A 144,179-nucleotide genomic window follows, 5' to 3' on the forward strand; every position below is an offset into this window, starting at 1 on the left:
ACAGACATCCCTTTGAACTGGAATGTGCTTCACTTATCCTGTTCCTGTCTTGGACTTCAAGTCTCAGAGGAAGATCTCATTCCTATAGACATCAGTATACATAAATCCAGTCCACAGCTATCTGTCTAGTAAAAGGACAGATATGGCCTGGGAGGAAGATATTCTAATGCCCCCTCTGCTTCTGTCTCAACGTGCAACTCTGTCAATATGACTTAACATGACTGTGGCTCAGTTTCCTCAAAAGAAAAAAGAGATGACTGGGCTAGAGCATCTCTCAGGTTTTTTTAGAGCTGGAAGTTAGATAGATCTTTGAGCTCCTAACTTGCTGAGTGACCCAGCTCAGGACTAAGCTATTCTCTCCTTAGTTCAGTTTGCATTTTCTGGGCTCCCTATGACTCTGTCAGTTCTTCTTTCCTTAATGTCTTTGGTCTTTCACTGTGTGCAGGTTATTTGCACACATGATGAGAATCAACCCTAGGAGCAAAGTTGAGGACTAAGAAGCTCCTGCCCTTCCTGTATCTCATTCAAACCTCATGGGAGTGAGACAAGGGTGTAAGTGCAGCTCTATGCCTAAGCTGGTCCCACCACAAGGTAATCTCTCCTTTATCCTGTCAACCTCCAGGGGGAGGTAACTCTTAAATGTCAGATGCAAAGGGCAAACCTTGCTCAGTTGTCTTGTCCCTCTTCTCTAGGTCATGAAGGATGAAGGTGATACCAGTTATCCCAGCAGATGAGGATGGCCCTAACAATCTCAGGTTACCTGACTCCATTTACTGAAAACACTCAAGGCCCTCCCCGAACACAATAGGGTTGGACATTTCCAACCAAGTGAAGGAAGTACTTGAACATCAAGGGAAACTTTCTGTTGATCTCAATGCATGAGTAAAAAGCTCAGGGTGAGGCCAGAGGACACAGCACAGTGAAATTCAACAACAGCCTTGTCAGCACCTAGAGCACAGTGGTTAGTACATGAGAACCCCCCCATCTCTTCTTCCTAGGATGATCTCTGCAGAGTGTAGTGCAAATTTCAAATGTACTTGTGGATGGAGGGATGAAGCCACTACTCACCCTGAAGTCCTCAGCAGCCTCATCTATGCAACGGAGGGTGTAAGTCTTGTGCTCCTTGGACTCAGAACAGGACGCACAGATTAGGATCTGGTCATCCTCACAGAACAATTTCTGCACTTTCTGATGTGTTTCACACTTGCTATGGCTTCCAGGGTACTGCAGACCATGAAGTCTTAGTCTTTTGACAATGTCTGCCAGTTTCCCAAGTCATACACTGACTTTAAATTCCCCTGCCTGGGAGACACTCCTGCACTTTGGGCAGGGGAAAGGAGTAGAGGCCTCCTGCCAGCTCCTGAAGAGGCAACTTTGGCAAAAACTGTAACCACACCGAATGGACATTGGGTTTGTGAAGTAGTCCCTGCAGATGGAGCAAATGAGCTCTTCCTGGAGGTTTTGAATCAGCTCTCAGAGACAGAGGCCATGTTTCTGGGGAAAGAGAATGGGAAACATCAGTGCCTGTGTGTGGGGATAGAAAAGCCCTCAGTTGCACTTGAAATTGATCACTTCTGTTGTCTAGTTTTCGTTTCAGAATACCCTCTATAGAAAAAGAAAAGATGAAATTTTTATTATACAGTTGGAGAAACTGAGGTAAGAAAAAGTAGGGATTTTGAATCCTCTCTGATATCTTAATCCTCTCCAGACCAGGAACATATCTCCAGCTGAAACACTATTTTATACAGCTTCATAATGTAATTCTGATTTCCTTCACTTCCCAGCCCCCTTGTGTTTAACATTTCAATCATATTGGATTTTTATTGGATGTCACAATACTGTTCCAACATTTCCATTTACAATTATTGGTGTAGATATAAGAGATAAGAGAATGGGACATTTGTTAGGTTATTTTAAGTTTTTTGTACCGATTGAGGTGAGAAAGGAAGACACAGAAGGGAATGATTTATTTTAACTGGTCCTATAGTACATGAAGAATCATACATAGCAAAACGGTGCATACAAATAAAATGAATGTACTGAATTATTCCATAGGATATGGAAATCTATTTTACTCTGCAGGAAGGCAAGGGGGAAGGAGATAGGAGAGGGAAGATAATAGAAGGGACAGCAAATTGAGGAAAAGGATAATCAGAAGCAAACACTATTGTGGGAGGACAGATCAAGGGAGAGAATGGAATAAATGAAGGGCAGGATAGGAGAGAGGGAAATGTTCTTAGTCTTTTAGAACATAAATATTAAGGAAGTGTTTTGCCTTGTTACACATGTATGACCGATATTGAATTTCTTGTTTCTCAATGAGGGTGGGGAGAGAATATGGAACTCAAAGCTTTAAGAATGAATGTTAAAAACTGTTTTAGCAGGCAATGGAGTATAGAAATCTATTTTTCCCTACAGGAAAATAGAGGGGAAGGGGGATGGAAGAAGGATGGGTAATAGAAGGGAGGACAAATTGGAGGAAGGGGTAGATGGGGTACATGGTGTCCTGGAGTGGGGAGTAGGGAGAGATGGGGAGAAAATTTTGCATTCAAATTCTTCTGAAAGTGAATGTTAAGAACTGAAAAATAAATAAATAAAAAATATATAATATATATAAACCACTTTAATATATATATTATGTAATATATATAAAAGAATGTTGTGAATTTATAAAATAATGAAGTGGTTTAATGAAAAACTAATATCTCTCAGGGTTGAAGTAAAGGGGTTTACAAGTTTATTTTCTGAAGAGTGATTTTCATCTGATAGATTGCTTGGTCACTACTTATAGAAACTTTGGAAATTCACCTGGGATAGTTTGTATGGAAGTTTGGGGTGAACTATATTGTATTCGTTGAATGTGTGTAATCGTAGAATGTGATTTTTCCTTAATTTCTTATGATTATGTCTGTTCCAGCTTAGATTTAAGCAAGAAAGGATGAATAAAGTGTGTGTTATTATTACCACAGAGTGAGAAAAATAGTAGTAACTGCATCTAATCTGGGATTAGTGGTTTGAAGTAAAGTCTCGAGACTGTAATTTGATATTGTTCTAAGTTTTGATTTCAGGTGTGGTTATCTGAATTGTCATTAAGTCATTTGTCAACCATTTAAGAGAAATGCCAAGTGCTGCTCAAAGTGAGTGTGATCTGAGAACTGATAGAGGAAAATGGATGTTTCTGGGAAGGTTGAGAGGACAATCTTACAACTATGATAAGACCTTCTTGAATCAATTGCTAATTTTGTGCTAATTCCATTCTGAACAGCAAATTTTCCTACCTGGTTAATTCAGAGTCTGGCTATGATACCCTTTGAATAACCTGGAACTTTGATGTATGGTTGGATGTTCCAAAATAAAGTCTCTTACCTGGAATCAATCAAGGCTAAGGAAATTTTATGATGATGTCAGGTCATTCTGAAGGGACAGTCTTCATATTTGTCTTCAGAATTGTTTTGATTTGTATTTCTCTAATCAATAGTTATTTGGAGCATTTTTTTCATATTACTATGCATAGCTTGGTTTTCTTCATCTGAAAACTAGCCGTTTATATCTTTTGACCATTTACATGATCTGTATTGTTAAAGGGAATGCCAGAGAAGACAAAAGTGCTGGCATCTTGGAGTGTTGATCTTAACATTTATCCCTATTAAATTTTAGCTTTTTCAATTTAGTCCATCATTCTAGTCTGTTGAAATCTTTCACTGAGAGTGTCAGTAGACCCAATTATTCAAAATCATTGCTATCTAAAGTATTCATTATTTACAAATTTGACAACACCAAATCCTTGATAAAATGTTGAAAAACAAAGAAAAGGAGGAAAAACTCCTGTGACAACTCATCAGCAATATACCTTTGAATAGAAATAAACTTATTATTCTTTGAATCCAAGCATGCAATCAGCTTTGAATACATAGAACTACCATGTCATCTAGCTCATGTATCTCCACGGAGATAGTATATCTCCACTGGAAATACACAAAAGATTTTCACTTCAATGAAGTCTAGGAATAATAAGGAAATACCAAATCCTTTTGAAAATAAGTCTAGTAAATAATCAAAAATAGATTTCAAATTTATCTTGCATGGTTAGTTATGAATGAAGCCCTGTCCTCCATGTTTGTGTACCTGGCCTTTACATTGTCACAGACAGAAAAACAAGTAGCTGACATCTATGCTCACATGCTTCTCATGATAAAGATCCAAAATAACTACTAGGATGCAATATCAACATGAATCATCAGGTGAGACTGCGAGATCCAATTTCCCTCCAGGCTTCACCCTGAAGCCCAAATATAACCAGTCTGGATGGAGGCTTGTGTTAGTCTCTATTTGAGACTGTATCTTGACTTCAAGCTCTCCTTGTGGTATATAATTATTACTGCTTCATAATCAATAAAGATTGAATTTTAAATTAATGGATTTTTTTATTTATGAGGTCTTTAAGGCTTAGTGTGTGGTTGTGTTCTTTTTTTAAAACTGAATTCAAAATTTAAAAACCATGTATACTTCTTGTGAACACCACTTGGGAATTAGTAGATGTCAATTCCTTCCCTCTCGCTGTACGTACACACACACACACACACACACACCCATAAAATTCTTTTCAAGTCTTTAATTTTTAACGCTTTATCATTCTGCTAAACTCCTCTAGGTCTGAATGGGAGTTCTTCCAGGTTAAAATTCTCTCCCAGCTTAATACCTGTATTCTATGATTCTTTGAGTAACTGACCATATAAAATCCAATTCAACAAGCATTTTTTGAGCCCCAGCAGTGTGCAAAGCACAAACAATCACTGTTGTAATGTAGCTTACATTTACTGGGATCAAAGTAAAATGCATATAAAAATGAAATACAAAACATTATTGCAACAAGACAAGTAGAGACAATTATTTTTCATAGAAGAGTACACAGAGATTGGGAACTATTAGTGCCTGAAGTCCATCTGGCCTTTAAATACGAATTCCTTGATCTCTCTCAATTAGGGACACAGATCATGAGAGAGCAATCGTTTACCAGGACTCTCTTGGAAAGACAGAAGAAGGGTGTGAGCAGTCCTGAGAAGGAAGTGGTAGGGAAAGTATAAATTAGATATCTATTTTTCACATGATAAAATGATATCTCTCCACGTTCATAATCAAGGAAAATGCCAACTTTTAAGTTGGACACAGTGAGCAGGCAGAATTTTTTATGGACTTGGGAATAAAGATTGTGCCGCGCCATGGCAAAAACAAAATAACGACGGAACCTCTCTACAGTCATAAGCATAAAGTAGTCTTCAGAATCTTTTGAATTTTTACAGATGCCAACACACCAGGCAGTGTTATTTGGCACCTCCACCTCCCAGTAACATCTTGTCGAAATGAAAGACTGAGTGGCAAGAACTTGTGCAAAACCTACAAATCTCCCCGTGTTGTTGGGGAGTTCTGCTGGGAAGCCTCCATATCTCACAGTCTTCAAATCCTCAGATATGATGAGACCTGGCTCAGCTGTGTGGCAATCCAGAGTGATGTCCACTGCAGAGAGAGGAAGACTGGATTCAATCTGTGGTAACATCAAAGTAGACTTTTTACTGGGGATGAGGGATAGATGTTCACACCCAGAAAGTGACCAACTATGTGTCACAGTGGTATCCAAAGAAGTAAACTGGAAGGGGCAGGACAGCATCATAGTATGAGGAACAGAGTAGTCTTTGGTGTGTACACTAGCTGAAAGATTGGCTTAGATGCTTCTTTGCTAAATGGGATTTTTGGTCTGCTCACATCTTTCTGAGACTCACAAACCAAACATGTAACTCATGCCAGAGCTACCATGGATCCTACTGGTGATTTTCAATGTGCCATTGGAGTCATCACAGGCTGGCTTCTCTGAGGATTATCTGGAGGCTACACAGAAGGGAGGTAAGGACTGGTCCCTTTGTGTGAGACCTTGGAACATGGATGACAATCTTCCCTACATCTTTCTTTTCTTTTTCCTTTTCCTTTTGTTTGTCTTTCTTCCCTCATTTCTCTTTCTGTAACTCCATCTTTTTCATTGTGTGTCTGCTGTGTGTGTGTGCCTGCTGTGTGTGTGCCTGCCATGTGTGCGTGTGCATCCTCCTTCCTTTCCTCCTCTTTCTCTCTGTCAAACCTTTCCTTTAGTTCATTTTTTTCTGGGTGGGAATGGTACACCCCAGTAAATCCTCACCACCTTTCTCTTCTCCAAGTACATCATACTGCACATTCTCTAAGCCTTCCAGTGTCTATCACTTCTAAAAAGCTTGATAATTTGATGACTAAAAGAAAGCATCCCTGTCACTGCGTAATGGAAGGAGGCTTTGTGCATTCAGTAGACTCACCTGTGTATCATTCCCAGATGGCAACGGAACCAAAACACGGTGACAATGTTTGGATAGATTCAGATAGGGAAAACTAGAAGAGTCTGGAGAATAAGGATGCTATAGTGATGCTCTAAATTGTCTTCTATAGCAACACTATTTATTCTCAGGAATTTAACTTTCATGCAGATGGCCCAACCCCAGATGTATCTAATACAACTTCTGTTCTGAGGGCCAGATCTACATATTCATCTACTTGCTGGAGAGCTTTGCTCCAGGATCCCACTGACATATGAACCTCAACATGCCTAAAACAGATTTCATTATCTTTACCCCTATCCTTGAGATCCTCAAGATAAGCCATTTGAACATGAGTTATAAGGATGAGGAATATTTATTTTGGAGAAAAGACTTGGGAGTCACACAGTAGCTGACTTCATGTATGCAAATGATTTTTATATGTAATGAAGATAAAATTTTCTCTGCTTGGCCCTGATGCCAGATCAAGGAGAAATGGTTAGAAGTTGCAAAGAGGCAAATTTAGGCTGGATATGAGGAAAACCTTCCTAATAATGAGACAATTTTTAAAAAGAATGGTCTGTATTTGGAATTATCAAGCTTGTCTTCGCTGTATGTTGCCAAGCAAGGAGGGTTAAGTAAACACTTGTTAAATATTTTGCAGAGAGAATAACTGTTCAGGTAAAGGTAGACTATCTGATGATCACTGAGGTTGTTTCCAACCCTGACATTTTAGAACTCTGTGAGATCAAAATGGATTCTGACCCAAAGGAAAATTAGACAAGACACAGAGATGTGCTGCCTTGTTACTGATTTTCTCACTCACCTTTGAAACAGAAAATCCTTTCCATGATTCCAGGGATGGAACAGACCATCATGTTTAGAGGTAAGACTTTTATTTCCTTCTTTAGCACAGATTCACTCCTAGAGAAAACAAATGTCAAATGTAGGTCACCAGTTGTCTGGATCAATGCCACATGATTCATCATGCCAGTTAGTCAAGGTCCTTTGGATCAACTTTTTTTTTTCCTGCTATTTCAGAATGAAGTAAGAAGTAAACTTACCTGGTTAACACTTCTTTCATATTCTGAGGAGAGAAAAAATGATGTATGGTTAGGACAATAATAGATCTGATTTAGGAAAATGAGACTTTGGAACTGATTGCCTATTCATTGCCTTGAAGACCCAGAGAGCAGAAGAAATCTTGCAGTTTCTAGCTCTGCAACATGTAACACTTCTATCCCTTATTTCCTCTCACCCAACCACCATCTTAGTGAAGGCCCTCATCTCTTACAGAGATTATTAGTTTGATCTCTTAATTTATCTCAATATACTGCCTGTGGTCTGCCTAGGGCTGTAGACTATGTCAGTTAAATCCTAGTGTCTCTCCATTGTCTCAATAATAAAACATTGGCACTTAATGACCTTCTCTTTGGTCATTAAAACTCATCACAACATGGCTGCAACCAATCTTTGCAGGCTCCTTTTACATAACTATCCTCCCCCCCCCCACTATATTCCAGCCTCATTTTATAATGCTCTGTTTCTTTCTCCCTGCATTCCAGCCTAACTACTCTCTCTATTCCCTGACTTGAGCATAAAACATAGGACAGAGTTGAACTTAATATTTTTTATTTAGTAATTTATTTTCCCCCAGTTATATGCAAAAACAATTTTAACACATTTTAAAAACTTTGAGTTTCAAATTCTTTCCCTCCCCCCTGCCCATTAAGCAAGCAAGCAACTAGATATAGGTTACACATGTGTAGTCATGCAAAGCATCCATAACAAATATGTAGTGAAAGAAAACAGAAAAAAAAAATTCAAGAAAAATGCATGTGTGTGCGCGTGTATTCAGACACTACCAGTTCTTCCTCTGGTGACAGAACTTTTCATCCTAAGTCCTTCTGAGTTGCCTTAGCTCATATTGCTGAGAATAGCTAAGTAGTTCACAGCTGATCATCTTACAATATTGCTGTTACTTTGTAACAGTACATTTCACTTTGCATCAGCCCATGTAAGTCTTATCAAGTTTTTCTAAGAGCATCCTGCTCATCATGTCTTATAGTACAATAATATGCTATCATACTCACATACCACAACTTGTTTGCCATTTCCCAATTGATGGGCATCCCCTCAATTTCTAATTCTTTGTCCTCAGAAAAGAGCTGCCATAAATACTTTTTTTCCATATAGGTTCTTTTCCTTTTTTTTTTTTTTTAAATCTCTTTTGGGACACAGACCTAGTGGTAGTGTAGGGTATACATCGTTTTATAGCCCTTTGGGCATAGTTCCAAACTGCTCTACAGAATGGTTGAATCAGTTCATAACTCCATCAACACTGCATTAATGTCTCATTTTCCCCACATCCCCTCCAACATTTGTCATTTATCTTTTCTGTCCTATTAGCCAGTCTAGTAGAGGTAGTACCTCAGAATTGTTTTAACTGGCATTTCTCCAATGAATAGAGTATTTTTTCATATGCTTATAGAGTTGAATTTATTATCCTAAGTGGTTAAGGAAGAGAAAAAGAGAAGAGACTAGCTTAGTCTATATATCGTGAAGGACTGGACTGGGAAAAGTCCGGGGGAGTAACAGAATATACCACTTTACTTTTTGTTTAATACATGGATTGTTCATCTTGTCATCTCTTGACTTTATCTTGTATGTTTCTTCATCTTATTTTCTGGGGCTTTACCTGGAGCAAATCCATATCTGGTTTCTTACGCTCCTCCTCTAACTCTGTGATGTTCTTCATTATTTCTTGATTCTGGTGGGAAAGTTCACTTCTCCTCTTCTGTAGGCGATCTAAATTGGCCCTCCCCCGTATTTCCAAAAGTGATAGATACTTTTCCCCTTCTTCAGTTAGGAATCGTTGCATTTTCTGGAATTCAGATACAATAGCTCTCCTTTGAATTTCTATTTCCTCCTATAAAGAAAGAGATGAGGCTGATGAAATACAGAAAATGACATGACACTAAATGGCAATAGGTGAGTGATAAACTTTTTATTTCCAGTTGGATTCTGATTTTGTTCATTCTGTGGCTGAGGTTGGTCATAGACAGGGCCTTTCTGTACTGTTCCCTCCGCACCATGCTTAGTGCTCCAAGCACATTCTTGCCTTCTCCTGCTTGGAACCACCACATTCCTTCCCATGGTGTTCTCTGTGTGCAAAGGACAAATGTTCTGAAATCTGAGGATCTGGCTATGCATGCCCCTTGTGCCACTTACCAGCTATGTGCCTTTTGGGTAAAACAGTTAACTACTCTAATCCTCAGTGTCTTCATTTATGGTGACCAATACATCCAACTACCTCTCTCAAAAGGAAGCTTTGAGGGATGACTGCAGACAGTGCAATTCAAAAGCTGAAAGATCAAAATACAGATACTTACCTGAATATATGCAAATTTTATCTTCTCCATAGCAATCTGTTTGGCAACATTCTCAGTTTTCCTCCACAAATGAACCATAGTTTCTTGGAACTTCTTCTACAATAATAAATTTTAAAAGAAAAAAGAAACATCAATTACTACATCCTCAAGAGATTTAAATTATAAGTATCCAAACCTAAATCCATGTGAATGGCTGAGATCAATTAATAATGAGACAGTAATGCTCTTAGTTTTGAAGCTACAGGTAGAAGTCAAAACTTGGAAGACCATGGTCTATGTCGGCAAGTGATTTTAATGCCCCAGTCTTTCAGAAAGCATAATTCTGAGATACAACAGTCTTTTTGTCCTGTCCTCTTCCAGAAAGGTAACTTTCCAATGTCAAAAGCAAAGAACTGATGTTGAACTTTCTTGGTTCTCTCTGTCAATGAGGACACGAATGTATACTAATTGTTGTATTCGATGAAGAGGACCCTGACAATGTTTAATTCCCAGAACCAATTCTCTAAAAACAGCAGAACATAAAACCATGAGACACTTCAATCAAAACGTTGAACGTTAAGGAAAAATTTCCGTTCATCTCAGTCTATAAGGAAAGGCTCAGGCTGAGGCCAAAGAACACAGTACATTTCAACCCACCAAGAGCATTTTGATTACTTGAGTAGCCAATAATATGTAAATATGTACATCTATCGGCACATGAAAACACCACATCTCCTTTGAGGATTATCTTTGCAGACTATAGCAAAATTTCAAAATGAACATGTGGATGGAGTGACAGATTCATTACTCACCCTGAAGTTCTCAGCAGCCTCTTCTATGGAATAGAGCTTGTGAGCTTCATGCTCCTGGGACTGAGAACAGGACACACAAATTGGACTCTGGTCATCCTCACAGAACAGATTCTGCTCTTTCTGATGTACCTTACACTTGCCATGTCCTTCAGGGTACTGCAAACAATAGGGTCTCATTTCTTTTGCAATGGCTGCCAGTTCCCCGAGATGAACGTTGGTTTGGAAATCCTTCAGCTGGAAGACACTCTTGCACTCTGGACAGGAGAGAGGAGTTGAAGCTTCCTGCCAGCTACAAAGGAGGCAGCAACAGCAAAAACTGTGGCCACACTCAATGGAAATTGGGTCTGTGAAGTACTTCCTGCAGATGGAGCAGATGAGCTCCTCCTGGAGATCTTCAATCAGCTTTGGAGAAGAGAACATGTTTCTGAGGAAAGTGAATGGAAAAATTCAGTGACTTGGTCTTGAGACAGAAAGTGCCCTTTTTACTTGGCCACTTCTGATTCATCAAATTTTTAATTTCATTTAGTTTTTTTTTCTCGTAGTGTGTTAATTGAAAACAATTTTTTTTTCATATTAAAGGAGTTGGGGACACTGATGTGAGATGTAATTCCTCTCTGATCTCTTAAACCTCTCAACCAGCTAACAGAACTCCAGTGAAACACTATTCTCAATTAGATACAAAATTTTATTTAGATGAAATTTGCTGTTCTCTCATCCCAATACTTGTTGATAATTTCAATTATGATATAAATAATTTTTTCTCCCTCCCTCCATTTCTTTCTTCACTCTTTCTCTCCCCTCTTCCCTTTTCAGTATCTTCAATTTTTTTTTTTGATACCTTTCACTTTCACGCCTCAGTCATTTGGGGAAATTCTCTACTCCTTCCCATCAGACCTTCTCTTATAATAATGAGTGAACAACCAAAACAACAGTTCTACTAAGCCAAACAACACATAAACCATGTCTTACAAAGAAATGAAGGAGATCCATTTTTCTTCACTTTTCTTTGGGGCTCAGATTAGTCATTATCGTTACAGTTTTCTTTCATCCCTTGCAAGTATAGGTTGCAGTCTGTTTATACTGTGTTTCAGTCTGCATCACAGGTGATGCCTTCCTTGTTTCTCTGATGTAACAATATTGTTTCATACTATTCAGTTATCACAGTTTATCATGCAATTTCCATTCTATAGGCACCCACTTTGTTAGAAATTCTTTGCTACCAAGAAAAAGAGTTGTGGTAAATTTTTGGCCCATGTGGCACTACTTTTTCTTTCCTTAACCTCCCTAGGATATGTACCTAGGAGTGAAATCTCTGGTATGGCATCTGGCACTTAATCCCCATTTTTGAGGATAATTACAAATTGCTGTCCAGCATGAGTGGCCCAACTCATAGCTCCACCAGTAGGGCCTTAGTGTTTCCCCAACCCCTTCAGCACTGTCTGTTTCCAACTCTTCTTATCTTTGACAATTTTATGGTGTGAGGTCAAACCTTTAAAATTAGCGACTTGAAGTGTTCTGTCACATCTGAGTTGGTGCCTTTAGAAGTATTTGCAAATTTCACAAAGGGAGAAATTTGGGATAACTATATGGATGAGGAAAGCTATTAATCCTCCCTGCCTCCTACCCTTTGGCTCAGCCAAATTAATTTTTCGACTTGACCTGCATTGTTACTACCTAACCCAACAACATGCATTCTATCCCTCTTTTCCCTTTGCTGGCTTCAGATAATTAATTCCCAGGGTTGTGTTTTGTTTTTTTAATTCATCACAGAAGAGCATGCCCCTTCACCTCTATTCACTTCATGTTTCAAGGCCCAGGGCTTACCTCCTTGACAATCAAATATAGCTCTTTTTTATAAAAAAAATTTGTTTTAAGTTTTCAACAAACACTTCCATAGGTCTTAAATTTTCTCCCCTTCCCTCCCTGAGACAGCATGCAATCTTATGAGTTCTACACATATATTCTTATTAAATACATTTTCATATTAGTCATGCTGCAGAGAATTAAAATGAATGGAAAAAACCATGAGAAAAACCAAAACATAACACAAAAGAAAATAGTCTGCTCCCTTCTGTGTTCCAGTCCTATAGTTCTTTCTCTGAATATGGATGGCATTTTGCCTTGAGAGTCCTTTGAGAATGTTTTAAGTCCTTGCGTTGCTGGGAAGGGCTAAGTCTATCAGAAACAGTCCTCACATACTGTGTGGCTGTTACTGTGCATAACGTTCTCCTGGTTCTGCTCATCAAAGAACATATCTCAATGGAAAACTTACCTTTGTTTCTTCTGAGATGTTTTCTTCAACCTCTGAGCTCAGTCTTCTTCTCTGCTTATAACACACACACACAGGTTATCTCTGAGTCTGCCTTATCCCAATCCTTTTATGTGTCCCTGGAATTCAAAAGCCCCTCCTTCCTTCAAGGAATGAATTCCTGTTTGTTATCTTGACCTGGAGCTTGTTCACACTTTAGTAACTGCTCCCTCACTTGCTTCAGAGCCCAGGCATTCACAGACCAAGGACTTAGGATAACGCATTCACACTGCTCAGCTAGCCCTTTTACCTCCCTTGTCCTCACAAAAAATAAAGTAGTATCTGGTAAGGAAGCTTTCTTATCAGGAAAACTGATGCCCTTCAAATTAGAACTGATGATCAAGGCCACGTGTGGCCTTGAGGCAGCAGGTTTCCCACTCGTGATGAGCAGTTCCCAAGGGAAAAGAATTCAGTTTTTGTCATTACTTTGCTCCTCCCCATGGGGTGTGGTCTTGTCTTTTTTCTTACCTTTTTGGCTCTGTTCCCCCTCCCACATCAGGCTGCTTCCTGGTATCCCCTCCTCCTTTTGTCCTGCTATCATAAAAGTGAAAAATTCTGCAAGGATTGTGAATTCTTTGCTCTGCTTTGATTTCCACATGCGTGCTCATTCCACTACTAAACTTAGTTTTCACATAAATTTCATGAGGGTGTAATTTCCTTTGACAATCTCAAAGATTTTCTTTTCCCTAGACCCTAAGATCCTAGCCCTGGATTTTCTGCAGGTGTTCCCTTCACACACATCCCTTCCCACTAATTTAAAAAAGCTGAATAATTATTCTTTCTATTGATAAGGTAGGCAGCAGAAACTTAACAAATGCTAACTGAGGAACTGAAGCTGAATGACATTTTAGGTCAGAGAAGCAGCAGCCAGAGGGTCAGTTTCCTTCCTGATTTAGGAATATTCCTTTCTTCTTATGCCTAAATCCCTGTGAGCTACTGGGGACAAGATCTTCTGACAGATGTAAGGGTAGTACTCCTTGCTTTCTGAGGATACTCCCTTCTCTACGTTGTCCCACGCAACATCTGACATAAGGGTAATGTGATTAAAACTGCAAAATGAGGTTTTTGTCTTGCAAGGTTCACTTTGATCAGTTTCTCAATAGTAGCCTTCAATACCATCAATTTAGAATGTCAGGGATTAATGTTTAAAATGTAGGATAATGAATATAAACCTGTTTGTATGAAAAAATAAAAAAAATTGGTAATAGAAAGACAGAACTCTGATTTAGAACAGAATGTTAGCCCTCTCCAGTTTGAAAAGTGAAGAGTAAATCATCAGAAAAGAGTTACAATTTGAAAAAAAGTGCTTTGAGTTGATCTTTGTAGATAACACAACAATTGACTATTGTTGGTCATCAATAGGACAGTCAAGACTGCAGCAAGCTGTTGACTAGGTTCCTCCACTGGAGCAGAAGCAACTGCAGGCCTTTTATAATCAGTAAAAGCATCTTAATGGTTTTTTACCGGTGTTTGTTCCACAGGTTTCTCCATACATTGGGATTAGAAATGAGCAGTGCAAATTTCTGTCCCCTTCTGGGATAATGGGAGAGACTTGATTGAGGCACTTTAATTTCCTAGAGAACAAACACCTGAATTCTAACTAATCAAGCAACAGGGTTTAATTGTTGTAGGCAAATTAGTTTTATAAAAATCACCAGACTTGAACTATTTAGTTTGGGAAAGTACGGTTTGAGTAAGTCATTGGGTTTGTTTAACAATTTGTGCTAAAATTCTACAGAAATTATTCAGTAGAGTGAATATAGTAGGAAACTTTCTGAATCCATAGAAAGATATAGGATATGGACAATTGTATGTGGTTCTTCTTTATGATATGCAGCTGGAGGTTCCCAAGTAGTTTATTAGGAGGAAGGAGAAGGAACGTGGGAAGCCTCTTCCTCCTCTTGCCAGTTCCGTCATCATGCTCCTCCAACTTCTAATAATAAATCTTGGATCATTCCCTTTTTGCCTTTTCTCTCCGATGCTCCTGGGCATTTATTTCCCTTTAGGTTTTGAGCCTGCCCTTACGGGAATTATAAGATAAAGAACCACCATTTTAAGCATTGCTGGTCTGTCTGATTCTTTTTTGAATGCTATCTATCCATCCCTGATGCACACTCCCTATTGCCCTTCCTATTTTCTGTTATCACTTCTCACTGGTCCAGGGACTAAGGTATTCTAACTGTTCCCTAATTCTCTTTTTCTTTAAACACTTTGATGAGGTTATTCAGATCACCCTGTGCTGAACCTGTGGGTTATCCTCCCAACACAGTCACCCCCATCCACATATACACTCTCACACACAACCTTCCTGTCTGCAGCAACCAAAGTATACAATCCAGAAGCCCAGCCCACATCTCCCTGAAGTAAATCTACAAGAAAGAGGGAATCCCAAATTTAGCTAAGAATGAAGGGTATTACCCTTCTGATAGTCTTTTTTTTCAGCCTGGTGTTGTTGACACTGATCTTGTGTTAGAAAATTACATTGGATACAGATTTTCAGGGACTTTTTTCTTCAAGTGTCTCATTCCTTACATAGAACAGCACTTTTAAAATAAGTTTTGAACAAGATTTTAATCTGATTTCATTACACGGCATAACAAAAAATGTAGTGACAGTAGCTAACATTTATATAACACTTGACATATATTATCTCACTTCATCCTCCCAACAACTCCAGGAGGAAGGTGCTATTATTAACCCTATTGTACAGATGAGGAAACTGAAACACTGATAAGGTGACCTGACTAGTATCACACTACTAATATGTATGTGTCAGGATTTGTTACTCCAAGCCTAGCACTCTGTCCACTACACTACCTAGAGAGTGGTGGCTATTTAGTAATGGGGACTTAAAAGGCATAAGAACTGCAGCAAGAGGTCTAACCCAAGATCCGTTTGGCATAACATTCTGATGATAGCACCAAAGGACTATCCTAAGCAAGGACCTATTACTGCATCTCAGTAGTCATCTATAAGGCTCAGTTGCAGTTCAGCCAGTAGTTTCATAATTTAACCAAAGAATTTCATCAGCAGTCTTGAGCAGATGCTGCTCAGTTCCAGTGATGACAGGTTGGATTTCATACCCAATAAAAAGCTATTATTGGATTGTTCCAGAACACTAGGATGAGAATCGTGTCAGAGAAGAATTACTGTTACCAGGGATGTAGGAAAAATTTAAATCAGGATGAAGGAATGTGGACTGCAGGGGATTAGTAAGGAAGTGTGTTGGATTGAGACAGCCATATCATTGTGATAAGATACGTGGATATAGGGAGGAAACTTTCTACATATGAAGTGTTGGCTGAAGAGAAATTATTTTCTGGGAAATCCAACAAGAACAAAAATGACGATGATAGTGACCTTTATATAAGTACTTTAAAGGGTATAAAGTGTTTTACATATATTATCAAATTTTAGCCTCAAGACAACCCTTTTGAGATAGGCACTCCAAGGTATTATGTCCATTTTAAAGATGAGGAAACTGTGGCCTAGAGAGGTTAATCGACTTGGTCACATAGCTAGTAAATAGCAGGGACAGGAGCCTTTCACGACTTCAAGTCCAAAATTCTTTTGAATGCATTGAACTACTTTCTCACTAAGTCAGTTTTTCATGCAGGTGACTAGGTTCTTGAAAATTATCCTAGCAGAACACATACTCTTGCAGGTCTTACCATGCAGGAATGGAATTGTGGACAGATTGGCTGATAAGCTGTATGTATGTCCTATGAGGACCAGCCTAGCTAGGAAAATAAAGATCACAGTGACAAGATGGAGGAAACATACCCAGACAACACTTCCTCTAAAATAATAGGAGGCTTTAGTGGACTATAAACTCACAGGGACTTTACAGATTATTTCATAGAAAGGGAAACTGAGGCTTAAGAAGGAGAAATCAGTTGCCCAAGGTCAGAGTTTAAGACTAAGGCCTAGGTTTCTTTGTTCCCAATTTAGTACGCTCTCTACCAGAACAGCATAGTATTAGTAGATGTGGATGGACTTGTGATTTTATCATTGTAGGAAACTTCTGGTATCTACGGACTATTTCCTCCACAGATACAGGTAAGCAACTTTCTGTAATTCATAATCTCAGAATTCATAATTCATTCATAATGTCCCAGGGCATGAAGAGGTTATATGTCATAACCTAATTCCAAGGCTAGCCCTTCATTCATTATGCCAAACTCTTTATATGTATCATTGTATTCTAATTATTTTTATTATTCAGAAAATGTGATTTACTGCAACATTCTGTGTCATATAAAAGTTTTCTGTTTCTGGATGTTTCTCAAATTGTGTCTTAAAATTGAGAACAACTGCCAAATGCTCTTCAACAATAATGGAATAAGTATATATCAGATTTTGAGACCCTTAAAATGGGAGACTATCAATAAATGATTCAACTGAGTTCTCACAGAAATGAGTTAACTAACCAATTTACGATGAACTATAGCACCTTTTAAAAAAGTTTTATTGATAACGTTTGTATTTTTGCATGACTATCATCTCCACATATTAGCTCCCTTGCCTGCCTTCTGCCACCCATTACTGAATCCTCCTCTTAAAGAAAAGTCATTGATATATTTTCACATGACCATCATTCCTGATATAAGCTCCCCTGCTTCTCCCCTGACAGTCATTATTGAACCTTCCTCTTAAAATAGTTAAGTAAAATCAACCAGTTTTCTTTTGGGAGTGTATTCAATGTGTTCTGCTCCTATACTTTCCTCTTCTGTTCCTACCTGCCAGGAGAAAGGTCTATTTCATTACCGATTCTTTGGAACCAAGAATGCTCATTACAATTACTCAGAATTTGGCTTCCCTTTAGTTTTCTTTTCATTTCAATTATTCCAATTACTGGAGATACTGCTCTTCTGGTCTTTCTTGTTTCATTCTGCATCAATTCATGCATTATGGTTCAGAGTTGTTCATAATCATCACTTCTTATGGCACAATAACATTCCCTTCCATGCCTTTACCGATTTGTTGAGGTATTCCCCAATGAGAGGGTATCCACTCTGCTACTGGGCATTTTGTGAAGGATGCTCAGCATTCACATGCTATCCCTTGCTCCAGCTATCATGCGACTTCCTTCAGAGAGCCCGCTGCAGCTTGCACTGTGAAGGCTGCAATAGAAACCTGCTTCTTGACTTCTGCCCAGGCCTTTGAAGGATCTTCTTTGTTTTCAATATCAAAGAGAGCGTCAAAAATTCCTGGGAATGCCTCTCCAGCATACTTGTTATGACTACTTGGAGCAAAGATAATGTGCCTGTTGGTACAATACAACTTTATGAATATCTGTTTAAGAAACATTTGCATACTCTCATTTGGAAATGAACACGCTGGCAATAGTGCTCATTCTTTGATTGGGGGATAGAGAAATTCCAGTTCTTTTAAAGGATGATTGTCCTGCAGTATCATGCTAGGAAGACTATTGAGTTTTGAGCTGTGCCTTTGAGAGGGTTAAACTGTAGGATACTTCTAAAGTCCTTTTCCAAATCCATAGTCTATGAAGTGATTTTTTAAGTAGTGTGTTATAGTGGATACAGCACAGGGTAGAGTTAGAGCTAGAAAGGATCTCAGAGGCCATCAAATCCAACCCTTTCATTGTAAAGGTGAGGAAACTGAGGCTGACAGATACTAAATAATTTGTCCAGGCTTCTGAATCAGGACTTGGACTCAGGTCTTGCTGATTCTAAAGCTAGCTCTGTATTCACTGCTGCATCTCATAAAACACAGCTTTGGATTTGAGTTCTACTTCCTGCTCTTTGTGTAACTCTAAGTGACTTGCTTTATCTCTCTGAGTTGGTTCTGTCATTTGAAAAAATTAACAGGTGGGATTAATTGATACCTAATGTCCACCTCTAAATCCTATGATGTAGTAGTGGAGAGTTATTTGGCTAAACCACTCATCATAGTTACTCGGTAAATCCTGTTTGTGACCAACAGCTTGTATAGAGGAGAGAGTTGTACAGGCAACGAATTGCAGTTTGTGGCCAAAGACAATTTTTCTCTTCTGTCAATATATCCTGTTTGTGTTTTTAGTCAACCAGTCTCTCCCCAACTGTTAATGCTCTCGTTATCCTCTCTCTGTATCTCTCTGTATCTCTCTCCCTCTCTCTCTCTGTCTCTCTCTCTTTCTCTCTCTCCATCCTCCTCTTCTCTCTACCTCATTATGTATATTTCTTATTAGTATGTAGCTGTTTGCATTTTGTCTCCCACAGTAGATTCTGAGCTTCTTGAGTACAGAATCTCTGTTTTGTTTTTTCCTTTCTTTGTATCTCTCACACTTCTTACAATACATATAGATACTAGGTTGATGTTAGTTGACTGACTGATTAAACTTACACTTTGGTTTTGATGAGTACGCTAGTCTAACCAAGTGAGCTTACTGATCCCTAAATCATTAGAAAGCAAATGACGTATTACAGAATTTTTCAATCTCAGAACTGAGAAGGGAACTCGGAGGCTTTCTTGTCCAAATCTGTCCTTCAGTTCTACAATATTCCCATAAGTGGCTATTCAGTCTTTCCTTAAAGGCCTGTAGTAACAGGAAACTTACTTTTCTTAAATGATCCATTCCTCTTTTGCACATCTCAACCCACTGGTCACTGTTCTGCCCTCCCACTTCAAAAAGAAGTCTCATCTTTTTCACACAGCAGACCTTAAAATATTTGAAGCCAGCATCATAGCAAAGCCTCCACGAAGTCTTCCCTTATTTGTTCCAGTTATAACAATTTCCTCCCTCAGAATTTATGTGAGGCTGTCTTTGCCACTTCTCTAATTCCTTTATGTGTCATATTTATCTGTGTTTCTGTAATTTTCCCTTATTAGACTATCATATCCAAAGTCTGTGCTTCCCCTGAAGACTAGCACAATGTTCTACATACAGTTAACATTTAATACATGTTTATGAAATTCGACTTTCTTGTTGCATTATGTCCTCCTCAAGTTCTTATCTCTCTAGGCTAAAAATTCCCAGTTTCTTTATACCCATTCTTAGATGAGCATTAAAATAACTCCCACTCCCCCAAAACTTCTCAACTCCCATACTCCAATATCAAAAGTTATTTTTTTGTCCATTGATGAGGCTTTTTAACAATTATTCCTGTTGTATTTTACATATTCCTTAGAAGGCACAAATACGAGAGTCCTAAAGGAGAGATGGGAAGGCCTTGATCTAATCCTAGATCTTTGACTCTGGGAAAGCTACTTCTAAGCCTTCGTATAACCGTATGGTTACATTCTAAGAAATCATGCTACTTTGAGAGTATTAAAAATTAAACTACAAACTCATATTACCTTTAAGGAATGTTCTTCCTTGAGAATAATCACCAGAAAAATGTATGAGTAATCATTAAAAAGAATTCTGATTTCATTTCATTCTCAACTAGTATTCTCTGAAACTTTTTCCAAAGGCTGCCATTTATAAGAAAAAAAAATCAACATATAAGCTGCAGCAGATTTTTTTTCCCCTTACCTATAGAATGGGCTTCCAGGCAATCCAAGAGGATCAATAAAGGCTCTTTCTAAAAACATTAGTTGATCATTGATAATTCTCACTGAGACTGGGCTAAAAAGAAGACAAGGAAACATACTTTAGCGTATTTGAAAAAGTCAAGGGGTTGCACATTCACAATAGAAGCAAAGCAAATACAGCTTCTAAAATATAGCTCTTTGCCTTGTCATGACACAGAGGTAACTCAGTTCCTAAAGGTCAAGGTCAGCAGAACATAGGTTCTAGAATATCTTACAAAGCCAGAAGAGCTTTGAGGACAAGCATAGAAACAGACATTTTGTCTCTCATCTGATGCTGTAACTGTGTGAAAAGGTTCATCTGTTAGATCATTAACCCAGGAAGACTTTATATATAGGCCCAAGAAACAGATAAACCACAGATTCCTGAATTTAAAGAACAGAATCATAGGGTTTAGAACAGGAAGGGATTCTGGAGATCAAGTCAAATACTTTCATTTTATAGGGAAGGAAATTGAGTCAGAGACAGATTTAATGATGTGGGTAAGGTTAGAGCCACAGGGTGAGGGAATCTGTATCACTCAAAGGGTGGCCCCAAGTTTTCCAGGGGATGAAAGATGGGGAAAAATACTGGAAAGTGAGATGGAACAGCAGCAGTGAGACAGTGCAGGCCAGTCAAACTGCAGGTGTACTGGAACAAGGAAAGGGACTAGCCTATTACCCCAAGGTTTTAGCTAGGCAAGTGAGTTTCTGGCAAAGGGGATCTTTTGTAAAAGGATGCTGGCAGTGGAGCCAAGTAATAGAAGTCAGTGGATGATGATAAAGTGCCAGGAGGGCCATCTCTAAAAAATACAAAGATAGCAGTGCCTCTGTATTACCATAGGGAGGAATTGCATTACTGGGGATATCAGCACTATGGCCAAAAACCAGTGACCTGTCATAGATTTTGTTTCTCTAAAAGTGACATATCATAAATAGAAGATAAGAAATTCAAAGCCAGGTCTTCTGACTCGAAGTCCTGTGTTCTTCAGCTACACACTTGAAATAAAGTCAAAATCCCAGCTAGGTCAAATACTTGGTTAAATTCCAGTTTGAGAGTTGAAACCTGGCCTACAAATCTCTCTTGGAGGCTAGGAGGTAAGCAGGTAAGAAAAGTATAATAGCGTGAGTAACATAACTGGCAATCAACATATGAGCCATATGTAGTCCAAGCCTTATGGGGAACTTACTAATGCCTTAACTTTGCTATTTGAATGGAATTTTCTTTGGACTAACTGTTTCCATGTTGAGCAAATGAAATCTGTCTTCTGTGGTACAGCAAAAAGAATGCTACATTTGGAATCAGAAGGTTTAGGTTAAAATTCTAGTTCTGTCATCCTTGGGCATATCATGTAATTTCTGGTGGCCTCAGTTTCCTCATCCATAAAATGATGCAGCTGAACCAGACAGAAGGGAATGAGGAGGGAACTGGCTGGAGGAGAAGGTAGTTAAGTTTGGTGGTCATGGGTCAAAGAGAGCAGATATTTAGAATCATAAAGTCAGAGTTAAGAGAAAGAAAGGACTTTAAAGGTCATGCAGTCCAAATGCCCTTATTTGACAGATGATTAAACTGAGGCCCAGAAAAGTCATATCATTGCATATTTACACTAAGGGAAGAACAGGGAGTTAAACGTCTTTGTAAGTGAACTTCTTCAGGACAGGGACTATTTTGCTTAGATTTTGTATTCCCACAAAGTAGATACTTAATAATTTTTTAAATTCTTTGATAAACGGGCACTGATTCCTAAAAGCTATTTTAACACGAATAACACAAGTGGGTCAAATGGCTGAGAAGGAAGGATGACAGACAGAAAGTCAAGAGTACTCCGCTGGAACCCTCTTTATGTTGGGAGAAAGAGGAGAAGGTCTTTAGCATGTAGGGATGGGGAACCCTTGTTGCAAACTTTGGGAAGAACTAGGGCGAGAATTAGAAGGAATGGGACAGGCAAGGATGCAGTGCCGTGCTAGAACCAGCCTTGATCAGTTCCTTACATTTTCAGTGTGAGCATTTCTACCTTAGAAATTGGCAAATGCTAAAATAAACAAAAAAACAGGGTTTGAATTATTGTTTGGTTGATTGTCTGGACTTTAAGAAAATGATGTGGAAAGTGTTAACAATTAGATTAAAATTTAAGTGTGATGTGTGAACATTTTTTTTTTCTGTAGATGCTTACCAGCATCACCCTTACTTACATTGTTGGAGGGACAACATGAATTGATGAGATCACAGATCCATTTGAGTATCTGAATAATATAAGTGGGTACACCTGCTTATTTGCCTTGTGATTTACTTGGAGTTTAGAATTCCCTGTATGGAAATTCCCACTAATATTCATTATATAATAAAGAGTCTCGATTTTCTACAGTCTTAGGTGCTTGGGGGGCACTGAGAGGCTAAATGATTTGTACACCAAGATCCCCCATATCCTACTAAGGTCAGTGTCTAATCAGTGTGCCAGACTGGATCTCTCCCATTTAATTATGTTTAGAATATGTTCATGTCCTACTCACTTGTTTGTGTCTAAGTCTTGCAGTCTCTTGCTGAAGTTAGTAGCTGTTTCTGTAAAATTGTTCACCGCTGAGAAAAGTGGATCTGGAATAAAGATCATCTAGTTATTTAAAGTCTAATTATCTGACAAGTGCTGTGTAGGGAGAGTCACAAAAATATAATTTCTATCTTCCAGGAGTTTACAGGCTACAGTAAAAAGCTTTGAATGAAAAGGAAGATATATTTCTGTTAAGTATAATGAATCAAAAGGGGTTACTACATAAGAAATGCTATAATTAAATACTATAAGCTTAGTACTTCCTACTCAGTCTTTGCACAAGGAATATTGTTGCCGACTTCCCCTTGCAGCTGTAGCTCTAAGACCCTAGGATAAGAAAGGATACATCCAAAGCAAATTCCAGGGGAAAAAAAAGTGTTTGGGCCATATCACATACCAAAGGATACGTTGTACGCTTGCAGCTTTTCTGGATGGTTCTGAGCCATTTCATAAATGCTGTTAACATGTTTTTGTAAAACTTTGGCATAGTCTTCACAGTCGAAAGGGAGAAGGATGGAGTCGGCCAATTCAAAAAGGATGCCTCCTCGGACCTGAGCCACTGTGAGGTGATTCTTAAAAGTAGGATCATAAAAATCTTCCACTATTTCATAAGTGTCATAGACACTGTGATATACTGGATAGCTGCTGTATCTGTCTGTTTTCTAGAAATGTAAGAACAAAATACACTTCTCATTGCCTTTGAAATACAACACATAGTAGATTAATGTGAAGCTGAAAAGCAAAAGAAATTTATTATGCTGTCTAAAGAAATTCTTGACCAGATGCTAAAGAAAACCTCCTCTCCTCTACCTCTTTCAAGTATTTGTCCTTTTAAGTTTCATCTCCAGTTCTCATCAAACAGGTTATCTTTGCTTCACCCTCTCCTTCTTAACCCACTTTCACTTCTCCTCCCCTGATCTCCCCACACCCAGTTAAAAGTACCATTTGAATGTAGACTCTTTGCATGCTGACAGTGCTTCACTTTCGTACTTGTATCTACAAAGCATTGCACACAGTAGGTTGCTTAAAAAATTCATTTTGAATTGAACATAATAAAAGTATGAAAAAAATCTAATAATGATCTGAAACCAAAACATGACTGAACCACCTAATGCAACATTTTTCATTGATGTAAAGAGTGATAATACTAGACTAATTATGAACTGAAGGGAGAGCAAAACAAAAAATTGGGCTTTGTTTCTGCAAAGAGCAAACAGTTTTAAAGTTATGAAGTACGAAACCCCCAAAACATTAATCCTTGAAATTTCATTAACTTTTATTAATGGAAACCACCGGGCAAGTAGTTGGCAGAATTGGATTTTATAAGTGATTCTTTCTTCAACCAGCTGTGTAATCTTGGATTAATGACAATCTCTTTGGCCCTTAATTTTCTCAGTTTAAATTAAATTTTACCAGATACCTTTCTCCTTCAAGATTCTCATGACTGTTCCCCAACTGATAAATGGTCAAAGGATATTTTGTTTTCAGGATATGCAGTTTTCAAAGGAAGAAACATATCTATAGTCATATGGAAAAATGCTCTAAATCAGTATTGATTAGAGAGATGCAAATCAAAACAACTCTGAGGTATCACATCACACCCATCAGCCGAACATGACAAAACAGGAAGATGATAAATGTTGGAGAAGATGTGGGAGAGTTGGAACACTAATTCATTGTTGGTGGAGCTGTGAGCTGATCCAACCATTCTGGAGAGCAATTTGGAACTATGAACAAAGAGCTACAAAAATGAGCATACCCGGCAATACTGCTTCTAGGACTATATCCCCAAGAGATCATAAAAATGGGAAAGGGTCCCACATGTACAAAAACACTTATAGCAGCTCTCTTTGTGGTGGCCAAAAAACTGGAATCAAGGGGATGACTAAATAAATTGTGGTATATGAATGTAATGGAGTACTATTGTGCTATAAGAAATGATGAACAGGAAGACAGAGAGACCTGGAAAGACATATATGAACTGATGCTGACCGAAAGGAGCAGAACCAGGAGAACTTTGTACACAGCAATAACTATAGTGTGCAAGGAATTTTTCTGCCAGACTTAGTACTTCATTGCAATGCAAGGACTTAAAAAATTCCAAGTGGACTCGAGGCAAAATGCCTTCCACATCCTGAGAAAGAACTATGGAATTGGATCGCAGAATGAAGCTGATCATTTTCTTCTGTATTATGTTTTGTTTTGTTTTATGATTTCTCCCACTCATTTTAATTCTTCTATGCAACATAACTAAGGTGAAAATGTATTCAATGGGAATGTATGTGTAGAACCTATATAAAATTGTATATCATCTCAGGGAGGGGAAAAAATCTAAGATATATGGAAGTGATTGTAGAACACTGAAAGAAAATAAAATAATTTAATTAAGAAAAGATTCTTATGGCTGAGAAAATTCTTACATTACTACTAATAAGTCACACTTGGAATAACTGTTGGTAATAATAATAGATACTTATATAGCACTTTAAGATTTACTTATTTCACCTAAGCCTTGTAACATCCCAATAAAGTATATATTACAGATATTATTATCTGTATTGTAAAGCTGAGGAAACAGGGTCAGAGAGGTTGAGGGATTTACTAGTATTAGAAGAAGGGATTTGAATCCAAGTCTCTCATGACTTCAGGGCAGCTAGATGGCATAGTGGATAGAATGCTAGGCTTGGAGTCAGGAAGACTCATCTTCCTGAGTTCAAATCCTGCCTCTGATACTTATTACCTATGTAACCCTGGGAACTTAAGTCTCTTTGCCTCAGTTTCCTCATCTGTAAAATGAGCTGAGGAAGGAAATGGCAAACTAGTATCTTTGCCATAAAACCTGAAATGGGCTCACAGAGAGAGTTAGTCACAATTGAAAATGAGTCAGCAACAAAACCTCATAACTCCACATGTAGCACTTTTCCCATGGTACTGTGTTACCTCTGTACTCATACTGTGCAATCACTACCTACCACATGATTTTCTCAATAGAACTACAGATTATCAGGATTATAAAAGTCTTTCAAGATCACTTACTAACCCACACTGGGGCAGATATCCTCTATGATATTTCCAGTTTTTGGTCATCTACCATTCTTCTGCAAGGTAGTATTCTTTGATTTCTTTCATATATAGGATAGTTATAGGTAAAATAGTTAAAATTATTAAATACAGACTCTGCATGGTATTGATGATTCCACTGAAACACAAAATATCTTCTCATTTTAACCTTGTTCTCTAGTGGCTGCCTTCCTGAGTAAATAATCCAGCGCAGCAGCTGGGCATGGCAGTGGTGGCATTTAAAGCTTGAACTAACTGGAAATTCAATTCAATGAATATATGAATATATTCATATATTCAATGAATATATATTCAATTCAATGAATATATATATTAAGAACCTGCTCTATGGGAGGTATTTTTCTAGTCTAAAGAGGCAAATAAAGAGAAAATCAAAAGCAGTTTCTTCCCTCAAAAAGCTTAGGGATCCACCATTTTTAGTATGGGTTATAATCATAAGCGAGATAAGAAAATCATCAAGTGGGTTTACAGGAGTTTTACTCTAAAATAATAGCATTCTAAATGAATATTTTGTAAGGTATCAGATTAATGTAACTAGTTTTAGGTAGGTTACTGATATCAACATAGCACATTTTAGGTAGGAAAACCTGGAAGAAGGACTAGCAGAAGTAATCTTTGGAAAAGATTTAGCTCCTAGAGTTTGCCTACTATGGCAGCCATCACACATTATTATCAACCTCTACACAACTGCCTAGCTTTTTCCAAACTCTTTTAATCCCCCAGTAGCCAAAGCTGTTTGGAATGATCATGCTTGGTGTGTGTTCATCCTTCGTTGCCAAAGAAGACCATGCCATCAGAGAAATGATGACATGACTTGACACTTGACTTTGTTTAGAGTGAGGGATGGCTGTGCAGGTCACCAGTATCACTTCTCCTCCAGAGCCATCTGAATGCAGTGACCAGATATTCATCAGCATGACTGGAGATGACCCAGGATGAGGCAATTGGGGTTAAGTGACTTGCCAAAGGTGACACAGCTAGTGAGTGTCAAGTGTCTGAGGTGAGATTTGAATTCAGGTCCTCCTGACTCCTGCACTGGTACTCTTATCTACTGTACCACCCAGCTGCCCTCTCATGCTTGGTAGAGACTACAGATAGGCACTCAAAAGTCATCGGTGCATTCAAACTTACCCAATTTTTAGTATAACGAGCTCTGCCTGAAGGAATGCCCAGTCTATGAAAAAATACTTCAAAGTCATTGCCAGATCCCAGTTTGTTAATCCTTGAAAAGGTAAGAAGAAAAACATTTTTTTTAATAGTTTCAAGAACTGTGAAAGTGCTGTAGAATAATATGATCCTGGTTTAATCATTTTAGCTTTCCAGTTAAATGATACCACCTCTCCCCAAAATGGAAAGTGAGGGGTTAGAAGAGATGATCTAGATGGCCTCTTCTAGTTGATCTATATGACTTGGAATACATTTTTAGGCTTACTGAATTAATACTTCTGTCACTTCTATTTATAGCACATAAGATTCTGTTAACATTAGCAATATCTATCTGATAAAAGAAGAGACAATTCACCACATGATTTAGGCCAAAAGTCTTTCTATAAATTGTTTTAAATTATCTCAATTGCTGTTCAACATTATTCTACTTCACTTTTCATATTTCTTAGTAAATTCCCAAATTACAGATGAGAAAAATGAAAGGTAGAAAGGTTAAATTAGTGGTTAATGGTTAAAGACCTAATAAGTGTAAAATCTTGGATTTGAACCCACCACCATTTTTCTGTCCCCTATGCAAAGAAGCAGTAGATGTTTAGGTAACAGGAAGTACTTGTTCCTTTTATTATCAATAAGAGAACTAGATTAGGAATAGGGAGACCTGATTTTCAGCCCTAGCATCATCACTGAACAGCTGTGGGATTCTGGATAAGATGCTCCAACTTCCTTAGCCTCAGTTTCATCAATTGTAAAATGAAGGAGGTGGACTAGTTAACTTCCACCACTAATATCCTGTGATATTTCTGTGAAATCCATTTTTACTTCAATGTTAGCATATATTATTCCTTTTTTCCCCATCACACAGAAAAATAATGAAGTCCCTTGTTGACAGAATAGACATTTAATGAATGCTTACTGATTAATTTCCAAAGCTTAGACTTTCACACCATTTCCAGTGATAGCTATGTCATGTATGCTCACATACCATATTGTGGAAGAGTAGGTTTCAGAATTCAGAACAAAAATCCTATACTCAAATAATGTTAAAAGTTAAGTCAGTTTAAGAATCAGAATAAAATTTTGAGGAATGTCAAATACAGTTAAGTGGATGAGGATAATGGGCTAATAAACAGAGTGTCCTAGAATGAGAACTGGTTAGAATTCTGGAGGCCATCTCTCTTCAAGACTCAGTCTAAGTGCCACCCTCTATAAAAAGGCCTTTCCTGATCACCCCAGGTGTTCATATACCCTATTTCCCCAATGTGTTTCATATTTATTTGCACATCTTTTGTATTTACTCATCTTTGTACACATTTCTTCTCAGGGGAAGGTAGGCTTCTTGATGGAAGTAATCAATTCCATTTTTGTCTGTATGCTGGGCACCTAGCACAATCTCTGGTGGATCATAAATGCCTAAAAAATACCTGAGTAACTGAAATGAATGTTGGTGTTAAAGAGATAAATTTTTACAGTACTAATTAACTTAGAATCATTCAAAGCACTACCTAATTTCCCACTGTCCAATTTCTTCCTCTTATTAATATATGGGTTCAGCTTATTTACTTTTCATAATGTGTGTGTGTGTGTGTGTGTACACACTAAAACTGACATGCTAATTCAATGGATTGCTGATCAACTTGAATAACATTAGTCAGTCAGTCAATAAACACTTATGAAGCACCTACTTTGTGTCAAGTGCTGTGCTAAGCAATAGGGATACAAAAAGAGGACAAAAGACAGCCCCTGCCCTCTAAGGGAGGAGACTACATGCAGGCAAGCAATAATATAGAGGATCAATAAAAACTAATCATCAGAAGGAGTTACTAGAAGTAAGGGGTTTTGGTAATCCTGTTCTGTATGAGAAGGGATTTCATGTGATTTAAAGGAAGTCAAGAAAGGCATTAGGTGGAAAAATAAGGAAAGAGAGCATTCCAGGCATAGGGGTCAGCCAGAGAAAATGACCAGAGCTGAGAAACTGAGTGTTCTGTTCATGGAAAAACAAGGAGGCCAGTGTCATTAGATTGAAAAGCGTGTTGCAGGAAAAAGCTAGAAGAGAACTGGAACTGCAGGAGGGAGCTAGGTTATGAGGGGCTTTGCTATGGGGGTCACTGAAGTTTATTGAGAAGGGAGGGAAGTCACTTGGGCAGACCTGCACTGTAGGAAAAAATGGAGTATGGACAAGAATGGGGAAAGACTTAAAGCAGGCAGACTCACCAGCAGGCTGTTGTAAAAAGTTTAGACATGAGGTGATGAAAACCTTTACCAGAGTGGTGGCAGTGTCAAAGAAAATGAGAGCATACTGGAGAGATGTTTAAAAGGTTTTGGCCAAAGAATGGAAAGTTAATGAGTTAGACTTTGGACATGGTAAGTTTAAGATATCTTTTGGAATTCTTTTTGTGATGTCTAAAAGGCAAAGGAGACATGAGATTGGAGGTCAGAAGTGAGTGTGGGGCATGATAGGTAGATCTGAGAACTCTCAGCATAAATATGGCAATTAAGTCCATGAGAGCAGATGAGATGACTAAGTGAAGTAATATAGAAAGGGAGAAGAGAAGGGGGGGGGGGGGGCGGGCAAGATAGAAAACCTGTGGAAAACCTATGCTTGGAGGGCTTCATTGAAATATCATGTAAAAAATTATTAGACTAGGTCTCAGTAAACCAAGGTCCTGGTCCTTACTTGACCACTAACAAACTATGTGACTTCCAAACAATTCATTCGACCACAGTACAGCTTTACCAGAATTTGGATGGCCAGAGGGGCTGCCCAGTTAACTTGGGGTTTACTGGGTAGATCTTTCTCTCTCTCTCTCTTTCTCTCTCTCTCTCAACTGTTTCCCTTCCAGCTTGATTTAGTTATTTTTTCTTTTGCTCATTATAGGGACCATCCCCTACCTACTTCTTAAAGAGGCCTTATTCACTGATTGGCCATTATCTCTCCTTAAGTGAGTACCTGAAAAGGCCTGCCTAAAAAGGCTGAGAACTCCTGTTGCATCCTGGGCCATCTGGTCACTGGATCCAGATGGTACAGGAGGAGAAAGTGAGACTGGTGACCTTGCACATCCCTCCCTCACTCAAAACAGTCAAGTGCAAGTCATGTCATCATTTCTCTGATGTCAGGGACTTCTTTGAAAATGAAGGATGAACACAACAACAAAAGCTTACCAGATCTCCACAATGCAGTCTTTTTTTCTTCATATTTTCTAAGAGCACCTTGTCTCCATCTCTCTCTCTTATCACTCTCTTATGTACTATTTTTACCTATAAAGGTGTAACTCTCAGTATACTGTAAGCTCCTTGAGACCACAGACTATATTGTTTTGCACTTTGGTATTTCCAGACGACACTTGCTATTCACATAGTAAGCACTTAATAAACATTTGTTAGATAAAAAAAAAAAGTTGTGCAATATGTATTTTTCATTTACTTTGCTTTTCTAGTGTGGATCATCAGATAAACTTCTTTCACATTCTCGTGGGTTTCGTTGATGAGGGTTTGTAACTATCCAGAACTCGTTGCAATCAATTCAGTATCATCTGCTACAAAGAGTATTTGGAGAATCACACCAATAATAGATTTTTTTGGTCTGGACAGGGCATCTTCTAGAGACAGCTGAACACTTGAGACAGTTGCATATTATTTTCATATTTCACACTTTCTTTACTGTCAATACATTGGATCATTGAGCTGTTACCACTGCAGTCACATCTGTGATAGTATTGTTTAATTTTAACATATACATGAGGAGATTTCACTGATCTCTTCTTTTTCCACCTATTTGCTGTCTTCCAGTTTCATCCATAAATGCTTTTAAGATTTTTGATCAAATGCCAGGGTCCCTGAAGGCTTGTTTTCTCCTTCTGTGCTTTTTGATGCTTTAGGAGATGATATGGCACATAATCTTCTGTCATCTTCCTCTGTGAAAAAAGAGCTCTCACTTTAAACCTGTGTTACCCCTGGCTGCTATAGCTCTTCATTTGGCAAGGGGGGTTTACTATTTGAAGCAATGGTTGGGCTCTTTAGCTTTCTTGCTGTGCTACTTTGCACCATTCATAGGCCTCCAAGAAATGGTGATGGATAATGTTTTTATTTTTGCCCATTTTCGATTTTTCAGAGTTAGGAATTCATTTAAGCAGGTCAGGTAAAAGCTGTTAAAATTATAAACATTGTCTTCATTTATTTTTGCTTTTGGTTTGGTGTTTATTTTGACCTTTACTCTAACCAATAAATATTCTTACTATGCAGAGTTAGTTCTGAACCGCCTTTTATACTTATAACAGCTCAGTTCCTACCTGTTAATATTTAGTCAATTTAAAAATTGTTATGGTGTCACTTAGTGGTCACTAAATCCAAGGTTTTCAATTCTCTTCCTAAATAAAGTGCTCATCATATAGAGATATAGGACTTCTGAATCTACCATGGTGACTAGTTAGATAAAAGCAGGCTGGTATTCCAGGAGCTGACAACCTGTTTCAGTTCCCAGTCTTAATCTGTCCTCTAGGACTGCCCTGCCTTCATTGTGTTGAGGCTGCTTAACTAATCAATAGGAGAAGCAAGCTCTCTAGTTCTCACATTCATGGACTCATGTCCCCAACCACACTACTACACAGAAAGTTGTTACCTAATTTAGTTCTTAATTATAGAAATAGTTATACAATTGAAATCTAACAGAGTCCTTCTAGAAAAAGGGAGAGAAAAAATGGTACCCAAAGTACAAGGATGAATCAGGTATATATCCTCATTCACAGGGTAAAACACATGGAATATAAATAGCAATCAATAAAGAATCACAGAATGATTAGAAAAGAAGCCAGTAACTTATGACTAATAAAATCAGTGGATAATATTCAAGTATCACTGAGATACAGTTTCTTTGTAAGGCTACTCATTACCCAGTGTGCATTTCTCCTCTCTTCAGCACAGTCCAAACAACACCAAACTCTCTGTTTTCATTGACCTCTCTTTATGGTCTTTTGGACCACTTTCTTCTGTGGCTGTTGCCAACCCAACTGCCTTGGTGGCTGCTATGCTGCTACCCTGCTACTTGGGTACATGACACAGGGAACACATTACTGCCTTTCAAGCCTTCAAAGTCTTCTGCAAAGCAAAAGAAGACACAAGTGGGTCACTCTCCTCTACATGATCTTCCAAACCAAGAGACATGGTCCTCATGTTTCAAAGCTGGCAAGAGGAGGAGACTTGAGGAACAGGGATTATCCTTTTAGTACATCCAGAGTTCCAGCTCAGTAGCCAACTGAAAGACTTTTCAAAGCCATCCTGCTGGAACCCCTGAGCCATCATGACCAAGAAGGAGAAGTCAGAAGATACCTAAGTAGTGGTTGGGGTGGGAGTGGGGGTAATGGGGGGCATGGGAGCATGGGGAGGTGGGGGAGCCCCTCCATCATGTATGCCTAGCAGGGCATGACATTCCAGGTGTTTACCTGGCATACCAGCTGAATATGACATCAGTGCATGGGTAATCTACATTTGGCTTCTCCCCTTCTTGCTCCTCATGTTTTTCAACATAGTTTTTGCAGTTTTCTTTTATTCTCACTGATGGAAACTGAAGTCACCAAATATTAAAGACATACAGTTGAATTAGCTTGAATGCTTGATATTTATTATCAGTAAGTTAACTGCATTTAAATACCCAGGTATTGTGTTTTGGGGTTCTGTTCTACTAAGCTCTTTCAATATTTTTTTTTTCAAAACTCAAGATGCAAAAGGAAATAATTTGAACATGATTAAACATAAAAGTAAAAAAAAAACTGAGTTACAGCAAATGAAAATAATGATTACAGTAACAACGAGAGCTAGCATTTATATAGTCCTACTATGTGCCAGGTGCTGAGAGCTTTACAAATAGGATCTCATTTGATCTTCACAACAACTCTGGGAGGTACATGTTATTATTATCACCCCCATTTTGCAGATGAGGAAACTGAGGCACACAGCTTCTGTGACTTGCTCAAGGTTACTCATTATTAAGTGTCTGAGGTCAGATTTCAAACCAAGTCTTCTTGACTCCACTCCCAGTGCTCTAATGCCCTGTGCCATCTCACTTGCTAATCAATATATAAACTTATTACAGGAGGCTGAAGTTCTATCTACTTTGTTTTTTCTCCCCTGTGTTATCTGTTAAATATTCAGTCAAATATAATCTGTTGGAGGTCTCTGAGTCTTGTTTTTTTTTCTTTGTATTCTCAATACCTAACACAGTACCTTGTGGTAGACACTTGATAAATTTTATTGAATTAAATCTAATTATTCATTCATTTACCTGGGTAGATCATTGAAATCTGTTGAAGGATTTTTCTCCTTCCAACTGTCATATAGAGATTTGTCTTCAAAACCTTCATCGGGACTTCGAAGCTACAAAAAAAACCACACAAACAAAACACCCATAAGTTTAGAAACATGCCTGATTTAAAATAAATCATAGTACTTGAACTTACATAAGTGCTTTGGATTTTTCGAGAGCATTTTTACACAGATCATCATCCTTTCTTACACCAGCTGTGAGAGGAAGGTATCATTATTTCATAGATGAAGAGAAGCTCAGAAATTTACAGAATGGCTTAGCTAAGACTTCAGCTCAGGACTTGAACTATTAACTTATAAGAATAATTTGCATATTAATCAGGAATTCTCAAAGACTGAATACCCTTCTGGGGCCAAAGAACAAATCTCTAATGACATAATTTTTGGCACCATGACATGTAATAGATAGTCCCAATAATTTTGGGGAGAGAAAGCCTGACTAGAGCTCCTGAAATAATGTCATCTTTTTGGTTATTTTGTCCACGTACACTGAATGAAATGCAGGTACATTCACTCCACCCACTTTTAAGGTTAACCTACCTTTTGTTGATAACTGGAAGCTTTGTGAATGGTTAGCAAGTGGAAACGGGAGACTTGTCTTCAAAAGGTTACTCTTAAAGGCTGGTGGTTATAGGAAATTAAGATCCTACCTGGATCTTAGATGAAAGGGACCTTAGGAATCATCTGTGCCAATTAAGGATCATATTAGTTGGATTTGGATTGAAAAAAGCATGCATCCAATGCTCTGATTTTACAGATAAGAAAACTAAAATCCTAGAAGGTCAGTAAGGCAATCAATGAACATTTATTAAGCATTTGTTATGTTCCAGGAACTGTGGAGCGATTTGCTAGAGGTTATATAAAGCAGCAGAGTTGATACTTAAACCCTGGTCATTTGACTTTATTTATTTATTTTTCCTTTTCAAGAAGACAAACTCATTTCTGATTGCCTCTATGTGCCTCATTTTTCAGGCTTAAATTCAGTTAAAGTGAGTGTTATTAGGTCATCTGGCTTTCCATATTACATTTCAGTTTTAAGAACATATCTGTAAAGCATGGTGAACTCAGATCATGATTTAACTCAGTAACAGTTAAATGAGCCAGAAGACTAAGAGAGCAAAGAAAATGAGCAGAAAATACATTTTAAAGACAATCCAACAAAACAGTCTCCTAGACAGAATCTTACAGTGAAGCACAGAAAACTAAGACAGTGGACAGTAGTGAAACTTAAGTACCCTCTGAGGCAGCCAGAATGAAAGCTACTACTTAAGTGGAGTCTTTCTCCAGCTCCACAGAAATTGTTTTAAACCAGAAAGAATTGCTGCCTAAGTGCTCCATTCAATTTGGTGATGAAAGTCACAATGAGAAGTTCCGTATTCACTCCATCAATTACGCCCTCAGGGGAAATGATTGGTTCTGTCTTCAGTAAGTAAATAAATATTAATTAACACCTACTATGTATCAGACACTGTGGCAAGTTCTGGGGATACAGAAAGGAGCCAATCTCCACTCCCACCCCTCCAACCAGTCCCTGCCCTTAAGGAAATCAGTCTGACAAGGGAGACGATAAGTAAATATGTAAAAACAAGTTATGTACTACATAAATAGGAAATAATTAATAAAATAATAATTAACTGAAGGAAATCACTAGAATTAAGATTGAGAAAAGATTTTTGTATAAAGTGGGGAGGGGGGAGTCCTGTTAGTAAAAATGTTCAGAATGGAGATATGGAGTATCTCGTTAGTGGAACAGCAAAGAGGTCAGTTGCACTGGATTGAGGAGCATATGTCAGGGTTTAAGGTATAAGAAAGTTAGAAAGGTGAGGGTGAGTAGGTTATGAACTATGGCTTTGAACAATAAATAGGGAATTTTTCATTTGATCCTGGAAGTGATAGGGAGTATTAGAGTTTACTGAATGAGGGTGTGGTATGACATAGTAGAACATAGTTATAAGTTATGACTTATGCTTAAGGAAACTCACTTTGGTGGCTGAACAGAAGAAGAACTGGAGTGGGGAGAAATTTTTGGCAGGAAGACCAACTAGTAGGCTTTGGAATAGTCCAGAAATAAGGTGATGAGGGCCTGCACCATGGTTCTGGTGGCAGTATCAGAGAAGAGAAGCGGGATTTTTCAAGAGATGTTACCAAGATGAAATCAATAGACCCTGGCAACAGAATAGATATGGAGGATGAGACGTAATGAAAAATTTTCGTTGACATACCTAGGTTTAAACCTGGGAGGATGGTGTTGTTCTCAGTGGTAATAGGGAAGTTTGGAAAGGAGGAGGTTTTAGGGAGACGTATGAGTTCACTTTTGAACATGTTGAATTTAAGGTGTCTATTGGATATTGAGTTTGAGATGTCTAAAAGGCAGTTGGAGATGTGACACTGGAGGTCAGCTGAGAGGTGAGGACTGAAGCTTACATTTCAGAACCATCAACATAAAGATAATTAAATCCATAAGAAGTGATGAGATTACCAAGTGAAGCAGCATAGATGAAAAAGAGAAGAGGGACAAGGGTGTCTATGGGATACCCACAGTTAGTGGACTTGATTTAGATGAGAGTCTAGCAAAGGAGACTGCAAGGCACAATCAGATAGGCAGAAGGAAAACCAGGAGAAAGTGTTATCCTGGAAATCCAAAAACAAAGAGAATATAAAAAAGATGACAGTGATTGACAATGCAAAGACTACAGAGAAAATAGAATAAGGACTGAGAAAAGGCCATTTAACTTGTGACTTAGGAGATGGTAGCTTTGCAGAGAGCAGCTTCTGTGGAATAATGATGTTGGAATCAAACTTATGGTGAGTTATGCAAGAGCTGGCTACACCTAGACCCCTCCACTATCCCCACCTTCCCTTTGGTGTTTAGTCCATATTATTATTCTAGGCCTGTGGTCAGTAAGGATTTAACCAATCAGACTTCTGGCTCAGCCTCCACCCACTGGGTAAACTCCAGCGTCCTCTATCTTGAAATGAAATGAAATGAAATGAAATTTAATCACATCAACGTTACCTAATGGAGTTGAAAGAGATGTAGTTTAATTGTCGACTGTTCTTTACTCATAATCAGTGAAGCAAAAGATAGATAGATAGATATATAGATAGATAGAAAGGTAGATACAAATATAGATATGTTAAGACAACCATTCCATAAGCTAGGCTCTTTTGGCTCATCCAAGACAACCTGAGTGAAGTTGTGGCCTTTATCCAGGAATTCTAGGAATAGCATTCTGAAACTTGGGCTATGGCCTCCTTCTATTACTGAAGGGGAGAAACAGTAATCACTTACAGAGTCCTGTCTATCTAGTTGCTGTTGATAAGTGTTATTAACTCCTTAGGCTGATCTTTCACCTCATCATTCTGTTACTGGCCAGGACCTCCAATCTTGATTTTAAAATGATTCCTGAGGTTAATAACTCATTAACTGGGCTCTACTGGGTTCTGATGGACCTTATTGTAGCCTTTCCACAACTAGGTGGTGAAACTAGAATCAAAGGCAGACTCAAGTGTGGAGTAACATATCTTAACTCACCCTTCATCCCTGAACCCACAAAATTCCCCACAGTGCTATTGTCCTTTCCCCTTGTGCCAAATTTGATTTCTCCACTCTTCAAGACCTTTAATCTATTCCCTAAGCAGTTGAAGCTTGGTGTGAATGTCTAGCTTCATAAGCCTTATGGGCAAAGCCAACCCAAGGCAGAATAGTGACTTATCCAGCTAAGAGTTTCAAAAGAACCTCATAATACAAGTACCTAGTTATAAAAATGATGGCAATTAAAGGAACATGGTTTGGGTTTTCAAAAAATAGTATTACAATCCTAGAAAATGAGACAAATTGTCCTCCAAAGAGAGATCTCATTTCTTTGTGGATCTGGCACACTGTGGCAGCAAGCAGGGTGGGATTTTTTTTTTGGAGTAGTTTTCCAGACTCAGGCCATATTGTGAGCACCTGAGGGTTCAGTTCCCTATGAGCAGTGATGGTTCACGGCTGTGCTGAGTCATGTGGGTTTTGTGCCTGATGACTCAGCCAATCAGAAGCCAAATATTCATTATATATACTGAGAGGTTAGTGTTTTACTTTGGGGGTTTGCTTATGAGAAGGAACTTGTGATTAGTTGGTGGAGACTCTGAGTGGCCATATATTCAGAAACTCCACCCCCCACCTTCACTGCTCAGAAGTAAAGGCTCTCTAGATCCAGGGATGTATGGAAATTGTATAGAGATATTGCTCTGATTCAGGCAGTAGAGCCCAGTCTGCTGCTTTTGATAAAGATTAAAAAGGTTATTTGTTGAATAGGTGGAAGGCTTGGTAGCTTTGGGAATGTCAGACAAAAAGGTGTGTCTGGAAGCCTCTGTGTGAAACTGATTGCTGACCCCTCAAAAGTTGCCTTTCCTTTTATGAATGCAGATTTAAGAACCTGTAATAGTAAACCCCCTTGCGTATGTTGGGGTGCTTACTGATACACACCTCCCTTCTCTATTATGGAAGGTGATCAATGTTACATAAACTGTCAGATTTGTTTGATAAGAATTGTTTTGTTAAACAGTTGTCTTCCCCAGTCCCGTTCTTTATTCTTTTGTTATAAGAAATAGCCTCCTGGGGAGGGGATGGTACATATCCAGGAATGAAGATAATGAAGAAAAGATATAATGAAAAGAAGGAAGGAAAAAAGAAAAGCACTGGGGAGACACTAACATTTACTCTAAAATTCATATTTTCTCATAAAAACTAAACTCATTAAGTAATAATGAAACAAATTAGGGATTAATGTATGACAAATAATTGAAACACTGTATAAGAGCAATTGTACCAAAGTCATCTTGGAACCAGAACAACTCTGAATGAACTAACGCACCATGTTCCAGGAACAAAATATTGTAACATAATGTGATGGTAATATATTTAGCAGGAAGGTTTTTAAAAATTATTTTAACAACCGCTTATAATCTGTTTTCTAAATGAAACTCAATATTTCAATTCCCTGAAAACTCTGTAGTTTTGTTTGCAATAACAGTGATCTACAGAGTTAGAAACTTTTTTTTTTCAAGCCGTCTCATGCTGGAAATGAAGCAACTCAGAGAGAAACAGTGATTCTTTGCTATAATGTTGAGAATTCTCTAAAAGAACATGTCACTTTTATGGTATCCAGCATTCAACCAGAGTCTAAACAGGTAGTAAGCCCTCATTAGCCTACTTCAGCTTGTTTAAAAATTAAAATTTTTCCAGCTATGTTTGGCAACTAAAATTCTAATGAATTCAAAACTTGTTGTGCAAACTTTAATTTTAATAATAAATTTATTTCACATAACCCCTTGTTAGAGGAAAAATGCTTGAAAGTTCAGGATCAGTCTGATGAAATACCAATCAAATTTAAAAATCAATTTGTATAATGGGTTTCACACAGAAACATCTTACATTAGCTCTGCCATTAATCACAAGTTACTTGGCAACTAAAACAAAAAGTCTTATGGAAGTTTCTACTTGAAGCTGAGGAATTTGGTATTCTTTGTTTCATTTGCCAGAATATGAAAGATGGACACTAGAAAGAAACCCCTAGTATGACACCCTCTGAAATGGATGAATGTAGTCTTCTGAGAGCGCTCTGTTTTGCAACTCTCTGATTCCCTTACCAGGTAATTTTTATGTTTTAGTTATTTTTATTTGTGTCTTTCCACCTGAATTTCGCGTAATATCCACATGGGTTCTTTCTTATCTAGACCATCTCAACTTGATATCTCCCTTAGCATCTAGGACAAAAAAGATTCTTAATAAAAATATGTTGAATGAACGTGCTGAACAGAAAACCTGTATATTCAAGTCAAAATCATTTCACAGGGATGTAACTTCAATTTGAGACAGATGATTTCCAGAAACTCATTATTCTGAAAGATAAAGTAAACTCTAAAACTCATTCCTCCTCCCACCTGGACTATTCCCTCTCTTTGATTGTAGAGGGAGGGGGTAAACAAGTAGGAGCTCTTCCCAGACCCTCTGTTTGATGAGGGTGCCCAGGGAATTCACCTTATCATTTCTTAGTCTGTTGAAGTACTGTATTTCATAATTCCCAGTAACTCACTATTGTGCAAAATGAATTCAACTCTGTAATTCACACCTGCTCAGATAATTTTTCACCTTAGCTACCGGACTGCATCATAACTCTACTCCAGTTGTCTTCCTCTCCCCCATTTTTCAGTGTTGTTTTTCTCCATTACATTATGAGCTCCTTAAGGACAAGGACTGTCTTATGCTTTTGTTTGCATCTCCAGCACTTAGTACAGTACAGTGACTGGCATTTAGTAGGCACTTACTATTACTGACTTTGACTGTTGTGATAAATCAGGTTAGAGTATCATCCCAGATACTTCTTGGTAATTTGTATAATGGAAGGACATGCTAGACTCCAATTTCAGTATTGGTATTTCATCAGACTGATCTGATTGTGTTCCTTTCTCCAAGTTCAAATCATGCCTGACAGTAACTATTGACCATCAAAAAAAGAATTAACTTCTCTGAACTTCAAGTTCTTGATATGTAAAATGGTTACAATAGTTGTAGTACTTACCCTCCCTTATAAGACAATATGATGTTATACGAGATAATGTTATATAAAGCACTTTGTAAATCTTAAAAAGTACTATATGATATTGGCACAGTTCAGTTCAGCCTAAAATGAAGACAATGTAAGATTGCTTGACTTGGCATCTTCACTGAACCCTCAGATTTAGGAGATAACATACATGCACAAAAAGCTGTTCTCCTTCAAGGGGAAAATGGAACAGAAAGGGACTCATTTCAACGTAAAATAGTTCTATGAGGGAATCCAGAAGTGGAGATGCTAACCACATACCCTATGCTACCCTTTTGTTTCCTAAACAGATGCTTGGGTTAACTAAACTTTTCATTTTTTGTACTGACATTGTTTTTCTGACTTGTTTCAGGTCTCCCTAGGCTTAAATTAGTTTATATTCTTCATGATAACCTTGGTATCTTAATGTGACAAATGACATGTTTTGAAATAATGGATAAAACTGGCTATATAGGGTAATGTGCTACCTTAAGAAAACAGCAACTTTGTAACTAAAATTATTTTAAAATTATTCAGGTACAAATAGGAGAGAGCTTTTTAATTACCTCTTTTGTTAAGCTATATACCAGTCTGTACATTAGTGGTGTACAATCGATTCTCAAAGTGTAGTTTCCTGAAACATGAGAATAGAAATATACATTTCAAAACAAAGCACAAATAATAAGAAAATTTGACTTTCCTTTTCCATTATCTAAACACTAGAGACTCTAAGTGAAGAGATTAATGTAAAGTTGAACATATTTTGAAATTCTTTCTGACCAACTTCTGATTCTTCCATAAAAAGAGAAGTTTGTATTCCCCCTGCATTGCAACACACCTGTTTCTTCCCATTCTGTATAATGGGTAACCATCTTCTCCTTCAGATCCTTAAACAGAGAGTGTGTCTGTCTAATGAGCTGGAGGCTTTTTTCTCTAGGTTTTATCACATTTTGTGAATACCAGTGCAGGACTTAGCCTGTCCTTAACCTGTCCATTATGGCTCAATCTTTCTACATGATCAATCCCCTCTTTTTCCAAATATACACTTACTCAATGATATCACTTGTATGCAGACCATCTTTGGCTACTACCTACTTATACCCTACCTCACTCCATGGCCCTTTGAATCATTTAGAACTTTGATTCTTTAGAACCTATGAGGTTCTCAAAATTTAACAGCCATAAAGCATCAATGAGACAACACTTGTGTTCCTCCTCATTTTTCAAAATGGCTTTATGTTTATAAAGCACTATAAAAGTGTTTGAGAGGCTTTAAAAAATATAACCAAAAATTTTAAAATAGGTAGAAATGGATCATTTTCTATATCCTTCTAAACATCTGTAAAATTTTCCTACAGAAATCAGAGTTGGCTTAAAAGTTAGGTCTTCTATCATGTTAGCTACATGGGCTTACAGAGTCAAGTCTTCTCTATGTAGGTTTAATCTCATGATTGATATCTCTGTTACCTCTGAGGACTATAACAATGTCAGGTAAAAATGTCCTGAATGGATAGCTATTGACTTCCCTACCTCAGTAACAAGAAATATATGCTTAGGGAATGGCAGCCTGTCTCTTTTGAGTTATTTCTGCACACAATTATCTGAATTGCTGTTGTATAGAATTGTTTAAAAAAAACCCCCAAAATTATAAATAATTAAATCCCTTTCTTAATATAAAATAATATTCACCTTCTACAGAAGAATCTGCATTGATATAAGCCACTCCACGTTCTAGAAGTATTTTGGAATTTTCCTAGAAGAAAAGAAATACACATAAACATATCTCTTCTTTTTCTCAATCTCCCTCTCCTCCAAAAAAAGTAACAGGGCTTTAGATTTAAACTGAATAACCATATTGTCCTTTGCTTGAGAACACAATCACTTCTATTTGTAGAAAGCAATAAAATCATGGAATACTGTAAAGAAATCAAAGATGATGAAGCTAACCTCAAACACTGATGTCTAAAGGAGTAATAGTTTACACTGAACCAAGTAAATCAATATGAATATGGAGCATATATTTTTTAGACAAACTTAGCCCTATTTTGTATACCCACTTTCTTGGAAAATTATCTGACACAAGACTGTTCATGTCTGTTTGGTCCCCTTTGGATCCCAAACCTCCTTTTATGTGGATCTACAGTTCAGATCGTGAACAGGCTTTCATGTCTTCTGCTTCTCCTCCTTTTACCCCTTTCCCTCTGTGACAATCCTCTTTAGCCCCACTAGCCTGGAGGATATTGTCTAGTAACCATTTCAGTGAGTCCTGGAACAGAGTTCATCTGGCTGATGACTGGATGGTTAGCAGCCTTAAACATATCTAAACCCTTCAATAACTATTCAAAACCAAGGACTCTTCCAAATCCCTTCCTTAAACCACAAACAAGACCAGGAACTTCTAATTGTTCCTGCCACCACACATGCCCATATCTTTAGCTTTCTTGAGTGATCAAATCAACATTACCATTGCTACTATGAAGTATGTAAAAACCTATTGCCCTATGAATCCACTGAAATTGACATGAATCTGAATCCTAAGTTACATAAGCCAAAATATCCTTCCATAGTCAACATTCCTTGATCCCTCATATCAATCCATGTGGTTCCCATCCCTCTGGGATCTCTATTCCACTCTACCTTACCTTTCTCCCCTACCTTCCAGAACCCTGTTCTGCTGATACTACAACTCTTCTAACACTCACAGTGTGTTATCTCCCAAAATTTATTTAAACAGTCTATGTGTATGTTGTTTCTCTCCACTTCCAGTAGATTGTAAGCAGCTATTTTTGTTTTTTGCTTTTGTATGCTTGGCATATGATCAACTTGGCATATGCTAACTTCCAGGTGACTATAACAAAAGTCTGCCTACTCTGTTAGATTTTATTACAACACAGTATTGACTAACCTCTGCCCACTCAGTAGATCCCAATAGACCAAATTCTTCAGCATCCCAGCTAGCAAATATCATTGTTCTTCTTGGCCTCCACCCTGGAAACAACGGCAAAATATACAGAGCCTTAGAAAATATTCCATGTAAGTGAGAGTCAGGCTCCTAATAACATGTTCATTAATAGTTATCATGAACACAAATTGATCATACAGGTCTTGTAAGGTAGAAAGGACAAGTATATTAATTTTAAAAATGAAGAAATTGAGGTTATGAAATATTCTGAGATTTGGGCACACCACATGTTTGTTATGTACCATAGTCAAGATTCTAAAAATAATCTACATGTGATAGAGTAATCCTTTCTAGTCACAGGAAGATGAGGCAGAGAGCAGAATCTCAGTGGGACTGAAGGAGCTATTTCATAAATTCCTAATTGTTTGACTACTTATACTCTTAGCTGAAATCGAGGGATTAAAGGGAAAAGGAAGGGCCCATATGTACACTCAAGGAAACTGACTGAAAAGGAATACGGTCCTGGTACATGTGTAATTAGTTACTTGGGCTTGTTGGCAAATCAGTGTTTGGGCACCATCTTGTGGCTTACACAGATATATCATCCTAAAGAGCTATTCTAATGCTTTTTCTTTCTCCTCATACTACCTTTTCAGCTTCTAAGGTAATCATACTACCTCTCCCAGTACTCTGCACAGTTGCCCTATGGTCCTTCCAAAACTTCCTATAAGGATAGCCCACACAAAACCACAAGATTCTACTGTAACAATCTTTGGTGGCTCATTACCTTTAAGATAAATTACATATTTCTCAGCCTTCCTCCTCTTTTAGGCTCCAGCCCACCTTTCCATTTTTATTTCACATTGCTTCCCTTTAAATAATCTACAGTAGTGGTGTGAAACTCAAATAGAAACAGAGACACCAAAATCATACAACCTGATCTCTGTGGACTGTTTACTGATTTAAAAAACCAAATATCCACATATCTAAATTCCACTGTAACTTATTTTGTTAAAAGATTTCCCAATTACAATTACTCTGGTTCTGGTGCACTCAGGAATGTTGCTACTACAGGATGCTTGATGCCACTGTACTATATCGCAACCACTGAAGACTAAATTCAATATTTTATTCTCCACCTTTATGCTTTGGAATAAGTTGTTCCCCACCTGAAGTATACTCTCTCCTCATCCCCACCTGTCAGAATCTTTACCTTCTTTAAAGGCTTAGCAGGTGAAAACTTTCCTGATGTCCTTAAATTCCTAGTGCTCTTTTCCTCCTTAAATTACCTTGTATTTATTTGTCTGTGTACATATGACATAGTTTCAGGAACATACACATTCCTTGAAGGCATGGGGTCTTTTTATTTTTGTCCTTGAATACTCAGCTCTTACAACAATGTTTTGTGCATAGTAAATGCATAAGAAGTGTTAGATGAATTGATTTGAATTGAATAAAGCCATAATAGTGTAGTAAAGATGGCTAGCTTTATAGTCTGAAAAAAAGCTTGACATTAAATCCTATGGTAATTTACTTATGAATATTTTTGAAATTCCACACAGCTCATTATATCATTTATAAAGGCAGCTTTTATGATCCTGGATGGCTTGTTCTATATTATTCTAGCAGGATGGAAGAGTCACGGATTGGACAATAGTACACATGAAAAAGATTTAAGACTTTTAGTGGACTACAAGCTTAATGAATCAGTATTGTGAAATGGTAGTCAAAGACATTAATATGATCCAAGACTATATTAATGCATGAGTGTCCAGACAGCAAGGTAATATTCCCATTGTACTCAATTTGGGTCATACTGTATCTCAAATGTTTTATTCAGTTCCACATGCCATATTTTGGAAGGATATTGCCAAGCTGGATTACATAAAGAAGATGAGAGTAGGGAGGAAAAGACTGAAAAATATGCCACATAAAGACAGATGGAAAGAAATGTAAATATTTAACCTATAGGAAAAACAACTTTGGGCACATGCGAGTTGTTTTCAAGTATTGAAGGGTTAAAATGTGGCATTACAAATAATGGCAGTTACAATGCGAGATAGTTCAGATCAATATAAGGAAAAGCTTTCTAACAATTGGAGTCATCTAAAGAGGAACAGGGTGCTTCTAGTTCTATAGGAAGCATGTATTCCATCACTAGCATTCTTGGTACAGATATTCACTTGTAGGGGATAATATACAATGAGTCAAGTATGTATTTCAGTAGATAAGCTTTTTGATCCCTTTCAGCTTCTATGACTAAATGGTCAAGAACATGCATCCTTAAAGTAAACATTTTTAAAGTATATATGGTAACCCTTATAGCAACCTTAAAAGTATCTTACACATAGTTTAAGTTCAACAAGTGTGCAAATTGACTGATTTGAATTTAATTAAATCTTTACCTCTTTAGTTCTTGAGTTACATTACCTTCCCTTTTCAGTTTTCCATAACTCCTCACAATCTCATGTACTACAGCAGCTCCACTCTGAGGATCAATGCCACCAAACACCCATGAGTCACGATGACCTCCCAGAATTACATACCTGTCTACAAAAACCATCACAAAAAAATTATGAGAGTTAAGAGATGATCAGGAAGACCCCAAATCAAGTGATTTCTCCCCAACGCTGTTAATGCACTATGATATCAAAATTACTCTCCAGTAATCACAAAATCTAAGGGAAAGGTAATAGAAATGAAGTAATAAAGTCTTAATCAAAACAGAAGGAAGGGTTTATACTGCTAGTCCTTTATAAGATAAGTTCATCAGTCAAACTTGATGAAAATTAATGTGTTTAGACATTGAGACTTTCTAAAGACAGACTTCATTCAAACACTGCAGGCATGAAATGCCCCAGTCACATGCACGTTCTCTTCATGTGTGCCCCTCTATTAATGAACTCCATGTGTTTGTGCACTTTTTCCACTGATGTATTGTTGTGGGAGAGTGTGCCTCAGTTTAGAGGAGAAAGATTTTATGAACACTGTTTTTACTATGCCATTACAATAAATGGCTTAGCTTTGACTTAACTGTATCTACTGACTGCCTATAAAAAGTAAGCACACCAGTGGGGACTCTTCAGCTATAATTTTACTACTATAGACCCACAAAGTACCTTAAACTTGAGGTAGTTGTCCCATGGGAAATCTATTCTGGGAAGAGGAGATAGAAGGGTTGCTGCATTTCAGAAGTGTCTATATAAAACTTAAGAAACTCAATTATATCTAAAACAGAGGAGTCCCATCCCTTAGATTGTAAGTTACATAAGGGCAAGGAAAATATCTATCTACACTTTGTATCTCCTTAGCACAGAGACTAGTGTTCTATTAAACAAACACACAGTAAGTACTTGATAAATGTTGAATTGAATTTAATCCTAATGCAGGATGGTTTCCAACTTAAGGACTTTTTTTGTTCTTGTTGTTGGCTGTTTGAAAATCAGAAAGCTCTTTCCCATCCAGACAATACTACAAATGGTAGTATTTCCCAGATGAGTGCACAAAAGTCTGCTGAAAGGAATGGTGCCTCTAAAACAATTTCCAATTACTCCTTAAAATTATTCATAACATTGTTTCTGTGGGATCTGAGTTCCTTAAGGTTAGAGACAATTGTTTGTTCTGTTTTCTTTGAGACTTTTTTTAGTCACCAGAAACTAGCAGAGCAAGCACTTAAAAAATGCTAATTGAATCCAGGAGAATCCCCTCTGAATTCCAAATCACCAACAGGCGGAGAGTGTGAGGGAGAATACTACTGTTGGGCATTGGCTACATTTTTTGGTATCTACAGTAGATTCAGGTCAGTCACTCCTCGGGTATTCTGAATTGAGGAACAAAGGTTTTCTTAGAATTTAGAACTGTTCTTCTAGTTCTCATTTTACAAATGAAGCAACTAAATTCAGAGAAATAAGTGACTTACTCAGGTCAAGAGTTTATAAGTAGTTTTCTGGGATTGAAAACCAGATGTTTTTACTCCTAATACACTGCTATTTCCACTACCCTATACTCCCACTTGAGTTTGAGAGGCATCTTGACAGAAAGCTGGCCTTGGAGAGGGAAAGAATACCATGCTGGACTGTGGTGATGTGACCCTGGGAAAGTTACTAAACCTTTTGCTTCTTGGTTACTGCTTCCTGGGCAGCAGCAAGGAATAAGCTTCTTGCATTTAGTCCTCAGGTCTTGGTAATTCCCTCTAGCTGATCAGATTTTGAGGGTTCATTCTGTCAACAGGGTGGTATGGCTTACTGTATAAAGCATTGTTATGGCTATAGCCCTACAATCATTTCCTAAAGGAAATGCTCCTATACAGAGCGGTCAATCACTGTTGAGTAATGATAATGACAATTATTAACCCTCATAGAAAGCTGTATTAGGTGTTTGGTGAACAAAATTCAAATTTCGTTTAAAATGTGAATGGGAAGGAAAAACTCCATATCCAGAGAATGCCCACTAGCAAGAGGGGAATATATTTTAATGATAAAGTTTATATGAGTGAATGGTTACAATAGTGAAACCAGATATTTTCCATGGAGTAACCTTTTAAACCTTGAACCTGGAAACTGAGGCACAATCTAATTGAACTGAGATGGAGGCAATCACACTCTAGCTTCAACAGAAACAGTTGTGTTGCCCTGGCAAGAATACAATCTTGGAAGTCTGAACACTGAGCTTAAAGCCTTGCTCTGCTTCTTACTATATGGAGGAAGCCTCTTTACCTCTCTAATATCAGTTTTCTCATCTGTCAAATGAGGGAGTTGGACAAGACATTCTCTAAACTCCTTTCCTTCGCTAAATCCTATGCCCAACATGAAAAATCTATGAAATAGTGAAAAAAACCCTCTATAAAATCCATTTCTCATGTTACGTAGGTCTTAGAATAATTTGAGAAATGTTTGTATACATAGGGATACTTTGGGGAGTAACACTAAATTATCAAATATTAAAATCATACTCTAATTTTGGGATGCTGTGAACTTAGACCAGACAGCTTCCAGTTTTCAAAACAGTGATTTCACTAAAAAGAAAATAGAAACCATTTAGGAAAGGTATGTGTAATCTTAAAGGCAATTCAGAAAGTGCTTCTAAGTATTCATGGAGAACTTAAAAAATAAAACTATAAATAAAGACTACTAAAACATAAAACTTCTCCGGAAAGGGTAGTATCATTGGAATTGAAGAAACCAGATCCTAGATATGCAACTTGATACCTGCGTAATCTTAGGCAAGTCTCATCTCTCAGGACTCAGCTTCCTTATCTATAAATGAAGGTGCTGGACTAAATGATTTCCAGCATCTCTTTTCAACATCTCTATATCTCATAATTCTAAAAGCAATGGTTTTGGAGTCAGACGACACTAGGTTCATCTATCGTAAAGCAGGGTTCAAATATGAGGAAAGTACCAGAAATAATGTTGTAAAGAAGCATCAATTTTTAAAAAATATCTGGATTACAATTATAATTCTGATACTATAAACTTGTATGTCATTAAGTTAATTTAACCCCTCTGCTCTCAGTTTCCACATTTGTAAAGTAAGGAAGGAACTGAACTAGATGTATGTAAGGTCTCTTTCATGTATAAAATTTTATGATCCCATTATGCAGACAGATGTATGTGCGTAACTCCTTTAACTTCTTTCTATACTCATGCTGGTCCCCGCTCACATTGCTAATTTGAAAATGAATGCTTTACCTGGTTCCACTGCTCCTCTTAGAGTTCCAATCACATTGTAAATCCTTGTTACTTTGTTGTTGCTATGAATATTCATTTTGACTTTTCTAATGCAATTAAAAAAAACACACATTAGCACTGTGAGTCCATAGTCACCATAATACATTGATTTGTTATGTATAGTTTTCTTCTGCATCCTTTCCTCTCTCATCCCTTTCCCTTAATTTCTCATATATGTAAATGTGTGTGCATACACATAAGCATATGGTTATATATTGCTACATGTGTGTATATGTCTATGTATATGTGTATTTTTATGTGTCTATATGTATATGAACATGTATATGTGACAGCTGGGAAGGCTTAGTACTCACTTGGCTAGGATTGGTTTAAGGAAAATCTGAGTTGAACTCTTGCTTCTCAGAAGCAGAATACCAAGTACACACAGAGTAATTTAGATGTGAGGAAAACCCTAACTACTGAGGAGGATCAGGAAAAGGACTCATGAAGAAGGTGGCCCTGCAGGTGAACCTTAAATGGAGCAAGGGATTCTCAGAGACAGAGGAGAGGAAGAGCATTCTAGGCAGAGAGGACAGAAAATATGCAAAAGTACTGAGGTGGGGAGACAGGATGCTGGGTAAGAGAAGTTGCAAATAGTCTAGTTTGTACGAAATCTAGTATTTGAGGGACAGGATTGAAAAATCATTCCAGGACAACAGATTGTCACCAGTATATGAAGTGTTTTTAAATTCCAAAAAGAGAAAATTAAATTTTGCTCTAAAGGCAATAGGGAGCCACTGAAGAAGCTTTTTGAGTAGGGGAGAGTCATGTTCAGGTCTGTATTTCAGAAATATTGAGTTGGCAATTGAGTAAACAACAGATTTAAGAAGGAAGAGACTTGGAAGTAGGGAGGCCATTTAGGGCACTATTGTAATAGTCTAAAGTCAAGTCATCTAGCTCATGTACAGATGAGGATGTGAAAAATCCTACGTGACTAACCGACTGAACAATGTCGAGTTATGATCCTATACTTCTCTTTCACAACTTGGAAATGTTTAGAAGTTTCAAAACACAATGTCTAGCCTAGAACTCCCCTAAATTGCTTCTGCACCCTCTTAAGTATATCTTTTACCACCTTAGGACAGAACTGGAATTATTTTCTCTAAGGCTTTAAAATGATCTTTTAATCTCTAAATTTTATGACCTGTTTTCATTTCTCATTCTTCTTCCTATCTGCATTTGGGGCACTGTATTTGGCATTGTTCGCCCTCCTCCTGGTGACTCTCTCCTACTTGGGTTGTTGGGTTCTTTTTCTGGTGTGTGTATGACATTGCTTTCTCCTCATTCTTCTTCTACCAGACTTATTATTTCTTCTCAGATTTCAATGCGACATCATTATCCTGATCACTTTCCTCATTTGTAATTATCCCTTAAGGCTCCATCCTTTTCCCTCTTCTCGTTTCTATCTATAATCTCTCTTAGTGACCTTATCAGTTTCCAGCTCTACGTATCCAATCCTCATCTCTAGAATCCAGTCCTGCATCACCATAGAACTGTGCCTGTTTAACACGCTGGGAAGGATCATGAAAGGGCATGGAATCAGAGACATCAACAGGGAGCATCAAGCATGATGGTCTTGGGGCTATGGCAGGAAACAGCAGTCCATAACGGCCTAGAGTTCCTGGGTCCACATTTGAGGGAAAATCAGGCAGTTCTGGGGTGATGGTACTTGCAGAGGTCAGAGTAGCTCCCAGATTGGCCAAATATGCACTCAAGGTTAATGGACACTTCAGGATTAGAATGCATCATGCATTCTCACAGGAAGAGAAAGGAATTTGCTCACATGAGTCTGATTTGTTTTCCATCCTTGGGGGTGTTAGGTAGCTGTGAAACCAGAAATTACTGGCCTAGCATGTTCCAAGGAAAGAAGTTTTCAGATGCAGGAGATACAAGGTTCCAGAGAAAGGGACAAGATAGACAGAAGGAGGAAGTACTGGGTAGGAGGAAGGTATATGACTAGGGAAGAGATAGGCCTTATGATTAAAGAAACACTAGACAAAAAAAATCAGATTTTCTGGGCTCTTGCACTATTTGTACTCCAAACTTCCCATTCTCTAGCTAAAGTACAACTTTTCTATTCACCCAGGTTCATAAGCTTGACTCTTCCCTCCACCTCATCCAAATATGTAATCTTACATCAAGACCTATCAAGTTTTCTAAAATAATTTCTCATATCCAACCCTTTTCTCCAATCACATGACTACTCCCCTAGGGACAGTTGGCAACTCATCATCATCAAGCAATAGCTTCCCTTCTAATTAGTCTCTTGGTTTCAAGTCTCTCCTTTCTCCAATTTTCTCAGTTCCCAGAGCAAACTTTTTAAAGCACCAATGACCAGGGCACACTAATGTTCATTATCTTCAGTAACTCCCTGTTGGTTCTAGGATAAATTACAAACTTTTCAGCTTAGTATTTAAAGTCTCTCACAGTCTTGCTCCAGTCTACCTTTGAAAGGTTATTTCATATTTTACATTTTTTTTTAGGTTCATGTCAGCATTCTCTCTCCCACCTTTGGGAAAAGGCAGAGATTTTCTCCCATTAATAGACACATTTATTACTTCCATCTCTTCGAAGCACTGGCTTCCTTCAAGGCTCAGCTAATTCATTAACTCTTTCATAACTAATGACATTGTCATCCTTCTTAGGAAGTACTGATATACTTATCTGTTTACATGATGTATTCTCTTACTAACAGAATGTCAACTTCTTGAGGGTAAGTATGGTCTTATACTTTAATTTTTCTCCCCAAAGCTAACACAGTGCCTTCACATTTGGGGATTGTGGGAGGGAATGCATGTATTCTAGATCTGTGATTTCATCTGTGTAGAGAACTCCCAGTGTGAAAAACTCCTTCCAGTGAGAGAGTTGGCAACTCATTTGTAAACTAGCATTAGGCTTGCCTGTGCTGATGAGAAAATAAGCAACTTGCCTAAAAGCATAGCAAGTATACATCAAATACCAGGACTTGAATCCAGATGTCCCTTCTTCCAGAGCCAGCCCCATATTGTTGAAACCATGATGACTCTTGTTTTGCAAATAGTAGGACCTTAATAAATGCTTGTTAGATCAGATTGCTGAAGGTTACAGAAAGACTTAGCAGAGTTTTACAGAGTACTGTGCTGTGAAACTGGCCTCCTTGCTGTTTATCCACAAGACACCCCATCTCCTGACGCCAGGGGATTTTACTGGCTGTTTCCTATGCCTAGAATTTTCTTACTCCATCCCTTGGCTCCCTTCAAGTCCCAGCTAAAACTCCATCTTCTAAGAGAAGTCCTCCTTAATTCCAATGCCTTCCCTCTGAGATCATCTCTAATTTGTACTGTATATATCTTCTTTGTACTTAAGCTATTTGCCACCTCTGCCCACTCCACTCCCACAACAGACTGTGAGCTCCTTGAGAGCAAGGATTACTTTTTGGTTTGGGTTTTTTTGTTTTACTTTTCTGTTTGTTTTTTTTTTTTTTCATTTATTTGTAGACCCAGCATTTAGTGAAGTAGCTGGCAGTTACTAAGCATAGATGATTAACAAGTGCTTTCTGACTTTACTTAAAACTACAACTAATTTTTTTATTGTTTATAATTTGTCACAATATATCATTTCTGTTCTAACATTTATATATATTCATGGATATATTTCAGTACTTATTTCAGTACTTCAGGTACCTGTGATTTCATTGGGGAAGGTATTCCATGCAAGAAGGCTATTCACAACCCTTCTGTGATTCATTTAGTAGTTTTCAAGTATTACAACGGCCACACTGGTGAGCCAACTGTAATAGATTCTAGACAGCACGTATGTTGTTACAAAGAGGAATGCAAAGCCCATTCAGGCTGCTATAACCTGCCAAATTTTGTAGTACATTTGCACAATCTTTAAAAATACAGACTCAAATCCTTTTTTAGATGAGGCCTTGGAAGAGGGAATAATATACTAGTCTACTTATTCGATGAGCTATTTCAGAATCTGAAAAATCTAATTTCGGGCTGTTTTGCTATAAAAAAATAGATATTTTTTTCCCAAAGTAAGTCTACAAGCATTTACTAAGTGCTTACTACATGTGCCAGGCACAGTTGGCGGGATACAAAAAAACTCAAAACACTCTCCTTGCCTTCAAGGAACAAACATTCTAAATTAATCAGAAAAAAACAATATTATAGCATTTTAAGTTCACTAAATCAGCTGAAATGGAAAACCCATCATTCAGTAATATATTTACCATATCCCATTCAGTTCAATAAAAAATATTATGCACCATTATGCATAAGGCACTAGGAGTACAGAAGCAAAACAAAAATAACAAAAGATACCTTACCTTGAGGATCTTACATTTGTGTTACATGTAAATTAAAGTTTGACTACTTGATTTCTATTATGATAATTTACTGAAGATGAGAAAATAAGTAAAATAAAGCAAGATAACCGTGTAGAATAGTTTCCAGTAAAGCCAGGCCCAATGTTGTAAGGCACATTAAGCCTTCCTTTCCAGCTGCTGTCTGGTGGTGCTGGTCCTCCCATATTTCTGTAATACACAAAAATTTGTATTAATATTAAATTAGTATTAGGTGAATGAAACATTTGTTCAAAAAATAACAACCCATCAACAAACCTTTGTTCATACCTAGCATGTGTCAGGCACCGTGCTAGATGTTAGGGATATATAGACACACAAAAATATAGTCCCTGCTCTTGATTAATAAACATTAATGAAGCACCTACTATATACCAGGGAGTACAAAAGCCAGTAACTACCCTCAAGGAGCTTACAATCTAATGGAGGAAAAAGGACCTTACAACCTACTATAAATACAAAATCAACACAAAGAGAATGGTGGCTGGGGAAAATTAAATAACAATTTGAAAAATTAAGTGGCTCTCTTGAAGGATGTTACCCTTGAGCTGAGCCTAGAGGGAAGTTATGGATTCCAAGAGTCTGAGAAGAGAATGGAGGGGATTCTGGACTTGGGAGATAGCCTATGCAAAAGCTTGGAGGCAAAACATGGAATGCCTTATGTGGGGAAAAATAAGTAGGCCAGTTTGTCTGGAGTTGTGTGTGTGTGTGTGTGTGTGTGTGTGTGTGTAGGTAATGATGTATAATTAGTCTGGAAATATAGACTGCACTCAGATTATAAATGATTCTTAAATGTTAAACAGGAGTTTATATTTTATCTTGAAGTCAAAAAGAAATTCCACTGAAGTTTTTTTTAGGAAGGAAGTGCCATGGTTAGTCCTATGCTTTAGAAAGTATCAATTTGGCAGTACAGATGAGGTGGAAGAATTGCAGGGGGGATGTGACTGAGATCAGTTAGGGGACTGAGAAGTGATAAAGCCCTGAACGAGTTGCCATCTGAGTTTCAGAAGGATTCAAGAGATGTTGAGGCAGAAGTGAAATGATTTGTCAAATTGTTGGATGTGGGGGCAAATAAGAGTACTGAACTGATTTCTAGGTTGTAAACTTGGGTAACTAGAAGAATTATGACATCCTTAAAAGGAAAGTTAGGATGAGACATAGGTTTAGAGGGAAAGATAACCATTTTGGACATGTTGAGTTATATCACTGCAGGGATGCCCTTCTCTACCCACTAGAATGGTAGTAGACCACTAGATGAGAATTAGGCAAATATCGTCGTACAAGGCCAGTGGATTGATTTATTTTGCTTACTTATACTTCTTCAATAGAGTAGGGGGAGGCCAATGTTATCACTGAGAATGATCAATGTGTTAAAATGGTAATATTAAGGAAAACATTAATTGACTATAGTGAATAGGGTGAAAAGAGGCTGAGAAGAAAAATAGTGAGTAAAAATAACTGGGCATAAACCAATATCTTAAAGCATTTACCAAGATATGGTCAAAATGTGGATACATAATCAAAATAGAAAGAGATTTACAAATAAATTGGAAGAACATGAAACATATTACTTATCAGACATTATGGATCAGACTGATGGACAGGTGAACAATTTATGAATAAACAAGAGAGCAAATTTAGGCATAAAATGGATAATTTAGATTACATGAAATTAAACAAGTTTTTGTACAAATTAAACAAATGCAGCCATGATCAGAAGGAAAGCAGAAAATTGGGGGAAAATAGACAATTTACCAGATAAAGGTCTCATACTTCATAAAGAACTTTGTCAAATCTATAAGCATATGAGTCATTACCCAATTGATAAATGGTCAAAGAATATAAGTGGAGAAAATTTGATGAAAGAATCAAAACTATTTTTAGTCATATGAAAAAATGTTCTAAATCACTACTGATGAGAGAAATGCAAATTAAAACAAACCTTTTTAGATATCATTTTACACCTATCATTTCTGCTAAAATTATAAAAGGAGAAAGTGATAAATGTTGGCCGGGATGTTGAAAAACTGGGACACTAATTCATCATTGGTGGAACTGTGAACTGATCCAACTATTCTGGAGAACAATCTGGAATTATGCCCAAAGAGTTACTAAACTGCCTATAACCCATCTATGCCACTATTTGGTCTATTTCTGAAGATAATTAGGGAAAAAAGAAAAGAACTTATATATTCTAAAATGTTTATAGTGGCTCTCTGTGGTGGCAAAGAAGTGGATATTGCAGGGACGCCCATCAATTGGGGAATGGCTGAACAAGTTGTAGTATATGATTGTGAAAGAATGCTATGTACTATAAGAAATAATGAGCTTAATGATTTTAGAAAAAAAATGGAAAGACTTGCACAAAATAACAGAGCAAAATCCAGTAACAGCAATATTGTTTTAAGAATGACTTTGAGCAAACAAGTTATTTTGTCTATTATAAATACCCAAATTAACTATAAGGGACATATGAAGAAAGATGCTATCTGTATCCAGAGAAAGAACTGATAAAGAGAAGTATGTATAGAATAATTTTACACACACACACACACACACACACACACACACACACACACACACGTGTGTGTGTGGATGTATATACTTTTTTGGGTCTAATAGTAACCATCTCTAGAATAGGGTGAAGGGAAAGAAGAAAAAAAAAGAAATTTTCATGATAAATTTTTTGTATATTTGAAAAGAATAGCAAATTATGCATAGTAGACTTGCAGTTTCATGTGCAACCCTCATTTTTTATTGCACTATGTCATGAAAATGTTTGTTATGTTTCATAAATTAAAAATCAAATTTTAAAAATTAACTATAGATATATTCAATTACACTTCAGCAGGTAGATATGAGGAGTCTAACCTACATGACTTGGTGTACTTCTACCATACTTATACCTAGTCTCATTCAAAATAACTTCCTAAAGCCCAGCTCTGTTTTCTTGTATCACTTCTCAACTGAGAAAAAAACAGTTCGTAGTTCCACATGTTCTATAATATCTGTTCTCAGCCTCCCTGGGGCCAATGAGTTATTATGAAGAATTTATACAAATTCATATTTATTTCATGCATTGTTTTAACTCCAACAAATACGTGGAAGGATTAAGCATAATAAATAATCAAACACATTTTCTGCACACTGAATTCCCAATGTTTCACATGTGCAAAACAAATTATTTTAAAATATTATATATCTTATGCATTTTGTAATCATTTTAATGGAATTTCATTTTCTATGACTTCTTCAAGGATTTTATCTTTGGTACATAGAAATACGAATACAAATAATTTTTCTCCTTTTGTTTAGCCAATGGTTATGCCTTCAATTTTTTTGAATTTTATTTTTATAAATGTTATGTTTTATCATTACTGTTAGCATTTGTATAACTATGTCAGATAACAGTGCACAAGGCATCCGACTTTATTCTTATATTTTTTAGTTTATTCGTTTTTGCGTTTTCCCACTACTAATGCTAACTTTTGGTATTAGATCTATACTTCCAACTTTTTGCCAGCTTTTCTTATGCAGAATACTTCACTACAGTTAAAACTCTGTACTGTAGGTCAAATAATGTATTTGCCCTTTAGAGAAATAGAATTACAGATTAAGAGCTGGATAAGACCTTAGAAATCATCTAACACAATGCTCTAATTTTCTATATGAGAAAAACTAAGAACCAAGGAAGTTAAATGACTTCTCCAAGGAAGTAGTATGGTTTTATGAATTAAAATGTGAACTCAGATTTGGTAGCTCCGTATTTATTCTCCTGTACCATGCTGCCTTTTTCTTTTAATTGTTCCAAGTGGTCCAATTTTGCTTTTACATTTTATTTCTTTACAGATGTACTTACTCTAGTAAGATCTGGGCATCGTTGTATCCAATTGGATGAACAGGAATCTTTGGAAGACCAATAGCCTCAGTTATAGCATATCTATAGGCATATTCTGGGGAAAAAAAGATAATTTCACCTTTTATGATCAAGATAATCAAGTCTTTTAAAATGATTCTGTTAATACAGCCATACCTTTGAATAAAAGACAAATTGCCTACTTTATCTTTTCCAAAAGAACTCAATATTCTAAGTAAGAAAACTTATTTAATGCAGAACCTCTTTCATGGTCAATGGTTTGGTTTTTTTTTCTTGGAGAGATAATTTTGGGTTGATTTTTGAAAGAATCAAAATCAGTGTATTTTAAATGTACAAAAAAGCGTGTAACCATGATTTGTGTGCAAATGTATGCACAAAAAAGATGGTTTGGGTATAGTTGGTTCATTCTTTGGCCAAAATACTAGAAAATCCTGGGCAAATGATTCCTCCTAGGCTATCTGGTGCTTGCAGAAAAAATAAAAAAATCTCAGGAAAGGGAAAATATTTTAACAAGGAAATAAGAATTTATGGTGAAGAACAGTCTTGGTCCTGGCCAAAATGAAGCACACATCAGCAAAGCAGAAAATGATAATATTCTGAGATACGACAGAATCTCATAGTTAGAAAGGACCTCTGCAGCCATCTCCTTCACCCTCTACCTGGGAAGTAGTTACTCTACTGTGTACCTGACATGCAATCATCCAGACTTTTTTTGAAGATCTAAAAAGAGGGGAAAGTCACTATCTACTAAGACAGCCCATGACACTTTGGAATGGCTCTAATGATCAGGAAGATTTTCTTTACAACAAACTTAACTTGGTTTTTTGCAGTTTCCACCCATTGTTCTTTGTTCTGTCTTCTGTGGCCAACCAGAATATGCCTAATCTCTTTTCCACATGTCAGTCCTTTGATTACTCAAAGAGCTGGCTATCATGTCCCCTGGATGTCTTTTCTACAAGGTAAATGCCTTCAGTTTCTTTAACGAATCCTCAATAGTATAGATTGTACTCCCTTCAGAATCCTGGTTCCCCTCAAAAAGACATGGGCATTTATAAGGTGCCTTCTAAGTGGCAGGCACTGGAAATAAATATACAAAAGTGAGACAGACAATCAGCCTTTATTAAGAACCTATTCTGTGTCACTGTGCTGGGGCCTCGCATTGACACAATTCCCCCCTGGCCATTAACGGTATTTTATTTTTTCCGTAAAGATAGTTTTCAACATTCATTTTTATAAGATTTTGAGTTCCAATTTTTTCTCCCTCCCTCCCTGCCTCTCTCCCTAAGACAGCAAGCAATCTGATAGAGGTTATACATGTACAATTGTATTAAACATATTTCCACATTAATCATGTTGTGAAAGAAGAATCAGAACAAAAGGGGAAAATCACAAGGGAAAAAGAAAAACAAAAACCAAAAAAAGGGTGAAAATAGTATTCATCAATCTGCATTCTGACTCCATAGTTCTTTCTCTTAATGTGGATAGCTTTTTCCATCATGAGTCTTTTGAAATTGTCTTTGATCATTGTATTGATGAGAAAGGCTAAGTTTATTTTAGTGACACAACACTTTTTAAACCGAATTTACACCATAATCTCTGATCTGAACTATGTTATTAAAAATTCTATCATTCAGGCAACAGAATAAAAATTATATTTCTTTCTCTCTCTCTCTCAATTGGTGAGGACTCTCTTTTTACCTCTTTTGTTTTATGTCTCTTTCCCTGAGCAGATATTGATCATGAGCTGAACGATCCTAGCCTTGGTGGCTGCCTTGTGAGTTCAAGATACGAAGAGAGCCTGAGTCTCTTGGGGTTATGGATAAAACAAAAACTTCTTAATCTGGCACTTAAAACACTATACACCTAGCACCAATCTACTTTCACATATGTTTATGGACTCTATGTTCCAACTAAATTGGTCTACAGGCTTTTTTCTAAACTTGACAGACTAGTTCCCACCTCTTTCTAGACACATAAGACTGGAATATACTTCCTACTTTACACTTTCCAAATCCTTGATTTTCAACAATCCATCCAAAATGACACCTTGTTCTTCACAGAGGACAATCCATCTACCATCTGCTCTCCCAAATTTTGTACTGGCTGACCCCCATGCCTAGAATCCAATCCCTCTTTACTCAAAAATTCCTTCTCTTCCTTTAGCACATTGCTTGGATGTCATCTACTGCTTGAAACCTTGCCTGATTGCCTCGACTACTAGAGCCCTCCCTCGTCATCTACACTGTTTAACTACCTTAAATATATTTATATTTGTTCAAATTTTTATATGTACTTGTCTCCTCCTCCATAATATAAGCTTAATGTAAGAATGTGTATCTCCAGGACCTGGTTTAGTGCCTAGCACACAGTAGGAACATAATAAATACTCACTGATTGAGTCCTTCAAGGTTCATCTTAGGTGCCAACAGTTTGCTCTCCTTCCTCAATCTCCACTGAAAGATTTCTCTCCCTTCTCAAAAATAACTAGGACACTTTGATCTCTCCTCTGCATCCCCTTTCACTCTCTATATGGTATTATACTTATCTTTGTACGTCATACATCTTTGCCTCCCACTCAGTTGAAGTGTGGTGCCCTACACTTGAAGGTTTGAACTGTTTCATTTTTATTTTTGTATGTCCAGCACCTAGCACAATGTCTTGAGTGGGAATACATAAATGTGCGCACACACACACACACATACACACACACACATATTTAAGAGGTCAAGTGGGGATTGATTCTTTAATTTGTACAGGGAGGAACTACCAGTATGAAAATTCCCTATAATAACACAGATTGTCAACTCAGTCAATAAACTTTTATTTTGTCGACTAAGTACAAGACACTGTGCTAAGAGTCAGGGATACAAAGAATGGTAAAAGATAGTCCCTGATCTCCATGAGCTTGCAATCTAATGAGGGAGACTATATGCAAACAACAATATACAAACAAGTTAGATACAAGATATGCTGGAGATAATATACAGAAGGAAGGCGATAGATTTAAGAGAAATCCTGTGTTATGTAGAAATAGATACACCTGGGGCACTGAGAATTTAATGGCCACATGGTGAACATATATCAGGAGCTAAGCTTATATATCCTGACTCCCAAAGTGGGCTTCTACTCACCATACCACACTGGATATAAAAAAGAACACCTCATAAATATCTGCTGAATTTATGTAAAAAAACCCGCTGTACTACCATTTTGGCTCTTCACAGAGGCATAGAATTTGAGAGTTGCGAAGTACCTCAGCAGGTATCTAGTCTAATTCAACTAAATTGCATTCTCTTAGTTCACAGATGTTTTAAAAAGCCATTATAAGCAAATTATATGATACCATTAGCAAAAGTTACCTGTGTTACAAGTATTTTATTTTTAAGAATGGCCTTGTTATGATTGGAGTTTAGGATCAGTTCTCCTAAATCAGTATTAATTTATGTCCAGTGAGCATTCCCTGAATTCTTGGCATTAAATCTGGCACCACAGGACTTAAAATAGTAGAGAAGCTGATTATAAACTGATCACATACTTCAGCATTCTGAGGTCCCTATTCAACTTTTCAGGAAAAGGAAAAACCATACTGCAGATGAGTCTACACTGCAGTTCCCAATGTTTGCCTGCCCAAGGACATCCAGAGACCAAAATCTATTCCTTTACTTGGCAAAGCACTTGTTCTTGTTTTTTCCCTTCTGTCACCAGTGCTGACTGAGGACTGATGACTCACCATTAGCTGGATAACCTGGAGTGAGAGGGTCACCTGCGCCATTGAGGTTCAGCACATTTCCACGCTGGGCACCGCCTCCTGGAAGGTTCCAGCCCTTTGGATAAGGTTCTACTCCAGGGTGAGAATAATCAGCGGGATCAGAATAGAGAATAATCCCTTTGGCTCCTGCCCGTTGAGCATTTTTAACCTGTAAAATGAATTATCTCTTTAAAAAAAAAATTCCAGAGCTATGACATCACTATTTTATATGGAAACTTAGTTACATAACATAATCAAATTTATTTTGGCCCTTGTCACTTTGTCTACCAAAAAGAGGCAGCAAGAGTTGAATTGTGCTCAAATACACACACACACATCAGGTAAATCCTCATTGTGCTGAGTCCCCAAGTAGTTATATCTAGTATATCTAGCACCATAAAAACCTGTAAGATCTAGTTACTCTACATTACAACTTCCCAACTTTTCCCTAGGTAGGTGAGCAACTTTGAAATCTGATTCCACTAAAAATCTGTAAGTAAATCAGAGTGAGATGACAGAGCAGGACTCAAAAGGTTGCTAAACATCTGTTTCTACCTATATCCTCTTTCCTTTAAAAAAGTCACCAAATTTTAAATTATATCTTCTAATGACAACATAGCAACATACTAGTATTTTATATTTTAGAAAGTTTTTTCACATACATTATTTTATTTTATCATTATAATGGCCCTATGAGGAAGACAGGGTAGCTAACATGTTCTTCATTTTGCAGATATGGGAACCCAAGCTCAGAGGTCCAGGGTCATTCAGTCATATCAGAGCCAGGACCATACCCAAGTCTTCAGATTCCTAATTTAATGGTTTTATTCCTCGCCCCGCCCCCCCTCCCCCCATTATATCATGCTGCCTCTCCAACATAAATATTAATTCAGTTTATATGTTTCGGAATAATAAAATGTTCACAAGAAAGCAATAAATGATAACCGGTATGTAAACTAGCAGTGCGCCCTCTTGAAACTACAGAAATGATGTGGAATGTGGTGTATGTTATGTCCATCTTCATTTTCTACAACAGCCTAGTCCCACGTACTCTTATTCTTAGGTAATAATCTAGGAGCTCCATCTTTGACCCTAGGAGGGCCTTGCTACAGAACAATAATGCAAAATGGTGCCAGAACGAAGAAAATACTGTAATCTGATTAAAAAGAATGCAGTGCAGAAAAGTGGGAGGAGGGTTGGGGGACAGGGGAAGAAGGTGAGGCTTACCTTATTTCCTCTGAAAATTTTCCCATATCTAGCAATGACAATTTTCCCAGAACAACTGATTCCTAAATCCCGTTCCAATTTAAAGAAATCTTGGGTTCTTGCATAATTCACATACACTAGTTCACCCTATTGGGAAAAAAAAGATGATTTAAAACTACTTTCTGAAGGAGAGAAATTACATATAAGGCTTTACCAATTGAAAGCAGACCTTTTCAAAGGTATTTCATATTCACTGTCTAATTTTATTCTTACTACTAACAGAAGAGGTAGATAAGGTAGAAACTGGTAACTGAGGTCTAGAAAAGTTAAGGAACCTGACCAAGGTCACATACATTAGGAGATAACTATGAAGTCAGGATAGGAACTCACATCTCCTGACAATCTGGTGATCTTTCCTTTGTAGAAGGCAAGTGTTGACCAGGCCAGCTTGGCAGTTCAGATTCAAAATTAGAACAAAAGGAGACATAATTAGTCCATCTAATAGGTCACAAAAAAGGTTTACATATAGCAGGGGAAGGACATCAAGGAAATGATATTCATAAAAAATTAATCATCTACCAGTTGATCAGAATTTCCCTGTGCTGGTCATGCTGCTGGCTGATCAGCCCCCAAACTCACTACCAAGGATTTACCCTAAGCTTTGTTCTGTGTTGAGGTCAAACTTCTCTCTTCCTTGCCAGTGTCTTACCCTCCCCTGCCCACGGTGGGGGATCCTAATGATCCCCTGTTATCCTCCCTCCCATGCCGGGAGCTGAGTTTTGTATTACCTATTATTCATCACATAGCAGTACCTTTAAGCCCTCACGTACCAGAAACTGGGGAGGTGCTGAGAGACAATGGCACACTCCTGCATTCCCTTTTATATATGTGGATCTATCCAAATTGTCTTTATCTCATTACAAAAGTTATCAGTAAAAGCTGGCTCCACCTTGAAATCCTTGCTGATCTCCAGTGATCAGCTCATCAACATGTTCCTTGATGTATTTTTAATAAACTCTTTTAATTCTCCTTTTCCTGAGCTTTCCCTCATTAATCAGGATGAAAGCCTGAACGAAGGATTTTCCTTTTATCACCTTGATGCACTATATGTTAGCTATTGCTTGTGAATAAATTAATAAAAAAGCATACTTTAATATGCAAAATACTGTGTTAAGTATTGAGCACACAAGCAAAAATAAGACAGACCTCTCGGGGAGCTCACATTCAAATACAGGGAGGTGGGACATATAAGAGTTCTCAGCTGTCAGTCAGATGGAAGGAGCTATAATCCTGAGAGTGCAGAGGCAAAGTAGATAGCAATACATCTTCTTTAGGGCAAATATCATTGAAAAGACTTCTACATCCTTTGAAACATTTGATGGTGCCAAGGACTTTGGCAGTGAGACCTTTGTTGTCTTGTTTCTCAGTAGCTGTAGAACAGGGATTACTTCGGAATATCAGAAGATTATAAAACCTTTGAAATTCACAATGTCATCTTCTGTTTAAGAGACGGAAAGAGTCAGAAGCTCCACTCCTCCCCACTGTCCCCTCAGCAAGCTCCTTTTAGGGTTTGAGTGGAAATGTTTTCTCCTTTAAGGATGACTAGCACTCAAAATACTTAGCTTCTGTATTTACTTATATTTATATATATATTTATAATACAAATATTATAATTATAATAATATATTATAAATATATAAGTATAAATTTATTTATATAAAACCCTTAGGCTGTGATGGAAAACCTTTAGTCAATCCTAAAATAATTCCTGGGTAGCATCAGTCTGTTTCCACTAATCACCTTAGGTTTTCTTTCTTACTTGATTACCAAGATTGTACCTGTTCTAATGCCTTCAATTAATTGATCCAATGGAGATGTCTAGGCCTCATTCACACATGGTATATAGTTCCAAATGATTCAAAGTTCACGGTCTCTGTATTTAGTGAAGTAGGGGTATGGAATCCCCTCCCCCATCTTGCACAATATAATTTTGGGAATCAGGGTACTAGCAGTAGGTTTAAGGTGAGATTTCATGTAGAAGGTGCCACTTCAACTGAATCTTGAAAGAAACTTCAAAAAATTTACTTGAAGGAAATCAGGAATTCCAAAAGGCAAAGGGGGAGGGGAGGTAAGAGTGCATTACAAGCATGGGAGACATACAACTACATGAAGATGGAAGACATAATTTTACAAATTCAGATTACTGATAGGTCAGTATGGCTAAGTGTGAAGAGAAGAATATTATAGAAGACTGAAATAGCCGGAAGGCTCCAGGTGGCGAAGAGATTTCAAAGTCAAATAAAAAAAATTTATATTTTAGCTGGAATAATAGAGGAATTAAATCCAGTGTACACAGAGGAAATATATCTCAGAAGTCACACAAATTTAAGGGTCCAGTGACCATTTCTCAAGATATCTGAAAGGCATGATAATAAGGTATTATAAAAAGTTATGCATATTAATACTAATAAAAGGTGCCTAAAATGATACCAATTCTCATCCCTACAAAATCTCTATGAGAATAATTTAATTTACAGGCTTACTGAGAGTATCTTTCATTAAAGTATGAGAAGGAACAATAAGATTTTTGCAAATATGCAACTGCATGTCACATTTTTACAATTAATTTTTAGAAAGATGTAGGGAAAACAAAAGCCTACTTTACTTATTTGTTACCTTATGAAAAATAATTTCATTTGGCAGAACAAAATTCTGCTTGAAAGGCTCTCCTTCTTATGGCATTCCTCATGTATGCATAACTCCTCCTATAGACCTACTTTCCCAACTCTCATTTGCAGTAGAAGGCTGAGGATCAATACTAATTGTTTCCATCATAGTTCTAGAGGTAAGCCTGAGGGGGTAGATTTTCATAGTATTATCTCTTATAAGGACGCACTAGTGTGCTCCCCATTGATTATTAGCCCAAAGTAACTACTTATTTGGAACTATGTCCAAAGGGTTATAAAACTGGGCATACCCTTTGACTCAGCAATAACACTTTTTAAGCCTGTATCCCAAAGAGATTATAAAAATGGGAAAAAGACCCACATGCACAGAAACATTTATAGCAGCTCTTTTTGTGGTGGCAAAGAACTGGAAATTGAGGGGATGCCCATCATTTAGGGAATGGCTGAATATGTTATAGTATATGAATGTAATGGAATACTATTGTGCTATAAGAAATGATGAGCAGGTGAACTTCAAAAAACCTGGAAAGACTTATATGAATTGATGCTGAGTGAAATGAGCAGAACCAGGAGAACATTGTACACAGTAACAGCAACACTGTACAATGACTGACTTTGGTAGACTTAGCTCTTCTCAGCAATGCAAGGATCTAAGACAACTCCAAAAGACTCATGAAGAAAAATGCTATCTCTATCCAGAGAAAGAACTTCAGAGTCTGAATGCAGATGGAAGTCTACAATTTGCTCTCCTTTTCTTCTGCTGTATTGTTTTGTTTCTTCTTTCTCATGATCCCTCCCATTAGTTCTAATTCTTCTTTATATCATGACTAATGTAAAAATATGTTTAACATGAATGTGTAAGTAGAGGCTATATCAAATTGCATGCCATCTTGGGGAGGGGAGGAAAATTTAAAACTCAAAATCTTATGGAAGTGAATGCTGAAAACTAAAAATAAATAATTAAAAATATGTCTCTGAAGAATGAGTTCAAATTTGGGGAGCGACTTTGGCCAAACCAAAAATTCATGGTGCATGGTTAATAGAAGTCATTCTTTTTCTTTTCATAGAGGACACATGGAGGACTACTTAGGCTCTCTGTTAAGCATCAAAGGTGGTACCCTTGTAGAATTCCAAAGCTATTTTATCCTCAGCACATCTAGTTTATCCTTGATAAGTCTCTCAATTACTGATGAAGACACTGCTGTCAACTAATGATGCTTTGGCAGACACTGCTACCAAATCAGAACTCCAGATCTTCCAACCTTCTGAAGTTCACAAAGTTATCACTTAGTTAATGGTGGAGTGTATGTAAAGATAAATTTAATCCTTCACCATTCCTACAGGCAGTTCCATCTTAGGAGTTCCATACCATTGGATCGCTTGACTGCCTTGCTGCTGGAAGGCAGGCTTCCAAGTTGGCTGGATGTTTTACATATTACCACAAGGTTTAAGGCTGATACTTTTTAACTAATCATTAGCTATTTCCTACCTGGCATCATCTGCCCTAATCCAATGACTTAAATAAATTATGATCTTTTTAAATTGATTGACTGGCCAAATTTAGAAGTCTTGGTCTTCTATGTCTTAACTGGAGTACAAGTGGAAACCATCATGCTTAGTTAAATGTACATTAATGTCTTAAAAGATCCTCTGAAATAACCCCACAATAGATAAAACTTTCACAATCCTCTGATTATTGATATTAAGCAAGGTATTACACAAGGAGACCTTCCACTCTTTCAGAGGATTTCCAGTGCTGAGTTCAAACTTGAGAAATCCCATGTAAATGGTAAAGTCCAGCAGTTGCTCTTCATCATATTTTGCTAATTACTTCATCATCTGGTACAAATGCAAACCCTTTAAACAAGCTCCCCAACTACTCAGTTTAGCCTGACTATATACATAAGGATAAACAGGTTGTTGAGGAATATCTTATGTTTACACTATGATACAGATGGACAGTTAGAGCAACAGTTCAATCAGTTGGTTCATCAGTATATATGATCTTGAAAAAACACTGTAGATGGGTAATATACTAAGCCCAGAACTGTAGAGAAAAATGAGAGTAGGATCCAATATAATTGCAAAACTGCAGCATTTTCAATGAACCTAGGATGCTTTCTGAAACAAAAACCTACACATTATGGAATATCATAAACATATCCTATTTTATTTCTGATTAATTTGTTTCAGATCCTTAACTTCCTTACATTTTTTCTTGCTTTATATCACCTTCTTTTCGCTGCACCAATTCTTTAATATATTAAGCTTATTTTAATTTCCATTCCCATCTTCTGAGATGTTAACAAATTTGCTCAAATCAAAGATCAAGTGGGGCTATGAAAAAGAATTAGCTGAAACAACTAAAGATGAAAAACTATAATGAGTATCCTCTCACAGTACTTTAGTTCTCTGACTACATACAACAAACCTTTTGTATGATTTACAGTGAACTATTGTTCTCTTCCTGGGAATAAACACACTCCTCCATTGTGGTTTATGGGGGAATTTGTTCTTTTTCTGTCAACCTTCTATTGTCCTGTGCCCCTATCTTTTTTTCAACTATGAAGAATTCAATGACTGAATATTACTATAAATGGGAAAAGTTATTAGATTAAAAACTAAGCTAAATTAAGAGTATCTAAGTATCTGAGTAATGTCCATGTTACGATACTACACAGATACTACACAGATGTGTAAAACATTGCTTTCCTACTTCCTACTTCCTACTCTAGAATTCATTTTGACACTGCACCTCTAAGGAGCAGTCTCAAAGACACCCTATAATGTAACCACAGGGTTACAGAGAAGAATTAAAGAAACATTTAAAAAGTAGAGAACAAGACCAGAAACTCCTCTATCTACAAAGTTTTACTTCTGTCAAGAAATAAGCTTTAGCACAGTGCCTGGTATATACTAAGTTTGTATTAAATGCTTTTAGGTTGCCCTTAATTATCTCCATCAACTTTTTCCCTCGATCAGCATAATATTCCCTAAAAGGGACTTTTTTTTTTAAACAAGCCTGCAAGTATAGGGCTATATAGGCAAAAAAAAAAAAAAAAAAAAAAAAGAGAACTCACAAACTTACTTAGTGTAAGCTAAGTATCATATATTTTTGTATCTTTCACTATTGATTTACTTGCTTGTTTACTGAACCTAACGCTAATTTCATGGTCCAGGGATTTGAATATGTAATTTTCAAAAGAATTTAAAAAAATTATTGTAGAAAAATTAACCATAAGTCACTAATAAGAAGATGCAGAATAAAACAATTCTGAGTTTGAAAATTTACCTCTCTGGAAATCTGCCCAAATAACAAAAAGGAGAAATAATTGATATTAGAAAAGGTGTTGGTACAATGAGCAGTGGACTGGTATAATCATTTTGGAAACAATTAAAAATATTTACAAAAGAGTTCAAACTGTTAATATCCTTTGGCCCAGTGATTCCACTGTTGTCCAAACAACCCAAAGAGATCAAAACATAAAGGTCCAATATATACCACGCGTGATACACTTCATGAACACTTTTTGATCTATAGCACTTCTTGTAGTAGCAAAGACGTAGAAATAAAGTGGCTGCCTACTACTGGGGGAATATCTTCAATTATGATTTACGAACATGATGGAATATTATTGTACAAAAAGAAATAACAAATCTGAGAAACTCAGAGAAACATGAGACTATTAACACAAAAAGATACAGAAGGAGAGAAAGATGAAGAAATTGAAGCCCAGAGAAATTAATTTACCTGTCCAATGTCACATGACTACTTTGTAGCAAAAGCAGTACTAGAATTCTATTTTCTCAACTTCAGGTATAGTGCTCTTTCTATCATACCACACAGCCTCCCAGCTGTACACTACACTATTTTTATAAATTGTCTATCATTCTTTCCCATTTCTATGCTAATACAATGGAAGTTATAATTACTTCACTGAGGTATTCTGTGGGTTTTCCAATGACCGTGCTCAGATCTATCAAATTCTAGTAGATGAAATGTGACTTTAACCTCATTGTCTCTTCAATGACATGAGTAAAGCTGTACAATAAAACTTTAGGTTACTTAGCAACATTACTAAGTGAAACATCTCTCTGTCCAGCATCCTTTGGCATTGTCTTTACCAACACTTTCCTAAATGACATTCTTAGAAATTCACCAACATATCTTTTCTTGTTAGCTTTCAAAATTTCACCTGATATATTTTTAAGGAGATAGAACAACAAAAACTAGGGAAAACTATGTGGTCAAATGTAGTTATCAAATTTTTGTATTTCTCTTTATATTTTATTCTTTTCAAAAGCAGTAAATAGTTGCATTTCTGTGGATTGTTTTAATGTTGGAAGATAAAGTAGATGAATATTCAAGGCCCCATGGATCTATGACAGAGACTCTCTATTATTTAATACTTCTTGTATTCTTTACCTCTGGCATTCCCTGTGGTGAAAAAGCACTGAAAGGTGGCACCACATCTGGAACATGTTCATATCCTGGAGGAGGGGGTTCAAATAATGATGTGTTGAAAATCTGAAAAAGAAGTCACAGTTATTAAAACCCACAATCAAAATATGATCTTTTTGTTAAATAGTAGTCTTAGTTTGCTTCAATCTAATGACCCTTCCATTAAAACTGGAACACTAGCTCTTGGTGGTGCTTCCACAGGGGTGGGAGAAGTCAAGCAACAAATGTATAGTAAGCCCCTACTGATCTATTTACTATGTGTCCAAGCACTGTGTACACTGTGCGAGAGTACAAGGAAAGTATAAAGCATCATCTTTACTCTCCAGGAGCTTTCAGATGTTGTCAAGCAACTAGGAAAAAAATGCTTCAAAAAAAAAATTCAGAGGTCAAGAAAAGTAGAAGAGATAATGATAACTGCAGGTTTTTTGGCTAAAATATTTGCATCAATATTCCAATGAAAAGATTGAAATAAAAGTGATTTTTTGAAATATTGACAGGAAGTTTTGAGAAATTCAAAATAATGTGTCTTAAATTACCTGAGGAGTTCAGGAAGAGGAGTGATTTGTCATTTTACAGCTCACAATATTCATTGTACAACACTAGGTATAATGTAAAACGGAAGCAAACTTGAAATGTACTAGACCATATCATCACACCACTCAATTTGAACTTAGTATTGATTTTCACTTACTGTCAAAGCTATTAATATCGGGGGAGGATTTTAAAATGATGCCAAGAGAAGAAGAATTTCTGCTAGCACTTTTTGAGACACATATTCACTTTATATCACCCCTGGTTTTAGACTCCTTGATTGAATCGTACAGTGTTATCAAGGGATACAATAAAAACAAGTAGGAATGAAGGGGAATAACACTTAAAATTCAAGCAGTATTACAAAGCAATAATGATCACAGGAATTTGGTCCTCTTTTAAAAAGAGAAAAATAGATCAACAGAATATACTGGACAAGGAATAATAATATAACACAATATTATATTATAATATTAGTAGCAACAACAATAATTAAAAATAATAACTGGTATCAATATTGTACTTTAAGCTTTACAAAACATTTTAAATATATAATCTCATTTAATGCTCACAACAACCCTATGAGGTAGATGCATGTCCATTTTACAGAGAAAACTGAGGCTCAGAAAGGTTTTAACAATCATGGTCATACCAGCAATAAGAATCTGAGGCAGGATGGATCAAAACTCAACTTTTCCTGATGATTGCATTCTCCATTGATAACTATTTGAGTACCCATATTCTTAAGTACCCAAATAAGCACCGTCTGTGCTTGTCCTTCGTTTTTGAGGAAGCCCATGCATGACATCAGAAAAATGATGACATGACTTGTACTTGACTTTGTTTTGAGTGAGGGGGCCTATTCGCTCAATGGGCATTACCCCTTCCAGTCCCCAAGACATTCTTCTTCTTTCCTCAATGAATTCAGTGTCTGGCTCAGTTTTTTTTCCTACCCTCATGTTAATGAACTTCAACACACCTATTAATGTTCCCTTAAATGCCTTAATATGGCAGTTGCTCAATCTAGTGCTATGACCTATTTTTCCATCCATATAAACTACGCAATATGTGGTCATATCTCTGATCTTGCTATCACCCACAAGTATTCGACTTTCACATGAATGAACTCTGAACTTCCTTTATCTAATCATAATCTTTTATCATTTCATACATCCCTATGCCTTACAAAGTCTAATCTTGATTTTCATCCTTAACATAACCTCTCTTTCTGCCATCTCTGTCTTTTGTGGACCCATAAACAGTACAAGGACCAACACCCTTCCTTGTATTAGCTAGTCTCCTCCTTTTCCTATCTTAACCCTTTGGTGAACCCATTCTATAGCATATACTCTATACTTATACTCTATATTTATACTCTATAATTTCTTTGACTCCTCGTCCTGTAGTTGCTTATCAGTCTTTGATAATGCCAACCCTGGATGATTCCCAATATCTGTTTCTTTTCCTATATTTATATAATAATAAACAGATATGAAGAAAATCACAAACCACCTTAAATGATCCGTTACCAATTTATTTTATGTAATCTTAACTGAGCCCTCACTGCAGCAAGGCAAACATTCTAATGTTTGCCATCTAATTGATTAGCTATCTCAAACTCCATGGCAGTTATCACAGACTTTCTTATTTCTCCTTACCCCTCTCAAGGAACCCTTCCCACATCATATGTGTCTAAAACTTTAGCTTGTACTTAATGAAAAATTGAAACAATTTGCTGAAAACTCCCTCTTCTTCCCCTCCTCATCTCACAACACTTAGACTACTGGTTTCCACTATCTCGTCACTCCAGTATCAGATGAAGAGGTGGTCCTTTACCATGACAATCCAAATGCCAAAACATGTAATCTTGACCCCATCATCTCCCACATTCTCTAATAGATGAACTCCTCTATCATCTTTCTTTTCTCTCTCAATCTCTAATCTTCAATTTCTCCTTACCTACTTACCTGCTGCCTACAAACACATTTATGTCTTCCTCATCCTTAAAAAAATCTCATCTTGATCTAGCTATTTCCATTGGTTATAATATGATCTCTCTCTTCTTGGCCAAAAAAATCATCTATACTCAATACATCTTGCTCTTCTCTCATTCACTTTTAAACACTGGAATCTGGCTTCCAGTATTTTATCCAAGTCATTCACCTAGTTTCCTCACCTAGTACCACTCTCTTATTTTACTTTCTACTCCTAATATTCTATGAGTCTATAAAGAACATTTCTTAAGTGACTGTTAATTATTTTTGTTCTGTGTGTGTGTGTGTGTGTGTGTGTGTGTGTGTGTATGTGTGTATCCATCCCTATGGGATATGAGAAGATGGGAAATGGAAGGATCAAGTGAAGGTTTTATGAGGATGAAAGAAAAACTGGCAGGTTTACGGGAACTAAGTAAGAATCCAGTAAAAAAAAAAAATTGGATGCAGTAGCGGACTTAGTCAAAACAGCTGCATGAATTTTCTCCACCTTCATTCAGCAGTATGTGTGTAGGAGCAAAGGCAGCAGAGATCACAGGAGTCATTCATGGCCGAGGCTTGGCAGGGGATAATCAGGGATGATCAAGGGGTCATGGGAACAAGAGAAAAAGATAGCACATAGTTAAACTGGCTCACCAAGAGGTCAAGATGAGGAAAAGAGGAGAAAGTGACTAGTGTAGTGGTGGTGGCTTAGGAAACAATGGTTTAGAGGAAGAGGCAGAAGGCTAATACATTGTGATAAGATAAAGGAATTTCAGAGTTCTTAAACACAAAAGAAGTACATTTCTGGGTGATGGGAAGATCAAGGTAAACTAAGGTCGGTAGATAACAAGCTTAATGAAGTTGTCATGTACAAGGGTCAGTATGCACAGGCTTTGTCTAACTTTATTTAGGATTTCTTCCCTTACCTCATTTCCATCTTCATCAATGATAGAGATATAGTTGGGATTAGTCTCATTGGGGTAGGATAAGAGGACATCATAGTGAGTAAGTTCAACCGAATCTAGGCCAAATTCCTTCCACTGGGATTGGATTTGCTTTGCAAGGTCCACGTTTTGTTCCGTTCCTGCCAGATGTGGGACCCGTGTAAAATTACTAGTTAAGAAAAATGGATACTGGTTAAAAACAATGTTTGATTTTAAATCATCTTTGTTTTAAATTCAGCTGAATATAAAGAAATGTAAAAGTACTTTGCAATAAATAATTTTTTACATATGAATGAGATCCTATAATAGTTGTCAAATACAATCTCTCACTATGTATAGACATGAATTTTTCCCACCAAATTCCTCATTTTCTAGAAATATTTCTTGATATCTATAGCAACTGGGAAAAAAGTGAGGAAGAGAGAGAATCTGGGAGAGGCAGAATCTGAACTGAAGTAAGAAGTTGGGAGAATTAGGTTTCCTAGTTCTAATTTTACTATGTGAATCACATAAATTCTCTGGGAATCAATTTTCTCATTTGTACAATGGGGCTCATGGACCCTACCCTACTTACCTTGTAGAGTTGTGTAGAAGTGAAATATGTATGTATATATGCACACTTCTTACCTTCACTATCCCTCTGCACCAATCCATTGTATAACCTGATATCAGATTCTTTTTTTTTTTAAATTATTTTATCTTTAACTTATGGAATAAAACAAGAATTTCCACAACATAGTATTAAAAAAAAAATTACACATGAAACTGAAAATATCACTATGTACAACTTGCCATTCCTTTTAAATACATAATAAAGTTATCACATATATTTCTTTTTTTCTTCCCTCAGATTAATCTTCTTAATGTTCATGTCCCTTCACTGTGAAAATAATCTTCCAATGACCCTTATTACCTACTCAATAAAATCCAAACCCAGTCATTTACAAACTTGTGCTCCCTTGTCTTCTTACTCATTCTCATCTCCTTTTCATAAACAAAAAATTCTATACTTTAAACTCCAGCCAGATTACCTTCTCACCATTCATCAAACTTTCTCAGTTCTATTTCTTATCTTTGGTGTCTTGAGTCACACTCCTTCTACATGTCTAGAAAAACAGACTATCAAGGCCCAGGGGAAAAAATGCTATTTTAACCATGAAGCCTTCTTGGGTTCTCCTCTGCCAGAAGTGATATTCTCCTTTGGGAAATTGTCTACTGCTTTATATTTCTTATCCACCTATGATACTACAATTTTTAATAGCTATTTGATATGGAATTTTGTTTTGTTTTCTTCTTAATTTTCACCAGATAAGTAACAACATAAATGATGGTATCTGACCAGAGTAGGACTTTTAATTCAAAAGAGGAGGAAAATATGTAGGTAAAAACAACTTACATCAACTAGTGAGTCTGTCCGTACACCCTCTAATGCCAAAGGAATTCTCTCAACCCTCATGTGCATCCTTGCCTACCTTACACATGAGGGGTATATTCACAAGGTGCCCGGTGGCTGCTAACCGCAGAATGCAAATTTGAAAAAAACCAAAAACCCTCCAAATCCCTTTCCCTTCTTGAATATGATACAGTGCTGACCTTAATTGCTCTGGCCATTCTGATCCAGTCTTAAGTTCTGGATGGGGCTGGTTTCTAGGAACTACATTTGTGACTTTATCTCTAATGAACTACTTAGACATCTGAGATTTTGGGCAGCCAGTGCAGAAGACTGACGTAAGTAGCAGTATTATCTTTTTTATGCATATGTACTACCAGTAGTTCATAGGCCATCAGTAAATTAAACATTCATAGGAAGTCATCTTTCTGCTACTTGGGATCCAAAATCAGATAACATAGTAAGCAAAAGCACAGAAGTGGAAAAGTGTAATATATACATGAGGGACAATAAAATAATCCAGTTTAGATGGAGAATAAAATAAATGAAGGGTAATGGCTCGAGATTAAATATTGCTCATACTAATATGTGCTAACATACTTGATAATGCTAATATAGACTATGTATATGTGCTAATAATATATATTCTAATGCTAATACAGAATACTTTGAATGATGGAATAAGGAAGTTACACTTTAAGTAGTCAGCAATAGAGTGTCATAGAAGGGTCTTGATTAAAGAAGAGATTATTGGATCCATACATAAGGAAGAAAATGTTGCAGTAGTATGAAGGATAGATTGGAGTAAGGAGAGAAAGCAGGTGGAAAGACCAGTCAGGAGGCCATGGAAATAAATACATCTATTCAAATGGTGGTAGTGGAGTTAGAGAATAGGGGATTAGATGCAAGAGATACTGAAGTAAAATCAGTAGGACTTAGTACATGTGATACAGGGAAGTAGAGGGAAGAAACAAACATAACCCCAAGTTTCTGAACATTGAACACCGAGTGTTTGCTTGGTGATATCAATGATAATATTAGAGCAGAAAGAACAAAAGAACATTTTGTTAATATATTTGGAAAAACAGTAAGCCATAATTCAGTCCAGTAGATTTTTTTTTTTTTTTTTGCGGGGTGGAGAGGCAATCAGGTATAAGGGACTTGCCCACAGTCACACAGCTAGTAAATGTCTTGAGTAAGATCTAAAATTCAGCTATCTTTCAATGAGGATCAGCCTTACTCCAGTCAATCACAAGCAGTTGACTGAAAAAAATCTGCAACTCCAGCCCAATCGCTGAAGTCTTCCTGAGAGCTGAGCCTCTGGCTACATTCTTTCTTTGTACATGTGATTATATGATCTAGATTCCTTCCTGTGTCCCTTCTCACTCCCCTTCTAGAGATCTATTCCTAAAAACAAAGAATTTTTATAAAAAGAAGAGAAAAACAATGAGCACATCAACAAAATCTGATGTTATATGCAATAGACCATACCTGTTAATCCAACCCCTGAAAGAAATGAAGAAAGATTTCTTCTTGTATTTGTTCTTTTACACCAATCTTATTTTTCATTACTTTATAGTTTTAATTGTTTTGTTACTATTCTTTCCATTTGCATAGCTATCATCCTGCATATTGTTTTTCTGACTGTTTTACATTGTAAAGTGTTTTGTAAACCTTAAAACAGTACATAAATGCTAGCTATTGTTTTTATTATTCATTTAAAATGTATTACCATATTCACTACTTTATTTTTAATTTTAAGATTATTACTGTCATAATTGAGTTATAAACTTATTACTTATACAGTGTCAAGAATCTTTCAGATTAGATCCCTAGTTTGTAAGTGATTTTAAGCACTTAGATTTCACATACACACAGACAGACAGACAGACACACACACCCTTTTAATTTGCTAATCTATAAAAGGAAGGCAATGATCTCTATTTATAGTAAGAACATTTTATTATTCATTTTCCAAAATACCAAAAATATCAATGATTTCAAAGCAGACGATAATTTAGAGCTTAACTAGTATGTTATAGAGAAAGAATCTGAGATCCAGAAAGGTTAAAGAACTTGCCCAAAGCCAAATACATGGCAAATGAAAGAGCAGGGATTCACACCCAGGTCTTCCAATTCCAAAACCAGCATTCTTTCTACCTCATCACATTGAATACATCTCTGTTTTTTGTGATTAAGTATCTCTATCTCCATACATACTCCCTCTCTCCCATTCTCACTGCCACTTTGTTTCAGGCCATCATCGCACTGTGCTCCACTGAGTTCTCAATGAGAGAAGCACAGAAAGGTGAAAATCATGAAGTGTACAGCTAAGAGTACTTTCTTACCAGGTGAAATATGACACCATTACAAGATAATTCAACATGTATGTAACCATTTAAGTGTCAAGTTTCTTCTTGAATAGATAATTCAAGATAGGGACATTTCTAGAAAGAACAACCATTCTAACCAATAATATGCTGAATATTAATTTTTACAAAATTAATGAATTAATGAATTTATAAATAAAAATTAAAAATGCTTACTATAAAAATGCTTTGATGTTTTCAGCTTTCAATTCATCCAGAAATGCCTTCTTCATATTTCGGTGGGGAATTATGGTATTAACTTCACCAGTGGGTTTTGCAATCCATCCTGTAACACATAACCAAATTTCAGAAAGAATTGTTTTGAAAGACATATGTAAATCCTTATGTTATTAGCACTTTAAAAGATATTAAAAAATTTCATGAATTTTTTAAAGATTCATCATTGCCATGGATTTGACATAATTTTTACTTCTGAAAGAAAATCTTCATTATATTTGTCCAAATTTACCAAAATTGCTTGTCATCACCAAATGATCACAGAATTTCTGAGTTAGAAGAGACCTCAATGCCAACCTATACTGGAAAAAGATCCCTCCCTACACCATACCTGACAACTGTTCATTTAGTTTTTGCTCAAAGACCTCTGGTGAGATGAAACCCACTGTCTCCCAAGATAACTCATTATGCCTTCTATATGGCAATAAGTATGAGTAAGCTTCTTGCTATAAGAAGCCTAAACCTGCTTTAATGCTATGTACATGTTTTGTTCCTTGTTTTCTACTCTATGGCCAAGTAGAACAAATCAAATCCCTTATTTGCACATACTGGTTTTTCAAATACTTGAAGATAGCTACAATGGTCCTCTTTAGGTATTTTTCCCTCTCTGTTTGCCTTTCTCTAGCTTACCAGGATTATTCCACTCAGGACAGGGTACAAGAGTTTCTAGGTCCATCACTATGTCTTTCTTAATACAGTCTAAGGTCCTTTTATGCTTGTTTGCTGGTTGGTTGATTAGTTGGTGTTCTTCATCTTTGAAAAGGACCAAAATGAAAATCACCATAGTAAAGTGAAATTTCAGTGTGTCTGACTGTGGCTGATCAAACCAATACGAGTTCGGAATGCTTTACCACAGGTTGGGCACAGATAGTCCGTGTGAATATTTGGGATGAATATCCCAAATTTGCACATCCTGTGTTTACTTTGTGCTGTCTCAATTCTGCTTTGCTCAAAGAGCACAGCACCTTTTTTTATGTGGGCACGCCATGCTGAGCAGTCCTGTGCCGGTGTCTCCCATGTTGCATAGTCAAATCCAAAGTTCTTGAGAGAGACCTTGAGAGTGTCCTTGTATCATTTCTTCTGGCCACCACGTGATTTCCTGCCCCATGCAAGTTCTTCATAAAATAGTCTTTGGCAAGCATACATTTTGCATTCGAACAATGTGGCCAGCCCATTGGAGTTGCACTCTGAAGCATAGTTTGAATACTTGGCAGTTCAGCTCGAGCAAGGACTTCAGTGTCTGGTACCTTATCCTGCCAAGTGATCCTCGAAATTTTCCTAAGACAGTTCAAATGGAAATGATATATATATACCAAAACTGACATATCAATCTATCACAACTCCAAGGAATATACCATATACTAAAGTTCACCTAACTTGTATTCATGAATTGATTTTCTGAATCCAAATGGAAAATTTCATTTTAATTCATTTTTTATTAGGTTCTATTCAATATAAGAACCTGTTGAGATATTCATAAATTTTAACTATCACCCAACATATTTGATATTTCTACTACCTTTATATCACCTGCAAATGCTATAAGCATACCATTTATGCCTTTATCTAAGTCACTGATAAAAATTTAAAAATAGTACAGGACCGAGCCCAGGGTCAGGAAACAAGGTAGAAAGCTCCTTCCAAGCAGACATCTTTGATGATCATTGATTCATTAATAAATGCTTTCTTGTCAAAAAGGTCTGAATCTACATTATTTGAATTTCCAAATACTTCTACAATAGAGTCCTTCTGTAGCTGAGTTTCTCTTTTCAATTTTCTTTTAAAAGATTTCAAACCTCTTTCATTTGCAGATTTTAAAATGTGCATTCCAATAATTATGTTACTTGAACAAGAAAAAGTACTGTGATTAATTGCATTTACAGCTTGCCAGGACCTTGGTACAGTTTCGCATTTTATTTTGCTAAACAACTTGACTAATTCTCTTCAGGTTTTTCTTTCCCCAACATGCAAGTTCTTTTGATATCCCTTTACCAAAACTAGCCAAAAAGGAAGATGGGGAGGCAGCATAGCAGGACATTCATTCCTTATCAATTCTTTGGTTTTCTTTTGACTTTAAAAGGGTTGGCACTGTCATTTAAATTTGATCTAGAAATAGTTAAGAGGAATAAAATTTAAAAAGTAATGTTTGTGGAATGTACATATTAGCAGGACAATTTCTCATGTCCAATTGTGGTTTTGTTTGTTTGTTTTGGTTTTTTTTTGGAGACAGTGACTTTTCCTTGTTTTTCTGTCTTTCTTCAATTTAGACTTAGGGGATTTCTGAAGTTCAGCCATAACTGGTTTGTCAAATACTTTTACAGACTAAAATGTGATGGGCAGGGTACAACAGTAAGGTAGATCTCCAAGGTGGCAGTGCTACACTGTTCTCTAGTGAAAATTTTCTGAAATCCTCATTAAATCATTCTTTTCATGTTGGAAAGCTCTGATAAATGAAAAATTAGACAATTCCCTCCAGTTGCCATACCTCATTATTTAATAATTCATAAAATATTCATAATAATGTTATTCCTACATTATTGTAGCATTTTAAAGGACATTTGTTTTTTTAATGGAGTCTATGTCTCTGACAGGCAAGACTGATTTAAAATTATAATGCACTTGCCATAACATAACAGACTGTAATCTGTTTAGTGTAGTCCATATTATAAATTATGAGATTATCTAAAGGCTTCTCGAGATGATAGGTTCAAATAGACTCGTCAATGAGATGATGAGTTTCAAATAGGCAGGTCAATGAAATACAAAACTACTAGGGCAAATGGACTGAAGATGGAATAATGACGTGCCTACACAAGCCTAAAACTCTGAAAGCTCTTGGCTACATGCCCTTGGTTACCACACCTTCCTGATGTGGATAGAAACAGTGCCCGAAGAGATAAAATAATATTGATTGACTTTGTAAAGCCCTTGGTGCCCTAAAGTCTCCCCTTACCACAAAACTTCCCTTTATCCTGGGCCATATAATTCCCTGTTCCCATCCCTCATCCTGGGGAATGGGATTTCCTTATCTTGTGACATCTATAGTCCTCACCCTGTGCCTTTTATTTTGTAAGATTTTTTTATCTTATAAGACTTACCCCAGATCTCCAATACCCTACAAGGAAACTCTAAAATCATTCTATATAAGTCTGGTCCTTTTCCTATATGACAGCCTTTGTTTAGCTCCTTGCTAAACCTCAGGCCCACTGCTTTTGGGTCAATAAAGCTTCCAATGGCTACAGAGAAGGTCTAAGTGAATTCTCATTCACAGCTCTCCCATCTCTCTCTCTTCAACATTCCTGTCCCTGATTACCCCTCCTTCTCTGTCCCTGATTAAGAATACCTAGCTTCTCCTGACTGGGGGGGAATGGTCTCCTTTAAGAAGCCATCTCCCTTAGGGGGCTGTGACCTCCCTTAAGGAGAAGCCTACTTGATGTGCCTTTACTTCATTTGGAGACAGCCTGAGCAAATTCTTTCGACACAGTACTATGATGTACACAAACCATGTACCTCAGCATTTTGGTGACCTTGTACCTCTTCAATATATACTGTCAAAGTTGTCTTAAAACTTGGCAGAAATAAAATACAATCTAATTTAAAAATATTTAGAGAGAATGATAAAAGAGTATGAGCAGTATTGCCTCACAAGCTAGAGAACAGAAGTGAAAGAAAAAAAAAAGCCCATGGAGAACTTGACATAAGACCCAACCAAGTGAGATCATCTCAATAGCATTTACAGATAATACAGGAGGAGCAAAATGACAAAATTACACAGATCTTCTGGTGCTTTAGGGGCAAGCTACTGATGAAAAGGAAATCCCCAGTGAGCACATTTGTACTCTATTGATTTGGTATTTCTTTTATCACTAAATTAGAGTTGGAAGGAATGTCAAATGTAGAATGCTTCTTGTCTTGAAGATTTGTCAGTGCCTCAGTCTGTTCCATTTTATCCAGGTTTCTCATTTCCAAATGAACTCCCTATTGACTTTCAGGGAATTTTTTGTATATGAGAAATTAGAGTGATGAAAATTGAAGCTAATGGTAAAAGACAGAAACCTACAATGTTACTTCTTTTGGAATATTTGCACGTATCTTTTTAAAACCTTTTTTTCATCTTTAAGCTGGGCAAAAGCATACATACATATGTATGATATAAAGTGATATAGAAATAACTGGAGGGGTAATGTTTAAAAAGGATTGAGAAACGTGGTTTCTGGGTAATTTGATCATTGTATTAATGAGGCCACCAGGTTATTAATGAAAGGTTGGTGATTTGGCTTTCTTGCTTAGACCAAAACAATTATGGCTGAGGACAGTTTATATACCCTTCCAAAGAGTAGGTTTAAACATTAAACAGCATTCAAATATAATTGACTAATAGGTTTGGAGGTGGGCTATATTAAAATGAAGGCCTGAGTATCTTCCAGATAGGGAAAGTTGTGTTTGTCCTTCTTTTCCAAAAAGAACCATGACACAGGGAAATGAAGACATGACTTGCAGTTGACTTGGATTTGAGTGAGGCAGGGCAGTGCAAGGTCACCAGGAAGGGAAAGTATTTCCATACCAGATCACCCATAGCTTTAAGCTATCAATTCAAAGAATGTATACTCTTTTCAAATGGGGAAGAGGGAGGCTGGAAGTGACCCCAGGATGGAGATCTCTCCTCAGAACTATCATCCCACTTTCAGCTATCTAGCTAAAATGATCTGTCTCCCTCCACCCAAGCTTAAGTAGAACACAATGGGCTAAACCACCCTAAATCAAATTTTTTTGCAAGGTTGGGTGGGGTCTGACCTAGCTCTAGGAGAGTCAAAGCAATCTTATTATCAATGATGTCCTTCCAGACATTTTAAAAAGAAGAATTTAGAAAATGGGGAGAGCCTCAGGATCTATTATTGGTTGGTTATTACCTATCATTTCTCACAGAGGTCTAATATTAGTTCAACACAAGGAAAAATTCCTAATATACTTATCTAAAAATGTTATAGATTGCTTCTGCCTATAGTGAGTACTCCATAATATGCTTAAATACTGAATGACCATTGGTCGAGAGGGTTTTTAGATGAGATTTGTGCAATAAATAGTGGTGTGTCTCTGAGGTCTCTTCTAAATCTTTATCTATGATTTTCTGATTTGATCCTCCAAACAATCCTATGAAGTAGAACATGCATTATTATTCACTTTTACAGAAAAGATGGAAGGGGTTATGTGTTTGCCAAAAGTCAGATAATTGGTAAAACTAGGATCTTTGTCTGTTCCTCCACACCTTATTTATATGTGTATTTATTAGATGGATATTAATTACATTCCACATTTATTTTTCTTAATGATAGAACTCAAAAAAAGAGACTGACAGAAATTAGGTTTAAGCCATCTCATTATTATATACCACAAGAAGCTACAAATGAATGCATGCCACAGATCCTAAAAATTATTAGAAAACACCTTTTTCAACAATCAATAGAGAAGAATTCATGACCAAACAAGTGATAGAAAGGATAACAGAAGCAATGGACAATTTTGAATAAAATTGAAAAAAAAACCCAATACAGTTAAAATTAGAAAGTAAACTGGGAAAAAAGTTGGCAGCAAGTTTCCCTGATAAAGGTCTGATATCCAAGACATTAAAGAATTGACATGAAAATATAAGAAGAGCCATTCTCCAACAAAGATGGACAAAGTACAATCAATCATCAAATTTCATGAGGGTAACATTCCAAGAAAATGAAAGTAAAAAATGTGAATATTGATACACTGAACTTATGGGAAATAGGGGGTTAAGTTCCCATGATGATGAAAAACTGCAGTCTTTCACTAGAGATTGCTAAAAATACACTCTTCTGCATACAATTATTTATAACAAAACATTAATTTGGAATGAACTTTTCCTAACACGGTAACAATGAAATAATATACAGAACACAAAATAATATTGGTAACAGGCAAAACATTTTTTTTTGCAATTAATTCCCTAGAATTGTGACTTTTTGTGCTAACTTCTCAATTAAAACAAACAAACGTTGATTTCAGATATTTACTTTTCATAATACAAGAAATCTATAGTCCTATAACTCCTCTCCTTTTTTCATATTGGAAGCCAAGAGGGGCTACAGACATTTTGGCACAAAGTTTATTGAACATCTTTATTTTCGTACTGAGCCACATCACTGACTTTGCAAGCTTGGGCCTCAAAGTCCAAGTGGTACTATATAATTGCAATAAAAAACTTAGTTTTGACTTTTAAAGACAAATAAAGAAAAAATGTAACAAATGCATGGAGAGCTTTTTTTTTTTTTTACAATGGCGGGGTGAAAAAGGCTACTGAAGGACCTAGCAGGACACCAGCCACTCCACAATCTTAAGCACATCATGCCTCTCACTTTTTTCTCTACTGAACATAACTGTAAACGTGTGCAGCTCTCCACATGAAAGTGAATATGAGATTATTAATAAAATCAAGCGCATGCTTTAAGTCACAAAAGTTAAAAGTACAAATACTGAGGATTGACTGTATATGAACAAGTAGTTCTCAAAGAAAGAAATCCAAGCAATCAACAGCTATGACAAAATGCTTTAATGCACTAATAACAAATGTGATTTAAAACAACTCAATGGTTCATATCACACCCATCAGAAAAATTCCTTTCCAAAAAAGGAAAATCATTATTCCTGAAGTTGTGGGTATGCAGACAGGCACATTAATGCACTTTTGGTAGAGCTCTGAAACGGGTCAGTAATCTTGGAAAGAAATTTGAAATTATATACCAAATGATACTAAATTGTAAATACCCTTCCATCTTACAATACTTCTACTAGGGCTATACAGTAAAGAAATCAAAAAAAGAGAAAAAGACAAATACATAAGAAAAAAAATCACACTGACTAACCATAACTCCAGAGGAATAAGTATGAAGCATGCCACCCACCACCTGACAAAGAGATAGGGGTCTAAAAGTGTAGAATGAAACATAATTCTCAGGTTTGGTCAATGTGTGGATTTACTCTGCTTAAAAGTTCTTATCTGATATAATTATGTTTCCTTAATTGGGGGAGGAGATAAAGCAGGTAATAGAGGGACAACAATCCAAGAAAAAAAAAAAGAGGATCATTTTAGCATTTAAAGGGCATCTAGATGGCACAGTGGATAGAGTGCCAAGCCTGGAGTCAGGAAGACCTAAGCTCAAATCAGCTATCAGACATGTTCTAGCTATGTGACCTTGGGCAAGTCTCTTAATCCTCATTTTCCTCATCTGTGAAATGAGTTGGAGAAGGAAATGGCAAACCATTCTAGTATCTTTGCCAAGAAAACTTCAAATGGGGTCACCAAGAAGCCAACACAACCAAAATGACTAAACAACATAGCATTAAAACGCATATTAAGAAAACTGAAGGAGATTCAGAAGTAGAGAGACAAGGAGCAGACAGATTTTAAATCAATGTGCTCAAATCATCTAATTTTGAAAAGAAATGAAATCTGTACATAATGGGGATGTATGGTTTCACAGGCAATTTTTCTAATTTTTTTATATATGGAAATGCTCATTATTTATCAATGTTTGCCAAGTTCACATTAACAACAAAAAAGGCAATTTTAAAAAAAGAATCCAAGCAGAGGAGTATATTCAAAATACATTGTGAAATGTGATCTACCAGACAATTTTAAACCAAGTACCTAGCACTTTGGTGTCGGTTAAGGGCACTAACATATGGTGCTCCTCACTCCAAAGCCCTGAGAATCAATCAAAGGTCATCATGGGGACTGAACTTGGAAATGTTTCACTTGATAAAAAATAACCAACTTCATCATAATGAAAAAGGCATTGAATTCCTCTTACGTTCATGGCATCCACACGTGAGGCCATGTTCATTCCTAACAGCTCAAGTAAACCTCTCAGAAAACTTGCTACCTACTCTGTTCTATATGAACTCCATTAGTTTCTCCCGTTCTCTCATGTCTTAACTGCATTTACAATAGGAAACCTTGGCTTAGCCCTTTTCTTATTAATTCAAAGATTCATATATTGAATATACATCAAACTTGGGCAGAATTTCAAAGGAAAAAGAAAACCTCATGATGAATTCAATTCAATGTTACCTTGTATAATTACTGAATTGCTTCTTTTTGTCTGTTCTCCAGGATGGTAAATTCCTTAAAGGTAAGTTCCAAGTCTTATAGGTTTCTCTATCCACCCTAAACCTTCACTTTGCCCATAAAATAGTGATAATATAAATAATAGTTAGGTTTAAGATTTGTGAAGCACTACTCATGTTATCTCATTTGATCCTCAACAATCCTGAGAGGTAGGTGTCATGAAGATGATGATGATGATGCCATATTAAAGATAAGGAAACTGAGCCTGAGAAGTTAAGTGATTTGCTTAAGGTTACACAGCTAGCAAGTACCTGAGGTGTAGGATTTGAACTCAGACCTTCTTTACTTCAAGTCCAGCACTTTTATCTACTGGGCCACCAAGCTTTAGACATACATACAGTTCCAGGAACACAGAACATAAACTCAATAAATATTTTGGCTAACTGACCTCTTCTGAATGATCACTTTCAGAAATCTATGAAGCAATAGGACCAAAGAATATATAGATTTATAAGGAACTCCAGAGATGAACTGATTCAATCCCTTTACTTTGCAGATGAAGAAAGTGAGACCCAAAAAGGGGGCAAGTAATTTGCACCATAAGAAGTAGTAGAACCATGGTTAAAGTCAGATAAAAAAATTCAAATCTAGTAACCTTTCCGTTATACCATTTTCCCCAAAGTGGTGAACTGAAAAGAACATATGCTCTGTTACTAGCTATACGACCCTGGGAATATCACACTACTTTTATAGGATTAATTTTCCTCAATTCTAAAATATTAGAGGTGGTAGATTACATGATTTCTTCTCATGTTCTTTTATATTTTACAGTAAATCCATTTATTCATTATGACATATAACTTTCTCTGATGAATTTCATCTAAATCCAATAAACAAATAATTGACTAATGTATACGTGCTAGATCCTGGAATTAAACAGACAAAAACAAAACAGTTCCAAACTACAATGAGTTTACATGGTTGAAGGAGGGAAGAAGAGAAAAACAGCATGTACCCAAATAAGTATAGAACGAGAAAAACTGAGAAGGGGAAAAACAATGACAAATGGAGGATTCCAAAAAGACTTCGCAGAGGAGGTGGTCACTGAGTGAAGCCCTTGAGAAAGACAAAGATTCTGAGAGGTAGAGAGGAAGAGGGAACATATTGTAAGTATAGGGTACAGCTTATATAAATGCATGAAGGGAAGAGATGGATATTGGGGTTAAAGACCAGCTAGAACTCTAATTTTGTGAGAAACAGAATGTACGAAGGGGGAGAATATGAAATAAGTCTAAGTATTTTTACTGCAGTTTGCTTTCCCTTGAGATTGGACACCAGCCCTTTGAAGTAATTTCTATCTTTGGACCCCACAGTTCAAGAAAGATGAAAGAAATGCCCATGAAAATTAGAGGAGAACAGAGAGGGGTTTTTTTTTTATGAGTATGGGAACAAATCAGAAAGATGAATCAATGTAGGAAAGAAGAGCCGAGGGGGAGGTAATATAAGGGAAGGGAGAGGAGACAGAAAGAATTTAGTAATATACCATTTACTAAGGCCACAAATGCATGGTAAAGGTTTGATGATTCCCATAATCTAATCCAGTGCTTAGCAGAGTGCCTGGCACCTACCAGTCATTTAATAAATTTTTATTGACTGACTATTGAAAGTAAAGGGAGAAATTTTCAAAAGGATGAGAAATAAGCAGCAAAGGAAAGGGTCTAGGACTGTGGCACTAGATTTGGGGTAGTATGCCTCCAGGTTGGGAGAAAGGGTGACCCTGAAATGAATTTACATGGAGGAGGTATGTCTTTTCAGTCAGCAATGAGACATTCATGGTTGGTTTAGTTTAGAAAAAGTTTGGTAACTGAAAGGTAGCCTTCTCTTGGGAGAATGTTGTGCATCTATGGACAGCATCTCATGCTATAGTAAAAGGATATGTGAGTCCCTTGGGGACCTCATTGGGTAGGACAAAGAGTCAGAGAAGGGATGATATTATCCTTGGGAGGGACACTGGTCATGGTGAAGAAAGGTAAGTGACGTTGTCTATTTCTACTTTCTAAACCTAAAATTCTTTGCCCAGTAAGCTTCAGAAGCATATGCTTTATTACTAAATGTAGAGTTAGATAGTTATTTGTCCTACTGGCAACTGTCTAATCTTCTAAGTTGTACAGAAGGTGATGTCCTGCATTAGGAAAGGGAGTTTCCTCAACCAGTCTTTTATTAATGAAATTATAGGTCCAGTCCCTTATTTCTTGTGTATAGGATATCAAGGAATAAAGAAATGTATTTGAGAATTATGACATGCAGAATATCAGAGGAAGGGGATGGAGAAAAACATGTGTATAACAAATTGATTGGGATGGCTAAAAATAAGACTAGTAAGACAAAGAAACTGTGGATTCTTTATTCTAACAAAACAAAGTATGTTTCAATTGTCTTATGGTGTTGAGAAACTTATACGTAAAAATGACTCCTACATTCCAAAAGAAAATTATGTAATAATAGCTAAGCTTCAAAACACCCACTGAACACAAGACTGCCATATATCACCAGGTTATAAGCTCTCTTTATAATACATTTGACAGAAAGTGATAGTCTAGTTCTGCTTTTATAGTAAGCAGGGAAACAAGCAAAATTAGTTACTTGGTAGTAAAGTGTCACTTAAATACTGGAATTGAACACATCAAACTGAAAAGTAACTAGGCTCTCTCCTATTTTGAATGCTAGAAAGATTCTCATTCCCCCTTGTTATGATCTGTCACTTGGACTTAGGCAATTGCCATGATATCAGCTGCTCTCTCTCTGACTAATATAACAAACAATGATTCAAGTCAAAGAATTGTTTTGAGGATGTTAGTTCATATTTCTAAAGCTAAATATGATCATGATTAACCTACCCTAACCCCTGACCCCCCAAAAATGCATTTTATTACATTCAAACATAATCTGAAGGAAAAAAAAAGAAAACCCTCAAAGTTCAGTAGAGGGAGCTAATAACAATGAAATATTTTTTTTTAAAAAAACTGGATTTCAATGACCATTAATAATTTATAGATGAAGAAACAGACTCACAGATGCTGAATGACTTGCCAAATATCAGTGCAACAATAAGAGAATGAATGGGGACTGGTACCCAGATCTTCAGGCTCCAAATTCGATGTTGTACGAAGCAAGTAAAAAAAAGTTACCATTAAACAATATTGCTGTTACTGTATATACTGTTCTCTTGGTTCTGCTAATTTCACTCTTCATTATTTCATGTAAGTCTATCCATGTTTTTCTAAGAGCATAGCACTCATAATTTCTTCTAGCATAGTAGTATCGACCTGTGGTAGAGCATACTAAGCTCGTATTGGTTTGATCTGTCACAGTTGGACACACTGAAATTTGACTCTAGCATAATGATATCATTTTGGTCCCCTTTGAGAAAGAAGGACAACAACCATTCCATCACAATCATATAAATACAACCTCTTAAGCCATTCCCCAATGGACAGGCTTCCCTGCAATTTCCAGTCCTTTATCACCACAAAAAGAGCTGCTACAAAAATCTTAAGAATTATCGGTTCTTTTGCTTTTTCCCTACTCATCTTATGAAAAAGACCTAGTAGTGGTATTTCTGGGTCAAAAGGTATTATTTTAATATTGTTTTAAGAACAACCTTACTGACTAAGGCATTTTGCCTATTATAAATACCCAAATTAACTACAAAGGACATATAAAAGAAGATGCTATCTGCATGCAGAGAAAGAAGTATGTATAGAATGGTTTTACATGTCTGTGTGTGTATACACATATACATATACCTTTTTTATGTCTAATGGTAGCCATCTCTAGGGCGAGGGAGGGAGGAAGAAAAAAGGGAAAAAAAGAAACTTACATGATAACTCTATAATATTACTTAAAAGGCATAGTAAGTTGTACACAATAGATTTGCAGCTTCATATGCAATCATCCTTTTTTTCCTGTTATAGAAACGCTTGTTTTGTTTAAGTTTCGAATAAAATAAATTTTACAGTTTTTTAAATGACACCATAGGAAGTAACAGTTAAATTTTTTTTAAATTCAAATATTTCTCAAAATGTTAGATTTTCTCAAGGTTGTTTACAAAGCATAAATATTTGCTCACTAAATATAAGCAACCATATTCTTCCTTTTCTTAAAAATAAGCAGAGAAAAGAAAAATAGGGTTTTACTGAAGAGACCTTTAGAAGCTCACACAGGAAGGATTTTGCCTCTCTTCCTTTTTTCTTGCTTTTATCAGGTGTAGAAATATACTTATTTAGATATTTGAAAAGGAAGACTCAGAAGAAGCAAGTTTTGAACAGCGAGTCCCCAGGAAGGTACATTATTTGATCAATACCAACTCCGTAGTATGCATTCCGAGCTCATTTCATAGCCTGTATTAATCATCTATGGACACAACTATTTAAAATCTGAGGAAACAAAGGTATTGTCAGGGTAGAGTTGAATAAGAAAGCCACAAGTGTAAGATCTCTGTGCTCCAGACAAGGTTTGGTGTAGAAATTGGGCAAGATATCAACCACAGCCCTTTCAAATGGAGTTTTGTAATAGTTTAGCAAACTAACCCTGGTGGTGGTGTTTCTGGTAGTGATGATGATCAACTGCCAAGTGGGTGAGGAGCAGAGTTACTATAAATGTTATTTATCAAAAGGGCTTGGCATCCACACAAGTGAAGACAGATTATGCAACCATTATACATCAATTTATATGGTACTTTACAGTTACAAACATTTTAAAGTACATTATTTCACTGCAAGCCAATGGTAAAATGATACCTGCCATACAGAAGGCATGTATTAAGTACTTATTGAATGAACAAATGAAATAATATAGGACACATGCCTTTTAGGCATGAGTAAATTGATATATACACGTACATGCAGAGAGAGAAAAGGTTAAGGGGCTTACTCAAGGCAAAACAGGTAAAGGTGAGTTAGAATTGAAATTCAGTTTTTTTTGACTTAGTTGTCTTTCCCATTATACCATGGAGTCTCCACTATCCATACCTACTAAGCCACAAAAAAACAGAAGAATTCCTTTCTCAATGAACATAAAAGTAAGCTCCTTAATAATATGTTTTTCATGACTTCACTTGTATAATTGATATCATAATGCTTGCTTTCTCAGTGGGGCCAGATGGAAGGAAAGAATTTGTAATTCAAAATTTTAAAAAGTGAATGTTGGAATAAATATAAGCTCCTTGAGGGCAGAAACTGTCTTTTGCCTCTTTTTGTATCCGCAACACTTGGTATAGTATCTGTCAGATAGTAGGTGCTTAATAAACACTTACTGATTAACAAAGATAGGAAAGATGAAGCAAAGCTATCCTTATTTGCTGATGACATCATGATTTACTTAGAAAACCCTAGGGAATCAGCACATAACACCTTCAACAAAGTTGAGTCAATCACTTTATCAATAAATATTTATTAAACACCTACTATGTGCCAGGCACTGGGCTAAGACTACAAAATAAAACCATGCAATTCAAAGTATTTTTACATGTTAACAACAAAATCCAAGAGACAGGAATAAAAAGGAAAATCCTATTCCAAACAATTACAAAGAACATAAAATATTTGGAAGCTAACCCATCAAAACACACACAGTACCAATACAGAATAAATATATGTTCACTTAAGCTGGAAGAATATTCAGAGCTTAAGGCTGTGCCCTGATAATACAATAAAAATGATACTTTACCAAGTTAAATTGCAGATTTAATGGTATGCCAATCAAACTTCTAAAAGGATACTTTACAAAGCTAGATAAAATAATAGGAAATTTTATTTGCAGAAACAGAAGATCTAAGATATCAAGGGATAATGGAAAAGAAAGATAAGAATAGAGAAGAAATAGAACTTCTAGATATCAAATTACATATAAAAGTGATAATCATCAAAACCATTTGGTACTGGTTAAAAATAAAGAAATTTAGATCAATAGAAAAGACTATAGACTACCATCTTATACCATATTCCACAATAAATTAAAAATGAATCTATGACTTCAATATTAAAGTTGCTATTTGGTTGTTTTCAGTTTTATCCAACTCTTTGGGACCTAATTTGGGGTTTTGGCAAAGAAAGTGGAGTGGCTTGCCATTTCCTTCTCCAATTCATTTTACAGATAAGGAAAGTGACTTGCCTAGGGTCACTTAGTAACTGTCTGAGGCCAGATTTGAATTTGGGAAGAGGAGTCTTGCTGATGCTAGACCCAGAACTCTATACACTGTAATTCCCTGAATATTAAAGACTATATCATTAAAAAAATTCAAAGGGAAATAGATGATATGTTTTTCACTATGGGTAGGGTAGCAACTCTTCCCAAATAAGAGGTATGAATAATTACAAAAGAAAAAATAATATAAGATTCAGTTTCATAAAATGGAAAAGTTTCTGCACAAACAAAATTAATACATTTAGGGTAAAAAAGTAAGTGGTCCACTTAGAAAAAATATCTTTATATCAAATTCCTTCAAAAGTTTTATTATGCATTTCTGTGTATATTGATATATCTATACACAACTGTACACACAAACACACACACCTCTCCTATATTCATATCATATGCAAATATAATCAACAGGATTATAAAAGACTAAAAAACTAACACCCAAGGAAAATGGTTCAAAAGATGTTCTTAAAAGAGACAAATAACAACTATATGAAAGAATGTTCCAAGTCACAAAAGAAAAATAAGAGAAATAAATATCAAATCAACTCTGAGGTTTCACATCACACCCAATAATAGTCAGTGTTTGAAGGGTTATGGAAAGACAGACACACTAATGCACTGGATTTGGAGCTAAGAATTTCTGGAAATTCTCCATTCTGGAAAGCAATTTGGAATTATAAAAAAGTGATAAAAATGTCTATATCCTGCAGCAGAGATACTACTTCAATGAATATGCCTTCACAAAAAGGCTTTAATATATACTAAAATACAACAAAATATTTATGGCAGCACTTTTAGTTGGAGTAAAGACTTGGAAACCAAGTAGAAACTCAACAGTTGGAAAATGGCTAAACACATTATACTATATTAATATGAAATAGAAATATTAATGTATCATAAGAAACAATAAACAGTTAAAAGAAGAAGCATGGAGGGAGGAAACAAACTTTTATTATTACTATGTTTTAGGCACAGTGTTAAGTTTGTTACAAATATTATTTCTTTAGATCCTCACAACCCTGGTAGGCAGGTATAGTTCTTAAGCACATTTTATAATTGAGGAAACTGATAAGAATAGAGAAAGACAGAATTTAAATGACTTGCCTAGAGTCATGCAGCTAGGGTGGGAGACCAAATGCAGAGTTCTACCCACTAAAGCCCTTAGGGGAGGGAAGGAGAACAGTAGGGAGTGACTGGGAGGATAGAGGGGAAGAGAGGAGAAGGGAAGGAATGTTGGAAAGAAAGAAGTGGATAGCTCTTCTTGAATCCTCTTTCCTTTATATACCCTGTCCTGATCACCTCATCTCTTCCCATGGGCTTAATTATTTTCTCTATGAAAATTATTCTCAGATCAGTCCCAGTCTCTCTCCTGATCTACAGTCCCACACTCCTAGCTATTGGACAGCTCCAACTTGATGTTCTGTAGGCAGTTCAGATTTAGCATGAACAAAATGTAATTTACTAACTTCTATCCCCTAGAAGGGGAAAGCATGCCGGGAAGGCAAAGTAGGGGATAGCGACTGTACCTGTAGTTTTATGAATGTAGGGAACTCCTAGACATGGAAACACTCTGACTTGGTTACAGGCACTTAGATACAGTATGAGTAAGAGGCTGGACCTGATCCTAGGTCCTTCTAGGTCTGCCTTTCAGGAAAAGTAGAACTAACAGAAAAAGCCTTTTTGGTCATTCATTCAAAGTTCCAGTTAGAATGTGAGTAAAATAGAATAACAGTGTGTTGACTATCATACCACTATGTTTCCTAGACATCTCCCATGGGATAAGTTTGGGGCAAGAATTTGCATAAGGAGTCTCATCCCTGGGTAGTTACTGAATTCTGTAGATGATGGTGTAGAGTAATTCTATGGAGATGTTATTTCTTGAGAAAAGCTGAGCTCAAAGGCAGTTCATGAAGTTAAAAAAAATAGCTAAAATTAACTTATACTTTGATATTGCTCTAAGGCTTAGCAAGTCTGTATCAGTATCATCATCCTCATTCTTCAAGTGTGATTCAAAAAGCTAAATTAAAAATTAAGCTATCAGATTAGTCAACACCAAAGGATTGGACCCTTGAAGGGATAGGATAAAAGGTATCAGATAGGTTCTGGTATGGGGTTGGAGGTATATGGCTCTTAGGCTGTAAAATTTCCAAGAAAAGGGAAGTCTGTTTGGGGTACCCATGTGGTGGGCCTAGCACAGTATAAGAGTACCAGATGCCAAAGTGGAGAGAGAAACTGAGAAGCACCAAAAGGGAGAGGTAGAGGAGGGGGAGGGAAGAAGGGATGGAAGTTCTTTTTCTAATTTCATGATTTTGTCATTGGCTAATTTATTCAGTAAAATTATTTTTCTTCATAATCCCATTCTCTAATTTTTCCCAAACATTGTATGGTATTTGCAATGCATTTATTTTACTTTTAATGAAACTATATGAAAAGAAATCACATATTAGTTCATCATTAGATTATCTAAGGAATTTTAATTGCTTCCTTGAAACTTTTAATAAGTATTATTCTCCTCAAAGAAACAACTTTGAATTCTGTGAACAACAACTGGCTAGGAAATATGGCTAAGACTATACAACTGATCTACTATTCCAATCTATTCAATGTCAAGAAACATTTTGAGATAGATGTGCTGACTAGGCTACTACTCTAGCCTGGAGCTATGTTACGAATTTGTACACCACCACCTGTCAATTAACCCCTAATCAAAACTCATAGCTCAAAGAATTCTGATAAGCTCATAATTTTAGCACACAAGGATTAAAGAAAGAGAATAGAGTTCAATCTTAAATTCATTTTTTTTCTGGTTCAAACAGGTATTGTATTCATCATGACCTGGGCTGACTTTAAATCTTAGGATTTAGGGCTGACAGGATTTAGAGCTCATGTTGTCTACCATTGTCATTTTACAGATGGGGAAATAGGCTCAAAGAGGGAAGAATGGATGACTCAATAGTCACCAATGATTGATCACACAGTTATTCAGTAGAAGAATCAGGACATGAAGCAAAATCTAAATTGGAGATCTAATGATCTATTTCATGTGTTGTACTTGTATCTGCAATGCTTAGCACAGTGCTTATAGCACATAGTAGGCACTTAATGCTTATGGACTGTGACTGATTTCCACTAGAGGGATGAGCAACGTCTCATTTTCTAAACTGTCTCTATCCTAAACCAATTTTGCTAAACTTGCTTGCAAATAACAATCTGATATAATTTGAGGGTGGGGATATTTCTCATATCCTAGCAAGAATTTGCATTTGTTATCCTGGCAAGAATTTGTATTTAAAACCTTATCTGTAATTGGGGAACCAAGAGATTATGACATTAAAAAATAACTGTAGATTTCACTGTTACAGTAAGGCAGGTGGACTGAAGAAATAGAGATCATGCTTCACACCTAGACTGTGTTACTCTAAGTCCAGCTGGATTCACTATATAGAAGTCAATTCAGAGCAATTCTATTCAACAATTATTAATTAGATGCCTGCTGTATGCAAGGCACTGTATTAGGTGCTAGTCAAACCAGCCTATCCCAGATTTAAGACGTATATGAGTGTACTGACCTAGAAAATGATGTGACATTTATATGGCACTTCTCTTTGCATATGCCAGATTACCCAAGTTTCACACAGTCTGTAGGACTGCGTATTACAGGTAGTATTAGTCATATTTGCAGGTGGAGAAGCTAAGGCTTAGAGAGGACAAGCTACTTGTCCATGGCCACAAAGCTGTAGGTGGTGGAATATGAACTTAGATCTTTGTAGGACTAAAGTCCACCATTCCATTTATCTGCAAGGGCCCTTCCAGAGTTAACATTCTATGGCTCTGAAAGTCTGCAATTTTGACTTACAGCTTGTAAGATATCCCAAGAGAAAAAAAAGAATTTTGGTACTTTTAGGTAATGTTAAGTACTGTCAATAAAGAGGGATAGGAGCACTAAAGGCTTCTAAAAGTCAGGAAAAAAATATCTGCAGTTCCACACGAGCTCCCTTTGCTCCCAATAAGGAAAACTGGTTGAAAGAGACTTGTCAGGGGTCTGCAGTGATTTGAAGGAGAGCTGCTAGTATATAGCATGCAAGCAAGCTGCCAGGCACACATTTTCATAACCCTGGAACACTGTTACTAAGAAATATATCAGTGAATGCAAAAAGGGCCTCTCAGTGTGTGTGTTCCCTACGTATGGCATCTATCCTAAGTATTCCTGAAAAGCACGCTGGGCCTCCCATTCGCGAGCGCTAAAGCTGAGGGACCTCCCTGTGGACTGCAGAGGTGAGGGGGCATCACAGCCTCAGAGACAGAATAGGCCGGCTTCGATGATCGTAGCCCAGGCCCAAGATGGTGAATAGTATACCCCAAATCACACAGGTGGTATCGGAGCCAGAACTGGAACTGAGGCACTCCGACTCTCTCCTACTACACGATGCCGCCTCCCAGAAGCAGCTCTCTACCACCGGGTGTAATGACTACTTCTCTGACATCAGTAGTTCGAGTGAGTTTAAGGATGCAAGAGTTCCCTTTGGGGGGCAAGGGGAGGGGGCGGATGCAAGCCTACAACTGGCCCAGTGCAAGCCTTGGGCTCACTCTCCTTTTCACATCCTTAACTAGTCCTTTCCCCTACTTCGATTCCCATAGATCGAGAAAGAGAGCGAGCTAACCCGGCAGCCCCAGGGGATGACGCGGGGAACGGGACCTGCTGCCCAGCCCGGAAAGCGTTCTGCCAGCGGGCGCCTACCGAAAAGAAAGCCGAATAGGAAGAGGCTGACCGCCGCCACCAGGGTGCCCGCACACAGGCGGTGAGGGTTCCTGCGCAACGCCACCTCCACGGAATTCTGGAGCGGGGTCCACATTGTCCTCCTCCTCCTTCTCCTTCTTCTCCTTCTCCTCCAATCTTCCTCCAGGTTCTCCGGGGGGTGGGGCAGCCGCAGCCGCCGCTGATGCCGAGGGCCTGCCCGGACCTTTCTCCCGCTCTCCCGCACCCCGATCCTCCCCCTCGCCTACCCTGCCCCCTTCTTAGCGCGGCCAGATTCCTGGGCTTCAGAGCCAGCTGGCCTGCGCGCCCGCCTCTCCTTTTGCTACCAGGGGTCAGCCTGGGCGGAGCCTCGGTGCTTAAAAAAAAAAGACACAACCTTTCCTGGTCCTTTCATCCTTTAGCCCATCACAGACCGACCGGAGGACTGGCAGCAACCCGCCTCTGAAAAGGCGGAGTGATCCGACTGTTGCTTCTTAAGGAGGAATCCAAGCATTCTAACAAGTGGTAACAACAAAAAAGCGAGCAATCCATGAAATTGCCCAGAGGGCTCTTTAGATATAGATATGTATACACACACACATACATATAATATATGTGTATATATGTACACGTGTATTATATGTGTGTGTGTGTGTGTAGTTTTTAAATCATCTTGGTATCTGCTCTCTCGATAAAGGTGAGAGCCCTTGCACTTGCTTGCTTCATGTTCTTTACACCCAACCCTACTTCTCCGATCTCCAGGTCCTTACCCTCTCTCCAGTGCCTGGTATGCTCTCACTCCACAGCTACACCTCTTGGAATACCTAGTTTTCTTCAAAACTCAGCTTAAACATCACCCTCTACGTGAAGCTTTTCCTGATTTTCCCGGCTTCTAGGGCCTTTCTTCCCTAAACTGCTTTGGATTTATTTTATATGGTTGTAAATAACAGTCTCTCTTCCCACGTAGAATTTCGCTCTTATAGAGCAGGGAATGTTTCATTTTTTATTTCATTTTCCAGAACCTAACAAATAGTAGTGTAGACGCTTGATAAAGGATGACTGATTGTTGTTGATGTATACTCTGCACTGAAGTAGGGATGGACTAGGAAACTGCCCTAGGTATGGGAATTTACATAGTGCTGTAAGGTTTTCAAAGCATTTCTTTTTTAAATCCCACAACAACTCTGTGTGGTAAACATCTGTTATCCCTATTTTATAGATAAGTAAGTTGAGTCTCCAAAAAGTGAAGGCACTTGCTCAAGATCGTATCTGGTAATCAAAATTTGGTCTCCTAACTGGACTCCCTGTGGTCAATCCACTTAAAATACACTACTTCTAAAGACTCCTTCTTGCAGGACAGCCATTCAAATATTTCAAAGCAGCTGCCATGTTCCTGCTTAGTCTTTTTATCAAGCTAAGTGACCACTACTCCTTCAATCAATTACTTTATTATATACTTTCTGTTACTTTCCCCACAACTATAATTTCCCTCCTGAGCTTCCTTCAGGTTAGCTCTAACTTGGATTCTCTCAAGATCCATTCCAAGTCAAAGATCTTATGAAATATTTTAGGAGAGTAAACCAACTGGTGGAAGAATCTTAATTCAATTGAAGAATCTTCCATTCAAGGAAGGAAATCTCAACCCCTGCAGAAAGCCTTTCCAGGTCTCCTCCATCCTCTGACAGGTTAGTAGCAGAGAGATCCTAGTCTTTTGGTTTCCAAATTCAAGAAAGAAGACACATGGTTCTAGACTCTTATCTGGCTCCTGAAGGCACGGAAAGACTGTGGGAAGCAGCCAACAGGTAGAGGACCTCAATCTTGTCCCTATCACCAGCTTCACCAGCCTACATTCACTCTCTCTCTCTCTCTCTCTCTCTCCCTCCCTCCCTTTCCCCTTCACTCTATTTTGTTTCTTATATATTTTCATTAGTATAATTTATCTGATTTCTGTTTGCTATATAGTTGGATGAAATAACATAGCTATTTGCTATATGTATATTCATTGTGGAACTAGCATTTGGTTGGAAGGGATTCAAGTCTTGGATATATAGCTGGGCCACTCTCTTCCTCATTAAGAGGAAGTAATCAGAAACTCATCTTGAATTTAACAGTTATTTTCTTTAGACTAACAATATTAAGGGAAGACAGATACTTCTGCAGCTAGGTGGCACAGTAGATAGAAAGCCAGACCTGGAGTCAAGAAGACCTGGGTTGGGATAGGGCCTCAGAGGCTTACTAGCTGTGTGACCCTGGGTAAGTCATATAATATTGTTTGCCTCACTTTCCTTATCTATAAAATGAGCTGGAGAAGGAAATGACAAACTACTCCAGCATCTTTGCCAAGAAACCCAAAACAGGGCGACAAAGAGTCAGACATGACTGAAATGACTAAACAACCACAATAACAAGAGATATTTCTGTCTCAATACTGTTTCTCTAAGAAAAGCAGAGTGGCAAGATTCTGATTCCAATCTCCTATTCCTCTTCTGCCAGGAGGGGAATTCTGTCTTGGAGAAGGCTGGGAGGAAGAGACTCCTTGGGAGTTGCATGCAGAGAGATCCATACGGACACATATATACATATGGACACACATCATACACGTATGCATACTCCTTAGCTTTACTTTACTTTTACTTTACCCTTACCCTCACTCTATAATCAAAATGAGAAGAGAAACTGAACTGGGAAAACATTTTTGCTGAAAATTTCCCTAATAAAGATCAGATATGTAAGATATATAGAGAATTTATGAGTCATTCCCCGGTAAATAAATAGTCAAAAGATATGAATAGGCAGTTCTCAAAGGAAGAAATTCTAGCTGTAAACAAGTATATGAATGAATTCAAATCATAAAAAGTTATAATTAAAACAGATTTTCTACCTCACATTCATCTAGTTTTAAAAAGATGGCAAAAAGGAAAATGACAATTTTTTGGAGGTATTAAAGATGGTCAGGCACATAGAGAGGCACATTAATCCACTGTTGTTGGAGCTGTGAGTCGAGCTAACCATTCTGTAAAGCAATTTAGGAACTAAACCCCCAAAGCCACTAAACAGTATGTACACTTTGACTTAGGAATATCACAACTGGGCAAATGGCCCCAAAAAGATCCAAAGAAAAGGGGAAATGTCTACAAATACACAAAGATATTTATAGCAACAGTTTTTAATTGTGACAAGGAACTAGAGGAAAAAGTAATGGAGATTTGAGATGGGATGTCATGTCGAATAGAAAGAAGGCTAGTTTGGTTGGACTACAAAGTGAATGAAGGGGAATAACCTATAGTAAGACTGGAAAAGTAAGATGGTACCAGTTTGTGAAAAGCAGTCCTAAATGCTAAATAGAGAAGTGTGTGTTTTATCCTGAAGCAACAGTCACTTGAGCTTATTGATCCAACAGGTATGGGTATTGAAGATCTTCAATGAGACAGAATCTATTTTACCCCACTTTTAGGCTATTCTAATTGTTAAACAAAAATGTTTTTTCTTATATCAATCTTCACTTAATCTCAAGGCTCATGGACAATAAATAACCTATACACTGAAGTGGGATATTGGTTGACTGGGACTTAGGAGGTCAGGCCCTGGTGTAAAGCGCTGTCTTTTTCACTGACTTTACCTAATAAACCTGCTTGGCCCTTTTCCATTTTTACTCTTTTACTTTTCCCTGTTCAGAAAACTGTCACAACTAGAGCAGAGCAGACCTGTATTCTGGAGGGGACAGACTGGTGTTGAGGGTCCCTACATAGGCACAGTATTGTCCTCCCAGGAATCAGTAATGATGACTGGTGTAGGAGCAAACGGAACTTTTGGTACTGGTCTACAGGTTTATTTTTTTTTACCATTTGCCCCAAGAGATTTTTTTCTTATGGACTTTCCCCAAGCCAGAAATGAAAGCAGTTGATGGCTATGATAGTTGGAGAAGATTGACATTCTTGCTTATGTGCTCAAGATAGAAATTCATGGATAATTTTTCTGAACTCTAGCCTCCAGTGTAGAGGGGGTGAGGTGCTTCACTTCCTACAGTGTCATCATGGAATCTACTCCTCTTGTTAGAGAAGGGAGATTTCTTGGACTGTACCAATTTTGGGGAATGTTCTGCAAGTAGCTCCATTGATCAAAAGTTCAGAGATCTTTTAAAGAAAACATTTCCTTGAGAAGTATTCCACTAAGAGGAAAAAGAATACCCACAAAGTGCTGCTAGAGAGGCACTAAGAATTAAAGACATACAGTAGGGCAATCAGATATCATTATTTTAGTAATTCTTTCCCCTTCCCCTTCTCCAACCTACACACACACACACACACACACACACACACACACACACACACACACACACACGCACACACACACACACACACACACTTTTACGAGTTTCAGATACTCTGTGTGTGTTCATCCTTTGTTGCCAAAGAGAAATAATGACATGACTTGCACTTGACTTTGTTTTGAGTGAGGGAAGGCCGTACAGGTTACCAGCCTCACTTCTCCAGAGCCATCTGAATTCAGTGACCAGATATTCATCAGGATGACTGGAGATGACCTAGGATGAGGCAATTGGGGTTAAGTGACTTGCCCAAGGTCACACAGCTAGTGAGTGCCAAGTATCTGAGGTGAGATTTGAACTCAGGTCCTCCTGACTCCTGCTCTGGTGCTCTATCCACTGCACCACCTAGCTGCCCCTTCAGATCTTCTAGATCAAATGAGAATAGGGTAGCCTCTCCCTCAATCTCAAAGTGTATTTACCTTCTGGAAAAATTCAAAACTATAAAGGGCCCAATGAGCCTGTGAGGAAGTAGGAATCACTAGAAGGTCAAGGGGTTGCCCCTCTTGCAATCCCAAATTCATTTCTTTTCCAAAGGGAGTTTATGTACCATACGAGTGCTTTATGTGTTTCTCTATTTTTTATGAACTTGTGATTCCATTGAATGTCTTATATGTTTTCAGTGTCTATTTATGGACTTCTGTGAGTATTTTGCATCTTCTGTAGAGAGAAATAAATGCTGTACCCCATTCATATATTTGTTATCTTGAATTCTGGTACAGAAGTTAAGCACATCCATTCATTGAAACCTAGACATGAGGAGAAATGGCAATTTTCCCAGAACAAGTACAAGTAGAAGCAGTAAGCCAAAAAAGAGATAATGACCTTCCTGGCATCAGCCACCAAGATTGTACACAGTCCATGCAATACTAGGACTTGGGGGAGTCTTTTTCCATGGGTTACAATTTTAATATTTGTCACTTAACATTTGTCATAATAAAACAAAAACTTATTGTTAATGTTCTATCTGGACAGAAGTTTTAAAAGATAAAATATCCATGTTAGTAAAAGTTAGTAAACTAGGATTTGCTGAATCATGATGTGAAGGGAATCCTACTACCTATATATATATATATATATATATACATATGTATGTATGAAACACTTTACTCAACTACCTTGAAATAACATTTCAATTTGCTCTTGAGAAATATTCTTCCTACTCTATTTCCCTGTTTCTCAAAATGGAAATTCCTTTATTCATCCATGTCTATGCTTTCACTCACACTTCTTACAATATGGGGAAATTTCTTACCCAAATTCTCCTCATCCTCTGGGGGTCAGCCCAAGTACTATCTGACCATAGGCAATTGATTTTGTTGAGTCTGAATTTTCTTCTTTGTAAAATCAGGAGACTCATTTTATCCACAATGTATACCTCTCAAAGCTGTTGGAAGATCAAATGAGATAATGTATGTGAGGCCCCCAGGAAGCACTTCCTCTTAACTGTCCATTCCAAGTAAATAATTGGAAGTAAGTTCTCATTTTACTCATCTTTGTTTCTTATCTCTGTTGCTTAGAAGGTGCCTTGTACATACAGGGCTAAATAAAAATGTATTGAATTACTTATTAAATAAGCCTTGAACTTCTTATACCCTTTGATCTATTTCTATCTATATTTATATTACTCAAATTTCAGAATATTCCATTTCACAATTAATTTATAAAATTCAGGGAGATTCTTAAAACAGTGTGAAATTATAATGAAACTCTCGGAACTAAGGTAACTTGTGTGAATTATAAACTGTAGAAAAGATGTCAATCTTCATTGATAAAAGAAGTTTGGGGAGCTCTATACATCAATCAAATCACAGATCTGATTAAAAAAAGAGGCAGGGAAGGGACGATATAACAAAGCATTTTGCAAATGTTAGAAAAAATGGGTAATACATGGAAATAGGTTGCAATTATTCAATTCTTCCTTTGAGCTTGACGGTAAATTTGTGATAAACCCATAAGTCTGTAAAAAATGTTACTTTTCCATTAATTTCATGTCTCCTTCCACTGAACATACAACATATTGTCTATGTTACTGTATAAGCAAGGAATCAAATATTGAGTTGGAACTTTATTCATTATACCATATAGAGTACTGAATAATTTTGAGCAGAAGCATGGCGTGAGAAAGTTTATTCTTATATCAGAGTAAGGAGGAAGTAGAAAGTGGAGACTGTAAGATCCATTATATTAGGGAGGCTATTGCATTGCCCAGACTGATGATAAGGACTGGTAGGAGGATGATGTCAGAGGGAATGAAAGAAAGAGATGGATGTGAAAAAAACCATGGAAAATTGTTTGGTAATGAATGATGAGAGAAGGAATAGTTAAAGATAATTCTAGGTTAAAAATGTTTTTAGTGCCGCAAGAAGAGACTGAAATAAAAAAGAGGAGCAGGTCTTGGAGCTAGATAATACAACTCAACTTTGGGCATAGTTTAAATTTGAGAGTAGACAGGACATCAAGTAGGTAGTTGAAAAGACATATATGAACAGAAGATTGGTCAAGATTGGAAAAATAGATATGGGAGTCATCTGCATGGAGGTCATTATTGAAACTGTAGTCATCATGAGACTGTCAAGGGAGAATGTAGCTAGCAGTGAGGAAGAATCCCATTGAGAATTTGGAAAGAGGATGAGGAGACTGTGAAGAATATGAAAAAGGAGTAGTTAGAGAGATAGGAAGAGAATTAGGATTATTGTCTGGTCACTATACCTCTCTGGGACTCATTTTTCTAACCTGAACCAACCCACATGAATTTGTATTCAGATTATAGGAAGTTTAAAAGTTTATTCTCGTCTGACTAATTTTGATCCTGCCCTGTTTAAGACTGACAACTTCTAAATTAAACTCAAGTATAGAAATTTACTTGTCACTGCATTAAGAAATCCAGGCAAAAAATAACATTAAACAACAAAATATTTCATCAAAATTTAAATGGAAAGTACCAAAGGAACTATTTCACACACATTCCAAATTAATATCATTTAATTCCCTTAATTCTTCTTCCAGTTGAGTAGTTTGGGAAGTGAATCCATCCCAACTCAGTATTTCAATAGTGAAAGCAGATGGACTTTTGTAGCTGAAATAATAATGTGTCTGTTAGTGCTTCACCTACTCATTGTCTATTCTCTACTAAATTTATCGACCAATTTCTTTAAAAAAAAAACACAAAGAAAAAGTTTGCATGTGTCTGTTTTATGTTTTTTTTCTTTTTAAATATCACTATCACTTCATATTTATTCTCGCCCACACTGGAGTGAGGAAGACCTGAGTTCAAATTTGACCTCAGACACTTACTACCTGTGTGACCATGGGGAGGTCACTCTGTTTGCTTTAGTTTCCTAAACTGTAAAATGAGAATAATAAGAGCACCAACCTCCCAGGGTTGTTGTGAGGATCAAATGAGATAATGATTATAAAACTCTTAGCACAATGCCTGGCAAACTGTAGACACTATTTAAATGCTAGTTATTATTAAAGTAGTTTATTGATATATTTTGTTTTTATATTAACTACATATTCTACTATACCTGCTCCCAGAAAGTCATCCTTTATAATGAATTAATAATGACAATGATGATAAAAAATTGTGCAAAAAATAATACCTAACATATAAAAAAAGTCTATTAGTTTTCCAAACTCAGGGACTCCCTTCTCTGAATCTCTGAAAAGAAATGGGGGAGGTGTCTTCTATGTCATTTTGGTACCTAACTTACTTATAATTTTACAGCACTCAGTTTTTGAGTATTTAGTTTGCTTGTATGTGATTATCTCATTTTTTTATTAATACATAGGAGTTTTCTATACTTCTCTTTATTGTGTTTTTTAATAGCACAATAATATTTAATTATATGTAGGTGCTGTGGTTTGCTTAGTATCCCCCAGTCAATGGAAATCTACCTTGTTTCTGTTTCTTTGATACCATAAACAGTACTACTCTAAATATTTTGGTTTGTGTGGCACTTTTTTCTTTGTTTATTTCTTGCTTGACTCTTTTTTGTGTGGATCTCCTTGAGGGTATATATCAAGTGGTAGGATCTCTGGGTCCTACATATTTTGTACATTTTATTTGCATAATTTTGAATACTTGGACAAACTTACAGCTTTACTCAAAATGTGTTAGTGTTTCTGTCTTTCTAAAACTTCTCTAACACTAACTATTCTGATGTTTTATCATCGCTGCTTTGCTGGATGTGAGATAAAATCTCAAAGTTGTGTTATTTACATTTGCATTTCTTTTATTAGCAATATGAAATTTTTTTTCATGTGATAGTAGTTTGCAATTATTTTGAGAATTCTTGTTTATGTTCTTTGACTACTTCACTATTGGGAAAAGTATTGGAAACATATATTGCAGTTAGTTGTCTAAATATTTTAGGTATAAGACCCTTACCAGAAACATTTTATCAGAAAGATTTTTCTAGTCATTTACTTCTCTTGTTATTCTATTTGTATATATTTTATTCAGGCAAAAGCTTTTTCAGTTTCATGTAATCATAATTATCTATTTATCATTTGCAATCCACTCCTTTTGCAAAGAATTCACTATAGTAATGCAAAGAATGTGATCTCTTCCATTTTTTAATGGCATACTCAATTTTTATGTAAGATATTTCATTTTGAATTTATTATGGGTTACTGTATAAGATGATGGTTTAAACCTAATTTCTGCCAGATTGCTTTTTTGTTTTCCCAGTAATTCTTGTCAAATAAAGAAGTATTTCCAAGATAAGTTATGTTTTCTGTTTTTATTAGATATAAGATTGTAAGGTTCAATTATTTCTGATTCTTAAATGCTTAGCCAGTTCTTTAAAATACTTTTAAATTTTCTATCCAATATAAAAATGCTTGGATTATTACTGATAAAAATTATTCTTTTAGAGATCTGGAAGTGCCATTGCCCCTTCATTCCTCCCTTTTCCCCATTATTTTTTTTTGATAGTTTGGATCTTTAGTTTCCCAAAAATAATTTTACCATTATTTTATCTACCTTTGTAAAATATCTCTTTGGTTTTGATTGGTATAGCCCTATTATAAGTTAATTTTGGTAGTATAATATTTTTTTATATATTGACATTACTCAGTTATAAGCAATGAATATTATTTAGTATATAATATATAATTCATTATATAATACATACAACAATATTTAATATATAATATGTAAATTAACATATAATATAAAACTATTTAATATATAAAACACATAATTTAATATATAATATATAATTTAATGTATAATATTTGATATAATATTTAATATATAATATACTATATAACATAGATGTAATTAATATAGACAATAATATATTACTTAATATATAATGAATATATAAAAATTCTATAAGGAGCACTTTGTAATTCTATCTTTATTTATACTGAGTGTGCTTTGGTAGATTTACTCCTAGATATTTGATGTATTCCATGGTTAGTTTGAATGGGACTTCCCTTTCTATCACTGCCTCCTGAATTTTGTTATTACTATATAGACATACTCTTAACATTTGAGAGGGGGATGTTTTTAAACTTGTATTTTTACTGAAGCAACTAATTGTCTCAATTAGTTGTTTTACTTTTTCTGATTACTTGGTACTTTCTAAATATTTCATTGTGAAGCCAGCAATTTTCTCTACATAGTAAATGCTGTATAAATATTAGTTCTTATTGTTTTTTAAGTTTAGAAATAAAGAAAAGGAGAGATAATAGCTTGATGAGATAAAAAGACCAAGATTGGTCTTTAAGATTGAGCACACCTAAGAGAGATAAGAAGTTGTCACTAGTGAGGGAGATTGAAGGTATGTGCGGGCTAAGGGATGATTAACCTTTCTGGATTGAACTAGATGTCTATAAAGCTCAACCTCATTAACATACAGATAAGGAACCTTGTGTACTTAAAATTCATATTTCATTTGGAAGTGCTAACCTCAGAAAAATAAAGCTTTTGGTTCATTAGAGTCTCTGAAATGAAAATTAATCTGGAATCTCCACCTCTTTCTGAATGTATTATTTAGCACTCTGGAACCTTTCCTTTGGACTTCCTATGATGCAGAGCAGGCATTTTTTTCTCTTTTCCTTCCTCCCTCAAGGCAGTGATCGTGATTGTTTACACATGGCCACAAGTACAAGTATTGACCTACACAATACTGAGTCTGTATCTCAAATCTCTGCATGCCTTTTTGTTTGTTTCTTTTCCCGAGTATATGTGTCTAAATAGGGATTCTAAGATGAGTGTTTCTATCTTTGTTGGCAACTGTGGATTCAAAGGGGTGGCAGCTCCTAAAGTTGAGCGCTACTTGCCCGTTGGGATGTGTTTCTTGCAGAGATTTCAATGTTCTCTGAGGACAAAATGATAGTGACTGGAGAACGAACTCAAACTATTCCCTGGCTTGTTAAAAGATATGAAAATTAAATTAAATTAAAATTACTGCTCAGGCAGTACAGATATGAGCATGCCTTTCCAGCAGTTGCATTAAGCACTTTGTGTTTTAATATTTTGAACAGCTTCTCAGGAAAATAAAATTGGAATTATAGTTACTGTATCATGCTTTAAGTACTTATTAATGTATTCTTATCTTTTGTGTTTTAACCCATTTCTTTCGTGGTGGAGGAAATAACTGTATTGTACCTGAAAAAAATGCAATTGGAATACTGTATGTAGAAGGGCTAAATACCTTGAAAAAAACTAGGTTTTAAGTGAAAGTTTTAACAAGTAAACAAACAAACAAACAAAACTACAGGCAACACAAATTTTTCCCCCCCAGGAGACAGACTGGTGAAAACTTTTAAGTCATGGAGTCTTAGACTTTAACTTCATAAAAACTGTTCATTTTAATTTAATGGTCTGAAAAGAGAACAGAAGCCATTGAGATCTGGTTGAAAAAAAAAAGAAGGAAGTCTGGAGATACATTGTGAAGAAATTGTGGGAAATGGAGCATTTTGGAAGACTAGGAGATTTCTGGGAAAAGCCAAGAATGAAATGTGTATGAACATTACTAGAGTTGTTGGTAATTTGATTGGCATGATATTTGAAGTCAACTTCTCCAACTTCAAATTTTTCAGCTCTTTTCATTATACTACAACAACCTTATTAGAGCTAATAAGAAAGAGAGAGGAGCTGAAAGATTAAGGTGAAAAAAGACTCGCTAATCTTTATCTTGAAGTGATATTTCTATTTAAACTTTATTTTTTTTTACTGTAGTTATTGGCTATTGTAGTCCCTTCCAAACTTAAAATTTTGCAATTTTGTGATCATTTCCCCCTTTTAAATGTTCACAATCTATTTCCATCATAATGGATGTGCATGATCTTCATATGGGTGATTCCGATTTTAATAAGCTAGCGAAGGGGCAGAAAGGACAACATCTTAAAATCAACCTTCCCTACCAAGCTTCAGTTTACAAGTCCTCTTTCCTTTCCACTGGTGCAGAGAGTCAGGGTGCCTCTTCTAGGAAGCAATGGGGTGGACATAAGGGTAGAAAGGACTTAGCATGGCTATGAGAAGGTCAAAGATGCTATTAAGACTTAAAACAACAACCAAAAGAATTTGAAAATTACAGGTCAAGATGGTTCTGTGATGTAATTTAAGAGGGATACAACATTATGTCAACTAATGAAACCTATTGTGTATATGAGGGTTTTAGTATCAATGAGGTCAATCTACTTCTGATTTAACCAGTAGCTAATGAATGAAATAGATTCAGCTGCATTGGTTGGTTGGTTGGTTTCCATCATTCTTGAAAAGGATCAAAATGACATCACCATGATAAAGTGAAGTTTTAGTGTGTCCAACTGTGGCTGATCAGATCAATATGAGCTTGGAATGCTCTAACACAGATTGCACACAGACAATCCATGTGAATATTTGGGGTGGTTACTCCAAATTTGTGCATCCTATGTTTACTGTGTGATGTCTCAATTCTGCTTTGTTCATAGAGCACACCTTTTCTGATGTGGACATGCCATGCTGAGCAGTCCTGTGCCAGTGTCTCCCATGTCGCACAGTCAAATCCAAAGTTCTTGAGAGAGACCTTGAGAGTGTCCTTATATCACTTCTTCTGACCACCATGTGATCACCTGCCCCATGCCAGTTCTCCATAAAATATGAGAAGAAGGAAAGAAGGAAGGAAACATTTATTGAGTACTTATTGTCATTTTTCTTTCATACAATATACATGAAAAAGAAGACCTCAATCAATTAATTTGCTAATAGCTGCCGTCAGTTTTGGCCAACATGGTTTTCAGAGATTCTACACAGAGAAAGTACTCGAAAACTGAGTAATTATTCGCTCAATTAAAAAGTGAAGCTACTATTAATAAGATTCTGTGCCTTTCCTGGACCAACACTCTGTAAAAAATATTAATGGAAAGTGGTGCCTAATAAGAATTGGATGCCTGGGTACTTGTCATTCACATGCTTGATACTTTCAAAGTGCAAGCTTTGAAAGAAGCTTCTTTGAAAGAAATGAAGAGGAGCTCAATTACTGACAAAAAGCAATGATCCACAAAGCAAAATATATGAAAGTAACCTTTTACTGCATTTGTTTTAGATTTCTATATGGATCCCTGTCGAATACCAAGCTTAAGGAATTCATTAATTTAACAAACATTTATAAATCAACAATCACGTACAAAGCCCAGTGCTTAAGTTCAGCTTTGTCTTTTATCCTGTCTTCCTTTTCTCTAACAAGGTCCTTATTTTCCTCCCTCAACCAACTGAAACTGCTCTCTCTAACGTGACCAATTTTCTCTAGATTGCCAAATCCAATGGTCTTTTTCTGCCCTCATGTTCTTAATTTCACACCAACTTTTTACATGGTTCATCATCTTTCCCTCCTGAAAATTCCCTGCCAACTCCATTTTTTTTTGACATTTCTCTCTCTTGATTCTTCCTCCTGCCTTGTCACTTATTTTCTCTATTTTGCTGAATTAACTTGCATTGGCCAACTCCTAAATGGAGGTATATCTGGGGATCTTCAGTGTTCCTTTGCCTTGTTCTCTTCTCTTTCTTTCAGTGATTTCTTAAGTACTTGTGAGCTCAATTTCATTAATCTCTCTCTGTCTCTTACACATACACACACACACACACACACACACACACACACACACACACACATCTCCAGCCTGTCTTTCTCCTAGATTTCAATATCATGTCACTAAACCTTTTCACTAACATTTCTCAAATAGAAAAAGAAAAAGCATATTTGTGTTAACTTTCTTATATTTCTTTGTTAAAAACTTCAGTTACGAACTAGTTTCTGTCAAGGCCTTCATACCTAGTATTCTAGTGGCTCTTTTTCAGGTACAGTACATTGTTGTCAGTGGATATTTCAAACTGAATGATCCATAGACATTTCTTTTTTTTAAATTTATTTTATTTTTAATTTATAGAATAAAACACACATTTCCAAAGTAGTGTAATAAAAAAGATAATTGCACATAAAACTGTAAAGCTTTAATTTGCAACTTGATATTCCTTTTAAATATATAACAAATTTATCAAGTAAATGTTTTCCCCTTTTTTCTTACCCCCTCCACCCTAGATATGGCTACCATTACATACACACACACAGACACACACACAGACACACACACATAGTTATTCTATACATACTTTTATTTATCAGTTCTTTCTCTTGATGCAGATATCATATTCCTTCATATGTCTTTTATGCTTGTCAAATGCCAGGTTGCTATATTTATTTACTTCTGAAAATTGTGTATCTACTCTATTTCATTGATCTACCTTTCCATTTCTTAGCAAGTAGCAAATAGTTTTGATAATTCCTGCCTTTTAATATAGATTAAGATCTGGTACTACTAATATTCAATCCTTTTACATTTTTTTCATTATTTCCTTTGATATTCTTGACTTTTTATTGTGCTGAATGAATTTTGTTATTTTTCTAATTCAGTAAAAATTTTTTTTTGGCAATTTAATTGGGGTGTGTCGGATATATAAATTAGTGAATATATAAATTAGTGAAAATGGTCATTTTTATTATATGGGCCCTGCATACCCATGAACAGTTAATATTTCTCTACTTCTTTATATCTGATTTTATTTGTATAAAATTTATTTGTATAAAAAGTACTTTTTAATAATTTTGTTTGTATAGTTCCTGTGTGTGTTTCCAAGTATTTTATATTGTCTAGAACTATTTTAAATGGGTTATCTCTTACTATCTCTTCTTGCAGGGTTTTGTTTGTAATATATAGGATTTGTACAAAACCCTTTTTAATTTAATGTAATTAAAATTATCCATTTTGTACCCCACTCTACTCTCTCTCCCTTGTTTATTCATATTTTGTTCACCTATCCATAAGTCCGGTAAGTAATATATTCAATGTTCTTCAAATTTTCTTGTAATATCTCTCATTACATCTAGGATATATATCCATTTTAACCTTTTCTTGGTAAACGGTATAAACTACCAGTTGATGCCCAATTTCTGCCACACTGCTTTCCAGTTTTTCAAAAATTTTTGCCAAATAATGAAATTGGGGGGAGGGCAGAATTTATAGACAGTTTCTCAGATAAATGTCTCATATCTCAAAAAAAACCAAAGAACTTTGTAAAATCTACAAGAATGCAAACCATTCCCCAATTGATAAATAGTCCAAAACATATTTATAATAGCCAAAATGCCTTTTTCACTCAGTTGTTCTTAAAACAATATTGCTGTTCCTATATAGGAATGCTGATGATTGATGTGGATTAACTTTATATCCTGTTATTTTACTAAAATTATTAATTGTTTCAACTAATTTTTAATTGTCTTTGAGATTTTCCATGTATATCATCATGTCTGCAAAAAGAGATCATTTTATTACCTCATTTCCTTATTCTGATTCCTTCTATTTCATTTTCTTCTCATTGCTATTGCCAGAATTTCCAGTACAATAGTGAATACTATTGGTGACAAAGGGCATTTCTGTTTCACACTTGATCTTACTGGGAAGGCTTTTCATTCTCTTCTCTTCCTCTAAACTCTCCCCAATTCTTACTTTTTGTATTTCTGATTGAGACACCACCATCTTTTCATTGACCCATTCTGAAAAATCTCGGAGTTATCCTTGATGTGTCACATCACATATCCATTCAGTTTTCAAATCTTGTAATACTGGTGACAATGGGCATTCTTGTGTCTCACCTGATCTTACAGGAAAGGCTTCTGGTGTAGCCTTGTTAGAAATAATGCTTGCTGATGGTTTTAGATAAATGCTTTTTTATCAATTTAAGAATAAATGCATTTATACTTATATTTTTGAGTATTTTAATAGAAATGAGTGTTGTACTTTATCAAAAGCTTTTTCTGTATCTATTGATATAATCATGATTTTTAAACTTTTATTATTGATTATAGTCAATGTTAATTTTCCTTATGTTAAGCCATTCCTGAATTCCTGGTATAAATTCTGCTTGGTCATAATGTATAATCTTTGTACTATATTATTGCAATTTTTTAGCTAGTCCTTTATTTAGGATTTTTGCATCTATATTCAGCCCATAAACATTTCAAACTCAATATATACAAAACAAACTCATTATCTTCTCTCCCCCAAACTCTCTCCAATTCCCAGTTTCTTTACTTCTGATTGACATACCACTATCCTTCCATTGACCCATTTTGAAAAACCTCAGTGTTATCCTTGATACCTCACACCACATATCCATTCAGTTTTCAAATTTTGTAATTTGTACCTATACAACAACTCTCCCATTCATTCTTCTTTTACTAGTCACACAGCTAATACTTCAGTCTCTCATCACTGTTTTTCTAGACCATTATAATAGACTCTTAATTAGTCTTCTGGCTTGAGTTTCCTCCTTCAAATTTTCTTCCATATAGATTCCAAAGTAATATTTATAAAGCACAGTTCTGTCCAACCATGTCTCTCCCTGATTTCACATACCCCAATTGTGTGTGTGTGTGTGTGTATGTATATGTTCTTCCTCCATTGACCTGTTTAGATGAGTGTAGTTCATGTGAACTCTACCTCTTCTTCCTTGTTTGTAGAGACTTCTACTTGTACCCCACAATTAGTTGAGATAATTTTCTCCATTATTCCCCTCTAAGGGTTTCATTTCCAGAGTATTTAAGGAATTGGTTCAAAAGTATAAGATTAAAATCCATCACCAACTGATAGGTAGTCAAAGGATATAAATAGTATTCAGAGGTAAAATTGAAACTATCAATGGTCACATGAAAAAAATGTTCTGAATCAACAATAACTAGAGAAATGCAAATTAAAGCAACTTTGAAGTCATTCTTTATACTCATCAGATACCAAAGTTAGCCACACTCAAAAAAAAAAATAAGAAAAAATCAGGAAAATGACATATTTCAAGGGCTGTGGGCAAACAGGTACATAATCCAATGTTGGTGAGCTATAAATTGATCCAATTGATCCATTCAGGGAAGCAATTTGGAATTATATCCCCAAAGTCACTAAATTAGGCATAATCTTGACCTACAAATAACACTTTTAGGTCTTTACCCTCAAAGACATCAAAGAAAAGAAAAGGATCCTTTGAACACATAATATTTACAGCAGGAGTGTGTGTGTGTGTGTGTGTGTGTGTGTGTGTGTGTGTGTGAGGGGGTTTACTGGTGCCAGTGGGGGCAGTGGCAGCAAAGAGACAGACAGTAAGAATGGGGCCATCATTTGGGGAATGGCTGAACAAATTTTGTTTTACGAATATAATGAAATGCTACTGTGAAGAGAATAGTTTCAAAGAATCTTGGGAAGACTTGCATGATCTGATGCAGAGAGAAGCGAGAGGAGCCAAAAGAACAATTTATACAATAACCACCATGTGCAACGGTAAATAACTTTATAACTCTTAAGAACTTTGACTAATGAAATTATGAACCATGATTTTAAAGGACCCATGATGAAACAGTCTATCCACTTTTTGACAGAGAGGAGATGGACTTAGATTGAGTATGGAAAAAGTAGGAATCAGTTTTCCCTAACTATCCATATTTATTACCAGTATTTTTAAAAATTTTCTTCTTCAGTGGATGTTAGAGGTATAAGGTAGAGAAAATAGACTTTTGTTCATGAAAAAGAATAAATGTAATGAAGAGAACACAAAGGTGCCATATATGCCTCCAAATACTCATAATCACATTGTTGTTTGTAGTAGCAAAGAACCAGAAATAAAGTAGCTAATACTTATAGTGGAATGACAAAAAAATACAATATAGTAATATAATTCAATGAATGACAGACATAAGAGATTTAGATGAACTTTCAAAATATATTAAAAACTGAAACAATGGCAATGTAAAGAAAATTAAAGAAGATAAAAAAGAATTTGTCCTCTGAGTAACTGGGAAAACACTGAAGGTTCCAGAAAACAAATAATAAATGTCTCTTCCCTCCTACTAGAGAGTTAACAGTCTATTGGGAGAACACAATTGTCACCACATAGAACGGTTTCATTTAATTTCTTTTTGTTATTGTTAAAAAGCAAGTTTTCATTTCAGGCGAGGAGACAAAATGGTTTGGTTATAAAGATAAAGAGCATCTATAAAATATCTAAAAAACTAAGGGGCAGCTAGGTGGTGCAGTGGTTAGAGGCCAGGCTCCCAGTCAGGAACTTGCAAGGCAAGGAATTCAATTTTTTTTTTATTACTGAAACTTAAATACACAATAACAAAAGAAAAAGAAACACATCATAAACTTAAATATTGAAACAAATACAAAATCAGAGAAGAAAAAATGTCATCTGCAAAGCAGATTGTAAGAGAGGGTTCAAAATATATAGCAATAAATTTCCATTTCAAGAAAGCCTTTATAATAAATGCTACATGTTGGGTTGAGAGCTGTCCATCTTTTCTTTGCTTCTTTGTTAGTTTTGTTTTCTGCAGTGTGCTTTTTACTTTGTTCCTTTTTCCCCTTTCTCTCCCCTCCCCAAAGCTAGAATTGAGTGCAGATATATTCATATGTAAAAAAACATATATACACAAATATACAGATATAGATATATATGCTTTCCTGAACAAATTCTACTTCTGATCTTTGTTTTTATGTTTGTGCATTTCTTATTTCCTATCCTTTCTAACTCCTCTACTTTACTTCTGCCCTTCTGCTTTGCCCTCCTATTACTTAGCCTACTCCTTTCAATGATCCCTGCCTTGTCCTCCCATTCTCATTAATCTAAACACCTTTCTATACCCTGCTTTAACCTATTCCTTCCCCCTCCTGTCTAGAGATCCCTCCCTTATCTGCTCCCCCTTCTCTATCCCTTTAGCATTTATTTTTTTCTTGAATTTAGAATTGTCATAGTCTTCTAGAGATATAAGTATTGTTCCATCTTGAACCCATTTCAAGTGAAAGTAGATTTCTAAAACTACCAGCCTTACTGCCCATCTAGTTCCTCTGTCTTGGTTTTTCCTCTTGCATCTCATTTGTATAAGATAATTACTCTTTTTAGCTGTTCCTAAATGATTTTTATTTTTTAAAGTCATATCATACTCAAGTCTACCCCAATCTTCTTATGAATTTCTCAATTACTACTAATAATCTTTGACCACATATTTTACATTTTACATACACGCAAGGTAAATAGCTTGACCTTATTGAGTCTCTTGTAATTAGTCTGGTAAATATCTTATTTTTCTCGTGGCTCTTGTATGTCAAATATATTAAGTTCAGGGGGGTTTTTTGTGGTTTTTTTTTTTTAACAAAGTCCTAAAAGTTTGACAGTTCATTAGATGCCCTTTTTTTTTCATTCAGGATTGTACTTAGCTTTGCTGGGTATGATATTTTTGACTGGAGCCTCAGTACTTTTGCTCTTTGACATATAGTATTCCAAGACCTGTGGTCTTGTAGTGTCACCACTGGTGTGATTCTAATTGTGACACTGTCATATTTAAAATATTTGTTGTTGTTGTTGTTCTTTGTAGTATTTTATTCTTGAGCTAAGGATTTTGGAATTTGACTGTGATATTCCTGGTGAAAGAGATTGTTTTTTTCTATTTCTACTTTCCCCTCTTGTTCTAATGCTTCAGGAAAATTTCCTTTAATGATTTCTTGTATTATTGTATCAAGATAGCTTTCAAGTAGACTGATTATTCTTATGTTTTCCCATCTTGATCTGTTCTCTAAGTCAGTAATTTTTCTTATGAGATGTTTCACCTTTTCTTCTATTTTTTCATTCTTTATATTTTGTTTTATTATTTCTTGATTTATTACTTCACTGGCTTCCTCTTGCCTAATTCTGATTTTCAAGGAGTCATCTTCTTCCTTAAAATTCAGGACCTCCTTTTCTAATTGGTTGACTTTCTTTTCATAATCTTGTTTTTCTTAGATTGTTCTTACTATTTCCTCAATCTTTCTCATTTGATTTTTAAAGTCTTTTAAAAATTCTTCCACAAATTCTTTTTGAGCAGGTGAACTTTTGATGTTATCCTTTGGGGTATAAGAGGTTTTCTTTGCTTCAGTATCCTCCTCTGAAGATGAACCTTGGTCTTCTTGATTTCTATAGTAATTCTCTACGATTAGATTCTTTCTTCTTTGCCTGTGTATTTTTTTTTTAAATTTGTAGTAGCTTTGTTTTACAGTTACCTCTAGTTGTGGGATATGCAGGATGATCCCTCTGGTCTCAGATCCTCCTTCAGTCCTCCCCTCTTGCCTGGAACTGGAACCAAGGCCTTCAGCCTCCTGTAAATGCCCATAACCAGTCGTGCATCCCTGTCTCACTGCTTCTGCACTCATGCGTGATGTGCTGGTTCTTTCTCATCCACACCATGTCTCAGTAGCACAGCTGGGTCTGGTTTCTTATCAGCAGAGGTTCCCTCAACCTTCTTGGTTTAGATGCCCCACTATCTTAGGAATTAAAGTTTCTGTGGCTGGAGCCAAGGCTGCCTCCCAACCCAGCTAACCCCAAGGTTTCTAAGTGTTGTATAAGTGGTCCCTATCCTGGAGGTGTTTACTCTTCACAGGGACCAAACCTTGTCCTGGGACTTTTCTTCAGATCTTTTGATTGTCCCAGGAAGACCTCTGTTCTGCCTCTACTCTCATTTATTTTTACTGCTCAATATTTGCCCTAAAAGTACTATTTCATCTCTTTTGTGGGGGAAAATCTTGAGAACTTAGAATTTTCTGACTTACTCTGCCATGTTCCCAGAATCCTCCCTGAAATTCCATTTTTTTTTGACATATCTAATTATCAGACAGTATTTTTTATACTGGGTTGAAATCTTTCCTGTAACAACCTCAAAATGATGATAGTTCTGTCTTCTGGGATTATTTTTTAAGCTTAGCTCCTCCTTTAATATTTAAGTGTTTGAGAAACTTGTTTTCTCTTTTTGTTTGTACAATCATTCCTTAGATAATGTGAATCATAGCCTCCCATTTACCTCCCCCAAGATATTCTGACAGGGGTGGGTCCAGTGACTAGATGTGGATCAGGACAACTGGAGATGGTCCAGGATGCAGCAGGGGACCTTGGCCTTTTCAAGCTAAGGTCTTTAACAGGACTCAGTTTGACTGAGGCAGCACCCATTAAGTGATTAAGACAATACAATATGAGGCCAAGAGGGGCCTCTTTTTAGAAACAAATAGATCTGGGAGGGGAAGACCCTCAGGGTTTCTGGGCAGAACAGAAACTATTGCTATTTACATTCGTTCTGAGGTAATCAGTCCCCAATAGTGATCATCTAGGGCTTGGTTTGGGGGTTAAGGCTGGTTTTTAAAAAAATGAAACAAGTTTTGAAAGATTTGCAAAATTTTGGTTATCCATTTGGCATTGAGGAGAGGCTTGCATGAAAGAGAATTGGTCACTGAGGCAGGGAAAAGGTTCTATTCACTGGACCTTAATAGCTCTTTCCAACTGCCAAACCTTCAGAGATCCTGTCTTACTTTTCCCCTTCTGCCCCTACCCCATTGTAAGTATTTCAACTGCTTCCACATGGTATTGAGCACATGTGCTGCCTAAGTGAGCACAAATTCAAGGAACCATCAACTTCTTCTGCATTATTTCTTTCCTTGATCACAGATGAATGGAGTGATCACAAGAGAGAAACTTTTGGAGGAATGATAACCTTGGGAAATTAGGAACTCTCAGGTTGCTTGTTTGGAGTTATTTGTCTATAGACTGCATTTTCTGCAATTACATTCTTCTTGGAGAAGAAGACCAACGCCAGGAGGATAAGCTCAAGAAACACAATGGCTGGACAGAAGACATAGACCTTGAGAGTTGTTTAGAAAGGGTGGAGAAGAAGTGAAGATTAATTAACTATTCATTAGTCCCATTAAGGGTACAATATTTTAAAATTCTAAACGCCAACCTCACAGGAGAATATTGGAAGAGTTATGGATTATCATATCATGTTTTGAGCTTTGTTAGTACATACTTGTGGGTCTTCTGTATTTTAAGCATTTCTTTTGGGTCAAGAAAATAAATGCCTGTCTCATTTACATTTGTATATTAAATAACTTTCTGTACCCTTCTGGGAAGAACTTAGATGTGCACAAAAATTAAGAGTTAAATGAATTTTCCCTGTCACCAGTGTTGGGATATAAGAAGTTCACAGACAATACTAAAGAGCCTGAGTCTTCTCTTTAGAGGCAAGACTTACAGGACTGAACCTGGTATCTTCATGAACCTAGAGTTGAAACTGAGGGACCACTCATTGGAAAAAAAGCATCTTCTTTCTCCATCCCCCACAGCTCATGACTATCAATTTTGTTGTTATACTCATTTCACGATTTCTAGATCCTTTACCATCCTGGTATCTCTCTTCTCAAATGTTGCAAATTGAAAGCATGCTTATTAAAGTGACTGAAGAGCATATTCCAAATGTGATTTGAGCAGAAAGGAGTACAGTCAGATGATGTCTTCCCTTAATCTGCACACTGTCTCTTCATGCTGCCACAGATTATAATCTCTTCATTAACATCCAGGTCACGTTGCTGCTTTCCAGTGAGTTTTCAAGTTACCTAACCCTCCCTCCTCTGAACTGATTCATTTTCTCCTTCCTTATGAGAAAAGTGGCTTAGATTCATAGATTCATTTATTCTATTTCTTGTGTAATAGATACTGTCCACCTAACAAAGAATTAAAAATATTCTGCTTACCAGACTTCTAGACTGGCCTTTCAAATAGTGAGAGCCCATAGTTTTCAGAGTAATAGAAGATCATAGAGAAAACAACATATGGAATGGTTTCTCCAAAGAGCTTTATAACAACCCTAGTACTTTAAATTACATTAGAAGAAAAGAAGTTGGTGTTCCTGGAGAAATGTGTGTCCTGGTAACTTCTTGACTCCCAAATTCAGAATGTGACTTTTGGTGCCAGGAGAGAACAAGGCAGGTAGGGCTCTCATGGGTGCCAAAACGTTGTAGAAAAAATGTCCTATTTTGTATCTTCATGTAGATGCTGGGGAGGATGGTTAACAGAGAAGTCTTACAGCTCTGGCTCACTGCCCAGAGAGGAAAACGGAGTGTTACTTTTGACTCTGCAGGCACTAAGACAGTTAGCCATATAGACAAATCAAATTCCCATCAGAGGGCTGTCCATGGGATGAAATGAACCATAAATGTGAAGTTCTATATCTTTCTTTATTTTCTTCAGGCTGGGGGATAGCAAGGGATATCAAGGAAACAGGTTGGGCTGATGACCTTTAGAAATGTGTTCACAGCTGGTTACGAGACTGAAAGGAATTTAGCTACGTTTTATTACATTACAGATGGTATGGACAACCTTTATCTTTTTTCTACCGGGAGAAGAGCCTAGTTTTCTTTCTATTCTAGTCTTTATAGGGGGAACCAATTAGAAAGAAAGGTAGTTGCAGTTACTGAAAATAAGTTAAATTGATATAACACTTCAGGATGTGCAAAGTGCTTTATGTAAGTTAACAAATTCAATTCAATTAAACAAGTATTTATTAAATGCCTACTATGTGCCAGTAACTGAGTGAAGTACAGCCCTTGCCCCTTGTTAATTTATCCTCTATGGGGATGTAATGACCTGTATACATATAAGTTAACATGATATGTATACAAAGCAATTTCTGGGGGAAGGGGATAAGCTTAATGTGAAGAATGATGTGCACATCATTTCCTTTGCTAAGTTATATGGGTTGATAACTATCTGCAAAAATATGTTAAGTGCTTTCATTTTGAAATAAAATTATTCTCCTAATAAATAAGAATGCAAAAAAGTCTTGCATCTTTACACACATGTACCACACTATTCCAATTTAGCCACCAGATGTCAGGAGTAGTCTACTATGGCCCTGTTGTTCACAGAAAGACAATCCTTTGACTTTGGAAAATTTTGGCAAATCCCTTTTCTTAAAGGAGCTTTGATAAATGCCAAGAGCACTTAATTTTAATTTTCAAGTTGCTTTTGGAAGGAGTGAGATGGTACCCTTTTGGCAACCCCAGCTTTGTTAATAATAGCTAACATTTATTATAGCATTTTACAAAGCACTTTGCACATATCAGCTCATTCATCTATGCAACAACCCTGTGAGGTAGGAGCTATTACCCCCATTTTGTAAGAAATAGACTAAGAAGGCCCAGGTGACTTACTTAGAGTCATGCAGTTAGCAAGTGTCTCAGGTAAGATTTGAACTTATGTTTCCCTGACTCTGATTCTAGTACTCTATTTACTATATCATCTATTTGCTTAGTAACTAACTATGTGACCTTGGTTATGCCCTGTTCCCTCTTGGTGCTTGCTTGGGGAAGGGACTAGACTAAACAGTTTTTGAAGTTTCTTCTAGTGAAGATATTTTATTTTGTTTTGTTTCCCATTCATCTAACTGTTCAAAGACTAACAGAGGTAACCCTCTATGGGGACTAGAAGCAAAGACATATAGGAGAAATTGAAGTTTCAAAGGATTTGCAATGGATAGACACCTGAGATCCCATCTAATTCAACCTTCTCATTTTATAGGTGAGGAAACTGAGGCCCACAGAGTGGAAGTGACTTGCTCAATTTCAAATGGGATAAGGGATAAAGTTAGCATTCAAAGCCAAGTCTTCTGCTTCCAAATCCAATTGTTACACCTCTTTTCCCTAGCCACCTGGTCCATGTGGGGAATACAAGAAGTTATTGAAGAATCCAAAGCTCTGAGTGTGTATTAAAGCTTCATATAAACCTCCCTCTCACATCTTGGGTCACAAAAATTGATTTGTAATAAGTCACTCTGTGATGGTTATCTCCTTAGACTCCTTTGCTATTCTAAGTTAAACTGCTTCCTGGCTCTGTCGAAACCTTTTGAGAGTAGTAAACTCTGAGGTGAACCCTTCCAAGGATTCATGAACTCCATTACTAGCCCTAGGAAAAAGACAAAACTGATAATAGCTATTCTCTATACAACCCCAAAGGGCAGAGCTGGCCTTCATGTGTGTATCTTTGAACAGCTGGGCTCTGTTCTGCCCGAAAGAACAGAGCTGTAGCAGTTTGAAGAAGCTTAGTTGCAGAAGTTGAAAACAGCATCACATGGTACAGGGCAAAGTACAATGTCCCTAACCTGGGGTCATGAGTGCATGCATGCCAGAGTAAGGTCTAATTGAAAAATCTAACAGTTCTCCAAGTAGCCCTCTAGGACTTTAACTTTTTTTAGATGACCAAAAAGGTATTCTATTATTACAGCACATTGTAAACTTCAAAAAGTCAAAACCAAGGGTTGAGTGCAGGTTATATGGTAAAATACTCTGAATTTATCCTCTGAATTTATATGATTTTAAAATGCTGCAATTCCAGGAAGCTTTCAGTCATTTGTAATTACATAAAGGTGGGTTGGCTACATCTTGATTAACTGAAGTAAAATTTTTACTTTCAGTTCATTCAGTTCCACAAACACCTTTTAATCTCCTACTATGTGCAAGGTTCCATCTTAAGGACTAGAAGTACAAAGACAAAATGTAAACAATTACACTCTTTAGGGAGTTTCTATTTTCTGGGAGGACACAACATACACACACAAACACATATATACATATGTTATGTATATTTGTATATGTATATGCATAATGGTATAAATATGTATACACACAGACCTTATGTATCAGAATATTATATAGTTATATAAGTAAAAAGAAGATAATTTGAAAATCATGTATTTTATGGTAGTCATAATAATTTTATCATATATTACCTTGAATTTTTAGTTATCATTAGCGTGTACCTTATCTCCCTCTGTGTAGCAATAACTGAGCTGTCCGCTCTTTTGTGGTCCTTACAGCTCTTAGCATAAAAAGAATGTTCAATGTGAGATAAAGCATAGGAGTAGAAACACACGGAAGTTTGTGGGACACAAAATCTCAAAGAAGGGTTAATAATAAAAACATGGCTGCCGGTGTCTATACATGAACACACAAGGAATGCGTAGCAGCAAAAAGTAGAAATCCTAATACAGCGAGGGAGATTTGAACTTGTAAGGCACATAACTAAGCGTTGGTGAGATGTGACCCATAATGTAAATTTGATTGGAAGGTTATATTTTATTTATAAGAAAAATTAGCAGAAATGAAATGGAGGCAGAATAGCATTATATGTTAGAAAATCTGGAAAAGGAGAGAGAGTTTGTGTGAGGTAGGTGTGAGATGTTTTGGTAAAGACAGCAAAGACAGAAGCAAGGCTGTCATTAGAGTATACTGCAGAGCACCTGGAAAGAAAGAAGCTCTAGATAAAGAGTTTGTGAACAGCAGGTGCATGATATAGTAGTGATCTTTGTTGTTGTTGATTCATTTCAGTTGTGTCCAACTCTTCTTGACCCCATTTAGTGTTTTCTTGGCAGTAATGGAGCAGTTTGACATTTTCTTTTCAAGTTCATTTTGCAGATGAGGAAACTGAGGCAAGTTGGATTAAATGACTTGCTTAAGATCACACAGGTAAAATGTCTGAGGCCAGATTTGAACTCAGGAAAATGAGTCTTCTTGATTTCAGGCTTGGCACTCTATCCACTGAGCCACTTAGTAATGGAAGAGTTAAACGGTGTGATCATCAACTACAGTTCTCTTTATCCACAAATTGCTTGGCTTTCATAATGGTAATTTCTTCCTTTAAACCCTGGAAGAAAGAACCAGAAAAAATTCTTTTCTGGATCTCATTCTTATCAAAAGAGAGCTAGTTTTGAGGGTAGAAATGATGGAAAATTTAAGTGGAAATATCTATTCTATCTTAGAGTTTATGACAGAGAAAGAGAAGAAAGTTAGGGATACTTTGATATTCACCCTTGAATTTGGAAGAGAAGATTTAAAAGTGTTAAGAGAAAGGATGGCACAGTGGATAGAGCACTGGTCTTGAAATCAGGAAGACTTATCTTCATGAGTTCAAATCTAACCTCAAACACTTCCTAGCTATGTGACCTTGAACAAGTCACTTAATCCTGTTTGCCTCCATTTCCTTATCTGTAAAATGAGTGGAGAAGGAAATGGCAAACCATTTTAGTATCTTTGCCAAGAAAAGCCCAAATGGGGTCACAAAATTTTGGATGTGCTTGAAGGACTGAATGACAGCAAGAGAAAGAATAGCTAACATATTATGGACTATAATTCTACAGAGTTGTCATATGGGAGAAATGAAAAGCAATTGAAAACATAATTTTGAAAAGATGTGAATGGAAACATTTTAATGTGGAAAAAAAGTGTTGTCTAATATGACAGCTATGGATGAACAGGGTACTCAACAACCAATTTATTTTAAAAGGGGCATATACAGAAGGTGGAAATTAAGCAAGAAATGAAGGATGCATTAAAAAAATGCGTAATGATTCTGTAAGGATATTGTCAAGGTTGCTAAAGCCCAGAGCGACCTAGGTTGGGGAAGAAAGTGAAAGAACAAAAAGTTATTGTAGGTCTTGGTTTTTACTTTTTTTTTTTCAAAAGCTATATTTGGAAAAAATAAGAACAAAAGATAGGACTGCTATTTGGGGTTGATGGGACTGTGATGACTAACAACGGTCTGATAATAGAGGTGCTCAATTCTTAATTTCCTTTTTTTCTTTTCTGCTAAAGAGAAAGATCTTTGAACCAGAGAGCAAAGAATGAAAATGATCAACAGGGAGTTGAGAAAACATTTAATTTAAATGAAAAGCCTTTCCTTTGTATATGCCATCCCATCTCCCATCTCCATCCTTCGCACTGTCTGATGGATGGAATATATTCTTTCTTCACCTCTACTTCTAAGAACCCAAAGTCCTTTCAAGGATTTGCTCATTTCTTTTGAGACCTAATTTGATCCTTGTAGTTGATAATGCTACAATCCCTGTTACTTTACTTCCCATATATTTTGCATGGACTTGTTTGTGTTTGTTTTGTTTTCTCCCCAACAAAAACTTAACTCCTTCAGGGTAGGGACTATTTTTTTTATCTTTGTATCCACAACTCCTAGCACAGTGTTGTTTTTTTAGTAGTTTCAGTCATGTCTCACTCTGTTTTTGAGCCCGTTTAAGGTTTTCTTGGCAAAGATACTGGAATAATTTGCTATTTCCTTCACCAGTTAGTTTTTCAGATGAGGAAACCAAAGCAAAGTCAAATGACTTATCCAGGGTCACACAACTAGTAAGTGTGTGAGGTCAGATTTGAACTTAGATCTTCCTATCTCCAAGTCTGGTGCTCTATCCCCTGTACCACCTACCTGCCTATCTTAGCACGGTGACTACCATACAACAGACATTTAATAAAGGCTTATTGAATAAATGGAGATGAAATATCATAAAGATAAAAACAAGTCTTGCCACTTGGGTTCAAAAGTTAACCTTTCAAGTCCAAGATGGGGAAGGGGTATAAGTAAAAGTGTACTAGCTTGTTTGAAGAAATTATATGGATTTTCCTGGCCCAAAAGCCCATTGTAAATGGCCAGTTTTATATGGCAGCTATAATAGTGAAGACAAACTCAGACTGGGCATAGAGGCCAGGACTGGAGAGATAATAGTCCTACTGTATTTTGTCTTAGCTTCTTGACTACTGTGTTCAGTTCTGAGTATCACATTGTAGGAAGGACAAAAATATGCTAAACAGTTTCCAGAGGATAACAACCAGTAAATTGCTAGAGTTCATGCCAAACATCAGGAAATAGTGAAAGAACTGAGGACAACCATTTTGTGGTCCATTCTTTGTAGAGGGAAGGGATCCTTTTCCAGATATAGGTTAGACTACACAGATATAGGTTAGACTCCAATGCATAATGATTCAGTAAGGATATTGTCAAGGTTGCTAAAGCTCAGAGCGACCTTAACACTTAGACTACAAAGCATTGGAGGCTTTCTTCAACTCCACAGCTCTTTTCTCAAAAGCAAACATTTGTTGGCACCTTGGTTTATTTAAGTCTTTTATTGACGTAAACAGAACCTTAATTTTCTAGAGGAAAAAAAATCTTTTAAATCAAGAAGCAGAAAGGCTTAATCAACGCTTTGGCTGATTTTCAGAGGAGGTATGAATCATTCACCTTGTAGAAACAGGCTAACTCAGCTTTAAACAAGCACTTTGCATCTGTCTATGAGCTGATGTTATTCATTACCAAGGCCAAAGTGGGGGCCGAGAGGCGGGTAAAAGTTGAATGGGAATAAAATGGGGAAGCCAAGAAGTTTCCCTACTTCTCTTGAATCTAGTTTCATTATTTAGCTTAGTGTTGTGAATCTCTGAACAATAGATGTACCCATATTTAAATATAAATTTAAGAGCACACTCTAACCAAAATAGAGAATAATTGCTTTCTGGGTTGCCTGTGTTGCAGCTCCCCTCCATTAGACCAGATAATTGAGATCTTACTATTTGAATGGACTGCAGACAAGTCACACTTGAGTTATAAAAAAAAAAAAGGTTAACTTAGGTTTCACTCTTTTTTTTTTAGTGACCTCATTCCTCAAATTTTCTTTGTTAATGCTCTACAGTAAAATTACAGAGGTTGAGGTAATAATGATCTCTTCACATTCTTAAGAAGAAATAGTGATAAAGACTGACTATGATTTCTTGGTATAGAGAATTCATGAATGCATGGGCACCTTCTCTAATTAATCTTAAACAGTTGCCTGTAACAATGAGAGGTTAAGGATCATACAAGCAGTATGTGTTAAGGTGAGTCTTTAGCCTGGTTTCTTCAGGGTATAAGGCAAACTCTATTTTACCACAGTTGCCTTGCTAAAAGATTCATGAGCATTAATAAAAATAAATTCATTAAATACTGGTTTGTTGCTAAAACATAACACAATAGCTTTATATTAGAACACTGAATGTGACATATGAAATACATACTAGAGAATGGGTGAAAAATTCACTGATTTAATCACTGCCCAAACTACTTAGAATAAACTTTAGGATATTACAGAATAACAAAATCTCACAGTAGGAAGGGATCTCATTTCCATGCCATATCTGAAGAAAGAATTCCCCACTTAACACTCCTAATAGGTGATCCTAGAGCCTATGCTTTATATCTAGAAGGAACTTCAAGGATATACAATTTATTGAAACTTTATCTTATGTATATCTTCCCAATGCCTACCACTTGGCATATACTGAAATTTATTCAAGATCTGTGAGCAACTACTAGTGTAGAAATTCCCTCTACCAACAAAAATGCAATTCAGATATAAGTCTTAGAGAATTGTCTGAGAATGGGAGGAGGGGCCACTGAAAGGTTACTTGACTTGCCCAGAGTCATACAGCTTATTGGTACCAGGATAAGGTCTTATAGCTAGATCTTCATGAGTACTATATACAACCTCTTAGGATTTACAGATAGAAGGGGCTGAAGGAATGTGGGTTGAATGGTGAGTAAAGAGTCTGAGCCATAGAAAGATGAAGTGAATGGTCCAAAGTCACACAGCTCATTTGTTGGAAGAGTTGGAATGAATTCCACTTCTTGAATCTCAGTCCAGTGAATAATTTAATAGTAATTTAACTCAATTTTAATGTCTATTTCCTAACCTTAATTAAATCTACATAAGGAAAAGGTAAAGGTTATATGAAAACTCCATACTGAAATTACAAGGATCTCATCTTCCCTTTCAGGTGATTCTGTCTATTTTATCAGCAGCCTGAGTGCGAGACAATATTGAGTAACAGAACTTTGAAAAAGATGATCCTGACATGGATATGATATTATTTCACTTTTCCATAGTGATTTACAAACATTTTGCTCAAAACAAGTAATACAAATATTTCCCATTTTATAGGTGAGGAAATGTCCAAGGCCAAAGATATTGCGTATGTGACAACTGGGATCCTCACCCAGATTTTCTCACTCCAAGTCTAGACATCCATAAATGTCATATTCATTTTTAAACGATTTCACCTTTTTGTACAGGCTATGCATTACTGGACAAGTCACTGAACCTTTCAATCTCCCAGGAAACATAAGAAGGGCTGTCTGTAGGTCTAAAAACTTATGTGAATGTGAAAGCAGCACACGCATGATGAAAAATTATCTTTGGTACATGATCAACTTACCTCCTTGCCTGGTTCTGTATTTGATGAAATCTTTAATGCCACATCTCATGCATTATTCTTTATTGACAATCTGTCACTGTCTATGCTCACCATGCATCTGTGCATTGTCCTTGGGTTGACTTGTATTTTGATTCTTCATAGATTGTTAAATTCCATGATTCTTAGCCTTGTAGCATAATCACAAGAATTACTATCATTAAAAAGTTGAACTTTCTTCATCTGAGCAGCTTTGGGGTCATTAAAAAACTATGTAACGTCCCCAAAGCAACACAATCACTTTTCTTTTGATTATTCAATTCTGAACTTTATTAGCTGTTCATCTGCTCTGTGTTTATATATACATATGACATATATGTATATATGTATATTTACTGTTGCAACATATGTATACATTCACATATAGGATGCTTATGTGACTATATAGCCACACACTAGCTTTTTAATCCATTTATCTTTCCTTCAGTGTATGCTTTTGAACAATTATAAATCTCACTTAAAATTATTTGCAGTGTTCTAGGATATGATGTAATCAACACACTGCTTCTTTTTTTTCTTCCAAAAGGAACATCTGGAGAACCTTCCAATCTTCAAGGAATCTCTCTTCTGTTTGGACTATATGCTAGAACCCTCAATGACAGTGGCAACTACCTTAGGAAATCATGTATACATCACTGTGTTTCACAATTCATTTGATGTTAATAATCTAAGATTATTAAGCAAAGTCATATCTTGGGGATTCCATATCTAAAGTACTTTTTGAATATGCCACCACTCTAAATCATAAGTTATAAGTCTCTGTGTCTGTCTCTGTTTTTCTCACACATGCACACACACACATATGGTAGTCAGAGGATACACTTAGTTCAAAGAAAAAAACATTTAATGAAATAATTTAAATAGGAAAGTAGCAATAAAATATTTCCCCTATAAAACTTGGCAAAGTCTTCAATAAAATATTCATTCCAGTAGTCAAAAAAAAATAATGGGCACATACAGGGCTCTCACATGGAGGAGTACACATAAAAGGGACCCTCATCAACAGGGTACGAATATAGAAGGACAACTTATGCCTCTGATGCTAAAAGTCCTCCAGGGACTTCTGCTTATGCTGCCTGTACTGGACCTGCCTTCTGGAGTCTAGTCTCCATGTGGCATGCGGGCATGGTGAACAGTCTCTGCCAGATGATGCCTCTTCATTGTTGGCACATGACTACTGCTGCTGCTGCTACTTGCTGTTGATTGTCACTCTTCTGAGAAGGTTCTCTGATTTCAGCTTTAGCTAGGGTCTCCAGTGGAAGTGCTACCTCCTCACCATAGTCAGAATTAAGTTATGCCATTGCTTTTCTAGCTTAAAGACTAGGAACCTTTTGTGCTAAAGAAGATAGCAAAAACTTGAATATACTCAGTCACAACTATTTGGGTGCGAAAAAAATCCTCAGTGGTCTTTACTGCTGTTGGAGTGTATCTGTTTCTCTGGATCTTGGATGAAATAGACATTTTCTCTCCAGAAGAAGGTTCCTCATCTAAGCCATGCTTTTTGCATCATAGAAGAGCTGCTTTTGCTAAATAAAGCACCCAGGCATAAACCCATCTCTTAACCTATATTTCTCAGTTAGTAAGGGACACATCTATGTTGGGCAGCTATGTGATGCAGTGAATAGAATGCCAAGCCTGAAGTTATCATCCTGAGTTTAGGTTTGACCTCAGACACTTAATAGCTTTGTGACAATGGGCAACTCACTTAACCCTGTTTGCCTTAGTTTCTCACCTGTAAAATAAGCTGGAGAAACAAATGCAAACTACTCTTTGCCAAGAAAACCCCAAAGGGGTAACTAAGAATTGGACATGGCTGAAATGACTCCACAACAATAACATCTGTGTAAGAGGCTTCACTCTAACTTAGGGTCAAAAAGTCCGGGTAGCTGCTTGATTTCTACATGCTAAAGTACTCTGTCAGCATCTGTCCAGAGAGTGAATTCTTCTAGCATATTGAGAAGGTCTCGTGGGATTCAGGATTCTTAATTTTTCAGTTCTAAAGCTCCCCTATTCTCTATGAATATGTTAGAGGGAAAGAATGACAAAAGAACAAGATTACTGTCTGCCTTCTGCCCAGCCATAGTTTTATTGTATCTCTCTCTATTTAGCAACAAGTCTAATCTACACTGACACGATTGGAATATATTTTTTGGGAAAACGTCTTTATGGTCTTATTTTCAAATTTTTATTTATCCTTATTGCAAAAGACTCCACAATGCTTGTTTGTTGACTACAAAAAATAAATTTGATTGAGTAAATCAGAGCTCCTGTAAAGTGCATGTGTAAGAAGTCCTTAGTATCAGGATGGAAATTCACTCCATTGATGCACATTGGTAACTCAAGTATGACTTATTTTCTGACAGGTTATGACCCATCCCTGGTCACACAGAAAATATATATGAGGCAAGACTTGAACCCACGTGTTCTTGAATTCAAGGCTGGCCTTCTATCTAAAGGGTATTCCAACCTTTCAGTTCCTGTAACTTCTTTGGTTTTCAGTAAGTCTTTCCATACCCCATATTCAATATGAAAGAAATTACCAAACTTATGCACTTAAGAAATAAAATAAAGAGGCAACTTATGTTCCCTATGCCCCTCTGACAAGCATCTCACACTCTTGGGGTACGTGTATTTCAGGCTGGCAACCTCTCTGTAATGGACCATGCAGCCAATGAAGATATGGATATGAGTGAATGAGTGAGAAATCATTTATTATAATTTACTATACATTTAGCACAAACTGTGTGCTATACATCATACAAATGAAGACAGCCCCTGTCCTCAAGGAACTTACATACTAGAAGGGGGAATACCACACATTCTCCTCTCAGGGGGGATATGTTGATTTGGAAAGTTATAGGATTGATAAGCAGAGCAATTGTGGAATAGATTGATACATACTTTCTCAAGAAAGAGTTTGATTAGGGTTTAAGAAGTGGAAAGTGGAGAGGGAAGTGTTACACCTCTAGTGGTCATGTTGTGGCACAGCATGGTGGCCAGTGAGAGATGTTTCAGAAATGAAGGTGTCCTGGAGCAGGTCCTAGATATAATGGACAATTAGGCAAAGACCATTAGCAGTCACTCTCCAGGGCAGTAATTCCAGGGATGAAAGGCTTAGATCAGGGGTCAAGCCTTGAAGCCACATGTGGCCTTCTAGGTCCTCAAGTGTAGCCCTTTGACTGAATCCAAACTTCAGAGAACAAATCCCCTTAATAAAAGGATTTGTTCTGTAAAACTTGGACTCAGGCAAAAGGCTGCACCCAAGGACCTAGAAGGCATCATGTAGCCTTGAGGCTGCAGGTTCCTCACCCTTGACTTAGGTCCTCCAGGTCTAGGTTTTTCATTTAAATGGCATGACAGCAACATAGGGCACTTATATAAGCATCCCATTCCTACTCCACTGTGATCCCCAAGTCCAATTAATCTTTGAGATTCTCACCCTCAATTATGAAAGAGGGCCCAAGTTAATCAGTGATCTAATTAATTGGAGTCTAGGTCTCCTAACAATTTCTTCCTTCAGCAATTCTTCTCATTCTTAAAAAGTGCCATTCAGAGGAAAAAATAAACAAAGCTTTAAAATGAAATCTGTCCCTAAGAGAAAGGTAGGGATAAGATTTTAAAATGTAGGTCTGTGTCTAATCTGCCTCCTTTATTGTAAACTGCCTAAGAACAGATATTGTGTTTTATTGAAACTGTATCTTCTCCAGTTCCTAGGATAATGTTCTGTCAAGTGCTGCACGTTATTGAAGTGATAGAAAAGAGTTGCGTTTAAGACTGTCTTTGTTTTTAAGTTTCTCATCTGAGGGTTAGGAATTTTGGATGCAGGACTAGGCAACCACTCCGTACAATGATGACTTGCTGTTGCTCAGTGATTTTCAGTCTTATCTGATGCTCTGGGACCATTTTGGGGTTTTCTTGGCAGAGATATTGGAGAAGTTTACCATTCCCTTCTCTAGGCAGATAGGGTTAAGTGACTTGCCCAGAGTCACACAGCTAGTAAGTGTCTGAGGTCAGATTTGAACTCAGAAAGCTGAGTCTTCCTGACTACAGGTACTGCGCTCTGTCCACTGCACCACCTAGCTGCCCTGTCACCGGTGACATCTACTCACAAAACTGGAAATGTATTAAAGTAGAGGCTACCATAGAGCTGAGTTCCCAGCCAAGAGGCATTAGGAGACAAAGATGAAGAAAGAGCTGTAGCTGAGGAAACGAAGGGAGTTTTGGCAAGTGTTCTTTCCTCTCCTCTAGAGGCAGCTAGGTGGCCTAGTGGTTAGTAATGTTAAACTTAGAGTCAGGAAGACCTGAGTTCAAATTGCAAATAAGTTACTTAGCTATATGACCTTGGGAAAATTTCTTAATCTCTGTAGGTCTCAGTTTCTTCATCTGTAAGATGGATATAATAATAGCACATACTTCATAGGGTTGGTGTGAGGATCAAATGATATGTAAAGTACTTTGCAAACCTTTAACTGCTGTGCAAATAATAGATAACATTATTCTAACAAAGCTAGTGGCAAATAGCTATCCACTACTTAAATGTAATTTTTTGTCTAGGCTTCTGAGAGAAGTCTTTACTGATCCTCTCTCCAAATACTATTTCAAAACAGAAAAAAAAACCCCATAGTTTAGAAGGATGAATTAAATAGAATTATCTAAATTTTTTTCTTCTCAAGCTACACATATTTTCTCTTTTATACACACATACAAAATCCCAACATTTTTGTTTACATGTATGTATATATTCATGTGTATATATGGAAGAGGAAAATATTATGTATATCTTTTGGGGGGACAGTTATGTAATACCTTTCATTATTTCATGTGCCTATGCCTTATTTTTCCCAAGAGATTGTAGGAACTGAATCTTATACCAATGACTTAATAACTGATATTTAGTAGTCTTTATAGTTGTAAAATTCCTACATTTTCTCAATGGGTCTTCACAACAGTACTCTAAAGGTAGGTAGTACTATTATTCCCATTCATAGATGAGTTTAATAACTGCACAGATATTGCATCATCCATCCTGCTTAGACACATGCTTTCCACAAAGTAAAATATGTATATATATACATATATATATACACACATATATATGTATATATATGTATGTGTGTGTGTGTGTGTGTGTGTGTGTGTGTGTGTGTGTGTGTGGTATTGACTTGAATTTAAGAAAATATTCACCTGCAGGGAAGGCTATATCAAAAAATTTTCACATGTAGGGCAATATTCTTTGTAATTAATTGATATTTTGTCTGCACCCCCTTTTTGCTTATTAATACAGTATTTATTTTTCTTCCCTCTATCAAACCCTGAAGTGGTGGTTTTCCACGGGGCTGCCTGGGGACTTGGAGGAGCAGGTGCACGTAGACTGAATGAAACATAGGAGGATGAAAAAGAACAGTAGGGAATCAAATGGTTCCTTCAAATGACAGTGAGGGTAAGGAACATAACCAGTAAGCAAAAAAGTCCCAGGTCCTGGGACAGGGCAAAGCCTGGGATGGTACAGGAGAAAATCAGCTGCTTAAGGGAAAGAGTTCTTGCATAACCAATGATACAATTTCCAAATACATTCTTCAACCCAGGCTAGGAGCCAGCCACTCCCACAGTGGCAGCCCCAGCTCCTGTGAACTTTGCTGCTGTGTCAATGTTCCTGGAGATGACACTGGTTTGGAAGCCCCATTTGGGGATATGTGAGGTCAAGGAACCTGATGCTGCCTAGATGAGAGACTATCATCCCTTTGAACCTCTGTTCGGTTCACCACACTGCAGATGGGGGTTGACTCAGCAGTTGAAAACTGCATCTTACAAGGGCAGGGGACAGATGAATTTAGTCTAGTTGTACATTCCTACGGGGTCAGGGGTCAGCAGAAGAGCTGACTGCAGAGTAGAGAAGATAAAGAGACTGTCTGTGTTCTTGTATACTTCTGTCTGGGCTAAGACTTTTCAGATAGGAGTTAAGTGAGGTGATAACCCTGGGACTACAGGTGACTACCATTGTTTATCAGGTCTGCATCATCATCATCATTACCACCATCACCACCACCATCATCATTATTGCCATCATCATTGTCACTGGCTTATACCTTATCTGCTTCATTAATTAAGGAGGAAGTTTTCTTCTGTTAGGACATATGTTGCAATCAATTCAATTCAATAAACATTTGTTAGTCACTTTTCATATGCAAGGCCCTGGGAGTGCAAAGACAATTAATAAATGATCTCTGCTTTCTAAGGGTTTATCTTACATTGGAATCACTGAATATTAGAACTAGAAGCGACCTTGGAGAATATAAAATCAAGTTTAATTTTTTTTCAACTATGGAAAGTGATGTGGAATGGTCTTATAAAAGGTCACACAGCTAGTGAGTGTCAGAACCACCACTAGGTTTTGGGTCTTTTGAAACTTTTCTATTGTGCTATGCCTGTCAAGAAGATGAAGCTAGGTGTTTATAGCTTCATAACTTGTTAGATCTGGAAAGGACTTTATCAATGATTTACTGATGAGGAAGCAGGGGCCAGAGAGGTTAAGTAACTGGCACAAGTCACACGACTTGTGGTTGGGCTGGAGAATGAAGCCAGGTCTTCTGATTCCTATTACAGTGTTTTTTCCATCATACTAAACTACCTTTGAGGCACTCTGATATTGGATGTCATTAGTCACTGAGCTAGAACAGATCTTGGAGAAATTTGTTAGTCCAAATCCCATATTTGATGGATGAAGAAACTGAGGTAAAGGAGAAGTGATTTTTCTGAGGTTACTTGATGAGTTAGTGGGACTGACTAGAACCCAGATATTCTGACTCTAAATCATTTTTACTGTAACATATAACAGCCTAGAATTTTGCCAATGGGACAATATGAAAAAGAAGATTTTCTCATTCTGTTGAAGAGAAGTTATACATAAAGAATTAGAAAAAATGTGAATAGTTCATAATACAAATGTCACCCTCAGCCAAAGGACTGAGTCAGGGGACTGACTTCAGAGGATTCATTTTTTTTTCTTTGGCTTGTGTTTCCATTCTGGAAACTAAACTTTAGGTAAATCTCTAAAATCATGCTTCATTATGGCTCATATCTAGGTACTGCAACTCAGATGTAATAGGAGTATAGCAAGTATGCTCTCTGGCTTTACCATCTCCAAATCAGGATGGTTACAGCTCCCTCTTGGAATTATAGGAGTAATTTGAGGTATCTCTTTTCTACTGTTATTACTTTGAGTCCCCATTCCAGTTGAGTTCCCTGCACTGTTAACCATCAGTGAGTAGCTAGACTATTACCCCAGTTCCATTTAATCAATGAAAATAAATTAGCTTTTGCAAAGAAATACTTATTTTGAAAAAAAAAATAGGAAGAATGAAAGTATAAACATTCCCCCAAATGCTTTGGGGAAACACTTCCCAATATCTTTTGTCTCTGGGAGAGTAGACTCAGACTTGGTATAGTTATTACAGAGCACTGGTCCCACCAGATTGACATTTAGTCTTGGCATAACTATTAGATAAGTCTGTATCTCAGCTACTGCTGGTCTAGGTCTTGAAAACAGTTCCTAGATCCTTGGAGCATCAATACTGGGCTGGCTGCAAAACCCTTCATGGATGTGACTCCTAGATTCCCTGATGCCTGGAGGTCTCCTGGAAGCTCACTTTCCTGATACTTTGAAGATCTTAAAACAAAAAAACAAATAGGAAGGCAAAGGACCAAGGTCCATTTTTCACAAAGCCACATGTTGGTCTCAGAAGGGGAGGGCTAAGGGCCCCATCCCTTAGGGCATTGTCTTGCTGGATTCTATCGGTGGAGTAGTCAAGAAAAGAGATTCACCAAGAGTGAGAGTCAGGAAAATAGTTGAAGCTTTGTTTGGTTACTGGTCCCCAGTTCTAGCTATGCAGCTATGCAGCTGTGCAGTCAGTCAAGAGCTTGCTTCCATTTACCACAGGGATAGCAGACTGGAACCAGTTCTGGAAGATTATACACACATACACATATACATATATATGTATGCGTATATATATATATGCATATATACATACATATTTAATATTTTTCTGCCATAGAAAATACATAAGATACAAGTGAGTCACCAGAGCCCATGAATAAATACAGTAATAAAATATCCAGCTAGCACACTAGGTTCATTAGCCAGCTCCAGAAGGGAAACACAAAGTAAGAAGAGCATATTGGGTAGACTTTATGGCACTATTGACCAAATATTTCCTATTTATCTCAGACCTGTACTGCCTAAGAAATTCCCAGAAACATCATGGAAAGTTGACAATGTTCAGATCCCTGGGCCCTTCCTTCATGGCATGTCTAGGTGCAGGGTAATTCCTTGGTTAAGTATTTTTGTTTTAATCTGAGAAGTATGTTAATATTTTCTTCTCTTGGGAGTATTTAATTCAGGAGTTCTCTAACTGGGGATTTTTGTTGTTGTTCAGTCATTCAGTTGTATCCAACTCTACAGGAGCCCATACACTTTGTCCATAGAGTTTTCTTGGCAAACATACTGGAGTGGTTTCCCATTTCCTTCTCCACTGTGTCCCCATTTTATAGATGAAGAACTCAGGAAAATAGGAGTTAAGTAGCTTTCAAGGTGACACAGTAAGTGCCTGAAGCCAGATTTGAACTCAAGTCTTCCTGGCTCCTGGCCCAGAGCTCTATCTACTACACTACCTAACTCCTCCCCTGGGAATTACCTGTGCTAAACTGGGAATTACCTATGATGAAACTCCAAAAGAGTATAATTTTTGGCTATGAGCTATAAGAATCTGATATCATACAATAAAGAAGTTAACTCTGAGTTTTTAAAAGCTATTGAAATTAAACATTGGAAATAGACAATAGAAATGTCATTGACACTAATTATCATAGTTCACCCAGAAGCTAAACTATTATATATTAATTGCTACAAGGACACATAATACATATGTGTATTTGCGTATATGCATTTATATTCATATATGTATATCCATGCCTATATACACATGCACACACATATATCCTTCTTGACCTGTTTTTGACATTGTTGAACACCCTGTGCTCCTGGATATTCTATTTTCTCTTCATTTTTATGGTACCACTCTTTTGATTTTTTAGTTATTATTCAGTTGTTCAGTCATATTCAACTCTTCATGACCCCATGGACTACAGCATACTAGCCCTTTCTATCTTCTGCTATCTCTCAACATCTGTCCAAGTTCATGTTCATTGTTTCTATAGTGCTATCCATCCATCTCATCCTCTATTGTCCCCTTTTCCTTTTGCCTTCAATCTTTTCCAATATCAGGATATTTTCCAATGAGTTCCATCTTCTAATTATGGAACCAAAGTGTTTAAGCTTGAGTTTCAGTCTTTAACCTTCCAGTGAATAGTCTTAATTAAGAAGTGATTCTGTGGTGCTCCTCTTTCCTTATAGTCCAGTTCTTACAGACATATACTGCAACTGGAAAAGCTATAGCTTTGTCTATAAGGACCTTTGTCAGCAAGATGATGTCTCTGCATTTTAGTATGCTGTTCAGATTTGCGATACCTTCCCTTCCAAGGAATAGGCATTTACAAAATGGCACTGACATGTTTGCAGTCACCATCTGCAGTGATCTTTGAGCCCAAGAATATAAAATTTGATACTATTTCCATTTCATCTCCCTCTGTTTGCCAGGAAGTGATGGAACTGGTTCCCAAGATCTCAAATTTTTTTTTTTAATGTTAGGTTTCAAGCCAGCTTTTACTCTCTCCTCTTTCACCCTCATCAAGAAGCTCCTTAATTCTTGGTCATTTGCTGATATCAGAGTGATTTCATTTGCATATAAGAGATTTTTGATATTTCTCCTGACAACCTTAATTCTGGCTTTTGATTCATACAGTCTGGCATTTTGCATGATGTGTACTCTGCATATAAATCAAATAAATAAGGTGAGAATAAACACTTTGTCATACTGCTCCAAACTTTCACCAATCAATTATTCCATCTTCAGTTATAACTGTTGCTTCTTGACCTGTGTACAGGTTTCTCAGGAGACAGAGTATGATGATCTTGTGTGTGCGTTAGAAGAACGAAGAAGACCATGCTATCAGAGAAATGATGACATGACTTGTACTTGACCCTGTTTTGAGTGAGGGAGGGCTGTACAGGTCACCAGCCTCACTTCTCCTCCAGAGCCATCTGAATTCAGTGACCAGATATTTATCAGGATGACTGGAGATGACCCAGGATGAGGCAATTGAGGTTAAGTGACTTGCCCAAGATCACACAGCTACTGAGTGTCAAGTGTCTGAGGTGAGATTTGAACTCAGGTCCTCCTGACTCCTGTACTGGTGCTCTATCCACTGTTCCACCTAGCTGCCCCATGATGATCTGGTACTCTTCTATTATCTGTCTTGTGGTTCCCCAATCTCAATTACTGGCTCATCATTCAGATCATGTTACCTTAACTGTGTATGTTTCTCAAGACTTTTCCACAGGCTCCTAATTATCTCTCTCTACATATTCTCTTGGTGACCTCATTAGTTACCAAGAATTGTCATCTCTATTCCAGTGCCTCCCATACCTATATATCTATCCCTCCTCTCCTTCCTGTGCCTTAGTCCTGAATCACCAGTTGTCTATTGGACATTTTGAATTGAACATCTGAGAACTAGCTCAAACTCAACATATCTAAAATAGAGCTCAATATTTTTCTTCAATCTCTACCCACCCCTCTTCGAAATTTCTATGCTTCTGCTAAAGGCAACACCATAATCTTGGTAATATTTTTGACTTCTGACTCTATCTCACCTTACATATTCAATCCATTGCTGAATCTTGATATTTCTAACTCTATAGCATTTCATGCAGTCCACTCCCTCTTTCTACTCATAAAGCTATCACCTTTGTTCAGGCCTTCATCCGCTCTTACCTAGATTATTGCGGTGACCTCCAAATGTCTTCCTTGCCTCAAGTCCTTTCACATTTTAGTCCACCCTCCAAGGTGTTTCCTTAAGTTCACATATGATTATGTCTCTCCCCTACTTAATCGACCCAGTGGTATTTATTGCTTCTAGAATAAACATAAATTCCTCTGGTTAGCTTTTCATGCCCTTTGTAGGTTTTCCCTAGCTTATTTTTTCCAGATTCATTGTACACAACTACCCTTTTTGCATTCTGCAATCCAGTCAAACTTGCCTCTTCTCTGTTCCTTGAACAAAATGTTCTCTCTCTCATCTCCATGCTTTTGTGCCTGCTATCACCATGCTTGGGATACACCCTTTCCTCATTTCTACCTCTCAGAATCCTTTTCTTCCTTTAAAATATCTACATATATGAGATTTTTGATATTTCTTCTGACAACCTTAATTCTGGCTTTTGATTCATACAGCTCAGTTATTATAGTCTATAGGAAGCCTTTCCTATTCTTTAACGTCCTGGTGCATTTCCTCTGACACTACTTTGTAGTTAACTATTTTTTGCTTTTTTCATTCTGTTTATATATGTATTTTTGTTATATGTATTGTTTATATATGTGTTTTTCACTCATTAAAGAATATCATTTCCTTTCAGATATAAATTGTTTCACTTATTGTAAATCAATTATCAGCATCTAGTACAATGTATGATCCAAAGTAGCCATTTCATAAATGTTTTTTGATTGATTAATAGTTAAGAGACATTTGACTTTCAAAACAGAGACAGATATCTGCTAAAGGCAGCATCAAATTAGGATATAAATTCATCTATAAAATCCTACGAAGATGTATGATGGAAGAATTGAAGCAGTATTATCTCATAAAGCAGAGAAAAGCAACTGATAGTAAGAACCAGACTGTAGAAAATGTGACAAGATATCCAACCAAGCAAAGTCATCCCAGTGCATTTCAAGATGAAAATTAAAGAAAAATAGCAACGGTTTTCGATTATTTTTCAGCAAGTATTTACTTTTTCATCAAGAATAACAGAACCAGCACAACTGGACCCTAGAGGAAATAGAAATGACACTAATGAGGACAGAGGGAAAGAACCAGAATGGATCAAGTACACATACACACACACACACATATTATGTGGGAGGGAGGGGAGGAAGGAGAGAGAGAGAGAGAGAGACAGAGAGAGAGAGAGAGAGAGAGAGAGAGAGAGAGAGAGAGAGAGAGAGAGAGAGAGAGAGAGAGAGAGAGGATATATTATATATACTGGAAGTGATAAAATAATGCAAGCATTAAATGTCCAAGGTGTCTAAAGGAGGGGATGACATGAAAGGCGTAGAAAAAAATGTTTAGAGCTTACTGATAAAATAAAATGACAAAAAATCAACAACTATTGACCTATATGTCTGCTCTCCCATCTAAATAAAACTTTATGATACTCATCTATTCATGATGCCAGGGCATACTTGATGAGGATTTTTAGTAAGTAACAACAAACTTTAATAAATGACATTTAAGAATCAGCTATATCTTTACATTCTTTGAGTAAAAGTTGTAAATAATTTATGATACTTGGCTGATTGAGAGTTGATGACTAAAAAAATGACTTGATGGAACATCAACATTGCCTTACAAACTGTCTCTCAACAAGATATCTCTCATCTATATATTAAAATCCTTCAACATTCCTTAGAAGATATTACAGAAAATAATTCTGTTCATTGTTCTCGATCTATTCAATGATCCTATGATAATAAATATGAATAGAGGTATAAAACAGTGAGATATATTTTGCCAAAAATATTAGCAATTGCAATGGAGAAGAAACAGTGCAGAGTCACTGATAAAGAGGAATTCTTTTAGTAGTATCAAACTCAAATGGAAAGGGGGACACTAAACTGTAGAAAATCGCTTATGTTTTTCTCTGTTTTATGATATTTTTACTTATTTTCTTAAATAATGCTCAATTTCATTTTAACATAGTTTGGATTTCACTCAGGAATGTTGATGGCAGGCACACGTTTGACAGCTCTGTTCTAAATGCCTCTGCTTGTGGATTACATTATATTGTTTGTATCAATCCCCAAGGTATTGCAGAGCCTCCTGAAAGAGATCTGAAATCCACATAGGAAAGACCAAACGGATGAAGAATATCTATTTCTTATATTTAAAAATGTATCTGAATGGGTATCTTATATCTAGTAGCAATAGGTGGTGACCAGAGATAAAAGGGGAGAGTAGGTTGGATTGCTTTCAAGAAAATGATAAGTTTTTTGTTTTGTTTTGTTTTTAACTGATGCTAAGCTTCATATAACTGTAAAGGTCCATATTTTCAATACAAGAAGTTTTCAGATTTGCTTCCAAAGAACACAGAGAAGGCAATAGAAAGGGATGTGGTAGGCTTATATTGAGTAGAAAATGTTGAATTTTATTTTGTGTTTATTTCATTTTATTGGATTGTTTAATTCATTTAAATTTAGTGTTATAATTTATAGGTTTATGTTTTATCCTTTTTCTTTTGTTTTGTTTGTATCCTCTTCCTCTTTAAGTCAGTATTTTGTTGTCCTAAGACTAATTTTGCTTATACTACTTTGCCGTTAGTCTATTTCAAGGGTTGGCAAACTGGCCCACAGACCAAATCCAACCTGACTCCTTTTTTTCCTATGGCCCATAAGCTAAGAATGGTCTTTGTATTTTTAAATAAAGTTTTATTTTATTTAAATTTAGTCACCCTCTCTCAGCTTAGACCGAAGACTAGGCTCTGATACCTGAGACAGATGAATCAGAAGATCTTTAGAGCAGGCAAATATAATAAATGATGATAAATCATATTTCTTTAAGGCTCGTTAAAATAATTCCCTCACCATCAGGGCCATCTCTAAAGTGCTCAGGGCCTAGGCAAATCTATATATATATATCTATAGAGATATATGTATACATATACACACATGTGTATTCATATATATGCATAAATATACATATATTTGTGTGGTCACTGTCTAAATAAACTATTAAAGTTGTATGACAAAATTAATAACTCATGAGAGATTTTTGTCAGTGAAGATTTAAGATAATTGGCTTATAAAAATCACCCTTTTATATGAAACATTGTGATTTAAAATTTTAAATTGTACAGAATGTAAATGAGTACCCAAAATTGGATCAGTCTACTCTACTATTTACATTATACTTCCATGGAACCGGAGAACACTGATGGTTAAATTGTGAAATGCTACTTCTCCGTCCTCCCAACTCTTAGCAACATTATTCTTCAGATATTCTAGGAAAACAGTTTATGCTCTGAGAGTTCCTACTCCAATAATGCCTGCAGTCCCTCAACATGGTACAAATATATATATATAGCATAAGCTTCATTTTCAGAAAATGTTCTTAAGTATCATTTGATAGCTAATACCAGGAAGTTAGCATAGGAATTTTTTGTGTGTATCTATAATCAAGTCCTCCAAAGCATGGAGGCTGTCTTAGGGCTAGGTTCTTTCCTTGACAGGGTCTAAGTGCAGTACTACTCATGACAGTGTAAAATAGATAGTGCAGTTAGAATTGCTTTACTAATTAGCATAATTATACTAGAAGAATATATTATACACAATACAGTTAAAATGGTTATATCATATGGAAATTAAGACTCAGATAGATTAAGGCACATGCCTATTGTTGCATAGCTAGAGAATCTCAGAGGCATATTTTTGGTCTCAGCTTCTCTATTTTAAGTACTGTACTCCTTAAAGCAATAATAGAGATAGAAAACTGAATGATGGCAGTATCAGAGAGATGCTGAGAAAGTGAAATCTCCAGGCCTCATTAAAAGATTGGATATGCAGGGTGAGATACAGTGAGGCAATGAGGATGGCACTTAGGTTTAAAGCCTGAAGAACTGGGAGGATGGTGTTGCCTTCTACAGCAATAACGAAGGCAGGATATGGGAGGAGCTCAGGGGAAAAGATAATGAATTCGGTTTTGGAAATGTTGAGTTTAAGATTTCACTGATCATTCAGTTCAAGATGTTTGAAAGGAAGTTAGGGATGTGAGATTTGAGGTTATGGCAAGATAGACAAGTTTGAGAATTATAGACATAGATGTGGCAATCTCTACGGTAATCCATGGGAACTGATGAGATCACCAAGTGTAGTGGTACAGAGGAAGAACAGAAGAGGGACCAAGATGGAGGCAAGACTTGACAATTTTATCAAGTTGAACAGATCCACTTTGTGTTTTTGTTTGTTGGCCTGTCACTCCTTCCAGATCATTGCCCTATATGGATTCTGTTTAGAAACGCAGGGGATGTCCCCTAATTTTTCTCAGTCAGGAGAAGCTTTCCTCTTTCTGGAAGAAAGAATTACAGTACACATAGGTTTTTTTCATAATGACCCTATGACAAAGGCAATGTAAGCACGTATCACACCAGTTTTATACATGAGAAAGTTAAGGTTTCTACAATTTAAATAACTTGCTCAAGATCCCTGAGTCAGTAAATATGAGATCTGGGAGTGAATCTCTGGGCTTTTGATTTCCAAGGTGAGTTTTCTTTCTATTATAACAGCATTTCTTTTACCTTTTTAAACTAGACCTAATACATAACTACTCTTCAAAATTAGTGAGTCCTTTTCTAATGTGAATAAACATACATTTATATAGTCTCTCAGAGGACATTTCTGTGATACTGTGAAGATTAATTGTGAAGTAAATATAAATCCTTGGCAAATATAATAAACTTTTATTAAAGGTAGTATGGACTAATGAAAATTGCCCTGAATTTGGAGCTAGGTGACCTAGCGCTGACTCTTAATCCTTGTTATCTTGGGTAAGTCACTTAAATTCTGATTCTCATTTGTAAAATGATAATTATAGTAATTATACTGCCACCTCATGTTGTTGTTCAACAGATTTGTATAAATCTAACTATTTGTTAGATTTTGTAACTATAGAGGTTTGGACATTAAATTATACTTTTGGATATAAAATCACAGTAAAAAATGTGATTTATAAGATTAACATATAAGGTATTCCTCCCCTACACACACACACACACACACACACACTCACACACACATTATACACACGCACACACACACACACACATAAGTGATTTTATGGCAACAGTTTGATAATAGCTGACGTTTGTATAGTACTTTGCTTGACAAAGCACTTTTCCTACAGTATCTTGTTTCATGGTCCCAACAGCCCTGCGAGCGAGGTATTGCTATGTCCATTTTACAGATGACAAAATTGATGTTGAGAAGGACTAAATGACTTGGTCAAAGTTGCACAGCTAGTAAATATCTGAAATGCAATTCAAAATTCAGTCTTCCTGACTCCGAGATCTGCACTTTATCTACCGAATGACTTTGTTGAAGGTAGTGAATATAACTAATGTAGAAACTAGCCACTGATATCAAATGAATCTGAACATTTTAGCTAACCGGGAGTTCAATATTAACCAACCAAACAAATGAGAAACCTGAGCCCTGGAGAGATTAAATGCCTCACTCAGATTCACTCAGACAGTAAGTCATAAAATAAACTCTGAGGCAGTAGAACCAGATGACCTCTTATTTGTGTTCTATGAACTTAAAAACTCAGGTCATCCCCCCTAAATGGACCAGCCCCTTCCCTGTTCATGTGCATCTTGTGTGCATTGAGGTTGAAAGGAGGGTTGAGAAAGGAAATGTACTCAATAAGAGGAAAAGTCCTTGTCTGATACCATATTTTTAAAGCTATGTTGCTTTACAGGTGACTTCCTCTTATAGACACACTTTTAAGGGTCCCTTGTCTTGTTAGTGGAGGATGCTCCTGGATCTTTAGCAGGCAACATCAGCAACACCATCACTTGCCACCTCCTAAGAGTAACAGATAACTGCAGACAGACTCTGCCCTCCAGAGCCAATACTATAAAATATATATTAAGAAAAGAAACAAAAAATTTATGAAAGACCTCAGGTGGAAGAACCTTCATATTTGATCTTTTGCTGGATGTATTTATCTTTTGAAATCTGATGTCAGATGGCACTTCAGAGTTTCTAGATGGGGTACTGAAAAAGGAAGAGAAAAATGAATTGGACAAAGATAAAAAATGTCAAATCTCACAAATCTGGTACAATGATACATTGGATGATAGAATCAGCCTCCAAAAAATATGTCAAAGACTAGAATACTGAATCTATCATTTTATCAAAGTGAGTACTCTTCCCAGTGATACAAGTTATAACACACACACATCTTCATCCTGTATAACTCTTATTCATGTCCTTGAGTAAACTTTCCACAGGAAGTTCATTCTTCCTTCGCTAGCTGAGGTGAGGCTTTTTGGGGTGAATTCAGTAAAATCTGGAAGTGCCTCCATCTCATTATAACACTGAGTCACTGGTTCTCTTCTATCGCTCTGCAGTCTCTTTCCTAGGATAAAAAAAAAACTAAGAATCATTTATCCTATCAAAGACAAGAAGATTTCTGTTTTGCTCCAGAGGTGATGAGGTCTTGTACCAATTCTTAAATTATGAGAAGCCATTACTGATTCCATTTACCTTCCCTATGTTGCTTCTGCTTAAAATGGTTCGCTGTCATGTTGTGTTATTACTACAGCAGTTTACATTCTTTCCCTAGAAAATAACATGTTTATTTAAGTGCTCAGGGACAAACCTATTTGATATGATGGGAAGCTATCTGCACATCCTTATAAACAGTGGTATTCTGATATATAATGGAGTATTCTTCTCTAATGTGGGAGTCACAACAGAGCCTCAGGCTTATTACTCTAGAGGAGTTTCCTCACTGTTGTTATGATATTTTGAATGCAGACTGGACTGAGCCTTTGCCTGTCCTGCTAAATCCATTGTTAGAGGAGCAAAGGAAGGAAGCAACACATGGAAATGTGGCCTTGACCTCAGTTCACAAAATCTTTCTCCCCAGTTCTGTTCCTTCTGCATCAAGGAAAGACTACCCATTGAGTCTGCTTTTATTCTGGTTTCTCATGGTCATCTTTATGTCTGAATACTCCACCTTAATTCCTATGAAAACTGATAAACATTTATGACATTCCCTTAAAA

The 144,179-nt window shown here is 36.6% G+C and overlaps 2 protein-coding genes and 1 long non-coding RNA gene across 3 annotated transcripts in view; all 3 read right to left on the bottom strand.

Annotated features, from left to right (window-relative positions):
* Positions 1-4,597: 4,597 nt before the first annotated feature.
* Positions 4,598-13,261, bottom strand: LOC140505045 (probable E3 ubiquitin-protein ligase TRIML1). Its single transcript, XM_072610600.1, has 7 exons — positions 12,788-13,261; positions 10,516-10,939; positions 9,725-9,820; positions 9,031-9,261; positions 7,397-7,419; positions 7,159-7,256; positions 4,598-5,514 (listed from the first exon to the last, which is right to left on the bottom strand). Exons 2-7 carry the CDS (start codon positions 10,933-10,935, stop codon positions 4,976-4,978), a joined length of 1,407 nt encoding a protein of 468 aa, XP_072466701.1. The 5' UTR covers positions 10,936-10,939; positions 12,788-13,261; the 3' UTR covers positions 4,598-4,975.
* Positions 13,262-15,375: 2,114 nt separating this feature from the next.
* On the bottom strand, positions 15,376-95,879 carry LOC140505044 (glutamate carboxypeptidase 2-like). The gene is made up of 19 exons (XM_072610599.1): positions 95,448-95,879; positions 76,357-76,465; positions 72,403-72,589; positions 68,937-69,038; positions 61,845-61,970; positions 60,600-60,786; positions 56,852-56,945; positions 53,065-53,163; positions 48,606-48,691; positions 45,346-45,465; positions 42,919-43,001; positions 41,703-41,766; positions 40,580-40,647; positions 33,404-33,495; positions 27,094-27,184; positions 23,279-23,543; positions 22,847-22,928; positions 20,301-20,393; positions 15,376-18,089 (listed from the first exon to the last, which is right to left on the bottom strand). The coding sequence occupies exons 1-19, from the start codon at positions 95,560-95,562 to the stop codon at positions 17,900-17,902; spliced, it is 2,253 nt and encodes a 750-aa protein (XP_072466700.1). The 5' UTR covers positions 95,563-95,879; the 3' UTR covers positions 15,376-17,899.
* Positions 95,880-143,285: 47,406 nt separating this feature from the next.
* LOC140508880 (uncharacterized) overlaps positions 143,286-144,179 on the bottom strand; it is a 19,275-nt gene continuing 18,381 nt past the window's right edge. Inside the window, exon 2 of the long non-coding RNA XR_011968514.1 lies at positions 143,286-143,529. This is a non-coding gene — a long non-coding RNA (uncharacterized lncRNA). The remainder of the gene's footprint in view (positions 143,530-144,179) is intronic.

Source organism: Notamacropus eugenii, chromosome 5 (assembly GCF_028372415.1).
Source record: "Notamacropus eugenii isolate mMacEug1 chromosome 5, mMacEug1.pri_v2, whole genome shotgun sequence".
In the NCBI taxonomy this organism is placed as follows: Eukaryota; Metazoa; Chordata; class Mammalia; order Diprotodontia; family Macropodidae; genus Notamacropus; species Notamacropus eugenii.

What these genes read in the sequence shown, in the direction of transcription:
- LOC140505045 (XM_072610600.1), bottom strand. Translation starts at nt 10,935, where the DNA reads ATGTTCTCTTCTCCAAAGCTGATTGAAGATCTCCAGGAGGAGCTCATC. An exon ending in TAAAATTTGCATATATTCAG is followed by an intron (nt 9,262 to 9,724) that starts GTAAGTATCTGT and finishes CTTTCTTTATAG; the next exon opens with GAGGAAATAGAAATTCAAAG. An exon ending in AAGGATTTTCTGTTTCAAAG is followed by an intron (nt 5,515 to 7,158) that starts GTGAGTGAGAAA and finishes CTCTCTCTGCAG; the next exon opens with TGGACATCACTCTGGATTGC.
- LOC140505044 (XM_072610599.1), bottom strand. Translation starts at nt 95,562, where the DNA reads ATGTGGACCCCGCTCCAGAATTCCGTGGAGGTGGCGTTGCGCAGGAAC. An exon ending in CCTATTCGGCTTTCTTTTCG is followed by an intron (nt 76,466 to 95,447) that starts GTAGGCGCCCGC and finishes TATGTGTTACAG; the next exon opens with GATGGATTGCAAAACCCACT. An exon ending in AACATCAAAGCATTTTTATA is followed by an intron (nt 72,590 to 76,356) that starts GTAAGCATTTTT and finishes TTTCTTAACTAG; the next exon opens with TAATTTTACACGGGTCCCAC.